Here is a 144,179-nt window from a genome sequence, read left to right as displayed (position 1 = left end):
CAATTTTCTTCTTTATCTTTCTTTAAGTTAAAAACATAAACCTAGTTATTGTAAGAATTCTTAATTATTCTATTCATGATGATATTTTTATTTAATGTTTATAGTCCACATAACATTTTCCATTTATTAAGATATTTTAATTTATAGCGCAAAAAAAGTTATTAACAAAGTATAGGAAGGTTTGAAGAACAGATTGCACTTTAGAATTTACAGTAGATAAACATTTTGTACAACAATACGCAACAAAGAAAATACAATGAGCTGAAGCCACTACAAACAAAGCCTCATGATCATATTCATTTTATACTCAGATTCAGCATTATTTACAATTATGATGTAAAAGATTACAAAGTTATCCTTGCTTTTATGAAGCATGTTAGTTAAGAGAAGTTTTGCTATTATTGTCAATAATCCTTTTTCTATGTTACTGCATTTTTTTTTTAAACAAGATTGGTGTGTCTTTTTACATTTACACATATAACCGGTGTGGTTAACCAAACTAATTAGATTTTATGTTGGTGCAAACAACTTTTTATTGATACATTAATTAATGTCAATGCCTACACTGTGCTCTGGACTATCAGGACTGATAAATCCTGAAAGATCCCAGTTGCATACTATTACCGAAGCACTCACAGATGAGTTACTTCTGTGAAAATCAATTTATTTTGTAACTATAAGAAAAATAGGTGTTTTTCAGTTTTTGGATTCTTCATAGCTTGGCAATAAATTAATGATAGCCCTCTTAAACTTATGAGGCTTTTTTCTCTTTTCAATCAGAAAACAGTCCGGACTTTCACCTCGAACACTCACATAAAACTGATTGGTCAAATACATTAAACAAGAGTAGCAGAAAATTCAGTAAATGGAAAACTTTGTATTCAGTAAGTGTTAAGTGCACATAGAGCATGTAGTGAATACACTTCAGTGTTATACATGTTTTAATTGACGTACACATTTTTTAACTATTCTTAGATCCAATTATCTATTAAGAAGTCTATAAAGGATGTAGGATGCAATAAAATATTTATAGGATGTAACTAATTAACATATAATCTCTTATAAATCGATTCACTTGTGTTTGTACATTGTTGAAAAAGAAGGTATAGAAAATTTTAAGCAGTATTTTGGATGTATCTTCTTTGAAGTTTTCTCTAACCAGTATTATAAAATAATTTAGCTGCTACAAGGAACTCAGTGGTTCCCCAGGTGACTGTTCGTTACAGAAGGATCTATGGTGGTTGCTAACTTACCACCTTATTTCATTGTTTTTATATATATTTTGGACTGTGATGTATGATTACAAACACCCCAATAGCACAGTAGTAAAACTGATATGCATTCCTTTCATGTGTTGTCATCTGTTGACACCCTCTGTAACATATATATGAAATGTGTTCTGTCAGATGGTGTTTGGTAGTCATTAAAATTATTTTTACAGTAATTTTTAACTTTTCCACAATGGCTTCTTTGTACCACAGAAAATTAATGCAGTCTTGCTTTACCAGAAACACTGTAATAAATTTAGATTTTTAGTTAATCGTATGCTTCTCTTGAAATTTTCTTGCAAATATCAGTAATGTGTTTATTAATGGTGTATAATGGCTTATCAGAGGCTGCAGTTTTACATGTTTTCACATCAAATGTTACTATGTCAGATTAATGAAAAGAGAAAGAAGCTTATCAATGATATTAGGCAAGTTGAGAAGTAAGCTTGTGTTAAAAACGCGGTAACCATTGAAATGTTGCTTTATATTGTCAAGTCTGTCATTTACTAGTCCAAGATGGTTGTGTGAGGAAGTTGTGAAAACGGTCAGTTTAGGACACCCTCTATTGACTCTATATTTTTATGAACATATGGAAGACTGCTTTATTTTATGTTACTGGTGTTTTCCACTTTAATTATTTTTTTGTCTATAATTTTTTTGCGTTTATAAAAATTAATTTTTCTTCTTTTTTATAATTGAATTGCCTTCCATTAATACTTGCAAAACCTGTAATAATCATTGTTTAATATAGCATCTAAGTCTATGTACTCAGTGAAAACCTTTCTTTTGCAGAAATAAAAGGTAATAAAAAACAATGAACTCTACTGTTATTGCTTACTCATGTCTATTTTTTGGAGATATAGAAATTCACTGAACATTCAGTTATACTGAATGACTCTGGTGTCATGTCATATTTGTTATAAGCATAGATTTTTTTTATAGCAAGTCATTTCCATACATAACCAACACAGGTAGACGCTTTTGAACGTGTTCTGATTCCATAACATGTCTTAAAAGATCTTTGACATTACAGTTAGGTTCAAGCTCTTGACTCGTCAGATGTTACATTTCAGTAATATTTTATTAACCACTCTTACATTGTCACATTATTATATTAAAATATTATTATTACTTTTTTTGTAGATTATGGATGCACAAACTGGTGATTCAGTTTTGGAATACAATCCGTGGGCAAGGATAACTCCTTGCCCATTAAAACAGAAAACATATTTTTAAGAATTTTCAATTTTTCTATTCGTAAAGATATTTTTATTTACTGTAATAGCCCACGTATGATTTAGCATTAATGTCTGACATGAGATATTTTGATTTATAGTGTAAAAAACATTTATTAGTGGAGTATAAGGGGTTAAATAAATAGCTTTGTTTAATAAATTGCATCTAACATTTTATGGTAGATAAAAATTTTGTACAACAACGTAACAAATAAAATACAGTGAGCAGATACCTCATGCCTTAAACATTCATTTTATACCGACATTTAACATTGTATATAAATGTTTTAAAAGAGTATCTATCCTTGCCTTTATGAAGCATGTTCAGTTACGAGAAACTTTGTTGTAGCTTTCAATAATCCTTATTCTATGTCACTGCAATTTTGTTTCCAAACAAGGTTGATGTGTTTCTTTATATTTGTATCAGCAACCTATTTCTTTTACCAAACAATTTAGATTGTGCAAACATTTTTTCTATTGATCTATTAATTTACTGCCAGTGCCTCTAATATTTCTCTTTTCTGGCACTATCATGTGTGATTATTTACTGAAAGGTTCCAGATGAATATTATTATAGATGTACTCACACGGACGATTTATTTCTATGAAAATCAATTTATTTTATCATTGTAAGAAAAATAGATATATTTTTAATAGAAGTTAATTATATGAAGATAATAAATTATTATTATTATTACTATATGTTTTGCTGCAGAGTATGGATGCACAAACTGATAGTTCATTTTTTGATGAAGATCCATTATCTTCCAATATTAAACAAGAAATCAAGCATGAAACAGAGCGAACAGAACATTTGATTGCTCCTGTTGCTATGACAGATGATAAACCGACAACATCTAGACAAGTAAGATATTTTCATTTACTTTTTGATGGTTTACCTAATATTTAGCATTCTTGTTTAACACTAGATATTTTGATTAAAAGCTTAAAAAAGTGATACCAAACTGTATGTGAAATGATAAAACAGTATGTGTAGGATTGTACAATTGACAAGTCAAACGTCACTCCTGAAAACTCATGGCTTTTCATAAAGAATAAACATTCCGTGCGAGGTTTTATATAAGGCTTGTTTCTTTCTTTATAGTGCCAAAATATACTGTTCCCCATCAGACAACAAACCTACTGAAATGCAGCTGATATATTCTTGCAAGTAAATTTATAATCTATTCACAGAAACCAGTTTTATGAAGAACATTGTTGTCCTCAGAGAAACTACTTCATTGTGTCTCTTATTGTACTGTAAATGTGGCACAGCCATAACAAATTCTGTAACATAACAAAGTGCTTACCTTCCAACATATATCATGTTGCATTATTGCTGTTAAAACATCCGTAAAACATGGAAATGAATAAACGTAAGAAATATGGTACTTCTGAATACCATTCCTATTGGTCTTTGATAACAGCCATGAGGCTACTCTTCCAGGATCTGTACTTCATGTATAGTTTTTAGTGTGGTATTTATGAGTTTTCCTTGGGATTTTCAATGTGGTTTTATGCCATTTCTCTAGGGTTTTTCAGTACTCATTGATTAGAATCTTTTTTTCATATGTATTAAATTATAATCTGTAATTATAATAAAATGATTATTCAATGTAATATGACTATTGCATGATATAAATCTGAAAATTGAATATATTGATACATCACTATTTTTTTGCAAAATAAACTTGCCTTTTTGAAGCCATGGATGCCATCAGCTTTCTTAAAACAAGGTTAATTTCGTAGAGTTTCTTTTCACAGAGAATTGAATTCATATTTTAATGGTACTATAAATTAAATTTGTGCTTAAATTGTTGGCAGCTCACAAACATCTACTAGAAACTGTTGAAATCATTCCCAGTATTGAATTCAATTTGCACAGTCTCTGGCCAATAACTTTTGAATCACTTTATATGGGACAAGACTGAGTTTATTACAAATTCCCTTGTTGCAGTTGTTTTCTGTTAAGCTAACGGATTTGTTTTCTTTGCACGGATTTGTTAAGACTACATCACATAATAGTCGATACGTCTTCATCAAGTACTTACCACTTCACAGATTGGAAAATTTCTACATTTATTGCCAGGCTTCTAGTTTTAGTTATTATTAACAGAACTAAACTACATTTACTGTGTTACATTTTGTCCTCTCTGTTTTTTAACTGCTTATACTAATGAAATTTTTATTTTTGCTATTTTGAACATACATATTGTGCTTGCTTAAATATGAACATAAGAAATTTAATATTAGAGTATAAGTTGTCAATCTGTAGTTGGCATTATAATAATAACAAATTTTTCTGATAGATTTTTAACTTAACTGTTACGTTTTTTTTCTAGGATCTTATTGAAGAAGTTATTGATAATGTGGAGAAAAGAATTACTGAAAGTAGTTTACAGACATCAAATTGTGTGGTTTGCAATAAATTAAAATATAAGTGCATATGTGATAATGTCATCGATGAAGAATATGATGATTTCAACAGTTTATCTTTTAAAGAAAAGTGCTTGCAAATTACAGAAAAACCAGTTAAAGAAAGGAATGTCATATCTTCTCATCTTCCTACTCACACACGTGTTTCTTGTCAGGAGTCTTTCACTCAGAGTTCTACTTTAGAGTCACACTTATCTATTCATGTTGTGAAAAAAAAATTAAAATGTAATTATTCTAAAAAAACGTTTATTCGACGCAGTAATTTAAAAACTCATATCGATACTAATACAGATGAGAAAAAATTCACTTGTAATTTTTGTAAAAAAACTTTTAATCATAGCAGTCATTTAAAAGATCATATCTCTATTCATACTGCTGAGAAGAAATTCACTTGTAAATTTTGTAAGAAATCATTTAGACTAAAGGGTAATTTAAATAACCATCTCGCTATTCATACTGGTGAAAAAAAATTCACTTGTAATTTTTGTAAGAAATCATTTAGTCAAAAGAGTAATTTAAAAAAACATCTCACTATTCATACTGCTGAGAAGAAATTCACTTGTAAATTTTGTAAGAAATCATTTAGTCAAAAGAATAATTTAAAAATTCATCTCACTATTCATACTAGTGAAAAAAAATTCACTTGTAATTTTTGTAAGAAATCATTTAGTCAAAAGAATAATTTTAAAACTCATCTCGCTATTCATGCTCGTGAGAAGAAATTCACTTGTAATTTTTGTAAGAAATCATTTAGTCTAAAGGGTAATTTAAAAACTCATCTCACTATTCATACTGGTGAAAAAAAATTCACTTGTAATTTTTGTAAGATATCATTTAGTCTAAAGGGTAATTTAAAAAAACATCTCACTATTCATACTGCTGAGAAGAAATTCACTTGTAAATTTTGTAAGAAATCATTTAGACTAAAGGGTAATTTAAATAACCATCTCGCTATTCATACTGGTGAAAAAAAATTCACTTGTAATTTTTGTAATAAATCATTTAATCAAAAGAGTAATTTAAAAATTCATCTCACTATTCATACTGGTGAGAAGAAATTCACTTGTAATTTTTGTAAGATATCATTTAGGCAAAAGAATAATTTAAAAACTCATCTCACTATTCATACTGGTGAGAAGAAATTCACTTGTAATTTTTGTAAGAAATCATTTAGTCAAAAGAGTAATTTAAACACTCATCTCACTATTCATACTGGTGAAAAAAAATTCACTTGTAATTTTTGTAAGAAATCATTTAATCAAAAGAGTAATTTAAAAAAACATCTCACTATTCATACTGCTGAGAAGAAATTCACTTGTAAATTTTGTAAGAAATCATTTAGTCAAAAGAATAATTTAAAAATTCATCTCACTATTCATACTAGTGAAAAAAAATTCACTTGTAATTTTTGTAAGAAATCATTTAGTCGAAAGAGTAATTTAAAAACTCATCTCACTATTCATACTGGTGAGAAGAAATTCACTTGTCATTTTTGTAAGAAATCATTTAGTCAAAAGAGTAATTTAAACACTCATCTCACTATTCATACTGCTGAGAAGAAATTCACTTGTAATTTTTGTAAGAAATCATTTAGACAAAAGAGAAATTTAAAAACTCATCTCGCTATTCATACTGGTTAGAAGAAATTCACTTGTAATTTTTGTAAGAAATCATTTAGACAAAAGAATAATTTAAACACTCATCTCACTATTCATACTGGTTAGAAGAAATTCACTTGTAATTTTTGTAAGAAATCATTTAGTCAAAAGAGTAATTTAAACACTCATCTCACTATTCATACTGGTTAGAAGAAATTCACTTGTAATTTTTGTAAGAAATCATTTAGACAAAAGAATAATTTAAATACTGGTTACAGAAGTTCACTTGCAATTTTTATAAAAAAACATTTAGTTTAAAGAGTAATTTAAAATCTCATCTCTTTATTCATACTGGTGGAAAGAAATTCACTTGTAACTTTTGTAATAAAATATTTATTCAAAATATTTTAATAAAATATTTATTAAAAGTCAAATAAGGTTACAGATTGGTATAAGTTGTCTGTGTTATAGGGTCAGTTTGTGGCTAGTTTTGTTTTACATTATTGTATACACAATTATTGTATAATTAGTTTATAAATAAGATCATTTGGAACCATTTATATTATATATGTACATTCTGTTAATAAAGCTTTGTAATAATTTGCATATTACATGATTCATATTTCCTTTATATCCGGTTGTCTAAAAAGTAGAATACATTTATTGTTATTGAAAAATAACATTTTGAGACTACCTAGACCATATTTTTTATAACCTTCTATCATTTTTCTGTCAACACCATAAGTCCTATACTATAGAACTACTAAGTTTTCCGTTCTCAAAATTGAGGTACATGTTTATTTGTCCTATTTTGAAACTAATTTATCACCATTCAGGGAGTTATTGCAGAGACTGAAACAAGTGATATGTTAACGGTGCTAGGTTCCGGCTATATGATGGATGCATCAAAACCTCCCAGTCAAGTTCTTGCAATTGTTGTTAAAGATATCGCGCATTCTGGCGGTTATCAGTGTGTTGTATGACATCCTTTCTGTTTACTAATTCTGGCCGTTTTGTTTTTAATTGCTAAGTGCAGTCACATTAAATGCCAACAGTACAGGTTTGAGTCTATCATACTGCTTGGCAGCAGCAGCAGCTTGTGATACACGATGCCCCTCCCGTTACACCTAATACAACATCTTCCTGGCCGTCAGTGTGGGCTTTGTCACAGACTATGGAGTTCCTCCTTGCTTCAGTCACAATATTTTTCACCATTGTGTTCTTAGGTTATCCACTTTTCATCACTGATGATCATCCGGCTTCAGAAATGGCTCAGTTTTGTTATGTTTCAGTAGAGTTTCACAGATAGAAATTCAATTGAGTAAAGTTTTCTCAGTCAGATCATGTGGCACCCAAATGTCAAGCTTCTTTTTGTAACCGGCTTTCTCTGAATGGACTAACAGTGTTTGGTGATGGGTGTTAGGCCACTGGCAATGTCATGAAGGCTTGCACGGTTAGACTTTGCCAGAATATCATTTACTTTCTCTGTGATTTTGTGGCTGGTCTTCCACTGCAAGGAGCATCTTGAACATCAAAATTTCCAAAACAAAAGCGACTGAACAATCTCTTGGCTTTTGTTTTTGAAGACATCTTGCCCATAAACAGCAGAAGTTTCTTCACGGTCCTGCGTAGCATTTGCATCTTTATCGAAATAAAATTGTAAGATGTTCATCGGTTTTGATGAACGTACACTGATTTTCATCGCGCAATACCTTACATACAAGTATAAGAATTGCAACATTTTTTGCACATCTAGTAGCTTCAACTGCCAGCTGTCAAATAATGTTCGGCCTGACCCACTGCGACTCTTATACCCTGAGATTTAGGACATTGAACTATATAGTGTGCAAAACATTCATTACATTTTAGACTTGCTATTATTAATGCATAGCAAATTAAAACTACAAGTTTAAGACATTGTTACAAAGGTAATTCATTAAGTTAAGAGTATAGTAGAAGTAATTAATCGAGAAAGAATATTAAAAACTGTATCCAAATATATCTATCTATAAATATAAAATAGCATGAGAATCATTTATAAAAAACTTCCAAAAATCACTAATGAAGATTAATTTGAAATGAAGAAAATTTGTATACACGTCTTTCTTACAGTGTAACTGAGCACTAAGAAAGAATTCTTTTAAATTTTGAGTTTAAAAGTTCAAATTGAGTTAAATGTAATTTATTATTTTTTGAATTTTTCTGATATCTACTTGATTTTTGGTATGTGTGTGTGTGTATGCGTGCATGTGCACTCTTATTGTATGTGTGATGCGAATGGCTTTACCAGCTTCTGGTTACTTGACTAAAAAACATAGCGTTTTAAAAAATCATTTTCCATTTCACAGAATACGATATAAAAAAATAAAATATTAAAAAACCTCTGTATTTTTATTAACAATTTTAAAACCCCTTTACTTTAAAATAAGGAGTGCGATACATGCATACATTGTGTTTTTTGACCCCAAAACGTACAGATTTACAGAAAAAATCCAATACCCTGTCTTTGACATGATCACTGTACTTCATCTTTTAATATAGCTGTTTTAGCCATATTCGCTGGAAAAGTAATATTTATTTATAAAATAACGTTAAGTTAACCATTGTTGAAAACTTTGTTAGTAGATTTCTTCACATAATTTAATTCAACTTTGATAGCTAAGATACTTGCTAATAGTGTTTGATCTTAATCCCCATAAAGAGATGGGGCAAAACTTTTCTTTTTGGCTCCTCCTGGATTCCCATCCTTGAATTTTATTACATCAATATTCTATTATATCAGTATATAAAGTAGTTTCGATCATAGAAGAACTGCAAGAAGGCAGATACATAAAGGAGGGTGGTAGAGGAAACGTTTTATTTTAAACAGTCAGAAGATGAGTATCGACAAGTTCAGACGTTCTCGCGTTGGAGGTGCACGCGCTACCACCCAACCACCAACTCGAATTGTTGAAATGTTTGACAAAACCAACGACGGGAATTTCGATTTCAAAAACGACCTTTGTGCAACGTCGGATCGCCTGTTGATGATGACGATGGTACAACATTTGGTTACCTTAAGGAAATGTACGTAAAGCAAAGCGAATTAAATAATAAATACTTACCATCAGTCTCACCGATGGACGCCAACGCACTCTCCTTTTCAAACAGGCGATTATGCGATATTGGTGAACCAATTGAAAAAACAGACGTCGTTATTGTCAACTATTTACCGAAAAACCTTTTCGATAAAAATGAGATAACTAACGCAAGAGGATGCGTTATCGCAAATGGTGGTGCACCAATTAATAGCACGGATCTCACTACAAAGTAATATGTAGACAATGTGGGGTCAAATCAACGAAAATTATTGTTTAAAATGACAGATGGGATTTTGTCGAGCAAAAACGGTATTGTGGATATCAAACAAAATGTTATGACGAACGCCAAGATGCCTGTACAGTCGACTGATCTCGCGACTAAAGGATATATTGATATTATTAAGAAAACGTTTGTAAAGTATGTCGATTTCAATAATAAATACTTAACCATCAGATGACAATGCACTCTCTATTTCAAATAAGCGACTATGTAAAGTCGGTGATCCTATTGAAACGACAGACGTCGTTACTCTCAACTATTTACGAACAAACCTTTTCGATGAAAAGAAGAAGATAGTTGACGCTAGAGGTTGCGTTATCACTAACGCTGGCATACCTAAGAATAGCTCCGATCTCGCTACAAAGTCCAACGTGGATTATATGGAATTACATCAACAAAAATTACTTAAGGGCAAGACACCTGTAAAACCGACCGATCTCGCGACTGACTGATATGTCGATGACATGCTATTTAAGTTTTACAGATTTCTATTAAACATTGACATCGATGCTAACAGACACTTTGATAAAAAAAATGCTTATGTATGTATTAACCACTGACAGACATTACCAATGCGATTCTGCAAACACAGATCTAAATAGTAAAGATACAAAGGAGGATGATGTGAATAAAAATATGGTACGACCACCGAACACGGATCCAATGTAAGATAGTGTAATGTTGTAAATAAGTTCATTGTCTGTCCAACATGGCAAGAGTGAGGAGATCAAAACGTCCTGTTCAAAAGGGTATGTTGAGAAGATCTAAACGAATAGCCAGTCTTAAACGAGGCGGTGAACTGTTACCAACTCTAACTGTAGGGGTGTTAGCATCTTATATTGGTGATAAAGCATAAAAAGGTGGTGGGTAAGGTTGTAAACAAAGGGATCGATTTATTGCCGATAGAGTTACATATTCCGGGATATCAGTACTGCGGACCGGGAACGAATTAAAAGAGGCGATCCCGGTGTAAAAAAATTTGGACGCTGCTTGTAAAGAACACGATATCGCATACGCTACGTACAGTGATAACGAAAACAGAGCGGCAGCAGATCGTAAATTAGCCGATAGCGCTTGGAAAAGAGGTAAAGCTAAGGATTCGAATATCGCAGAAAAGGCTACTGCATTGGCGGTTACAAACGCGATGAAGTTAAAAGCAAAATTTGGTGGTGTAAGAGTAAGAAGAAGACGATCAAAAAGGAATAATATAAAACGTCTTGAAATTGTGAAAAGAAAAGCGGGCACTGCAAGACAGGGATTATACCTTAAGCAGGCCCTTTGACCGGATCGGGGATGGGTGGTAAAAAAAAAACCGTCGTCGTCGTCTCCAATAAAGGGAATACTAATGCGTCCGCTATCGAATACAGAACTGATGTGGTACGCGAGAAAACTAAATATAGCCGATTTTCGAGGAGTCTTAATGTTGGACGCATTACCCAAACAGCCGAAGACTAACGAGTCTGCGATAGTTAATCTTGATCGCAGTACCGGTCATGGAACAGACTGGGTATGTTATAGAAATGTTATGGAATGAAGAACGCATGGAAATTGTCATAAAAAGTATTAACTGCCTGCTATCGCAATAGTATTCAAAAACACAATGTTAATTTTGGTGACATGAAAAAGGCAGTATTTGCCACTCTTTCTCGCTGTCAGTCCAGTGATGAATAATCAAATCATAGAAAATATCCTACAGGAGAAGATACTTGGTGTTTCTTTCGACGAGCGATAATGAAAAATGAAATCTCTAAATCGCATAAAGATAAGTTAAAAACTGCTCTAACAAAGAAAACTCTAAGAAGAATTCTACCTTTATATTAAGAGCTCAGATTCTATCCTAAAAAGATGTGCGACTAGTAAAATGTAAAATGCCAGTAAAGTGTTACATAATGTCATCTGAACCAAGTGTCCAAGAACTGTACTAACTTAAAAAATAAGGTTACAAACTGGTTTATATAAAGCTGCATGTGAGTATAGCTACAACAGCACAACCAATCTGAAAAGAAGAGATTACAATTACCTAAAGCACATAATAAGTATTTGAAATAAGATACCTACAGAAAAAACTAAAAGTTGCTCAGCTAGAACAGGAGGAAAATTTAGGAAACATTACCTAAAAACCTTCATAAAATTTGGAAGTATATATTTTGTATAGTTAGGATTTCTATATAAGGCATATTCATAAAACATATTTAGTAATTTATAATAATGTTTTATCATGTGGGAGATATAATGAGAAAGTGCAAAATATAAGTATTTAATAGTAAATAAATGATCTAAAAGTTATGATGCAGTTTTCTGAAGATTGGATTTTTCACTTTTTAAAAGGTAAAATATGATATATCCCAAAAACTATTAACCCAAGTTTGAAACTTTGAATACTTGTTTATAATATTATAATAAATTTTTTTGGTATAATAAGTTACTTTGTAGATTTGAGGGGCCACTGTTTGTCCAAATCAGTATTATTTAATGATTTTTTATTCTTTTTATAAATTATATAATTTGATGAAGGAGAAAGTTATAATGTTATGCATATCAAATTTTGTAGTACTTTTTAGGGATTTAAAATGAGTCCAAATTCATAAAACTTTGTTCAGTAGTTTTTCAAGTTATATCTGTTTTTGCATTTTTATGATTTCTTTCCAAAAAGAGTAAAAACAAGCAAAAAAAAAAAAATACTGAAAACAGAGTCCAAATTTAATCAATTCCTATGCTTTAAAATATATTGCACATGAAAATAACATTAACAATGAAAATGGAGAAGAAATAAAAAAATAATAAGACTTTCTGTGGGAAATCCACTTAATAGACTTGCCTATAAATATTGATTAATATGTGTTGGTCCATTAGGCCAGTTATTATTTTTAGTTTTCCAGTCTGCATGAGCAAGTTTACATTGTGTGTGGAAATGGAGGTGATTTGCTTTGATCTGATTTTGGACTTTGTATTTTTTTTGTTCATGTGTGTGTAGCGTTGGGAAATTCCAATCGCATGTTATCTTCTAAGTGACAGCCCACCGTATCCTGAATGCTGCCTTCTCTTAACTCTGGTGTTTCTTGGTTCAGCTGGTGGAGTATTCCTTAAAAGACCTTTCATGGCTGACTGTCTTGGAGGTCACCTGTCGTGGGAATAAGTCCAAGTTACAACTCTCTAGGTGTGATTTGATGATAAATGAAGTTTGTTTAAATTCAGTTCACTAGACAAATTTCTCCTATTCATTCTGGATGTATCATCACTAACAATATTTTTAACACTAGAAATAGTATAAAAATTGGAATGTATAAAAAAGTACTACGATTACTTATTACTAATAACGTACTAGGATGATTGGTCCAATTTGGGACCAAAAACCGCATATGCGGTTTTTAGCAGATCTTGACATTTTGATGCAAACCAAAAGGCTGGATAGAAATTTTCCAGATTTTTAACGTTCATGTGTTCAGTGTTGGCCTCTAAATCAGCTTATATCTTCAGAACTGCTGGACTGATTTTGACCAAACTTGGTCAGATTACTTCTACATATGGGGCATTGATGCCAATCAATTTTTAACTTAAATTTGTCTAATAATTTTTTAACTTAAATTAACTTAAATTTTTAGCTTAAATTTGGTGAAGCTGTAGAGCAAGGTCACCCTCAGTATTTCAAGATTTCACCTGATTAATGTCATATATTTCTTAGGCACATTTGTTAACAATTAAAAAATAACAATATTTGCAACAGTTTTTTTGCAAAATCACACTCCTACCCTAAAAATTGGTATAACCTACTGCTACATTGTGACATCACAGATAAGTAGTAGAATTATATAAATGAATAATATTTAAAGTGTAAAAAAGTAACTCGGTCTGGCCAGGTCTCAAACTTGACTCGGTCCTGGTGCATTAAGCCTTACAACCACCAATCTGCCAACTGTACAAGCAAAATTTTTTCAATGTAAGATGTGTAATTACATTAGTTAGTGTCTACTGTCGCCATAAGTACCATCACACCCATGCGAATTAGTTAGAATCATTGAATTAAATATTTTAAATTAAGTTGTGTATTTAAGTCATACATCAGAAACAACCCACAGTTGTACAACTGTGTTGTCAGCTTTTTTTTTTATCTCTATTTAGGTACTTTATAATAATAATAATAATAAAATTCTTTACTATAATTAACAAATTTGTTTATGTTAGCTGTGAAGTAAATTTATTTGTACATCACTCAGTAATGGGAGATCTAATTTTAATAAATTTTTTATTATGAATTAATAGTGAAATTAAAATTATTCACAGGGGGTTGAATCCTAACTCCTGCAGACAAAACATGTTATTTTGCCATTTACTCAGTACAAGTAACTACTCCTACTAGATATCAAGGAAGCGTATCTCAGAATGGACAAAGCAGGGTCTGATTTATGCCCGTAAAAATGAAAACAGGAAGTTGATCAACATAAACATGGTTATGATAAAGTAAAAAATAACAATTTCTTCACACAGAAAGTGCAGAATAAAACAGCAACATTATTGTGATACTTTGAGGATTAACCAGGAAACTTATATATAGTACAGGTCATGTTTCATGATGTGATCATGCCTTCCTGATTCCAAGAAGCTATGATTACATAATTTTTATCAATAATAAAAGTAGTATGTTACCAATTAACAAATTTTCATTTATAAGCTTTAATATATGCTGTAACAAAAATTTCTCTAGAAATTAAAAAGCAATCTTTTAAGTTTTGTCTACTTAAAATCTTCCATTAATATTTTTTAGTATGTAAGTATTCATGTCACGGGATATTAATTTTTACTGTAAATTGAATAAAGTTACCACTACTAATAGAAAAATATACACATATCTTAACTGCATCTGAAAAACGTACACAATCATTCTTTAGTTTTGACCGTTTTATCTATATTATGAATTGACATATTTTATACATGGAAATAATAACAAAAATTAACTGCTTAACTTGTAGTAATAATTTATTACACATTAACTGTTTAAAACATCAAGTTTTTTAAAAAATGAGTTGTCAGTTATCTTGGTCTAGTCAAAGTTTTGTAGAGGATAAATTTAAACCATAAAGGCTGATAGCAGATTAAAAAAAACATACTTTACACATTTATAATTACAAAAATTATAGCCTCATTAAAAAAAAAATCAATGCAACAAGCTGATCAAGAAGTCTTATTGAACCTTTTTTTAGATGACTCGATACTTTCTTGAACTTTTTTATATGTGCTTGTTTTTATAAATAATCTCAAAAGGGGGAAAAAAGTGAAAACAAATTTTAGTTATGGAGTGAAAGAAATTGTAAGGCTACCAGGACTTTTAATTGAAGAAAAAACCTTTCCTAATAAATTACTTATTCGTTTAAAAGTCCTCGCACAGATTTAATTAAAAGATTAAATAAAATTAATCTTTTGATGAGTTCTTTATAAATGTTAATCAAATATTTTTCCATTACGCCTACAAAACTGTTACTTTATTCTGTACAGATTTTATTCAATTATTAACAAATCTGATGTGGACACTACATGACTTCCTTGTATTCCTATTAAATTACAGATACACATTATAAAAAGTACATAAAATTTTTATTTCACCAATAACTTCTGATTTTTTTTTTTACTATTATTAAATTATTATTTATTCTACATTTTTTTTTACAATCACTGGTTAATTAATATGGATTATTAATAAATCAATATATTTAAATGAAAAAAAAATAATATGAGTTCGAATTGAAACCAACATGCCTTCCCCTTGTAAGATTAAAATATTTAATTATTAAGAAAAATTTGGCTATAACTCTGAAACCAATGAAAACAAGTAACACTTAAGATATATTGTTGAAAAGCTCTCAATGAGGGCTTATTAACCGCAGTTAAGAAAAAGTCCAAAATCCAAATTTTTGGACAACTAGATGTTACATCAGTACTAAATCCAAAATTTCAACAGCCTATAGCTAATCGCTTTTGAGTTATGTGAGATACATTTGTAAGACTACATAGACCGAAACTAGTCAAAATGGATATTTTCGTTGAAATCTGAAAACCAAAATCTTTTGTGATCACAATTTTTTTCATGTTCTAATACCTGTACAATAGTATATCTGTGAACAAAAAAAAAAAAAAAATATTCATTTTACCATAAGCACATTTATTTTTGGAAACATTAACTAATGAGGAGTATTAATTTATAGAACAAAAAAATGTTATTTTTGTTTTGATTATTGGACAATAAACAATTATTTGCTCGGTTACATTGTCACTCAATAAAATTTGAAAAGCCTTCTGTAAGATAAAATCTGGTAAAATTACATTTCAATTCAATTAAACCCTAAATCCACAATCCTTAAGTCAAAAATGAAATGGTTACAATTGTAGTATATTTCCTTTGTTTTCAATGAAGAAAAAGAGTTCAGGACTGCACTTGGATAAAACAAATGGAAAAATCTATCTGTAAAGATGCTAAACTAAAAGTAACCAAAAATCCTTTTTAAATGTTTAATTGAAGGTTGGGCTAAAAGGTGGAATGATTCACTGTAGAATTCTTTTTTTGTTTTTCTGGGAGAAAAACACTTTTGTGTTATCATTGCATGAACATGGTATATTTGTTATAAAAAATAAATGTTAAAATAAAAAGGACAATTAAAAACTAATGAAAAAATAAACACCCAGAAATGCAAAAATACATCTTCAAAGTAAAAAGCCTGTAATGTATGCTAAAAGCGAAATAAAAACACAAAGAATAAAAAGAAATAAGAACATTATATATCTTAAAATAATAAAATTACCATCTGTTTCATAGCAAATGGTTTGAATAGATGAAACACACTACAGTAATTTATATATTTAAATATAAACAAATAGCCTTAACACACTGTAAAACACAAGATAACAACATCTCATTATCTCCTAGAATAGTTTGCATGTTAGCCCCTAGTTTAAACTTGCGATGCAATGTCACAATTGTCGTTCATTAGAAATAAATATTTAAAAACTGTTCCTTCTTTTTGTACAACCTGTTTATAAATAAAGAATCAAATACTGATGAAAAAAATTGTAAAATGAACACTATGAGATAAATGTTTGTTAATTTTTTTCTATCTATTTAATAATCAACAATTATTATTATAATTGTTGATTAAATAAAGTAGGTAAAATATATTAATATTGTATTCCATATGAAAAATTATATACCATTTCAAATAGGCCAAATTGATGACATGAGAGTGGGATCTTTCTATTTAGTTTCAAGAAAACAGATCAAAAAAATAACGTACACATATATAACAAACAACATAAACATATAAGAAAGAAGTAAATGAAGGGGTAATTTAAAATAATATAAAGGATAACATAATATTTGTTATTAAAATGTGACAACATTATGTTGTGCCCTAACATAAACAATAATCACTTAATTTTAATAAAACTTAAAATTTTTCTGCGTGTGAATTATCTCACTTTTGTAAAAAAAAAAACCGGATAAAAACTGCTTTAATTAATATAGAATATGTAAAACAGTTTCTTATCTATAAAATAGTTGATATTTAATTTAGATTAGTGCGACCAACAGTATGTAATATCAATGAACAAAGATTGTATAAATGATTGTAAAACTGTGTAAAGATTGTATAAACTGTAAATTGAAGTTTGATGCCTTTGTTGTTGCTGTGAGTTAATACAAGGTTAGTGTTATGTGTTTTGTGGTTTACAGTGTTACCATAAAAAAGTATCATGTACTATCTCCCATTAGTGAAAATACAGTTTGTATTTTGTATTTTGTTTGTATCTTGACGATGACAGTTTTAGCAATAATTTGTCGAGTTCAGATCTGGATAATTTTAGTGACAGAAGATCATATGTTGATAATACCGACAATGTTCCTGACAACAACCCGGTAATTGCTCAGCCTGGAAGATACATAATATTTAGGTCTATCTCTTACTTTTAGTGACTCTGGGGATGAAGATGACAATAGTTCATTAATAAATGAAAGTCAAACCTGTACCAGTAAGCCTAGACCGACAGGACGACCATTTGGTCCTGACAGCCAAGTAATCATTCTAGTAGTGAAATCAAGGATGGATGGGTTGATGTGAATGAAGATGATGTAGCTATTCCACACAACTTTTCTTTTCAAGAAATACCAGATGTAAAGCACTGCCCCCCCCCCCTTGTGACTCACTGGTTACTGTATACTTTAAGTTATTTTTTACTACTTATATTTTGAAAATGTACGCAGAAAAAATGATATCGGCTATAAACTTGCATGCTAGGCCCAATTCCATTCCTTGAATTTGGTCACGTGTTATACAGCTTCTGAAATTCAAACTTTTATCACAGTACAGATAAATATGAGGTTAAATAAAAAAAAAACCAATGATTGCAAGCTTACTGGTGGACAAATCAAAATCACAAATGATGTCTTTGTTTGTAAGAATGTTCAAAAGAAACCGATTACAAAATATTTTAGCACATTTTCACCTGGTTGACACTTCAAATCTTCCAAAACCAAATGAACAAAATTATGATCCAGGTGTTTTAATGCAACCCAAAGCATTACATGTTTAGACACATATTTGAGCATTATTAAATGTGAACAATTTTTATCAATAGATGAGAGAATGGTACCCTCAAAAATCTGCAGTCCCCTAATGCAGTATATATCAAATGAACACTATAGATTTGGCATTAAATTGTGGATGGTGTGTGATGCTGTTTCACATTACTGTAAACTTTTTTGTTTACAGACGAACAAAAGGTACTAATAGAGATATAGTAAAAAAACAAGGTCTTGCTTACTCTGTGATCATGAAGCTTTTGAAATTAGGGGGATACCTGAATAAAGGGTACCCCATCTGTTCGTCGATAAATTTTTTACTTCTGTAAAACTGGCTAAACATTTATATTCAAAATACATGTTTTTAACTGGAACACAGGGAAAAAACAGAAAAGGCATTCATTCCATCTGATGGGAAAGACAATTATGCAGTAGGTCAGAAAAAATTGTATGCTAATATTAGGATACAGGGAGAAGCAACTGCATAAAAAACCAGTACTTTTACTTTCTACTCGTGCAATAGCTTCAAATGAGCAGAAGTCCAAAAAACAGGGAACAGAATATTCATTTTAAATAAACCTACAATAATAACAAAACATAATGACTACATGGGAGGGATAGATGTAAGCAATCAAATGCTGTACCAGTACCTAAATGATTGAAAAACCCTCAAGTTTTGGAAGAAAATTACATTCAATATATTTGGAAGAATGGTATTAAATGCCTACCATTTATATTAAGCGAATACCACAAACCCATTATTTAGACTAAGGTTACATAGCATTGGTAGATGAGCTGAGCAAAGATTGGATGGTTTCTTGGATCTTTGTCATCATCATCATCATCATTAGACCTGTTCTCTTTTTTATCCTCTTTCTCTCTGTTAGCCTTTTGTTTTCTTTTTCCGATAATATTTATTAGCGAGTTGCTATAATATGCAAAATGAGCGGTGTATTTTGAACACTTAGTAAAACTGATCGGGAACTTAGGAATGTTCAATCTGATTTGTTTAGACAATTCTAACCTAATTTAACAAAAATTTATCAATTTTTTGCCAAAAATCAATATTCCCATAGTAAAATTGTTTCTTGATTTTAAGTTAAGCGACTTCAAACTCATTTTTTTATTTTTGGATTCTTTAATATTTAGAAAAGTTTTTGAATAATATATGACCACAAAAAACATTTCTAGTTGAGTATGCATTGGTTTTCCTACAATTAAAAAAAACTGCTAAAAAATATTTATAATAAACAATATTTTATCATAAGCTTACAAATAGTCAAAATAAGGCACTGTATTGTTTTTTTTTTTTTTACCAAAAATAAGATAAGCTTGCAATTATTTTTTTAACCATCTGAAAAAAAGGGTCTGGTCCTCAAAGGGTTAAGAGGAAAATATTCTATAATTTCTGTAAAAAGAAGGAATACAACATTTTTTCCTTCAGATAACACAACATTTTTAAATTCCATATGCACTTAACATAGGCATCAGTTCCACTTTCTCATGCTAAGTATTATATTATCATTTGCATATGATAGTTTTTTATTCCACTGTAGGTTTCTTCCATCTATTTGTTGAATTACATTCACGCAAAATACATAGATAATTTACTTCAAAAACTGCATTGAGCTGCCGTTGTATTTCAATGTCTATTATCAAGAATTTAATTATTCTATACTATATTGTAAAATTATGACTAGCTCAGATCATATTTATGATAAAAAAAATAATATGTTTAATACTCTGAAGGCTAAGCCTAAACATATCATAGGCATAATTGCCATATACCAAATGGCATATTCGTTCATATAATCAATCTTCAGTTCATTTGGAATGATTCACAATTTAAAAAAATATCTAAATTGAGGACGTCACAGTAAAAGGGCATATAGTGTTAAATGCCGTTTTTAATGTGATTCAATATTCTGAATTTATGCATTTCATATAATATGGCTAGATTTACATTTTAATAACAGATGTCATGCCCCCTTTTTGTGAGCACTTTTTCATAACCTCTATGGAAAATGAAACCTGTTATAATCTATAAGATTGTAAGCTTTATGTTGTTGCAACTTCTCTGAGTTGTTTAGTAATGTTATCAGTCTGCTAGTAAAGTTTGTTAAACAATGGAAAGTAACACGAACAAGGGTAGGAAAAATCAGTGGATAAATCAAAGTGGAAAAAGAAAGTGAATAGAAATAAACGTGAATCTTATGTAACTATTGAAGGAGATAATCATGCAAGGAGACATTTAAACCAGTACAAAAGTGTTGTGCAAGTTTTTGTTACAAAACTACTTCTACTGATGATCAAAAATGTTCAAATGATTTTGGGATATAGGCATCAAAGCTGAATAAAATTTATTCTTTGCAAGTTGTCTGATTAAACATAACGTAAAATTTGTACGAACCTTTAAAGAAATGAGTTAACATATGTAAATATTTAGTGCCTGCAAGCGATGGGCAAAAAAGTAATGTATGTCGTAATTTTCTTTTAAGTATATTACAGATATCAGAAAAATATCTGCATACTGTTTAGAATCAACTGTTAATGGGAGAATCATTTGATGACAAAAGGGGGCAAACATTCAAATCAACCTCGCATTATTGAGTCCAGAGTCTGGGAGCTTGTTAAGGAATATTTGAAAAGCATACCGCATTCTGAGTTGCACTACACTTGGGCAAAGTCAGGACTGATGTATTTTGATAATTCAAATGTAAGAGTTAAGTCCCTGTAAATTTCATTTCAAGATTATTATAAAGCAAAGACAGGGTCTAATGTTAGTATTACATACAAGAAGTATAAGTTTTTTTATAGAGTGCTGGCACCTACAGTTTTCATAAGCCATGTGCTGATGTTTATGATTACTACTGTAAATCTGAGTTTATACTTCAGGCTGATAAAAATGATCCACGTAAAACTCAATACAATTTTCACCAAATACTGTTTTAATGCTTATCATGAACTTAAAGAAGAAAAAATTAATTTAAGCAAAACAAGAGGATCAGATTTATTATTACTGAATTCAACTTCAAATAAAATTTACCATTTCCAAAGCTTTACTGCACAGCTCAGTTCTACAAACAATTACTGTGGTTTAATGTTTGTAATGTGGACATTCACATTGAAAATTGAGAAAGTTTTACATACACTTTTTTTGAAACTGAAGGTAAGAAAAATCCTGATATCATTTTTTGTGTATCAATTGAATTAAGTCTAATTCATTTAAAAATACTGTATTTTTCTTTGACGTAGATGGGGATAAGAACAAAAATTTTTAATTTCTATGGTTTTGGTCTTGGTTTTCAAAGGTTTATAATGTATCAATATTAGACATATTTCCCGAATGAGGCCTTAGTTATTTTGTCAGTGTGACTGCAATTTTGGCCTTTATTCAATGAAGTTGAAGAAGCTTTCGTGCATTTAAACAGCAAAGGAGTACCTTGAAGTAACAGCTATGTGCCGTGTGAACTCTGAGCCCTTCAGAGTGTTCTAGGACAAATTTATTTTAAAAGAATGGTCGCAGAACCTGCTTCCTTACTATTTTAAGAAACCTGTTGCTAAAGGATGTAAATTTCAAATACAAAAGTATCGACAGATATTATTATAAGGCTGTATCGACAGCCTTCTGATACAATCAGTGCTTTAAATCACACTATTGTGGTTTTATTCCATTTACTTTTTGGAAGAAACATATGTTGTCTTCTGAGGTAAAAAATATAGAATCTGTACAAATGAAAGAAGTTACACTAAATTTGGCTAAGTTAAAGATATTATATTTATATGATTTTATTAGTGAAGAAACTAAGAACTAGTTTGAATTCTGTTTTAATTATATAGACTAGTGTGAATGTTAATAATCTAATTTTTAATAATGTTTTCTGTGTGACTAACAGTAAAATAATATTACATTTTATATTTCCAAGATTTTTCTGAATAAATTCTTGTTTCACCTTAAAAATGGCGTATGAGGGATATTGTTATTTTTGCTGATACTTTTTTCTGTTTTATTTAATAATTATATTGTTTATTTTGTACCTTACAACTGTATTAATATATAATTTACTTAATCAAGATTAAATTTGTCAAACGCTTTTAAAAACTTAAAATTCATTTTTCTTGTAAGGCCATTTTGATTTAAACACCTTTTTAGTGTGACGTCCTCAATTTGGTTGTAAGTCATTATTCATTCTTTTTTTTATGAAAATATTTTTAATATTTTTTTTGGAATGTAAAAAAATAACAGTTAGTAGTTCATTATATTTGTAATACCAACGATAAAAGGAAAAGAACAACCAATAAATTACATTTTATTTTTTTTTTTAATATAACTGCCAATCAAAATTTTAAAGTAAGCATGATTAGATCGTTTAGAACTAAATGATTACGTGTACATAGTGCATAAGTGTTGACAAGTGTACACACACAAAAATAGTTATTCAAAACATATTTTTGCACAACGGAAAGTGACAATTCATTATTTGCAAAAGTGCTTGAAGAATGAAAAAGTAATAGACATACTGACAGATATATGTCAAATAATGTAAATTAGTTGTCTGTAATAAGACTGTATTACTAATCTATTTTAAAACATATGTCCAGAGTAATTAAAATCGGAATAAATATATCCCTGAGTTTATATTAAAGAATCATAATTTGAGTAAACAACTCAAAATTATTTTCAACCATTCAAATCAATCATAATTAATGCTTTCTGGATGTTTTACATAACCTAGCAAGGATTTTAGACAATTATATTGTTCACTGAACAATTCTGAGATCAACATCTAACACATACACTATTGATAATAATAAAAAAAAAAACAGGAAGGATGTTCACATCTACATCTATACATAACATTGCAATAAAAAAATACATGAAAAAATAAAACCTTACAATAATTACTAATACTGAATTAAGCACACATATTTTTTCTCTTTTCACAACATTACCATTACAAACTAAATTAATTTTAATTTGTACAAATGTAAAAAATATTTTTTTTTTAATCCTTAAGAATCTAATTTTTATAAAAAATGTATACACACTTTTAAGATAAGTAAACAAAATAATCAAACTGTAAAGCTATATAATTATAATGTAATAGAATATTATAATTAATTAGGAGACTTATCATTTGCTAGAGAGTACAATTTTATAACATAAATAAAAATTTGAAAGTAAATTATATAAACAGCAATTAGTGCCCTTACCACATTATTAACCAATTATAAAAAAAAATATCAGTTCTCAATTTGATTTAATTTATCTTTTAAACTTTTATCCTCCTATAACTATAAAATTGCAGTTAATAAACATTCGAATAAAACTCTCTGAGTCTGTAAAAAAAAATTATACATATATCATCTGTTAAAACAAAAATAAATATAGTTCTGCATGAAAGTACTTATTGAATTTTGAACAGATATTAATATTTATAATTAGTAGATACACACATGTATCTGCTAATCACATATTAGAGAACAATTACTACTATATATATATATATATATATATTTTTTTTTTTTAAATACTATATAGGCCTGAATCTAAGCTCCACCTTGTAACAAAAGATTTAGTGTAATATTTTTATAAAAAAAAAAAAAAAAAAAAAAACTTGTAATGTTATAATGCCTTCTTTTGAATTTATATAATGGACTATAGAATTGCCAGCTCTCCAGATTTATAAAACACTACTATTATCCAATGCATTTCAATTGCATAATGAAAAAAAAATTATTAACAAAATTATCAAGAACCAGATACCACAAAAAAAAAATAGTTTCAAAATACCCATAAATTTAGAAATTAAAATTTAAACAAAAAATCTGTTTTGTTACTTTTCCATAGTCTAATTTTAACATTTCATGGAATGTATTGAAGATTATAGGTCTGGGGTATACAGTGTTACGTATAAGTGTGCATGCTCTTCTGTTCTTAGTAACTGAAACGCCAATTACTTTAGTTGCTACCAATCTAGCGGTGCATTACACATCAAGTAACATTTTTTTTTCAAACCAATTAACACATTCACTGTTGATGACACCAAGATAGCATCATAGATGTGGACTGAAGTTATAAACTGTTATAAATAGTTTAATAACTAAATTACAGATATTATGTAGTTGGTTTATTTATAATTTACATGAGTGATATTGGTTATGCATAAAAGATATGGCATTTTTTTATCCTCTCCTATTCTTTTTCAAAATCCAGTAAGGGTCTTGTGACTGTGTATTATTATGGAAAAACGATTGTTTGGTTTGGTTGTGTTGTTTGTTTTTACATTTTTGTGGTTTTATACTCATACAGCTTTGTTCAACATACATAGTATTTTTTAGAACTTCTTGTAGATTGTTTTACAGAAAATCAGCTTAGTAGAATTTTTTAATCCTATTTTTATTTTTAGGCCCTAATTTACAATTTACAACTTTTCGTTTTATCTTGAAGAAAATTTTTGTAAAGAATTGTACATCTTCATTTTTATGCTTATTTTATTTAAATTTTCATTTCATATTGAAATGAAAATTATAATTGGTTCAGCTTTCTTTAGATTTGAGAACTTTTATAATTAAAAACATTTAAATTTAATTTAATTAAAAAATGGAACATGGTATTATTAGCATCTAGAAATTCTTATAATTCTGTAAAATCAATATTGTAACACTTTAGTTTTTTGATTTTTATTTGTTTCATAATTGAACTGCAGTCTTTTACCACTTCTGAAACCAGCAGTTTGTGCAAAAGAAAACTAGACAAAATTGAATCTGATGAACTGGTACATATATTAAATTAATAACTACTTCTTTCAACTCTACTTTTAACAACTATTTCTTTCAAAATATGTTTTATAATTTAACCTTTTCACGACTGGGTGCTTATGCAACTGCAGTAAACTGTCTGCACAGACTATGGTCGCATAAACTCATTTTAGAACTTTATTGTTGTTATCAGTGTTGAAGCGACTAATAAAATTCTTTCACTTATATTGGTTTTAAAATGAACTATTTGCATTGCCCATAGGTTGCAGCTAAGAGCTGGAAATAGAATAAAATCACGTTATCAGCATCCTAAAACTGGGTTTTGTACAACAAGTTTTGCTGAACTCTGTTAGTAAAGTAAACCTGGTCGATTCATCGCATTCATGTACATAATTTATTCCTTCTTGCTGTGTGGACAAATAACGGAATTTATGTAATGAGTGAAATAATTTAAATTTAAATAATAAATAATTGAAATAATATCAATGAACAAGCTGATGATAAAATAACCTAGTCTGAGCATGAATTAGGGTTTACAGTACGTTAATCCTGAAAAGGTTAAATATACGTAATGTGTGATCATTTCTTAGAATTTAACTATTTTAAAATAACAAAGCATTTTAAAAATTTTTCCTAAAGGCTTTATTTTTTTTTTGACAAGCTGAAAAATAATTTGCAATACAGGAAATTATTTTATCATTCTACAATAAACAAACAAGCTACTTGTGACAAACTTTATTTGTTAATATAATTTTTGTCAATTTTTCTAATTTTCATGAACTGGAATTTATGTAATCACAATTACATGCTCTAATAAAAGCTATCTCCTCATAACTAATGGAAAATTAATTAACATTTATATTCTAATATTTTTGTAATTTTTATTGCAAATCAGAAACTGTTACTAAGAGTAAAAAATTCAACTTAAATATATAAACTTTTTTTTGGAAAATTATAACCTAAGAAGTCTGCCGAACATTGCTCTGACAGAATATTAAACCGTAGATTTTAATAACCATTGAATAATATCCAAGAACAAATGGAAAAATATATGCCAAGAAGCAATGTAATGAGCGGGTTACATAGTCGTTTATAAGCTGCTTCCTGACAATGCATACATGGTGTCAACATATATATTTTCAAGGCTATGAAACTCATTCTTAAAAAAAAACCCAGCTATATATGTTAAGTGTTATAAATACAATCTATTAAAACAAAAATCAGTGCGATCTAGCAGTGAATGTGTTAATAAGAAAAATGTGTTTTGTACTGTATTAGAAATTTATTCTTTTCAGCATTGTTATAGTGAGTTTCAAGTTATTTAAAGAAACTTTGAAGAAATTAAGACTAAAAATTATCTAGTACAATTCTGTTTCTCATTAATGCTACTATTTAAGAGAACAATTTTCTTAAGAGCCATACTAAAAATTAATGTTTAGGTACATCTAAGAACAAGGTTTTCACCATTGCTCAAATATTTAACAATTTTTTCTGATAATTGTTTCAATACTGTAACCATAAAAAAAAAACATGCTTTTAAGCCTCTTGAATAGCATATTATTTTGCACTGAACTACATAAAACAGTTTCAACTATTTGTTAGTAAAAAGTATAGCTGCTTGACATGAATATACAGAGTATAATATAGGAGTCTGTACTTGATTACTTACAAGCTGTTTCATTGTGTGTCAGTGAAATGACACATATTTTTTCTCATAGACTACGATTCTGAGCAGTTTTAATGGCAATTTTTCTTGACTTTATAACCCTTTGTCTATCCTGTTGCTAATTGAAATAATTAAATTATTTATGTACAGTGGTGATATCAAAACAATTTTTTTATCAGTGCAAAAATTTCTATCTTTACTAAGAGCTGAAATAATTTTTAAAAAAGTAGTTGCCATATTAAAACACAATTAGAAAACTTTTTCAAATTTTTTATGGAGATAATGGAATAACACTTGCTACACAACAGGCAAAAACGGATATTTTTTATGTGTAAAAAAAGTTATATATAACACAGTATAAAACTCATTTTATTTTTTAGATCGATTCAGATTGATCAAAAAATGTAACTTTGTAAAAACAAACTTTTTCTTTTATGTTTAAACTATACTAAAATATGAAAGATGTCTGATAACTGACAATTCCAACAATGTTATCTGAGTAATGGAACACAAACAAGTTCTAATCTGAATTTAGTAACCTGAATAGTCTACTTTTAAGATGTAAGTACACATTTTGATGCGGCATAAATGTCATTCATTACAAGATCAACCAGGGTTGCATAAATAGCAATAACCAATGATAGAATTTATATGAGTTAAATATTGTAAATGATCATGAAATTGCGCAGGCATCTGAAAGTTGCTTACGGCAGTGTTTGTTTGGGCTGAAAGCAACTGGGTCCAATGAAATGTGATCATGATTGTCCAGAAGTAAGAAAATTCAAAACAGTTCCCTCAACACAAAAAGTCACGCTCACTTACTATTTTTTTAAGATGCAAACACATGGACAACCACACAGAATGTCTACATAAGAGAGGAATGACTAATTTGGTAAAATACTGTAGAACCTTATGAGCACACAAGAAACGTTAATTGTAGACAGGCCGCATGGGTTAATTTTGTGATAATAAAAGGCCTAAAATTCATAGTTGTTTCACAGCTGTACACAACTTTGATTTGAAACCATCCAAATTCTAATGTCCCAAAGCCAGAGGAGGTATTGAAAGACCAATACTTTTTTCATCAGATAATTAAGTCTAGGCTGCTCTGTATGATAAGTAGAAAATTTCTTCGTGGACAGAGTGAAAACACGTAAAATAATGTTTATAATAGATAAATTTATTTTTGATATCAGTTTTTTTATTTTTTTCTTCTGTAAAAAAAATATTTCATAGGTTTGGCGATCTTAGTTATCAATGAACCCTTAAGAAAACTATGCGAGTCACAATTATCTGAGTTATGCAGCAAAGAAGGAATTATGTAAAGGATTTTGAACAAGTCAACATATACTATCGCTAAAAAGAATTGAACTACAAAGCAAAAACTTTAAATTTTTTAAGATTTTTGAGCTCAGAACATATTTATTAGCTTAAGAGTATTTTTTGCATTAGGCAAAAAAAAAATTATATATATATATGATGTACATAGAGGCTTATTTTTTTAAAACATGGTAAGGTCAATAACAGTTTATAAGTAAAACACGACATTATTTGCCACAGCAACATTTGTGTTTATTTATGAACATAAAAAGTTTTGAGTAACACTGCAAATAAGTTAGGCTTAATATAAACCATGCAGACTAGGCCGATGCGAACATATTTATAAAATGCTACAGAATTGTTCCTAAATATTTAGACAAATTCATCTGAATTTATCTTATAAAATTACAAGTATCTGTAATAAAATTAATACACTTTATGTAATGAATGTAAATATTTAAATTTTAAAACATTAATGTTAAACTGTAGCAGTAATAAATACCAGTTCTAATAATAAACAAAATTCTTTTCTTATTAATATACCTTTCCTCCTCTATGAATCATGAGACCTTGCCGTTGGTGAGGGGGCTTGAGTGCTCAGGGATACAGAGTAGCTGGACCGAAGGTGCAACCATATCGGAGAGGTATCTGTTGAGAGCCAGACTAAGGAATGATTCCAGAAAGAGGGCAGCAGCTCTTTCAGTAGTTGTTAGGGGCGTGAATCAGGACGACTTAAACGGCCGTATCAACATCACTCAGTCCTCTGAGTACTGCGCAGCTGAAAGCAATGGAAAACTACAGCTGCTTTTTTTCCAAGAAAATGTGGCTCTCTGCATTTTCACATAGCAATAATGGAGGCGCTTTCCTTGGTAAAATATTCCGGAGGTAAAATAGTCCCCCGTTCGGATCTCCGGGTGGGGACTACTAAGGAAGGGGTCACCAGAAAATTAAAAAATAACATTCTACGAGTCGGAGGCGTGGAATGTTAGAAGCTTGAAAAAGGTTGGTAGGCTAGAAAATTTAAAAAGGGAAATGGGTAGGACAAATGTGGATATAGTAGGAATTAGTGAGGTTCGGTGGGAAGAGGAAGGCGACTTTTGGTCAGGTGATTTTAGAGTAATTAACTCAGCGTCAAATAATGGGCAGGCAGAAGTAGGTTTCGTGATGAACAAGAAGATAGGGAGGAGAGTGGAGTATTTCAAAACGCATAGCGATAGAATCATTGTAATAAGGATAAAATCAAAACCTAAACCGACAACGATTGTTAACGTCTATATGCCTACAAGCGCCCATGATGATGATGATGAGGTAGAGTGTGTATACGAAGAGATTGATGAAGCAATTAAACACGTAAAGGAGATGAAAATTTAATAATAGTTGGAGATTGGAATGCAAGCATTGGAAAAGGCAAGGAAGGAAATATAGTGGGTGAATACGGGCTGGGCAAAAGGAATGAAAGAGGGGACCAACATAGAATTTTGCACGAAGTATAATTTAGTAATTGCCAACACCCAATTTAAAAATCATAATAGAAGAATATACACTTGGAAAAAGCCAGGCGATACTGGAAGGTATCAGATAGATTATATCATGGTTAAGCAAAGATTTAGAAATCAACTCGTTGACTGCAAAACTTACCCTGGAGCAGTCATTGATACCGACCATAATTTGGTGATAATGAAATGTAGATTGGGGTCATAATTGATAGTGGTAAGGTAACAATTAGTGCACCTTATGTGAAGTAGTATCATTTATAATCCATTTGCATTGCCTTTAATGTTATAGGTTTTTAGGAATTTTCAATCGGGTGGTTTTTTTCTGATCGCTTGGAGTTGGAAATTTCCTTGGAGAATATTTATTTCTGTTTAGCCTCTGGAACCACTATAAAGTATTATTTCAGAGAATTGATGGAGATAATATGATTGAATGTAAATGAAGTATATTCTTGCATAGTCTCAGGTCGACCAGTAATAATAATAATAATAATAATAATTTTTTTTTTTTTTTTGAGGAATGAGGTGGAAATGCATTTACGCACTGAGTGTCGGGCTCCCGCTGATGGTATTATCCAATCACTATCAGCAGACTACCGACTAAAACCACCCCCTTTCTACCAGGACTCGACCCGGAACCGTTTAACACATTACTTCTGGTCGAGTCCTATACTAGCCTGATTAGGTGCTACCTAATTTTCAGGACTATCCAGGTCAACCTTTTTGGCCCTGAGAATGTTGCCGACGAATCGGGCTACACTTTCCCAGCTACTCAGGTCACGGAGCATCATCGCAACCGCGTTGTGGGGACTCAGTGCTCCGGTATCCACCTCTAGTGTCCCTCGATCTGCCGCCCACCGAGCACATTTGAAAAAGGTGTGCTCAGCGTCGTCCCGTACACCGGGGCAATACAGGCAGTCGGGGGACGGCGCTTTCCCTATGACATGGAGGTAAGCGCGGAAATACCCGTTAAAACTTGGGTCGTGTAGTACTCCACTTCTCCATGCTGTCGCTCCGTCCACGGTCTGACCAGAGGGATAAGCTATGCGGTCCATCGTCCTCTGGTTTCGTGGTCCCAAGTCTCTTGCCGTGCGAGGAACGTGCGAGTGCGTTCCTCGTTGGCAACGGTCACCCGGTCTTCGCCTGCCCGTGGCCTCCTGTAGATCGCCTGGCGCTCCCTTGCTAAAGTAGCAACGGGTATGACGCCGGCGACCACAAGTAATGCAGGCTCGGAGACCGTCCGATACGCGGAAGCGACTCGCAAGGCTGCGTTGCGTTGCACCTGCGCGAGCCGCTTCCGGTTTCTCGCAACTCTTAATGCCTTGGCTCACACTTCCCACCCGTATAACAGGATGGAATGCACCGTGGACATCAGCAATCGCCGTCTGCTGGCCTTCGGTCCGCCGACATTCGCCATAAGCCGGCTGAGAGCAGTTACGGCTCTCGCAGCTTTGTCGGCGGCTGTACGAAGCTGTTCAGCAAAGCTGAGTTTCTAGTCGATCATCATATCGAGGTACTTTGTGGCCGGCTTAGTTTCGACAACCTCTACTCCGACCCGCAGAGAGAGAAGGCTGTCGATACGCTTCTTTGTGAGAACCACGATCTCCGTTTTGCTGAGGGCTAGAGACAATCCATGATCGTCCAACCAGGCACCCACTCTGTGCATGGCTCGACTGAGCCTCAGTTGGGCGCACTCCACGTCCCGGTCTGCGACAAGTAGCGCAACGTCGTCAGCGTACCCGACCAAGGCAGATTCTTTAGGCATCTCCAGCCTCAGCAAGCCATCGGAGACGGGGTTCCAAAGGTCGGGGCCGAGAATCGACCCCTGCGCCGCCCCTGACGTGATCGTAGTCCTACGCCAGCCTGCTGCGGTCTCGTAAATGAGACCGCGGTTCCTCAGGTATGCGTCTACCATTCTGAGAAGGTATTGAGGCACATGGAATGAATGCTCCAGGGCCCGAATCATTACGCTCCACCGTGCGGAGTTGAACGCGTTTTTTACGTCCAACGTAACGTTACGTCCAACACGTCGCAAAAAATGATTGTGGTCCTCTGCTCGCCGCACTGCCTCAACAACCTTCTGAATTGCGTCTAGGGTTGACCGACCCTGCCGGAAACCGTACTGGTTAGGTGACAGGCCACCTGCCTGATTCATCGCCGTAACCGGTCTTTTAACAGCTTCTCCAATACCTTCCCAGCTGTGTCAAGCATACACAATGGGCGGTAGGAGGAGGTAGGAGGACAGCGACTCTGGGTTTTGCTTTCCCTTGGGAATTAGCACAAGACGCGCGGTCTTCCACCTGGCGCTAAAAGACTCAGCCTTCAGACATGCATTATAGATATCTAGTAGGAGACGGTGGCTGCAGCGCCCCACTAGTTTGAGTACCTCGGCCGGTATACCGTCGGGACCAGAGGCTTTTTTGCTTTTCAGCGATCGTAGGACTCCTTCCAGTTCCTCCATCGAGAAGAGCGGGAAGTCGCCCATGTCGCTGAAGGCCCGCTCGGCACGGACCGAGTGGGCCGGGAACAACATCTTAACGACGTGTTCCGCTTTAGCCTCGTCTAGTGGAGCTGGTGACCGCGAAATCCCCAATCGCCGAGTTACTATCTTGTAACCTAGCCCCCAAGGGTCTGCATCCACGGTCTCCGTCAGTTCGCTCCAGCAGCGTGCCTTGCTCACATTGATGGCTCGACGGAGCCGAACCTTTGCCGTCTTATACTCGGCTGACCTGGCGTTCGCGTCTATGCGATTCCTCGCACGTTGCGCAACTCGTCTTAGTCGAAGACACTCTCGGCGGAACCCCGCAATCTCCGGTGTCCACCAGTACACGGGTCGCTTCTGGTGCTTCGGCTCCCCCGTCCTCCCCGTTGGTGAAGTTTTCAGGGGCTACCACCCCTGAGGAGATCTTTCTGTTGAATTTATTCTCGTCGATTTTGTTGACGTTATTATTTTTCACCAGCCGTGGGGGCCCCGGGCACTCTCGTGTACCATCTAGGGCTCTAAATGAGATATATTGGTGGTTGCTACCGCTATAATCCTCGAGAACTCTCCAGTCCTGAACGAGCGTGACCAGCTCTTCGGAGGCGAGGGAAATATCAGGAATGGTTTCCAAATATCCTGGGCAGCGAAACGTCGTCGTGTTCCCTGTACTGAGAATCACGAGTCCAGTACGTGCCACCATGTCCAGAATGTATTTCCCTCTGGAGTTGGTATGCGCCATATCCCAGTCTACCGCCCTGGAGTTGAATTTCTCAGCTACCACCAACTCACCAGCGGCAGCGAGGATAACATCCCTTTTTTTGGCAGAGTAATAATAATAATAATAACTCCTGAGTTAGGTAATCCCCACGTCCGGAACACAACATCTACGTTCCACGTCCAGGGCGGCAACAGCTGTACTTATGTACAATACGCATAGCTGGCTAACTGGGTTCCGAGTAAATTCCTCGGTTTTGCTTTTTTACTTTTGACCTGTTTCTAACTTCAGGTCACCAGACGGACTGGATTTTTCGGCCACCTGTAGGACATGGACAAATAAACGATTTGGAAATGGACTCACACCATATTTAGAGCTGGTGATGTGGCGGCCAGGGTCAATGTTATTGCAGGTGTAACGGAGACCCTTCCGTTGTCCACATGCCCCCTGCGATGGCAAGCATGTAGCAATGGTGCCCATGTATGTCGGTGCATGGGAGCTCTGAAAGCTTCGGTGAGTAGGAGCCTGGAGTCAGTGCAGAGACTGCGCATCCGCTCTCTGCCAGGACATATGCCGGTTCCACCGGAGTACCGGATCGGACCTCCAAGGTTAGTAGCCCTGGAGTGGGGGTGTACTCCGGCGGCTAGCCTTGCTACAGAAGGGATCCACTGTTCATGAATATTGAACAATCAAACGTGGCAGAGGGTGCACGTAAACACCCTCGTTTAGAAACCGCCGATCCGCCACAAGCGAAGAGGAAAAAAAGTAAGGAGAGTGATAACATGAGAAAAGATGCTGATAAAATCAGTAAAGATTTAAGAAGCGCTTTGTTTGGAAATAATGTTCCCAAACCAAGATTTTTGGTCATTACGAAAGAGAATGGTAACTTCCAAAAGGTAAGTCCGTTCTTAATAGCTAGAGAGATTACAAATTGTGCTGGTGGTCCTGTTAAGGAAATCCGTAAGACGTTTAATGGATTACATGTCGAATCTATCAACGACATGCAAAGCCAGAAAGTCCAGGCGTTGAAGAAGATCGGTGAATTTGCAGTTACTGTCCAACCGCATAGTACACTTAATTCATCCAGAGGAGTTGTTGTTTGCAGTGATCTTCTTAACTGTACTGAAGAAGAAATAGTGCAGGAAATGTCTAGTCAAGGAGTGACACATTGTCGCAGACTTACTATAAGACGAAATGGTGAGATTCTTCCTTCGGCCTCTCATGTTTTGACATTCAATAGGCCAAATCTTCCTGAAAAGGTACGAGCTGGCATCCATCGGCTTGATGTACGGGCATTTATTCCGCAGCCGATGAGATGTTTTAGGTGTCAACGTTTCGGACACACTGCAGTTAGATGTGAAGCGCAGGAAATTTGTATATGCGGAATGAAGATACATGAGGGCGATCCATGTAAAGACCCTCCAGTCTGCATTAATTGTAAAGGGCACCATAACTGTCGATCTAGGAACTGCCCAGTATACAAATCAGAAACAGCCATTCAGGAAGTTAAAACGCTTTAAAAAGTCAGCTACCCTGAAGCGAAGAAGATTGTAAACCTACGTACACCTAGACCATCGACTACATACGCAGAAGCAGCTGCTGCTCCCCCCACACCTAAAATCAACGTGGAGCAGTTGCTTAATACGATGGCACCAAGTCTCGCAACAATGATAGAAAGAATCATTGATTCCAAGATCGAGTCGACTCATCAGACACAACAAAGTAAACATGAGAAGGCTCATTCCCAGACTGACGTCGCTGACAGAAGACCCGTACCAGCGCAGTTTAAAAAACCGGCAAATTCTTCGATTATATCTCCATCAATAGACGTAATGAAGAAAAATCTTGATTTATCCGACAAAGATCAAAAGATCACCCCGATGACGAGTCATATAGCTAAGGATACTGTGACAAGAGTACAGGAAAAATCTGCGTCAACCAAAATGGAGGTGCAAGTAACTATCGAAAAAGCACCAGACACAGACGATAATAAAACTGTACGTACAGAGGCCCCAAAAGCTCAGAGAACAACTGTGGCGAGAGCATCTATATCAGCCAGCCCAAGCACAGCCTTAGATATTGAATCAAGTTCATCAGCCGCCGAAAGTGCATCGGTTGCAAGTTTAGATTCAATTGCAACGATGCTCACAGCACCATTGAAGCTTTCATCACCTGATGTAAGCCGGCGAACGTCATTGGCATCAGAAAGAGAAGACGATGCCATGTCCGAAGCCTCAGACACACTGTCGTCCGAAGTTGAGGCCGTTCGCAGAATGGAAAAACGGTGCAAAAAAGGATGGCCGAAAGGAAAGCCTAGAAAGTAATTTTATTGGATCAGAAGTTATAAGAACAGTAAAACTTTGATCATTTTTTGACACATGAAAATGTGAAATAATGAGCCCTTTTTTTTTTTTTTTTGAAGTGGGATGGGGCTAATGACCAAAGTAGTCGATGCCCCTAAAAACCTCAAAAAAAAAAAAAAAATATATATATATACATCAATGATAAAAAAACCTCACAAAGTAGCGCATGACTTATTCAAGAGTTAGAACCAAAATATTAATAAACATACATAAATGTATTTAAATGTAAAAAAATATAAGGTTTTATGTATAAAAAAATATGAGAAATAAGAATTTTCATAGTTAAATATAAAATTCCTTTATAACTTATGACATATCACATTAAGAAAGAATAGATTAAGTAATACAAAATTCACTAATATTACTTTTGAAAGTGGGTTATATTAGCAGAATGTATAAAATTATGAGTAATCATTATAAATGAAGGAAAAACTTACATCACAACAACGTTTATAAATTGTGGAAATACATTTCCAAAATCGATGTTCTGTTCGCCAAACGTCATAGAGCACTTGGTAATTTTTATGGTGCACAAAATCGTCCATCAGAGCAACTTATTCATCGAACTATAGATAAATTTCAAAAAACATTTACTCTACTCAATGAAAAACCAACAAGACAAAGATCTGTGCATACAGATGAAAATATTGGTACTGTCAGTATTAGAGTTGAAGAAGATCTAAAATGTGTCAATTCAACACCGTTCTCTACAACTTGGACTTTGTCCATCCACTACATGTAAGATTTTACATTGTTTGCTTTACATTTTTGCTTTGGTAAATGGTGCTTAAATCAATGGGAAACTGATCCACTTTTTTATCAAAAAATTCTGATTAGAGTCAGAGATCATTTCTGGTTAAATGGTTATGTCAACAAGCACAATTACCATATATGGAGTAAGACCTATCTTCAGGAAATTTACAAGTTCCCATTGGATCCTGAAAAATGCACTGTACAGTGTGGGTATACCGAAGGCATCATCGATCCTTATTTCTTTAAAGATGAGGTCAGATCGCATCTTATTGTCAAAGGAGATCATTACAGATTAATGATAATTGATTATTTGTTTCCCAATCTGCATGACATCGACCTGCAACAGTTTTGGTTTCAACAGGATGGTGCCACACCTCATACTGCTACTGAAACAATCGATTTATTGAAATAACAATTTACAGACAAAATTATTTCACGAAATGGTCCAGTGAATCTAACACCGGTGGATTATTTTCTTTGGGATGTGAAGTCTCTGGTTTATACTGATAAACCAGCAACAATTGACACTTTGAAAGTAAACATAATTCTTGTTATTAATGAAATAAGTCACCAGTTACTTGAAAAAATGGTTCAAAATTGGACTGATAGAATCTGGTTCATCAAAGCTAGTCATGGTGGACATATGCCAGAATTTATTTAAAAAAATTAAATATCTGAAAGTTATCTAAGATAAAAACACAATTGGCTTTAAAGTTATCTTGTTATGTGTTTTATTTCAATTCAAAGTTCTATCATTCTAAAAAAAACACCCTAAACAAATGATATTGTTAAGTCGGTACTCGGTACAGATATTATAAATGAATTAATTAAAACAACAGTTATTTTATAGAATTACATAATATGCTGTTAAAAAATAAAATTTTTAATGATTTTATTGAATTAGAAAAATTAAGAGATTCCCTTAATCAATTAAATACTTTTAAGTTTAGTTCAAGATATTGAGGATTCTTTGACATTTTTTAAATTAGGAATGCTGCTCCCCGACATTATATATCAACTAGAGAGTTATTTAATGAAATATAAAAAGTTTCCAAATATTATGTTAATCAACTGCCACTGGAACCGAAATTAGAAAATATAAGAGAATTTGAACATTTATTAAAAGTTAGTTACAATAATACCAAAAGTAAAATATTTGTTAAAACAAAAATTAGAATTAGGAAAATCAAAAATGACAGGCCAAGAAAGGTAAATCTAGTAATAAAATGTACTCCAAATATTTATATTCTAGTAATACAAACAATTGTAAATATGATTTTTCCTAAGTTAATGAAAATTTAATTAAATGAATACCAGAGATGTAATATTTTTGGGCAACTCTGCTGCAAAAGGAAAAAATAAAATTGTAAATTATTAGATACAATAACTAAAGCACATCAAGAAATATATCTTATCAATCCTAATGAAACTCTTGCAATGTATGATAATTTGATTAAAGTATGACTAAAACGTATAAAACACGTTTTCAAAAATTTTTTATAATTGTAATATTATTATTTTTTCTTTAAATTACAAATAATCTAAATATCAATGGTTTAGAAATTCATCAAATTGAACTTATTAGGCAGCTAGTAAAATAAAATACAAGTATTAGTTCAATTACGCTATGCACTCAGATCATTACTCAATCAAGTCTTTAAACAAGAATATTATCCTCATATGAACAAAACAAATGTTAATAACATAAACGACAATTTTATCCTACAATTCAATTTACTCAAAATTTTCTTGATTTACTTAAAAATCAAGAAACAGATTCACAAATTTAATAAATCTCTAATGAAAACATAACCTCCCATCTTTCTCTGTTCTGGTCTGCTTTTGGGAGTGCGGTCTATGCCTACACCCACCTACACTGCAGCTCCATTCTCCGCACATCCGTTCTCATCCTAACAGTAAATATCTCAGCTAATCAGAGATCGATGCCGAAACATCTATCTGAACAATGTAAGCACGCAGGCAGGTCCCTTGCCAACTGGGTTGCTATTATATCTATACACTTATAACAGCATCAGACCCCTTGGTCATCCTCCACAGGGCTAAGAATCTCAGGCAGCCAGCAACTACGTTCCATTTCCTTTCAGTTTTCCAATTAACTTGCAGATCAAAACCAGAATTGATGCTTGCATGGTCTCTAGGTACTTTGATATGTTCAGCTTCGTACCTGGCACAGACATATATAACATGCAGCACATCATCAATGGCCCTACACTCCAGACACAAGCCTGAATTAATCAAACCAAATCTGACCAACCTACCTTGAAAAGCACAATGTTCAGTAAGAAATTGTGTTATATAATATTAAAATTATACATATTTAAATGAAATATATGGTGAAGGAAACGATAGGTGAAAAAATATCAGACCCTCACCAAAAACTAAACCTAAGACCAGCTCAGCTGACTTGGAAGCCAGCATGCCCACTACATCGTTCGTTCAACATGTTTTTATATTTTATGAAATCACATTTTCCCCAAAAATGTAATGATTTTAAATTTAATTAATTGCTTTTCTTGTGCTTCATTTATTTTTCTCTGCTTTTGGGAAAATAAATCCAATCTGCATCGCATTGAACGGTTGGTCAAATAAATTAAATTATTAATATTAACATTATTAATGTAGCAAAGTTTATTCTGTTTTAGCCAAAAAGAAGCTAATAGTATGTTCATTAATTTTATATCCAAAGATATACAACTGAATGGATTTTAAAAAAATATTTTAGATCATTACAGATAACTTCTTTTTTGATGTTAAAGGATGATCTGTTACATTCATCTATTCTTCTATAATGATAAGAGTGATTTGATATTTTCCATAAATTACTTTATCTAAAAAATGTCTACCACAAAAATGGATCCAAATCAAAATTTTAAAGTTTTTTTTTTCTATAAAAAATAACTGTTTTAAAATTGTTATTTTTGATCTAGTACAAAGTTTTCAGTATTTTGACTAAATCATTAACTAAAGCTGCAATTATCAAGGGCAAAATCTTAACTACTTCATTTCAACACAAGTAAAAAATTTTACATTGTGAGTAAAAATAGTAATAAAAAAAAATTGAAATATATATATATATATATTAGTTTATCCAGTTTTCTGCCAGATCTGGGTGTGTGTGTGTGCGCGTGCACATGCGCGTGTATAGGCAAATAAAACTGCTGCTACCAGCTTGCTAGACTAGCAGCTGCAAGTGTTAAATGTAACTGTAAACATACTTCTGAAACAGAGTCAGGTCGATTGCTCTTGAGACATGCGATTGATTGAAACCCTACACACCAAAGAACACCTGTATCCACAGTCTAGATTGAAATCCATATAAAAGCAACTGCCTTTACCAGGATTTGAACGTTAGAACTCTTGACTTTGAAAATCAGCTGATTTAGTTAGCCAATAAACTAACCTGGTGGGTTAAACTGAAATATACAAAGTTAAAAATTAAAGTAACAATTAAATATCCATAAATTCTCTATCATAGCATCATTAGAAAATTATGGTTAAAAAAATAAACATTCACACTCATTATATCATTTTGAAAGTAGGAGGCATGAATTCATAATTTGGAGAGATATTTAAAATAAACTCCAATACAATATAAACACAATAGAGATAGAGGTGTATAATTATTATAAGATAATTATTTTATATTTATGTGTGTATATAATTATATTTAGTAATGAATATTTAAAAAAAAAAAAACGTATTTATTACTTTACAAATTAATTTACTTATAGATATAGATATTCTTTCTACAAGAGAATAAGTACAAGTCTTCAGTCAAATATGTCTTCCAGCAAACCAAGTTCAAGACTTGATTTGCTGAAAGAAAAAGAATTAACACTGGATGTTAATTCTAATGATGTGAGTACGACTTTGCATTAAATGTTCATTCTAACATAGCAAGTTCAAAACTGAAGATTAGATACGAAAAAAGGCGTCATCTATAATAAACAATTCTTAGAAAAACTGCTATTCCAGTATCACATACCAGTAATAATGCTTACATATGCTAAATATTATATTTCATCCACAAATAAAGAATCCGGGAACAGCTGATCAGCAGCCTCAGGTGAGGTTTGTTTAAATATTCTACAACACAATACATAAATAATAATTACCATAATTAAATACAATAAAAAAATTTTAATAGATATTTCACTAGTAATAATTTTTTTGATTTCTAACAGGTGACAAATTATTTAAATTAATTTTATGTAAATCTAATATTTTTAAATTTATAGAAAATTCTGTGGGTAAATGTCATACCCAATAAATTCATTTATAATGCCTGTACAGAGTACTGACTTACAATATCATCTTGTTTACATTTTATTTGTTCTAACAATTTTTCTCATCATATACATCTAAATTACCAATAAAGAATTTAACAATTGAACAGAGAATTGAAACAATTCCTCTTTTATTTCAACACTTAACAAAACTATTTCTAACTTCATTTATTAACATTTTTCTAAATGATTAAATAATTTATCCAAACTATAATAATGAATAAATGTATGGCAAGAGGCTTCTAATTTGGTTAAACCTAGTTAACAGGATTTAATTACAATTTTCCTGGAACAAGAAAAAATCAAAATACAAACTGCATGGGGTGTGGCTATTAAATAACAAGACATGCTGTTACAGAAGAGCTGCACATGCGCCAAATTTATACAACTGACAGCTGTGTAGCATGAAGCTTTCTCTTTTGATTGTGGACATATTAGTCTTGTGGCCTTCGTTTGGATAACATCTGTTTTTTTTGTTTTGCTGAAGAAATAAGTGTTTTATTAGAATAAAGAATTGTCATAAAATTTCATATAAAATTGGAAAAACCACTACTGAAATTTATCTTTTATTAAAAACAGTATATGCCAATGAAAATTGCTTAAAAATCAGAGCGACAATGATCACCATTACTACTTTGAGGTCCTTGCTCAACTCCGTGAAAAAATAAGAAAAAAACGGCCCGAATTGTGGAAGAACAAGTCATGGGTTCTTCATCAGGACAACACACTGGTTCACACTGTATTATCTGTCAAGACATTTCTAGCCAAGTATAATATCCCAGTGTTAGACCATCCACCTTATTCGCCTGACCTGGCATCACGTGACTTTTATCTGTTCCCCAATGTCATATCTGCATTAAAAGGAACAAGATTTCAGATCGCTGAAGCTGTGAAAGAAAAAGCGGCACACGTCATGAAAGAACTCGCAGAAGACTTCCAGCACTGTTTCGAACAATGGAAAATTCACATGGAGCATTGTAGGGATAGAGGAGGGGTGTATATTGGGTACATTTGTACCTTCTGGCGTGGTTTCAAAGCTCTGTTTTTTTCATTTATATTTAATTATATTCTTGATAACGCATCAGCATTTTGATTTTTCTTTACTTTTCTGTAAACTATTTCATAATCAGACTCTTATAAATTTAACTGCCACCTTAAAAGTCTGGAGTTTGGTTCCTTAAGAAAAAATTGCCGTTGTAAAGTTTTACGATCGGAGAATATCTTAAATCTTCTTCTGTAAAGATGGTTTGTTGCCCAAACTACTGCAAGTAATTCCTTTTTTTATTATGGTGGAGTTATCTATTTCAGTTCCACTGATGGTCCAACTTGAATACATGATGGGTAGATCTGTACCATTTTTATACTCACTCAATGCAGCTCCAATAGCAAAACTTTTGGCATCTGTTGAAAGGTTGAATTCTTTTGTAAAATCTGGATATCAGAGACCAGTTCATTTGATAAAATATTTTTACACATTTCAAAACATTTTATATAATTTGGGTCCTCAATATTTATTTTTGCGCTCTTTTTTAAAGATTTCGTAAGCAGTATCATTACATTAGCAAAACTTTTTATAAATCTTCTGTAGTATCCTAATAAAACAAAAAACCTTATATTTCTTTGGTGGTCCTTGGTTTGGATAATGTTTAATTACACTGACCTTATCTGGATTGGGTTAACTCCATCAGCGATCAAAGTGTCTTAAATAAGCTATCTATTTTAGTAGAAATTGTGCTTCATCTAACTGAATTTTGAAGTTAGCAGATTTAAGTCCATCAAAAAGTTAAGTCTAATATATGTTCTAAACTAGTTGAATAATATCAAGTTGAATAATATTATTCAACTAGTTGAATAATATTCATTATTCGTTGGAAGGTTGTGGGCTACTTTTTAATTTGAATGGCATCCTAAAAAATTTGTAGTGTTCTATTTCAATAGAGAACGCCATTTTCTCTATGTTACTCAGATCCATCACTACCTGACGAAATCCCAAGGTGAGATCCAGTGTACTAAAATATTGGGCTCTTGCTAGATTGTCTAAAATGTCGGGAATTAACTTACTCGGAATATATAACACACAATATAAAAATTACTGTTTTGAATAATATATAGTTATTCACTGCACTCCGTAGATAATATTATTTTATTTCTGTTGTGCTTGTTTCCTTGGTGAACAGTAGATACCAACCAAGTATTATGTTCCTTAATTCGCCTTGAAGACGTCCTACTGACTGTGCCAATTATTTCTAAATTAGTAATATTTTTGAAAAAAACAAACTTTAATTTATTATTTTACAAATTAATTCTTTTACATATAGATAATCTTTCCGTAACAGAATGGGAACAAAACTTAGGTCAGATCCAATAAACCAAGTTCAAGGCTTTAAGATAACATTAAACCTTAATATAACATCATACCAATGATGTTAGGCTTTACATTAAATGTTCATTCTAACGTAATTAATGCAAGACTAAAGAAGATTATACAAAACAAAGGCTTCAACGCAATAAACATTAATTAGAATAACTATTCCAGAAATAGATACCAGTAATAATGATTTCATATGCTAAATACTATACTCTAACCCATATATACTAGCATATCCTGTCGCGGCTGATTCTGATTATTTATTTCGCTCATGAAATGCTTAATCAGAATTTTAATATAAATACAAAGATTAATTTCTCAACAAGTAAGCTTTTTTTTATTTAATTACAAAAATTGTGTGATTATTCAAAAGTACAAAGTATTTTAAAAAGAGATGAATACTATTAGTACAAAATGTGCACACGTTGAAAAAAATATTCTAGGAAAAAGAAAATGTATACATAGACACATACAATGGATGGTAGGTGTACAGTTGTTAGCATATGCGTACATGCAAATGAATAAGCATATTATTGTATCAGTGCTGTTTGGGATTAGGGCAGATTCTGGGAAGATTTTATTACTTCTTTGTAAATTATATTACTAATCTTTCTGAATAGACTACTGGGTGAGCTGACCCTACAGTATGATACATAAAATTGCCCATGAAAGAAACAGTCTTCCCTTAGATCAATTCCTGCCTCTTTTCAGGGTTGTCCTTGAGACTTTAACTCAAAAGGACATGTGTAAGAACATGCAAATGAAGTGTTAAGTCACATGTTTACATGTACCAAACATTCATAAAAATATTTGTAACATAACAAGTGTATAAGTTAAGTTTATTAAGTTTTTTTTTTATATTCAACACACTTTTGTCTATTTCCAGTAAAGATGATCTGTTTACAAGGTGTGTTAGAGAATTCACACATAAAACAGGTGTTCACAATTTTTTTTCTTTTTTGGTGAAAAATGTTTTGCATTATCGTCTAAAACATAAATTAAATATCATAAATTATATTTAAAAAAAAACTTAACTACAGCTACTATACCAAGAATGTAATAAAAACTAATGTATATTTTATTTAAAAAGCAACAGCAAACATAAAAATATCAAATTTAAATAAACATAATAAAATTTAATGAAGTCTGAGAGGGACATATGAGGAATAAGAGGAGTGTAGGAATGTCTGAGAGAGTTATTTTTCATAGACTTTATTAAATCAGTCTTCTCAGAATTAAATTTTCTACAATCATATATTAGTTATTGCACATAAAAGCTAAAAAAAAATGTGTTTTGCCATCAAATTTTTTTTTTTACATAGGATATCATGAAACTATGAGAGATTAAGTTCTGGGACCCATTTTATTTAATTTTTCAGTTTATGAAACATAAGAAACCACCAAGCTTACCCCATATATAACGCCATAAAACCTTCATTTCACTGAAGGAAATTTTTCGCTAGCTGTAATTCAATACATATTGTGTTGATTATTTTTCATTTTTCAGGTTATAATTTTAAATAAAATACAATTTATGTAGAATTTTTTTATTGATATTTTCAGCAAAACTAAAAATAAAAAGAGAATACTTTACATGAAGTAAAAAAGTATTTTAAAGATTTAATTCGGGCTACTTATTTTATATTTTCAGGGCAATAATATTTTTATAATTCCATATTTTATTTTATTAAATATGTTTAGGGTTCATCTGATATCTAAATGCAAAAGTTTGTGAATCTGCAACAGCAATGCAAAGTTTGTTTGCAACAGCATCATGCAAGAACTAACTGACTGATTGCTTTCAAATTTCAGAATACATTCGAGTAATAACAGAATGGTTTTAAGCCGTAGGTACAGGCCCTAGCTTCCTCGGGGATGAAGTTGTGAATTAAAGATATTCATTAAAGAAACAAAAATTAGTTCTTACTTCATTAACTGTCTGTCATCATGGCAAAGAAATATAATGAAATAAAATGACTAATTCTTTTTTCTTTAATGAATATCTATAAAACATTTAATATTCTCACCACCATGAGAATAACAAATGTGTCAGGGGTTCAGGTGACAAACCCTGACTGGGCTATAACATAATTAATAATTTTCTTAAACTTAATTTTGGTTATTTTTTTTTACAAATGATAAACTCTATATATGTCATTTAATCTAACAGAAAATTAGTAGTACATGGCTTTTTAATTGTATAATATGAATTGTAACTTATCATACGAGTATATTTTCTTTCTTGTATTCTAAACAGTTTAATATGAAATAAAAATTATGATAAACCTTTTGTAAAAACTGATAACAAAATATGTACTTCGTATTAATGCCACCGCAGCTACAGCTAACCTAACCAGTTGTCTTTTCTAAGTCCCACTTGCTGATCACACAGTCTTAAATTACATTTCCAAAACTTATGTTTACCAAAATAAAGTTTCGTTTTTTTGGTAAAATATTTTGCTCCTGAAAAAATAAAATTGCATCTTGTTCTGTTTTTGGCAAATCCCAAATTCGCATCTTTGTAGCACTAAAAAATTGCATCAAAAATCAGCAAACAACAAGGCAATAAGGAATCCAAAAGATTGCTCTTTATTGGCGCATTAGCGCAACTTCTGCTGCGGTGGCGTTAATACGTAAGTACCACAAAATATTTAGCTTTGATGTTTTAATGCAGTGTATTTTCAGAAGGTTTTGTCAGCAAAGAAGAACCAGTACCCCCCCCCCCCCTGGGGACAAGCAAGTACAGAGAAAACACCGACTCAAGGATGAAGAGGACCCAACTCACCAGGCTATTCCAGGCACTAAAGGATCAGACACATACGAGTCACTTTAGGATGAGTGTGTGTGTGTGTGTGTGTGTGTGTGTGTGTGTGTGTGTGTGCGTGTGCGTGTGCGTGTGTGCGTGTGTGTGTGTGTGTGTGTGTGTGTGTGTGTGTGTGGTGCATGTATGAGTGAGTATGTGTGTGCGAGTAACAATTTCAGAGAGGCTGATAATGGCATAAATGCACATGATTTGTGCATATTTTGAAAATTCATAACTTTGTTCAGAATCAAATTTTGAAATGTTTACTGTAGTTTGTTCTTATATAATTGCATATTCGTATAAGCCCCTCACCAGAGAAAACAAGCTCAAACTTTCAAAAGATTAAAGTTTAAATTTTTTAAAAATAATAAAAAAGAAGGAAAGCTTAACAGTTCTTACTCAAGTTATGGTGAGTATGGTAGCTTATGTAATAATAATAATAATAATAATAATAATAATAATTTTAAAAAATCTATATATTTCACCCCTTCAAAATTTAAACTGTATAAAGGGTATTTATTATTATTATTTGATATCAAATTTTAGTAGTCATTTTTACTTATTAGACTTATTAAGGGTTTCTTAATAAGAAACTTCAATATAATTTCTGATATCCACATTACGTGGATATCAGAACTTATATTGAAGTTTCTATTAAATAGGTTAAAATAGACTAATATAGCCATTTTTATATTGTAAAAGCAAGAAAGAATAAAAGTAGCCAGTGAATTCATAAAACCAATACACTCAAATCATTGGACTGTCAACATATGGGCCTGTAAAGAATCCTCCCTTGTTCAGAATGGACATATAAGGTCTTTCCCTGTATACTAACCTTAAAACATTGCATATATTGTGATTTACAAAGTTTTATCCCTATATTGTTTTACCATTACATGGCAATGAATTCCATAAGTAAAATGAAAGAAAAAAACAAAAAATGAACTTATAAGATTCTTTGCCTGTAGTCTACATAATATTATGTTAAAAAAAAAATTATTTTTCAATGGTTAACAGTTTTATCAATAACTACCTGATAAGAGTTCGCTTCACTCACCCTTCCTGTTGTTTCTCATCCTCGTCGCCAATTGTTATGTGTCTACTTAAATAAACACACGTGTTTTCAAATGATAAACAATATTTATGTATTATAATATAATGAACAGTTACAAAGGAACTTTGAAATGCATATTGATAAAAACTGTCTAAATCATCACTCCCATTCTTGATACATTGTTTGCGTATATTGATATACACCAAATGTTTATAGCACCAGATCATCCTGCTACCAATGAGCTCACTGAATGCAATATACATAGTTTTAAGCAAATAATACAGGCAATGACTTTATCTAAACTACCCAATCAAGAGAAAATTTAAGAAATCTTAATATATTATATATCTACACCTGTCTCATCTGGTAAATCTCCATCAGAATAATAAATAAAATAAAGATTACATATTAAATTAGACCTGAAACTGACACCATCACATACACCTTCACCTTCCAACATCATTCCAGTGTGCATCAGCTAAGTGTGGGAAATCAAGTACAAGCAAGGTGGTACCCCTCTACTGGCAAATCAATGTAGAGACTCGGAACTGTAGTCCAGAAGCTGGAAAACGTCACTACACGGTTAACGTTGATGGTGACGGTATTTCCTGAAGCGACACATTGATCTCTACTTATATGTGTCTATCGATTCTAAACCAAAGAAAACAGTGACATTTGCTTTGTCACCAAATACATATGACGAACCAAGAAGAGATCCTCCAAAGGTGTTTCACTTTATACCTTCAAAGGCCATGCGGGAACCTCAAGAGCAACCGGTAGTGCAGCAAAAACTTATTTTGAGACGATCAGAAAGGGGAATATAAACTGCCAACAAGACTTCAACATTACAATGTATCCTTGTTATACTTTAACGATTTAAATCGGTAAACATGTATCTAAATTCAATACTCTTCAATGTATAATCAAATGTAAATGTATTTTTCAGTGTACCTTTTCAATAAGAATGGAAGACTGTTGTATCCCAACGATCAAACAATATTGATGTAAGCCGACGAGGTATCAAGAATGGACAGTTTTTATCAGTATGCATTTCAATGTTCCTTTTGTAGTTGTTCATTATACTATAATAAATAAATATTGTTTATAATAATGGTACCCCTCCACAGGCAAACCAGTATGGGACTCAGAACTGTAGTCCAGAACCTTGGAAAACTTCACTACATAGTTAAGGTTGATGGTGATGGATATTCCCTAAAAAGACACATTGATCAACTACTGAGAGGTGGAGGGTCAACTACTCAGTGCAACGTGGAAGGTAGCATTTGTGTTTATTTAAATACAGACATTCCCATCTAGCCACCGTCTAGATCCACATTGTATTCATTATCCCTGTGCTTGTGAAAATAATACTGCTTAATAACAATTTATAAAAATCATCAGCTCATTGTAATTTCTTCAGAGCATCAGTTTTGTCAACACAGGACTTGAAACTTTGAGTGATGTGAAGTATATGGGTTTCAGGATAGTCAGCCCCATCTTAAAAATGTAGTTTTAGCTGGTGCACCCTCCCTTCGGAGAGTAAAAAAGTATTTTGTATGGTTCTCAGCATTATCTACAAACACCATAAGGAGACCATATTTCATTTATCAATTTTCATTTTATTTTTTAAGTAACTGGAGTTTAATGTAACCAGCCATGTCATACGCACAATAAGAGTGGCAATGGGTGTGTTAGTCGAGTTGCCGGACCGTACACCATCATACCTTTGAAGCTACTTTTTTTTATAACTGAAAGAGATATTGAAAGAGACAAACATATCTTTTTTTTATACAAAATTTAATTTTTAAAATGTTGTTTAGCTGCCATAATTCACGCTACTTATTCAACTTATTCTATTCAGTCTTAATTTTGTGGCTGTGAGAATTTTTATGCCATACATTATACAACCCATCTCTTTGAGAACTGGTAATGTACAGCCCAATTTTATCCATGCCTTAAAATAAATAACAGATTTTGATTGATTAATATACCTTAATATAATATCTAAAACGTTATTAAACTGAAAATCATCATTATCAAGAATTTCCCTCCAGTTATATTCTTGTAAATATGATCTTAATCCAGGACCTCCTTAAAATCCTTTACTAATTATTTTGAGTTAAGTCCTTAAAAATAGCTATGGCAAAAGCCCTATGATCATTAAAATGTGTCAGAATGACAGCATTAGAAATATTGTGTGTTTATATAAAATTGATCAAAAATGTGATCAATACAGGATGGCCTATCGTACGTAACTCTTTTATCAGTATATAATATTGTTGTTTATCGGCGTAAAGTTGTACTCATTTTCGTAGTGATCGGAGCACATGAAATCCACGGGCATTCGTATTTAATTTCGTACGGATTGCATTTGGTGTTAGGCTTCATCGGTTCGTTCTTTAGTTTATTTGGATTGGATTGATTCGTTTGTTTTATCGCACACTCTGACTGATATTTTTAAAAAAAATATCGAGTATAAAGTCTCGAGCACTGGTGTTGTTTTCGTGTTGGGGTTAGAAGTGCTGTTTGTGCCGTGTTGAATTTGTTGTAAACAAGGTAATTATGATTTATTTTTGTGTAGTGCCGTGTTGAATTTGTTGTAAACAAGGTAATTATTAACGATATATTTTTTCGTAAGTAAAAATAATAAATATTGGTGTATATTTTATTGCTAAGTTATATCGTTTTCTGTTCAAGTATGGATATTCACGATCCCAAAACATTAAGAACACCAAGTAATAATCTCTGAACCAAGGTCTTTTTTAACCATTTGATATCTGATTATTCAGTATGCTTTTCACAAAGGGAAAATTTGACAGTTGATGAAGGGGTACGTGGATTTAGAGGCAGGATAAGATTTCGTGTTTATGGCATAAAACTACTTATTGTTTGTGGTTGTAGCGGAAGTAAATTTCAATTTGAAATTTACTCGGGTAAAAATAACAAAAATTCTATAATTTCTCTTTTCCAAAGACTTCTTTCTGATTATCTTGACAAGGGACATACATTCACAGACCGGTTTTATAGTTCACCAGCTGTTTGATTTTTAATGGTAGTGACATACTAAAGCTGGATGTCCTATCTGAAAAAACTGCCAAAATTAAAGTTAGTAAAAAAAAAAACTAAAAGTATGTTTACATGATAAGAAATCATCTTCTGTATGTCAAATGGGAAGACACAGTATTATCCTTATCTTCAGTACACAGAATAACTGAAAGTGAAGTAAGTCTGTGCTCTTTTGGGGACATATGTTAATTTTTGATTTCAAAAACAAAAAACCTGATATAATTATTAATTATAATAAAAATAAAACTGGTGTATAGAAATGACCAGATTATTTCATGTTAACCATTCAAATGTAAGCAAATGATATAGTGGAGAAAATTATTTTTCCATTTATTTATGATGTCTATTGCCAATGCCTTTATTTTATAGTTGGAATCACAACCATTACCCTTGAGTCATAAATGTCATTTAGAAAAAATGTATTATATTCATTGGAATGGCTTTAAGATAAAAGGCAGGAGTTCTTGCACAGGAATCCACATCAACAGCAGTAAAAACAAAGACTTACAGGTCATCACTTCACTTAGAATATACCCCAAGCTGAAAAGAAAGTGCACCCTGCAAAGGTGTGTAAAGTCTGGTCTGAATAAACAAGGGCAGCCTTAGGGAAAGCTAGAAGAAAGGAAACTACTTAGTGGTGTTCTGAGTGTGCAGTAGCTTTGTGTACACTTGACTGTTTCAAAATTTACTACAATAAAGCTAATTATGTTTAGTGAAGTAGTATCACAATTCTTTATTTTGTTCATGTTTATATATTTTTAGATCATAATTTTTTTAAGTAGCTAAAATAAGTATTTCAATAATATATTAAAATACACTGCATTTATTTTCTTTCTAAACATGTTCACATCATTCACCTATCGCAAGTACCAAATTCAAACAGAATATTTTTAAAACACTTAAAAGCCCCAGGATACAGGGACCTTTCATTTTCTGTTTAGCCTCTGGAACCACCATAAGATATTACTTAAGAGGATGATATGTATGAATGTGAATGAAGTGTAGTCTTTTACAGTCTCAGGTCAACTGTTCCTGAGATGTATGGTTAATTGAAACCCAACCACCAAAGAACACTGGGATACTCGATGTAGTATTCAAATCTGTAATAAAAGTAATTGCATTTACTAGGATTTGAACCTTAGAATTCTCGACTTTGAAATCAGCTGATTTGCAATGACGAGTTAACCACTAGGCCAGTCCAGTGGACTAGGATACAGGGACCAGCCCAACCCCCATAGGGGAAGACACCCCCTTGTGACGATTCCAATCGCCACACCAACCCCTCCTCGTGATGGTAAAATGGGCTGTAACAGAGGTCGTCTTTTGACCCTTTAACTGATTATATCTCACAGTAATAAGTCAGGCCTCATTGGGATGTCAACAATGTAAATGCACTGGCAGACAGATAAATGGCAGACAATGTAAATGCACTGGCAGATATGTGCAGTTACTGTGATGCTTACAAAGCTAAAGAAAAGATTCTACAGGTTCACATAGCTGAAACTTTGAAAATTGAAACCAAAAACCAGTTAATTGAAACTACTCAGAGGAGATTGGCCTTTAAATATTAAAATTTTTAAAATTAGATTTTTAACCGGTTTTACAGTAAATCTATATACTTGAAATACAACACCAACTACATTTAAAAAAACCAAAGGTATTTCATAAAAGAAAAATGCATTTAAAAAAATTCTGTGAGGAAAAGTGAAAACAGAAATAAAGAAGCTATTTGTATAATTTCAGCAAAAACTTTAATTGTTCTAATATATTTACGAATGATGTATATTACAGACATCAGTTTTTGCTTTTTATTTTTAATATTCGTGTCTTACCTGATAGCTCAAGCTATTTTTACATGAACCCTGAAATGTCAGGAAAGAAAAGAAGTGATGAAATATGCTCATTCATTCATCATTTCGTTAATAATGTACTTGAACCATCCATCGGAGAATTAGAAATATTTTTGACTCAAGTGGAGGACAAAATGAAAACGTCTGTAATCAGAATGTGTCACACCATCTTATTCATATTGTAAAAAGATTCAAAGTGGTGAAGATCATATTTCCTAAAAGAGGATACTCCTATTTAGCGTGTGACAAAGACATTGGTTCAGTGAATCGGAAAACAAGAACTGAAGTACCAGAAGAGTGGTATGAAGTTTGAAGTTTTTCATACAGCTTGTCACTAACCATCGCTATATGAAGTAATTGGATTACATCAGAATATAATTACTTTAACAAACAGTACGAGTCTTAGAAACTCATATCGTTCAAGGCCTATTAAGGAGTTAAAAGTACCTGAAAACCATTCAGTATTGATATCATTCAGAAATACATACAGTGGACCGTGGTTTACAGCTCCAGTACTCCCATCACCCCACAGATGTGAACTAATAGCAAAAAGAGGTAGGCAAAGAAATGAATTTTCAGCTGAAGAAATTCAAAAACCAAAAGAAGAAAACGAAAAAATCCTGGTAGAAATTGTTATTTCCAGAAATTTACCTAGAGAAATATATGAAGGAGAACAACTGCAACCTGGCTGCTTTATGTTACCTGAACTATGCTATGAAGATAAGCAAGCATAATGCACAAAAAGAACCTTAAAAGTCTTGGACTTATCATGTTGTTCCTTAGTAAAGTTTGAGGTTAGGCCATAATTTTTTTTTTTCGATTATCATACTGAAATAGTGTATATTTCTGCACTAAGAGATAAAAAAAAAAAAAAAAAAACAACAGTTAAAACTTTATTATTATTAAATCAAAAATGAATATTATCGGTTGATTTTTATTAGAAAATCTAACCACAAAAATGCTCTCCTGAAAAATTAGCAAAATTAGATTATCTGAAAAATCTAAATTAAAGAAATTCAGTAAAAAGACTAAAATTTAATTACAATATTAAAGAATTAAATTGTACAGATCTAAAAAAAAAAATTATTTTCATAAAGTATCTCAACAAAAATATGAAAAATAATAATAACTTTGAAATTTTTAGAAAGTAAAGATTATGTTTGTTATAATGTTGGATAGTAATAAAAAATGCACTATTTTGTCTTTCAATGTAATATCAAATGTTTTACCTGGATTTTATTTCATTAAGGTGTTCAGAAACGACTGGAACAGGGACTTATTATTTTTTACTTTTAAAACTGATAAAACATCTTCACCAACCAGTCACTGAAAAAATTAAAAAGTAATTTATTCATTACTATAAAAGTTATTAATTATGGAAATGTATATGCATTTAAAAAAGAGATGGCTGATTTGACTACAAAGAAAGAAACAAAGGTTGCCTTTCTTAAAAAAAACCATTAATTTTTTCTCTTTTCCCATTTATTTTTCCTTTCTCAGTTTCACAGTGTTATCGATTTGAAAACAGTGATTGAATATGAAAACAGTTTTTAGACTGGAGTCTAAAACATTTTCAGTAAAAAGTAGCAGAAATGATGTTGTCTCGTTTGTCTCCTTTTTTGCTTTAGATTAATTGTACATATATGTTGCTGAATCTTCACTTTTTGTGTAATAAAAACACTGATTAAATACCCACAATTGTCGGCTATAAAATATTTCTACAACCGGTAGAACATGCAAACAAATTCTGTTTATGGAAAGTTTTAATATGAAACCTTCGATGTTAGATGATGGCACGGGGGTTGCACCTTCACAAATCGGTTAGTTTTATAGTTGTGGGTTGTAAGTTACACTAATGTGGTTGGAAGAGGACATATTAAGGTGATAGTAGATTGTGTAAATACACTGATCAAAATGTCTGCCAAGACATTTGCATCGGTAGCATCCTGACAGAAGCCAAACTGATGACTGTGTGTTGTTATCAAGTTTAGAGGGTTTAAAAGATGACCTCCAGTAAATCAACCTATGGCTAGGAATGGAGGGGGTGGTGTGATGACCGGGATCGTTGGGTGTCATCTCCTTCGAGGGTCATGATGTTGAAAGTACATAATATTGCCAATGCAGAATTTCAACAATGATACTGTTAATTACGTAAGATGTCTTCTACGTAAAATAAAGTATACTGCACACTATGGTTTATTAATAGTTTTTCATTAAGAGCTTGACAACATCAATTACCAATCTGCTTTTTTATTGATAAATCTATTTTAATTGATTTTATATAAAATAAATTATGATTATATGCATACTCTAGGCCAAAAATGTTTGTCGAATAACAAAACTGCCCTGGTTCCATTATACTAATACTAATTCATTGGTTCAAACAGATTAATATAGTCAATGAATCTTTAACACCTTTACCATCATTCTTGTTTTTATATTAACTGATGTAGCTGTATAATTTTTAGAAGCAGCGAGAGAATTGATAATCAGGTAGTTAATCAAAATTAGGAAAGCTATTAAACAAATTCCAATCTAAAAATGTGCAAATGATAAACGTTTAGTTCATTAAATTCCCAAATTAGTGCTTACCAAACCTAACTTTGTAATTAATATTAACATACATGCAAATCACATTATTTACTTGCGTACTACTTTTCTTAATAACAAAAGCAACTCTTGAGTGAACTGACAGAATTATAATCAGGTGATATATGAAAAGATGATTCTTCTTCTGTTATTTATAGATGTTACTAATATTTTACTAATGCCATCAAACAACTGGTGTAAGCTTTCTTTCAATATTTCTGATGTGCCTCAATTATTACCAAACCATTTTGTCTTGTAATAAATGTTACAACTGGAAATTATATTAAGAAATCTTTCGATAGCATTTTTTACAATAGGATGGCTTTCAAATGTAGCATTAAGAAACTGTTTACATTCATCAAACTTCAACTGAACATATTTAGTAATTAATTCTAATACATCTACTCCAAATAGTTTAAGTTGATTGATGTAGTCACTCAACGTTTGGTTTTTAAACCGATCAAAATATTGTGCTAATAGTTTTATTAATGATTCCAGTTTGTTTATTGTTGATAGTTTGTTTATTTATCCTACTTATACTGTTGACTAATCTATTTGAGTATTAACATTAAAATTGGAGTACAAATGATTTATATATAAATCCAACCTGATGTTTCTACTATATTATTTTTGTAATTCAACTTATCCTTTTTATTGCTATTATTTCAGAAGTACTATTATAATTCTGTCAAATAAATTCTGTATAATTAATTTCATGAGTTTTTTATCATCATAAATAACAGAATAATTTTTTTGTTTTTTAATTAAATATGATCTAATCAAATTAGGTGAAGTAAAGTTAGGTAGGTGAAGAAAGTATTATTTCAATATGTTTTATTTGTTTTAATTTATCATTTCTTATTGTTTAAATTAGTCTAAAACTATTAGGGAATGACTTAAGACTCAAACTGTAACAAAGCATGACTAAATTTCAATTAGCACTTACAATAGCATTTTAAAGTGTATTAGTTAAAAAGAAAATTGTTCTAGTGATTTCTTGACACAATGTCAAAAAGTCACTCATGTAAAATGAAGTTTGATAATTTTATAAGACTATGTAAACTTTTTTAACTTTATAAGAGACTTTTTTAAAAAAGAAGGAATAAAAGCCAAAACAATAAATGGAAGCGGCTTATCATTTTAAAGAAACAGTTACAATAAAACATCCTTATCCAAAAAATCAAAAATTAAGACATTAAAAAGCAATAGCTTTGCCTGAATACTTAAGCAGTTAAGAAGGCCTAAAAAATTTCTTAGGAAAATCTAGTAAAAGAAAAAAATTACTTTATGAAAAATCCAAAATAAGCTAGTTCAAAGAAATTGAAAAAGTTCTAAAATTATTAAATATTTCCAATGAAATAATTTTTGACAAATAAAACTAGTAGATAAATCTAAACTTTCAAAGAAACAGAAAAGGAAATAATGGAAGAACCTAAGAAGGAGAGAGAAATTAAAGGAAAGAACGAAAGAATTTTATAAAAGAAAGAGGTCAGGACAGGATGCGAGATCCTTAGGAGGTCCAATCACAAGCAAAAAAAATAAGAAAAGAAAAAGATTTTCATGAAGAAAATTATTTAGTAAAAGAAGGAAGTTACACTGGTAGAAATGTTTAAATATACATTCTGATCTTAAAATGGATAGCAACTATATCAATGTGCAGTTTCAATTATGATGTGTTTTCTGGGTGGAGGGACAGAATAGTTGCTTTTATTACATATAAATATGTAGGCTGCTTTTAATTACATACAGACGCACTCAGAAACATTTATTGTGTGTTTATAATGTGCACACATGGGCACACACACACACACACAAACACAATAAATATATTACATATGTTCATAAATTATAATAAAACTTTAAATAAATTTTCATAAACCACATCTCTACCCACAATGGGGATAATTGAAAAAAGTTTAATGTAAAGAAAAAGGGTTATGACACACCATTTTAAAGAGCATCGAAAAACAAAAGTTTTGACATAAAAAATGATCATACAACTCTCACCAAAATGGAGGCTATTTAATACCTTTCACAGCTAGTTTCAATAGTAGCTTATAAACATAATAAGCGGTGGTTTCATACCACAGAAATAGATTATACTGTAGGCCACTTTTGAAAAACATTAAATGGCTGCCATTTTGATTAGAATTGCTCTAGCCTTATGATTTTATGGCCATTTTTTTATTATTTTTTTAATGCTCTTTAAAATGAGGCATTATAACCCTACCCTTCCCATTAAAGTTTTTTGATTAAATCATATGCCCCTTGAGTGCTTCAAAGTGTGGTGGTCTTATTCTGAATTGTTTTGAGGAAAAGCAATAACTAAATCTTATTTTTCTCTGTTTAAGGAGTAAAAATTTAATTAAGAGTTGTCATACTTGTGAACACTAAATAAATGTGTAATATAGTTGTATACAATCATTTGTCATTTTATATAAGAATGCAAAATTCAGTATTCTAGGTTGCATAGTTTTTCAAGTTAAATGTGTAAATTTTATTCATAAGATATTTTACTTGTTTTTAATATCTAAATGTTATAAAACAAAAAAAGGAAAGAAAAAGAATTAAATAGTTACAATAACAAGTGTAATTTTCTTAAATTAAGTGATTTCGGTCTTTAAATGGAAGGAGGGATTAAAATACTCAATAAGAAAAGTTTTATCCAATATCCAATTAAAAGAAATTTCATAATAACACAGAATTGTAAAAAAACCCAAGAAAAGAATGAGCAGAAGAAAGACAGATGAGTAAAGGAAATGGAAATATATAATATTCTTATTTGAGTGAGGATTGTAAGAGAAGTGGATATTTGTAGAATATATTCTGTCATGTGAAAAATTTTAAATGAACTGCATTTAGAAGAATATGAAGAGGATACATGAAAAAATCGCTGACATATATATATAGATGTAATAATGAAAATTTTCAGTTTAAAAAAAAAAATTACGTGTAATGAAAAAAACACATGAAACATTATTATACATAATAATATATCCAAAAGGGGGAATTTATACTCAGGCTATGAATAGAAAACATATTTTCACCTTAGAAAGTCTTTTTAAGCTCTACTGCTATAAAATATTAACTTAATACTATAAAAAATATTACAATCAAATATTCAGCAATTCAAATCTACAAATGAATCAGCAATCCCTCTTCTAGTGGTTGGTACTTACTTGAAAGCAAATTATTTTTATTGTGTATTTTTATAAAGTAATTATATAAATTTTATTTTATTTAAATTAAAATAACAAGAATTAAAATATATTAGTTGAAGCTAAAAATAATAATACATACATGCAAATCACATTATTTACTTGCGTACTACTTGTCTTAATATAAAATATTATTATTGAAAGAACTTACCTAGTTCACATGTAGAATTCTTTTCTAAAGGGTTGTTTAGATTCATATAAAATACTTCTGAAAACGCTAATTATAAATAATCAAGTAACAATATTACTACTGATTCGACAACGTTAATGATTAATAATACTTAGATTAAGTTACCAGAAAAAAATATTACTATGTAAGTTTTGTTTATTTTCATTACATCGCTTTATATAATGGAATAAGCTAATAATATTATAAAAAGTATAATTTTTCATCAATATAATACACATTTTGATACACGTAGTTGTTTTGACGAATTCGGCGCGAACCAGGTGGATGGACGAGTTAATCGAATACATACAGCAACTACGCTATCTGTTCCATTCACTGTACACAATCACTATCACATTCAGCTATTTTTTTATTTTATACTGTTAGGTTTTTTTTTACTAATATTTCCTTATTAATCTGAATTAATTAGTTTTAATTTTCAAGGTAATAGTTTTTATATTATAACTATTTTTAATATAATGTATTTTTTAAATGTAATTAATAATTTTATCACACAAAAACAAAAAAATAATAGGATTTAAAACTAACAGTTCGATTTGGTTCGCTTTTAATCTTCAATTAGAATTGGATTATCTTAAATAAATTTTAATGGTTTTCTGAGGAAAAGAAATTATGACTATTAAAAAAATAATCAGGTATACTTAACTTTGTTGCTTTACAAGTTTACAAGCTGTTAACTGCCACCTTGACTGGAATTAAGTAGCGTTTAATGATTTTGTAGTCTAGGAACTCTTTATAACCTTATTTGAAAATATATAATTTCACATAATAAGTAAATATCCTCGATGAATCGGGAACTAAAAAAAAAAAAAAAATTAATTGGTTCTGAAACTTCTTCAAAATTTGTTGAAAAACAAAATGTTAAATTTCTCAGTAAACAAAACCTATCCATATTTAATTTATTCTGTAGTAAAAAGATTACTTAAATAATGACAATCTACCATCGTTTACGCTGTACTAAATATTTTACGATTCCATTTCAGTGTTTCCGATATGTATGTCCGCTATAGACTAAAAAAGCTACTGGACCGATTTAAGCGCGGGGAAAAAGGAAGAAAGAGAAGAATAGGAAAAGGGAAACAGGGAAAAATCGGAAAAGGAAAAAATCAAAAAAAGGGGACAACGGGAAAAGAAAATTGAAAGGAGTAAAAGAAAAGTAGAAAGAGGAAGGGGAGGGAAATAAGGGAAAGATAAACGGGGTAAATGGAAAAACAACGTGATAAAATGAAAATGGGGAAGGGAAGGGGAAAAGGATAAAATGGAAAGGTTAAATTTTGTGAAGTTCCATAATGGTCATTTTATTAATGCTTTAATCTAACTTTCAATTGTGTTCAATTTAATCTATATTTACTCAAATCTAGCATAGTGAAGCATGCGAGTCTGCTAGTTCAAATTATTAAATTATTTAAGATAAAATACATAAAGAATATTTGTTTTAATAATACGTGATGAAAATAAAAGTTGTTGCCGTGTTGTTTAGCCAGCGTGTCGTTGCTGACACAGTTATTTTGTAAACATTCCTCACTCCAACGGACTACGACGTTCAAGGTTAACAGAGTCTATCACTTTTATAGATCCCTTACGCAATAGCAGGATTGACTGTTATCTTATAAAACAAATTAAATAAAGACAAAAATATAAAATAAAACATGCAACTTTACACTGTACTTTCACTTTTAACCGTCTGATGGTTTTTATTTATTTTTGAATTTGTTGTCGCCTTAAGAATTATTTTTATGTGCAAACTAAGAATGAAATATTAAAAAAACCATCTAATTCAAAGCGGAACCCAGTATCTTCAGTTTTTTTAATCTGATTAACCTTTTTATTTTTTTTTGTTTAACCTCCGGGGCTACCGTCAGGTATTGCTTTAGAGGATGAAACGAATTATGTGTAGCGTGTGTTAAAACGGCATGCCTGACCGGGATTCGAACCCGGGACCTCCAGATGAAAGGCGGAGACGCTACCACTCGCGCCACGGAGGCCGACAATGAGGCTAGTTAACCTTTTTTTTTTGTAGCGTGTGTGAAAAATGCCATGCCTGACCGGGATTCGAACCCGGGACCTCCGGGTGAAAGGCCGAGACGCTACCACTCGCGCCTCGGAGGCCGGCAGACTGGTTAACCTGTAGATTTATAAGATTACGTCTAAATTGAAAAACGAGCCCCAGACTTCCAGCGTGGTTCTTTTTACAATTTTTTTATTATCAAATTATTTACAGATGATTCTTACGTAAGTAAAATTTAACTGTGTGAGGAATAAATCGAGTCCGTTTCTAGTATTTATATGAATATAAGCGATCTGAAACAGAAGCATTACGCAAGTAATTCTGTGCGTCAATTTCTTAGTTGACGCAGTCAACCGTTATGAACAATGTTTTTTTTTCTAAAATGATACTCGCGTAACCATATTATCCTACGAAGCTGCGACCTTTCTCCAAGCTGAGTAAAACTCTTCAGACTATGATTAACGTTTTTTAATTGACAATACCCAAATAAGCATTTAACATATGAGCTAGCGTCCAAGCCAAGAATCGAACCCAAAACTCTCAGTATATGATTCGGTTGTTCTATTACGGAGGTGACAAAATAGATTAAAAAAACCCCAACAAAATCCGAGATCCGACAAAATTTAATTCCATGTCACTTAATGACTTTCAATATAATTTTTGGATTAAATTGTTTCATTCATTGAGAGCCAAGTATTATTTAAAAACAACGAAATATATTTTAAAAGATCTAAATAAAGTTAAATTAGGCTTTACATGTATAATAAAGTGCATTAATAAATAGATCTGTGAGTGTATGTACGCGCGTACAACATACATTTATTTGAATATTGTAGACGGGCTTAACCGTAAAATATGGAGGTCGACTAGATATAACTGAAATTTAGATATAATACTAATTATTACCTCCTTACATACCATTCCTGGTTTCTATAATCTATGTCATAAAAAATGTGGGTGGGGTGGCTCTGTTATTTACCTTTTTCTACTGATGACTATTAAAGTCATAAAGGACTGCGTTGTTACAAAATTTTCCAGATCCTAACCGGGTAACGAATTCGAAACTTTTAGTCTGGCAGGTAAGAAGCTACCTCTGTAACAGCGTGGAGTTCATGTTACATCTAAAAAAATTAATATATATTTTTTTTAATTCCTGATTTGATATTTAAACAAGTAGAGTAATAATTACACAATTGTATATGCGCGCGCATATATACAATTGCGGGTCTGTATTTACATGTACTATATTTTGACCTTGATTACGTATATAAACTGATTATTAGATGTAATTTAAACTGATTTAATTTAAGCTGATTTGGAAGTCGAGAGTTACAGCGTTCAAGTCCTAGTAAAGCCAGCTATTTTTACACGGATTTGAATACTAGATCGTGGATACCGGTGTTCTTTGGTGGTTGGTTTCAATTAACTACACATTTCAGGAATGGTCGAACTGAGACTGTACAAGACTACACTTCATTTACACTCATACATATCATCCTCTGAAGAATTATCTAAACAGTAGATACCGGAGGCTAAACAGGAAAAAGAAAGTAAAGATGTAATTTAAAAAAAATTGAAAATTTCGTTTTAAGTTCTTTGTGTATGGTTGGCTGTAATAATAATAATAATAATACATCCATTTATAGTTTAAGTGAAAATTTATTCTCTTTAATATTTTATATAATTATAATTTGTGCAGAATTAATAATAAATTTAAAAAATCTGACGTGGACACCGCATGACTTCCTTGTACGCCTATTAAATTGCATATACACATTTTTTGCTGCACTTCATATAAAGTTATTTCATTTGAAAGTGAGTACGATCCTCTAATTTATTAATGAAGTGTTACAATTGCTGAAATATTCGTTTTTATTCACATCAAATATTCATACAATTATTAATTCAACAATCTTACATGAAATAGTAGGACAGAGTAAAATTCCTTTTATTATTCGTATTACTACATCAGTGTTATTCGTATCTTCGTGAGTTGCTGATTAACAAAAGTTTTAGATTTCTGTTGTGTCGTATAAACAAAAGTTAATAATAATTAAACTATTCCGTTTAGTGAACTCCTGTATACCGGTTACAAATGTTAATTTCGACCTAGCCGTGTAAAATATTCACATTTTATTATTGAATTATTTGCTGAATAATAAAAAATGAAAAAGAAATAATCATACAGGAAAAAGAAAGATAACATGAAGAAATATATCTCAAAAAAAGAGGAAGAAAATGAATATGAAGGGGAAGAAAATGTTTAGAATACGGGAAGAATAACAAAAATTAGGAGAAGATGAAAGATATAAAGAGGAAGAAAATGTTAAAACTAAAGAAACAATAAAAAAAAAAAAAAAGATTGAGAGATGGTAAATATGAAGAGGAAGAAAAGACAAGGAAAGAATAAAAATATTAAGAGGGATGATGAATATAGAGAGAAAATTTGAAAAATAGAGAACGTGTACGCTAATTAAGAGCGGAAAAATTATATAAAACGAAAGCAAGATTAAATGATTGGCAACAAAAAACAATTAAACGAAATGATGATCAACTCCGACTTAAGGAGAATATTGTCCGATAATATAAGAGTAATGAACTAAAAAATTAGAATTATTTGCAATTTATTAAAGATCGGACACGTATGCCTCAGTGTATATGTTGTTCTTGTGTGGGACTATTTTTCAGTCACTCTGTAGTTAACTTTAATGTGGATAAAATTAAACAGAAAATTCAAGAATAATTAAACAGAAATTAAACTAGAAAATCCAAAAAATAATACGATTTTAAATTATAATTTTCAATTAATATTAAATAATCAGATGTTTCATCAACATCTATTACATATACAAATACAAGTAATGTGTATATATACGTATACGTATACATGTATATATATCGTATGTAATTCTTATTAAATTATATTTATACTTTTTTAAAGTAACATTTTATTTCACTAATTATTTTTGTCACTTTTTATTTATTATCACTGAATTATTATGTATTGTAATTTTTTTTTTACAATCACGGGTTAATTATATATTAAATCAATATATTTAAATTAAAAAAAAAAAAGGTAAAATAAACAAATGGAGATGAAGTCTGATTGAAACCGATGTGCCTTCCCTTTAAGATCAAAATATTTTATTAATTAAAATTTTATTTTTAATTTCGATTGCAATCAAAAAGGGAGGTGCACAACTAGATGTTACAACAGTGCTAAATCCAAAATTTCAACATCCTATGGCTAATCGTTTTTGAGTTATGTGATATACAATCGCACATACATACGCCACGACGAAACTAGTCAAAATGGATTCAGGGATGGTTAAAATGGATATGTACGTTGAAATCTGAAAACCGAAACGTATCGCAATTACAATACTTCTTTTACTTCGTAAAATAAAGTAAAAATAATTTAATATTAGACAACGTATAATGGATGGTCTAATGTAAAAAAAAAAAAAAACTGATGGTGATTGAAACAGTTTGCGAACCAAATTTTAAATGGAATAATTTTTCATGATAATTTTGTTGTATAAAAGTAGCGGTGGAAGAAGTCTGTCGCTGACGATCGTTGCCGTAGTGAGGCGAAGCATCATGAGAGAAAAAATTAATGAAATCCGGCAACACTGTTGCACTTGTCGGCGGGAAGTCATGGTAGTGCTTCGATGTAACAGTTGTTTAACCTAAACTAATCCCACTTGTATGTCGTCGAATTTGCATATTTCTATTGAGATATTTGTTATTACTGTTTAAGGGTGAGTTTTATTTTATATTTTTAATATTATTAATTTTTATATTATTACAATTTTTTATACTATAATTTGCATTTGTTTTATCCTTTGTTTGTATTATTCAAATAAAATACGAGTAAATTAAATAATCTTTTTAACAGAAATTCTTTAGTAAAAAGATTAGAATTACTGAAAAGAAACGTACTTCAGTATAACGTAAATGTAATTCAAGCTACCTTAAATAAAATTTCAGACTCCCAAGATTTTATTAAGTGCAATATTACATCCGAAAACCGTATTTATTCCGTTCTTTTACACACAATAAATAAACTGCATGTCATTGTACTTACTGAATTAATGTCTACTCAAATATTCTAATTTTAAAATATTTATTAGATTAAAAATGTTAGAACCCAGTTTACACTCATTTGTACAATGAGATATATACAACAAATAATTCATTATGAGTTTTTATATTGTATCATTTTCCATATTTAATTTATCTGTTTTTAAGAATTAAAAAGAAAATCATAAAATTGTTGGAAATGTATATCCATCATTTTTTTAGAGGAAAATGATTTTTAACAAAAATTTAATGACCTTCCTTAGATCGATCGGTTGGTAAATTAATCGACTGATATACCGATAATTCTGGGTTGGAATCCCAGCATCATTCGGCATTCCTTATCAGTCACAAAATATCTCATAACTACTCATAAGTAATAATGTAAACAGAAATTACTCGTAAATTATACGAAGATTAATTTTTCCTTTAAAATATTCGGAACGAGCGTTAAAATATTTAAAATTTTATTCGTAACATTTAAAAAATATTTACCTATAATTTTTTTAATTGAATTTTCCTTTTAAAGTGTATTATAAGGCACAAAAAAATCGCTTCAGTAGGTGACTGGATCAAACAACCTGCTAACATGTCGAAGGTTCTGGTTTGATTCCAGACACGGGTTCAATAATTCTTCTTATCAGCCATGATTCATCTAGTTAATTATGTGTTTAAGAAGGAATTATACATCGCAAATATATATGAAAAAACTGTTTTTCATTTTGAGGCATTCTGACCGCACTATTAGGTTTTATAGAAAATCTAAAATTATGAAGGATTCTGTGTGATCGGCCTGTTAGATCTTGAGATTATCCAGTATAAACTAATTGTGTAAATTATAATGGTGTAATTATAATGGTGTAAATTAAATTTAAATCTATGTAGACTGAAATTTTTTTTATTATACATTGTTCGTTATGATTTTTTAAATGAATCTAACAGAAAAAAATCACATTAGTAGTTGGGTTCTATAACGATCGACTGATGTACTGAAGGTCCTGTACTGAAGTTCGATTCTGAACTTGGGTTAGGCATTTTTATATGATTACCATTTCATCTCATTCATTACTTACAATAATAAACGACGCGAAATAAAGAAATTACAAAAAACGATGTTTCTTTAGCTGATCAAAGGAGCACTGAAATTAAAAAAAATTTAAGTAGCAAAATTTATCGATGTACTCTTATTTTCTAAATAAAATTCTATATGTTTAATTTTTTATTACTAAAAACGATTTTTCCCCTTAAAAACAAATTTAAGCGAAAAGGACGATTACAGTGGTAGTTCAATTGCTAGAAAACCGACTAAAATACTGAAGGTTCTCGGTTTGATTCCAAGCATAGGTTTGCCTTTCCTCAACAAATCAAGATCTATATAAATAATTACGCGTAAGTAAATACTTTCACAGGAGTTATAAATTTAAAAAGTACGTAATTTCAACAGAGGATTGGAGACCTTGTTTTCAGTTCGATTCCCAGCTTGTGTTCTTTTTTTGCGGCTATTTATCACATTGGATCTCATTAACTACGCAGAAATAAAATTTAACTTAATGTTTTTTTTTAATAATAAATGGGTATAAAAAAGACTAGATCGCTGAAGGGAGATTTGCAGAATACTGAAATTCCGATATTAGAAATAAATTATTTTTATTTAAAAAAAAATAAATTAAAGAATAATTTTCGATTAAAAAAGAAGGTATGTTTTTCGCAAAAAGAAAATTAGAGACCGGATCCTGGGTTCGAATTCAGCTTGTGTTCATTAACTACTCAAAGTCATCGTGTTATTATAATAAAGTCTGTAGAAAGCGTAGGATCACTAAAAAAGGGTATACTATAATAAATAAATTTTAAGGTACTGCATTTCTGAATCAGATAATGAACTATTTTCTAGAAATAAGTGAATTAATATTATAATGTTCAGGTCATTGCTTTAAAATTAAACGAATCGGGAAGGTATGAATAATCGATTATAAAATATATATTTATTTCCAAAATAATTACTTCCATCCAAACATTTAAACGAAATTTTGGTTAATAAAAATAGCTTTCTTTTTAGATAATTACAATTACTTAGGAATAGAAAACAACTCTAGTATTCGGACAAATGAGAATTAGGAGTGCGGTTAATTGGGGCACCTAATTAAATATTATAATTAATTGAATCTCGTGCATTAAAAGTGATTAAATACGATGTCTGGAGTTTGCCATTTAAAAAAAATTATTTTTGTCCAGATAAATGTTTTTGTGTAGTTGCAGAGCTTGGGTTATTAATCCAAGGATATCAGATTCGAATCCTAATCGTATTCATTAAAAATGATTTATATTAATGTACATGTATAATTTACAATTTTTAGCTATATCTACGTATACCGCTCTCTACCCGTCTCGATCGAAAAATAAAGCTAATCAGCAAACCGGTTAATTAAAATACTTATCGATTCCTCTACTGTTCCGTTCACAAATGTTTTTTCTGTATTTATCCCCGTAGGCTGCTCCTTAATAAAAATACAAATTATAGGAAAGTAATTTGGAAGTCTTAAAGGTTTTATAGGCATTTTACTAAAAATGAATTAAACTTTCAAAATTAATGATGCCTCTGTCAATAGCATTTTATGGAGACTGATGCATATCATTTTATTAGCATCTTCAAAAATTATATTTTATACATTTTTTATTATTTTCATTTGAAATAAAAAATAAATTGTACTTAATCGTATTATTTTTTATCTCTATATCTATCCAAGGTATGATTAGGCATAAATGTGCCGCAGGGTTGAACATAGAGCAACCCCGTGCGAAGTTAGGACGGTAACTAATTGTCTTAGACTGCATCTTAAACAAAAAATAATGTTACTGCCTTTTTTACCTCATACGAGCGCGGGAACGCATGCGCAGGTAAGGAGTATTTCAGACCTGTTTACTTCCTTGTACAAAGTAAAGGAAGTATTGTAATCACGAAAAATTTCAGTTTTCAGATTTCAACGGAAATATCCATTTTGACCGTCCCTGAATCCATTTTGACTAGTTTCGTCGTGACGTCTGAACGTACATATATATCTCGCATAACTCAAAAACGATTAGCCGTAGGATGTTGAGATTTTGGATTTAGGACTGTTGTAACATCTAGATGTGCACTTACCCTTTTGATTGCAAACAACTGAACCGAAAGTGTCCAAAAAAGCCCAAAATCCAAAGAAATTTGGATTTTGGACATTTTCTTAACTGTAATAATAAGCCCTCATTGAGAGCTTTTCAATGACATATCATAAGTGGTACTTATTTTTATTGGTTCCAGAGTTATAGTTAAATAAAGGTTTAATTAGTGCCATATTTGGATCTTACAAGGGGAAGGCACATCGATTCGAATCAGACTTCATCTCCCTTTTTTTAATTTCTTTTTATTTAAATATATTGATTTATTAATAATTATTAACCACTATGATTGTGATTATTAACACAGTGATTATAAATAAAAAAAAATTACAATAAATAATTCAATAATAACAAAAAATATATATATATGAAAAAAAATCAAAAAATTCTTTATTAAAGAATTAGAGGATCGTATCTCACTTTCAAACGAAATAAGTTTAAATAAAATGCAGCAAAAAATGTGTATATGTAATTTAATAGACGTGAAAGGAAGTCACGTTGTGTCCACATCAGATTTCTTTTTTAAATATGACACTGAGGTAGTTTAATATTTTCGTACGTAAAAATTAACTGAATTCGGATCCAGAACCTTTTGGATATAAGTCAATTTCGTGATACATTTAATCTGATTAAGTAAAATGAAATGTACATTGTTTTGTCAACCAGAACGGTAGTAATAAAAAATAACCAGAAAATTGAGTCCTGCTGCCATTTCAATATGTATTATGCGTTGATTGTTAGTTAAGCATGTCAATTGACCTGACAATTTCTAATGCAGTAAATTTTCTCTAAAAAAAGTATTCTTCCCGTACATTTTTTGGGTCGGTGAAATCAAAGAATGGATCTGTGATGTACAAAAAGTATTTTGTTAAGTTTTTGGAGGGCGCGCGCACACACAATATTTTTAATGTAACTCTTACTCGTATTTATTGTTAAAACAGTGAGGGTGGCGTTGCATCTGAAGTTCGTCTGAATTCCGTTCTTTTTATACATTAAATAATTCTAGGTTCGATTTCCGGTTACGCTTGGCATTTATTATCAAAATTCATAACATGAAAAAATAAAAATAAAAAAAAACAATGTAAAAAAATGCGTGATAGTAACTGACGTTTGTCGGCCTCCGTAGCGCGAGTGATCGTGTCTCGGCCTTTTATCCGGAGGTCCCGGGTTCGAATCCCGGTTAGGTATGTCATTTTCACACGCTACAAAATTGCCATTTGATCTCATCCTGTGAAGCAATACATAACGGATGCCCTGAGTAAATGAAAAAAAAATCTATACTTTGTATGTTGTCAATACGAGTAAAATAAATTAATAAAAAAAAAAAAAAATACTAGTTATAAATATTCGTTTAATTTAGTGAGAGATAACTTTTTAAATCATACTGCAATCTTCGACATAACCGCTCGCCGACGCGCTGTCTACAATTCCCGCCTTGACATGACACGTTTAACCTTGAACTGAGTTCAAGGTTATACTACAATGCCGTCCCGTACACCACTGCGTAAAACACATTTTAACTATAATAATTATTTACGAGTTATAACGCTGAATAAAATAAACCGTTCGATTCATTTCTTTCTCATACACCGGCTTTTTATTTATTTATTTATTTTCTTAATTTTTATTTATTTTTTTTATAAATTTTTATTTATTTATTTTTAAAATTTTTATTTATTTATTTTTAAAAAAATTTATTTATTTATTTATTTATTTATTTTATATTTTAAATACACGTATAAGCAGCGTGGATGTAAGATGTGTCGAAGCCGATAATATCGAACCTTGGTTCTTCAATATGTTTTTTTTTTTTTTTTAAGTAGGTTTAAATAAATTTAACTGTTTGGAGACCAAATTGATTCCAAACGACGTGTTTTATAAATATTACAAATGCGATTGTTTTTTTTTAAATTTGATTATGATATGAAAGCCGAACCCAGGATCTTCCACTTAAGATTTTTTTAATAGTGATACTCGGATATTCATTACGAATAGAACTACAGCCTTCTGTAGATATACAGCCTTCGCTGCGGTGAAAGAAGTGAAGGTGTCATTTGTACGACTGAACATCATTTCCGTTTCCGTAGGTTAGTACATTGTTACGCGACAACATATATTAGCTAAGTAAAGAATCTAACGGAAAACGGCTTCTTCCTAATTCTCCTTAGCGAATTCACTAGCCGTAACTCGATAACAAACTGTTTTTTTTCGGATATATGTTTGTACGAACCTTTCTTCTTAATTTCAAGCTCTCGTATCGGTTCCCAAACTATTTCTGTTTCCTCCTAAATCATCTTGTGTATAAATATATATATTTAATTGCATAAATTAAAATATAAAAAAAAAAATTACACGATGCGACGATGAATTTGAACGTTTAAAAAATTGAGATGGGATTACTCTCCTCTCACAGTGAAAAATATAATTTTTGTTATTTTATGAAATAATTTCATAGAATCGTACATAAAAAATATATCAGAGATTAAAATTTAGTTTGATTTGTCTATATTTATTCCTTATAATATTTAAAAGAACTATGATTAGGTAGTTATAAATATGCTGGAGGTTGGAAATTGAAAGCACCCTTGAGAAGTTAGGTCCGATAACGAAATTATTACTACAGTGCATCTTCGGTAAGGAATTTCATGATGTTTCTACCCCTCAAAATTTTCGCGCGCCCATATGCACCCAAGAGAGAAGGAGAGAGGGAGAGAGAGAGAATTCTCACGCTGTTTGAGGTAGACTGAGGTTTAAAAGAGGGGATGATGCTTTGCGATGTTACATTTATTTTTCAAGAGCGACTCCTATTTTTATAATTGTGTTCTCTAAATAAGTTTTCATACTAAATTCTTACAGTATTTTGTATTTAATTTTATTCTCTTGTGAAATATTAAATTTCGTTATTTTAATTTCATCCACTTCATATTTCTCGCTCGTTAAAATGCACGTGTAGGATATTACGAGGTCGTATTGTAAATAAAATTGGAAAAATTTGATCTGTTTATTTAATATTATAATGTTTGTTTATATATTACTTTACAAAACGGATAAACGTTATCGTAATATTTTTATTATACCTATTAAAATTAAAGGAAATTAATTATTATTTTAATAAAATGTAATTCCTATAAAATAATGGACTAATCTTTATTTAATTTAATTATGTCAGATGTATATATAAGAAAAAAGGACTACATAATTATTAACTCTCATACCAATAATGACCGTTATGTTAAGGGTTATATTTGAATTGTCCGACAATAGACGCGAAGGAAGACAGCTGGCCGTTCTGTTCACCACCCCCCTCTCATGACTCACACCATCTTCGCATTAGTCATCGACTGACAAATCTTTTAACTTGACACGTCATGCAGCTACCACAAAAAATAAAAAATAATTACCTCTAAAATTTTTCTTTACAAAATACTCCTCCATCAGCGTATGATCCATACAATTTTATAAATTATCATATTTGTCATCGGCTATTGAAGTATTTTTTGTATTTATTAAAATATTTATTACTATAAAAAAAAATATTTTATTACATTTATTTATCAGTAAACAATTTGTTTTAATCACAATCTTATTATTTTTTTTAAGTTAGCGCAAATGATGTATTTTCAATAAATTAAATAAAATTCTACCTTCAAAACACAAGAGAGTGTGAAGCTTTCTATTATTTAATCAAATGTAATGTTTCATCTTGATAGAACTATACGTGTACATGTCTTCATCAGTAATGCAAGAATTCACACGTACACGTACATGCACGCGCAAAGGGAGAAAGCTGTTACCAGATAATTACAATTTTTACTTTTTAATTTTTATTAAAATAACGTTTATTTCTTAGCAAATGTTATATATTCATAAATATATGCATGGAAACATCAGAATATTTAATTTACTAAACAATTTACACGAATCACATTTACCGGTACAAAACAAAGTTCTGGTAGCCCATTTTAGTATATTTTTTTACCTTTTCAAGTAATCACAAAACATAGTATTATATTTTAGACAAGATATACATAAAGGTAATAAATGATAACGATGATACAAGATTAGCATTTTATTAAAACAGACTCGCTTGTAAATGAAATCGGTTTAGTCATCTCATGAAAATTTGCTACGTAATTAGACGGTTCAAACATTTTACATAATGTACAACAGAAAATGTTACTATTAAAGGGAATAATATTTATGTAATTAGCAATGTTATTTCTTACTGAGAAGTGGATCGCACAAACTTTAACCATATTTAAAGCTAAAGTTAGGATTTGCATGGCGGGTCGGTAACTTTATGTAAGAATTCAATTTTCACGATGAGGTTTACAAAGTTTTATTCTGTTTTGCTTGATCTGTCTGAAAATTGTCCGGAGTGCTAGGTGGAAGAGACCACCCAACATGTATTGTTTTTCCGCGCGATTCTCCATAGAGCGTAGAGAGATGCTCGGCAACCTGAGACGTGAGTACATGTTCCGCCCTAGGTGGAGGTTAGTCGGTAGTGCGCAGGAATACATACGCCCTTGCATGATGAATGTAACAAGGTGTAGCATTGCGCACAGTATTCGGCGCGCATGCGTATATTCTACCGGGTTATTTGAACATATAAGTAAGGGATTTTGGGACAAAAGTTTTTAGTTGTACACAAATTTTACAAAATTTTAAATACATGATAATGATTAAACGAGCTAACAATCGAATATTTATGAGTGATTATTCACTTTCAATATGAATTAGTATTATTTGGTACTGATAAAGTTGTAATATTTATTAAAAATAATAAAAAATTTTTTTTTAATAATCCTTAATAAAAATAAATATTTTATACAAGTCTATTGATTCTTAAGAGTATTGAAATTGATTGTTAATTAAGATAAAATTCAAAATAGTGAATGAAAACCTAAACAAACAAACAGGGGACATCTTATGAAGTGCAACTGACACTTACTCTTCTTGTAGCGTGTGTGGCTCTATGGTAACGACTCCTTTTGCTATTCATGGGGTTCGGTATCGAATCACCGATAATTTTTTTTTATGCTCATAAAATATTTTTTTTACTAATATTATTTTCCATTTATTATGTGAAACTATTTAATGCTGTTAAAATGGAAAATCAACTAAATGGGAGATAACTTATTTCAAAATGTTATAACTAAAGATCCGATATTATATATTTTGGTCGATCTTCGGAATTTGATGATTTTTTAGTTTAATTAAAATTATTATCGCAAAACAATTTTTGAAAGAAATTGCTTTTAATAATCTAATTTACACGGGAAAATGAGATATTACTTATTTTTTTACGGATACCAAAATGAATATTACTTTATAATACTGAAATAAAAATTAAATAAAAAGTTGTTTAGTGAAAAATAATTTTATATTCGATAAACATATTTTTCTAATGAGTCAAATGAAATGCAAGGGATTTTCTAGGTAAACCATTTTAAACGCGTGCAATAAAAAGAACAATTGCAAAAGGGTCGGTTTTGGTTTTTATGTTAATAAAAACTATTTTATTTTCTATTTCATATAAAATGTTTCCATTATATTTTCATTTTGAATTAAATTTTTTTTTTGTCTTCAGTCATTTGACTGGTTTGATGCAGCTCTCCAATATTCCCTATCTAATGCTAGTCGTTTCATTTCAGTATACCCTCTACATCCTACATCCCTAACAATTTGTTTTACATATTCCAAACGTGGCCTGCCTACACAATTTTTTCCTTCTCCTGTCCTTCCAATATTAAAGCGACTATTCCAGGATGCCTTAGTATGTGGCCTATAAGTCTGTCTCTTCTTTTAACTATATTTTTCCAAATGCTTCTTTCTTCATCTATTTGCCGCAACACATCTTCATTTGTCACTTTATCCACCCATCTGATTTTATAACATTCTCCTATAGCACCGCATTTCAAAAATCTTTCCTGACATTTAAATTAATTTTTGATGTAAACAAATTATATTTCTTACTGAAGGCTCGTTTAGCTTGTGCTATTCGGCATTTTATATCGCTCCTGCTTCGTCCATCTTTAGTAATTCTACTTCCCAAATAACAAAATTCTTCTACCTCCATAATCTTTTCTCCTCCTATTTTCACATTCAGCGGTCCATCTTTGTTATTTTTACTACATTTCATTACTTTTGTTATGTTCTTGTTTATTTGCATGCGGTAGTTCTTGCGTAGGACTTCATCTATGCCGTTCATTGTTTCTTCTAAGTCCTTTTTACTCTCGGCTAGAACTACTATATCATCAGCAAATCGTAGCATCTTTATCTTTTCACCTTGTACTGTTACTCCGAATCTAAATTGTTCTTTAACATCATTAACTGCTAGTTCCATGTAAAAATTAAAAAGTAACGGAGATAGGGAACGTCCTTGTCGGACTCTCTTTCTTATTACGGCTTCTTTCTTATGTTCTTCAATTGTTACTGTTGCTGTTTGGTTCCTGTACATGTTAGCAATTGTTCTTCTATCTCTGTATTAGGGTAGGTCTATAAACGCCAAGTATGTCGGTTTGTTTTTCTTTAATCTTCCTTTTACTATTGATCTGAGGCCTAAAATTGCTTCCCTTGTCCCTATACTTTTCCTGAAACCAAATTGGTCTTCTCCTGACACTTCTTCCACTCTCCTCTCAATTCTTCTGTATAGAATTCTAGTTGAGATTTTTGATGCACGACTAGTTAAACTAATTGTTCTGTATTCTTCACATTTATCTGCCTCTGCTTTCTTTGGTATCATGACTATAACACTTTTTGACTATGACTCATGACTATAACACTGAATTAAAATAATTAAAGTTAATTATCTTGTGAACCGCTCTGTATCTAATAGTACATTAATAATTAATTCAAGGTAAATTGTTTATTAAGAAAAATTATTATATTGTTAAGAAATAAACGAAATTAATCATTCAGATCATAATTCTCGACTCCACATACAGTCAATTAAATTTTTTTACAAAATAAACAAAAAAACCTACACTCCATATTTATTTGGAAGTGCGTGTACACGCACACGTGAGTTTGGCACTTCCTATTTATAAATATTAGAGTAAAAATCCACATTTCGACGCCAATTTTCATAAATTTTATTCTTTTATGTTTCAAAAGTTTGTTTATTTTTGATAATTCTGCCTTTAATTACATTGATGTATTGCTTCTGTTTCTGCGCCAACCGCATAAACGAATTTAAACATCATGGCGGGAAAAGGATTTTGGGACGAGCCACTGCGCAACGCTAGGTGTGCGACACTTTGTTACTTTCATCATGCGCCCTTGTTTGTAACTGGGGGAACCTGTTAGCGAGCCCGACACTGCTTAGGCGCCCGTAAATGGGGTTCCTACACGACTAATCATTAATTAGTCGTGCTTAGTGCGTATCGTAAGTTGGTTAATTTGTATCTATAATTATAAGCGGTAAACGTTTTTGTTATTATTTATATCACCCGATATTACCATTTCCATTTATTTATTATACAAATATACTCATAATTTAACCAAATTTAACCTACGCTCGCTTTGCTCGCTAACCTTGATTAATTAACAGAGTAATATTTTTTTGTGTATTTAAACAAAAATTAGAGTATAGGTTATTGGTTTTTAATATCTGAATAGATTTTAAATACATTCAAATGTTAAAATAGGTCTAGATTCAATTAATTATCGATTTGAAATTTTTTTCAAACTGCGGTACCACCGAAAGTGCGCAAGTGCCAATTTACTTTTGTAATTTTTTAAGTTACAATGAAATACTTACTTTTAGTAACACTTTACAATGTTACTGATCATATTAGACCGTTTTATTTTTTCTCTTACAGATGCAAGAGGACTGCCACGATTTCCTACATGTAATCGCAGCACGATTTTTGGTGAAGATTATGTTCGGAAATTTCACGATTTATTCTATTTTTCTAAATTCTATTCTTCCCTTAAAAAGGCGAAGGCTTAAGAATTAACAGTACCAAGGTAAGCAGTTTACAGTTAAAATCTCATTCAGACAGCTAAAAAGTTAATGATGCGTCAACAAAGATTTTTAAATGCGGTTACGAATTACTAAATTGTTGTAAATAACTTTTTAAAAACGTGAAGAAATCTTAGAAAACAAAGGCGGAGATAGACAAATTTGAAACACCAGTAAAAGAAGTATTATTCATTTTTTAGATACTTTTTCGTTTATTCCCCTCCCCCCCAAAAAAAAAACGTTTCCAAGTTTTTCCCCTGATAATAACTCAAAATAACACGAAATATTAACAACCAGGTTGGAGAAATAATACAATATAACCATTTATATGTATTTATTTTATAAATATAATCTAACCAAAGTTCTTTTACTGGTTTTTTTTTATATGAATGCAAATTAGCTTGACAGACGGGACTCTGCCCATTTGACACCCGGTAGTATCGGACCCCTAATCTAACCAAAGTTAACCTAGGCAAACTTCACTTGTTAACCTTGACTAATTAACAGCAATGTTTTCAGTATTTAAATAATAAATTCTGTAAATATTGCAATTATTTATGATAATCAAATCATTACTGTTAATTAGTCAAGGTTAGCGTGCAAAGCGAGCGTTCGTTAAGTTTGTAGTATGTTAAGTTGAAATATAGGTCCTTTTTCGGTAAGTGGGTACCACATTTTTCCTTTTTTTACTTCCTTGTACGAAGTAGAGGTAGTATTGTGATAGCGAAAAATTTCGGTTTTCAGATTTTAACGGAAATATCTATTTTGATCATCCCTGAATCCATTTTGACTAGTTACCGCGTGACGTCTGTTCATATGTATTTATTTCGCATAACTCAAAAACGGTTAGCCGTAGGATGTTGAAATTTTGGATTTAGGACTGTTGTAATATCTAGTTGCGCAATTTCACTTTTGATTGCAATCGACTGAACCAGTAATAAGCCCTCATTGAGAGCCTTTCAACGATATATCATAAGTGGTACTAACTTTTATTGGTTCCACAGTTATAGTCAAATAAATTTTTTATTAATGACATATTTGGATCTTACAAGGGGAAAGCACATCGGGATGAATCCCACTTCATATATATATATATATATATATATGTATGTATATATATATATGTATGTATATATATTTTAACTTTTTTTTAATTTAAATATTTTGATTTATAATAATTATTAACCTCTGATTGTAAAAAAAAATTACGATAAATAATAATTCAATAATAGTAATAAAAAAAATATATCAGCAGTTATGAATGAAATAAAAACTTATGTACTTTTCATTAAAAAAAAAAAAAAAAAATGTGCATATGTGATTTAGTAAGCGTACAAGGAAGTCATGTGGTGCCCAGATCAGATTTTTTGTAAGATGTTTGTTATCTCGCATAACTCAAAACGATTAGCCGTAGTATGTTGAAATTTTAAATTTAGGACTGTTGTAACATCTATTTGTGCACCTCCCATTTTTATTGCAATCGACCGGACCAAAAGTGGCCAAAAAATTCAAAGTTTTTGGATTTTGGGCTTTACTTAACTGCATTAATAAGCCTTCATTGAGAGATTTTCAACTAATATACAGGGTTTCCCATATAAAACGCAACCCAACCTTATATTGGTAGGTATTGACATAATAAAAAGGCATGTGTAAATGTAAATGTAATTTTTATTATTACCATCCATTACCTTACATTTAGGGTAAATGTTGGAAGTGGCCGCCATCTTCTTGAGTACAAGCTTCAATTCTTTTTACAGCGTTTCTTGCAACTTTTTTCAAAGTTTGTGGCCGGATATTTAATACAGCTTGTTCAATATAGACTTTCAATCGTTCAAGTGTTAGTGGTTTGTTGCTGTAGGCTTTTTCTTTGAGGTAACCCCGTAGAAAAAAATCCGCCGCAGTCAAATCTGGAGATCTTGGTGGCCACAAGCCTCGACCGATAACACGATTACCAAAGAATTCCTCGACGAAATCAGAAGTTGAACCTGCGTAGTGCGATGTCGCACCGTCATGTTGTAGCCGGCAGTGTCTGTCTTCCTTTTCCAAGAGTGCGATGAACTGAAATAAAATATCCTGATATCGTTCTGCATTAATGGTGTACTCGAAAAAAAATAGGACCGATTATTTTCTTCCGCGATATCGCGCACACACGCCCGACTTCTGCGTGTGTAATTGTTTTTCGTCATAAACGTGGGGATTTTCAGCGCTCCAAATTATACTGTTTTGGCTGTTTACGTAGCCATCCGAATGAAACCGTGTTTCATCTATGAAAAATAACGAATCCATAACATTAATTCCCTCACGCAGAAATCGACGGAACCGTTGACAATATTGTAGCCGTTTTTCTTTGTCGGGCTCAAGAAGTCGATGAACCGTTTGAATGCGATAAGGTCGTAATTGTTTGGTCGCCCGATGAACGGTTGATTTAGACAAATTAATTTCAGCAGACAAACGTCTGATCGATTTATTTGGCGAGTCGAGTAATCGGTCTTTGATTTCAGCGACTGTATCTGTATTCAACACTGACGCAGATCTTTTGTGTTCCTTGTTATTAACAGAACCGGTTTCTCTCAATTTTCCAACTAACCTTAATACTGATATTTTGTTAGGAGCCGGTTTATCCGGGTACTTATGGCGAAACAAATCTTGCATTGCAATCGCTGATTTCGTACTGAAGTACGACTCAACAATGAAAACACGTTCATCTAGCGAAAACACCATCTTGTGTCTAGCAATACACTGAACGTTATGATTGCATTGTTATTACTGTCGGTAGTTTTCTATTGCGTCGCCGCGATGTTCAGATGTTGGACGAGTACATTTCAGTAACGAGTAAGGGAGTAAGCTTGACTTTTGAAATTTCATAGATGAGTGATTGATGGGTTGCGTTTTATATGGGACACCCTGTAGTATGGGTAATGTAACGCCCCTTTTTCAATGTTGTTGAAAATCAGGCCGAACCTAAATATACATAAAAAATATTTTCATAAACAGGTTTTAAAGATATCAGAAAAAACTGTTTAGAAATAATGTTGGATATATTCCTGCTTTTAAATCCCATCGATTTTAAGCTATGAAGTTTTAAATCACGTAAAGACTTTCATCGTACTTAAAGCTTAATTTTCTACGATCGCTTACATAATTGTTGAGTTTGACTGCATCAATTGCTTAATACTGCTACTTGCCATCAACCTGTTTTGATACCGTTACGTGGTTTTGGAGCTATGTTCACAAAAAAGAAAATTATGAAATTATCTCAAAACGATTAAAATTTCAAAACTGTTTTTTTTGTTGACACTAACCCCTTTTCTTCATATCAGATCACATTTTGGATTATTATGAAATTAAAATATTATAGCGATACTAGCATATGACAGTGCTTGGAAAAATTTGATTTTGGCTTCAAACATTTTTTTTTATTTTTATAAAACATTTTATAAAAAGACTGGTTTGATGTAGCTCTCCAAAATTCCCTATCTAGTGCTAGTCGTTTGATTTCGTTATACCCTCTACATCCTATATCCCTAACAATTTGTTTTACATATTCTAAACGTAGCCTGCCTACACAATGTTTTCCTTCTACCTGTCCCTCCAATATTAAAGCGACTATTCCAGGATGCCTTAATATGTGGCCTATATGTCTGTCTCTTCTTTTAGCTATATTTTTCCAAATGCTTCTTTCTTCATCAATTTGCCGCAACACCTCTTCATTTGTCACTTTATCCACCCATCTGATTTTTAACATTCTCTTATAGGATCGCATTTCTAAAGCTTCTAATCTTTTCTTCTCAGATACTTCAATCGTCCAAGTTTCACTTCCATATAAAGCTACGCTTCAAACATATACTTTCAAAAATGTTTTCCTGATGTTTAAATTAATTTTTGATGTAAACAAATTATATTTCTGACTGAAGGCTCGTTTCGCCTGTGCTATACTGCATTTTATATCACTCCTGCTTCGTCCGTTTTTAGTAATTCTACTTTCCAAATAACAAAATTCTTCTACCTCCATAATCTTTTCTGTTCCTATTTTCACATACAGTGGTCTATATTCGTTATTTCTACTACATCTTGTTACTTTCGTTTTGTTCTTGTTTATTTTCATGCGGTAGTTCTTGCGTAGGACTTCATCCATGCCGTTCATTGTTCCTTCTAAATCATTTTTACTCTCAGCTAGAATTACTATATCACAAAATCGTATCATCTTTATCTTTTTACCTTGTACTGTTACTCCGAATCTAAATTGTTCTTTAACATCATTAACTGCTAGTTCCATGTAAAAATTAAAAAGTAACGGAGATAGGGAACATCCTTGTCGGACTCCCTTTCTTATTACGGCTTCTTTCTTATGTTCTTCAATTATTACTGTTGTTATTTGGTTCCTGTACATGTTAGCAATTGTTCTTCTATCTCTGTATTTGAACCCTAATTTTTTAAAAATACTGATCCTTTTATTCCAGTCTACGTTATCGAAAGCCTTTTCTAGGTCTATAAATGTCAAGTATGTTGGTTTGTTTTTCTTTAAACAAACCGTTTTTGCTTCAATCATATATTTTGAATATGAATCGTACAATATTATTTCGCACTACGTAGTGCTTACAGAAATCTAATTCTGCCTTTCTATATAACAAATTACCCTTCAAATTACAACGTGAAAACCTTGAAAATATTTAAAAACGTACCCAAAAACCAATTTTGGTTCCTCTAACTCCGGTTTATGATAACCGATTCGCCTGAAAATCATTAGGGATCTATTTCCAACAGGTTTACATCACCCCCATCAAGTATCATAAAAATTGGTTTAAATTTTCGTATGGTAGAGCGGATGAAAAAATCTTATAACTGTATATAAACGTTGCAGAATTGTTTTCAGGAGACTCCAAATCGTACAGAAAAGTTTGTTTCCTTTCACCCACCGACATTCTCTTAGAAAATCTGAGCAGTAGCAGTACTGCAATAACAGTAGCAATAGCGATTTCTATAAATTCTTGGTAAATCCGCTATTTTCAAGTTCTCCGTAGTAGGGTTTGTAAAAGTAGATGCGGGATGCGTTTTTCCATTATTATACGATCGTCAGTGATAAAGCAAAAATTAATAAATGTACTAATAAGTATAAAAACACATATCCGAAAACATTATCTAAATTGTAATTAAAAAAAAAAATTGATTGATTTTTTAATATGTGCAGATTAATATATGCACGTATCAAATGTAACAATATATTCAAGGATACGTATACAGGCTACAATTTGTTTCCAGAAGAATAGTTTTTTTTATAAAAATATGGTAGCATAATTTTTTTATGTGAATTACATTTATTTTCTATTGTAAATTATCGAATAGATTATACATTTTTACAACTACAGTCGCTTCTGTGTTTCCTTTAAAGCAAAGTCTTTTGATCTGTTGCTCTCTCTCTCTCTCTCTCTCTCTGTGTGTGTGTGTATGTTTGTATGTGAGAGGGATAAAAACAAAAAAAGAAAGGCAGCTGCAGTATAGTTGTTAATTTTACTTTTATAATTACAGAAAAAAAACATGTCTTATCCTATGGTCAAGAGTATAAAATAAAATCTGTGTTGTTTTGATGGTAATATTTAAAACAAAAAATGCCGTTTAGTTAATGTTCAAGGACAAAAATGAGTACGTGCTATAACAAATAAGATACACACACCACAGCTTACAATAAAAAACATAATGTTGGAGGGGAGGGGGGAAAATGACAAACGAATAAGTGGGAGATAGACAGACAGACGTGACTCAATAGACACTCGTTTAATCTTTTTAACTGTTTTACTGTATTGTTCAGCTTTGTAAGGAAGAAATAAATCAATCCTCGTTTTATATTATTTTAAAAGTTGGCGTACACGAGTGCACGTATTATTACTCACATGCACACGTATTATTAAATAAATTAAAAACTGTCCCATTACAATAAAAAAAAGATTATCAGTAAATCAAATAAATATTTACGCACGGTTTTAACTTTATCTTTCAACAGCGATCAACAGCTGACTGCTAAAACCATACTAAGCGAATTTGAATTTTTCGAATTTCTTCAAATGTTTTAATAAAGTGTATTTTATGAATAATATATTCTAAGGTATTCAATTAAAATAAAAAAATAAAAAATAAAATATTATGTCTGGAAAATAATTTATAACCAAATTCATTTTATATTTACCAATTTTAATTGATATTAATTGATCAAATAATACCGTTTTCCGTCTTAGAGAACATAAATTATTCTCTTTATTAAATTTTCTTTCTTACTTTTTCTAATTGAAAATATAAATATCGGTGTATAAAACGAAAGTTCAGTTCTGTAAATTACTATTCAAAAAACAAATTTGTTAATTTTTAACTAGATTAGCAATTCTGATGACGTAATGTTTTTATTAAATAATATTTTAATGTAGGTAAAAAGTAAATAAAATCATATTGAAATTAGATTCTAATTTTTATTTTAAAGTATATATTTCAAATTCAAATTTATATTTTAAACAAGGGGTTTAGTCACGAGGGAGTTGTTAGAGCGAGTAAACAATTGTAATACTAATAACTAATAACCACTCATTGTAATACTAATAACCACTCAGAAACACCGAAAAGTAATTAAATTATTTTTGAATTATTTTAAACTCGCACCAAATCCCTCAAACGAGTCGCTCGAGTCTCGAGCAAGTAAACTCCTCTAATATCACCGACCAATCAGAAACACAGAAAAGTAATAAACTTGTTTGTAAATCTTATAACGTCGTGCCAGTTAAGAGACATCTCTCAGTCTCGTCAAAATAGCTTACCTTTATGCGTGTCGTTTGTTTGATAACTGAACAATTGTCTAGAAAGGAAAAACCACACAGTCTAGGACATTATTTTAAAGTGAGGAACATTTATTTTATTGTATGCAACATAGTTTTTTTTTTAATATATCGGTTTAAAATTAAATATTTATTTTTTCATTTATTGTTTGATGAAAACTAAATTAAAATTTCAACATGGTTTTTAATAGCACGTTGCTAGAATTTATATGATCAACTTTTTTTAAATGTAATCTCGTTTTTAATGACGTTTTTAAATTTAAAATCTATTCTAGTTAAATAATAAACTTCCAGTTTACAAAATTTGTTCTAATCAAAAAAAGAAGGGTGATTTGATTTTTTTATTTTTTATTTGATGTGATACATCAATATGGAGAAATTTTTGTATAAAAATAATTTATCAATTTTATGTATGAACTAAAATGAATTTTATAAAGGATAGGAGTATAAAATGTCTTTCATGTTTTCTATAATTTTATAGGAATTGCCTAATTTTTATATTACATCTAAGATACATTATTTGTATAAATAGTAAATATAATTTATGTGTATTGAATAGGTCTGTTTTTCTTTTGGCTACCATTAATGGCCTACTGAAAATAAGTACAAATATCTTTATATAATGACTATCTCACAGGAACTATCTTAATTTTACTGTTTTATGGATTGAATATTATAATTATTATTCCTGAAATAGGAAATATTTTTTTAAAAACTGTATTAAAAGAGAAAAATGTATTTTAATTCCTTTTTAATTAGGAAAACAACAGTAATGTGCAGTTCTATATCATATTTAAAATACACTCATTCTTTTTTAGTTAGTATACTTTATTTACATTTTATTTTACACAGTAAAAAAGGTAAATAAGTTTAGAAATGCTAGTAACTGATCATGAACACCAGATCCAGTGGAATGTTGCCTAATGTAGCCCTTGAGAATGTGGGTGTCTTGTTCATTAGGTTAATGAATTATTTGGAATTATTGCTACATAAAATTAATCATAGTTGAAGTTTTAATTTTGTATAATTTGTTATTTTATCTTTCTTTTCAGATTATAAAAATTGTCTTTCCCCGCTAGAAAAATCAGAATCTTTTTTTAAACAAAATTGTTGAACCAAATATTACTAGACATTCACACATTTTCAGATCTACAACATTCAATTTCTTTCTTCTATGATTCTCTAGAAAATTCTAGAAATAAATGCCAATTATCTTTTGTACTAATATTTGTCATTATTGCAGATATATTCATTTATTTCTCAAGATTTTATAATGATAAGCAATTATCTTGGGTATCATGGGTTATATGACCAACACTATAAATATCTGTCCATGTTCGGTTATGAAATAACCAAATAAATATACATATATATTTATTATTATAAGACCCACCAAACTTAGCCTACACTTGTTATGCTCGCTAACATTGACTAGCAAGTGAAGCGAGTGTAGGTTAAGTTAGGTTAGATTATATTTCTACTTAACGCATGAGACCTATTATCTTTTATTTTAATTAAAGATAATTTCAAATTTATTTTTGTTTCTTATGTTACTTTCTTATGTTTCTTTTTGTTTCTTATGTTACCGGATCTGATCTCCAAGGTTAGTAGCCCTGGAGTGGGTGTGTACCCCAGCGGCTAGCCTTGCTACAGAAAGGATAATTTCAAATGAATACACTTGAACACCAATCGTGGCAGAGGGTGCACGTAAATACCCTCGTTTAGAAACCTTCGATTCGCCTCAAGCAAAGAGGAAAAAGAGTAAGGAGTCAGATAAAATCAAGAAAGATGCTGACAGAATCAGTAGAGAATTGAGAAACTTGTTGTTTGGAAACAATGTTCCCAAACTAAGATTTTTAATTAAAGGAGAATGGAAACTTCCAAAAGGTCAGTCCATTCTTAATCGCTAGAGAGATTGCTAATTGTGCTGATGGTCCCGTTAAAGAAATCCGGAAGACTTTTAATGGATTGCACGTTGAAACTATTAACGACAGTCAACGCCAGAAAGTCCAGGCATTGAAGAAGATCGGTGAATTTGCTGTATCTATGTAACCGCATAGCACCCTTAACACATGCAGAGGAGTTGTTGTTTGCCGCGATCTTCTAAACTGTACAGAAGAAGAAATAGTACAGGAAACGTCGAGTCAAGGAGTGATTCAGTGTCACTAATGACCAAAGTAGTCGATGCCCCTAAAAACCTTAAAAAAAAAAAAATAATAATGTAATTAATAACTCTTAAATCGATTACACCTTGAGGAGTTAAATGTAATCGTATTGTATTTCTGTTTATCGCTGCCACTCTCTATGAATGCTGAATCAGTTTCCATGAAATATTTATTAAATTATTCTTACTGTGTTTATGTCACCAATGGGGATCATGATTTGAAACAAAACAAAGTAGCAGTCATTTGGTTGCAAGTTTTCCCTGTTACACGCATCAAAAACTTTATTTTGACATTTGTAGCTTACTTCTATCTTTACTACTTATTTGAACCTATGTTCCTAATTTTTATGTCAAGATCAGTGACTAGTATGATTTACAGGCAGTTAGAAATCTAAAGGCACGTATCTGTGCTTCAACAACTCTTATAAAGAATGTTTGAAATGGCTCATCTTTTGTATTCTTGCCCCTTAAACCTTCTACTTTCTGTAATGTCTGTATCCAAATATATGCATTCCTTTTACATTGCACCAATTTGTATACACTATTAGCTTGAATATATTTGTACTAATTTCTATATTCCAGATGTCCAGTACCCCTTGATTTTCACAGTGTCCATATTATGAAGCCAGTAGCAAGTAATGTTCAAGATGGTATTTCTTCCTTATCTTTTTGCTTCAATCTTTTTCTTATATCATCCATAGCTGTTAAAATAGCAACAAAGTTTACTATTTATAAGGTGTGGAATATTACTCTCCTGGACTAAAGTTTGTGAAATCCAAAACTATTCAGTTTGAAATAAATATTTTCCTGTCTTTATTTTTATATCCATTTAATTATAATTTTTTTCCTAATTTTCTTTTTTTGGTCTTTTAAGAATAACATTTACTTGGGCTACAATTATAAACAGCTCCATCACAAAAGTTAAATTATATTTTTCACAAAACTACAGATGAAATAAAAATTTTTAAATGTTGTAAATTTTGAAAATTTCATCATTTAAGTAACTGAAAATTTTGTCTGATATTAGAAGTCAGAAATTTAAATCTGCAAGTACAATGTCAGTATACAAAAGGAAAAAGGTTAGCTAAAGAACTGTTATACAGGTGTTATTTAAAGGGGCTACTACAGGACAAATTCCTTGCCCAAAGTGGATGTTATAGAACTTATTTACTTTCATTCATTTTAATGTAGCATTTTAAAACCGTTATTGTAATATATCTAAAAATACTTTGTGCAAATAAAAGCCATTAAATTATTTGTCTGTTGTTAAAACTGCTGCTTAATCTAAAAGTGCCCAATTGTTTATTTTTTAATAAATTCCGTTAGAAATACGATTTATTTGTACTGATTCATCTTTGTAAACACAACTGTTATATTTACATTTGTATGCATAGAAGTGCACAGTGAATTTGATAAACGTTGCATTGGCACTATTTCTTTTTCAGCTTTTCAAATGAAAGGAACGTTACAACATAAAAGAGCATAGCGTTCATTATTCTATTGCTGAATAATTATATGTAAAGTTATATTATAATAATAAAAGACATACATTATTTTCTTTTATTTTAATTAATTCAATGAATCAATGAAGAAAGTATTGTAATGTTCCTTAGACAGATCAGATATACATGTGAGTTAATATGATGAAGAGTAATTAATTGAATGTAGCCCACCAGGCTGGTCTAGTAACCCACCTGGTCTAGTGGTGAACGCGTCTTCCCAAATCAGCTGATTTGGAAGCCGAGAGTTCCAGCATTCAAGTCCTAGTAAAGCCAGTTATTTTTACACGGATTTGAATACTAGATCGTGGATACCGGTGTTCTTTGGTGGTTGGGTTTCAATTAACCGCACATCTCAGGAATGGTCGAACTGAGAATGTACAAGACTACACTTCATTTACACTCATACATATCATCCTCATTCATCCTCTGAAGTATTATCTAAACGGTAGTTACCGGAGGCTAAACGGGAAAAAAGAGAGAGGCTGGTCTAGTGGTTAACTTGTCACAAATCAGCTGATTTCAAAGTTAAGAGTGTTAAATTTAAATCCTAGTAAACTCGGTTACTTTTGTATGGATTTGAATACTAGATTGTGGATACAAGTGTTCTTTGGTGGTTGGGTTTTAATTAACCACATCTCAGGAAGGGTCGACCTAAGACTGCAAACTACACTTCATTTACATTCATATATATCATCCTGATATAAATGAATCAGGATGATATATCCTGACTCAGGATATATATAGGTGGTTCCACTGTAATAAGGTGGAACCACCTTGCAATGGTTCCAGAGGCTAAACAGAAGAGAAAGAGAGAGTTAATTGAATCTGTGATATAAGTTGTAATCATCTACCTGTAAGGTAAAAATCTAGTATGTAAAAAACACAAATGATTCTTTGATTTGAAAAATGACTTGAATTTTTCACCAAGTTAAATGATTATGTCAAGGATGTTGGAAGTTTGTCAATTATGACAAATGAACAAAATATAGCAGAATAAAGTGAATTCTTAAACATAAAAGGGATTAATTTAGTGGTTGTTTTAACCTGTTCTTCAACAGGATGCTAAGTTTGAAAGCTAAACTGATTATTATTTTCACAACTCATCATGATTTTCATACTTGTCTGATATATGGCCCTTGCACCATGCATGATTCTTATTGCTTTATATTTTCAACAAAAAATTTTAGTTCTTTGTAGATCCAACTTCTTTTAATTTTTATCATTCTTGATCTTTTAGGCCTCTCTTCTTTTCACCTTCTGCTGATCCTTCTAGCAATGTTTTAGTCAATCCTTCTCCCCACGATATCTCTTGGACAATTAGGTTTCCTATTCTGAATTAAGCCTGTCCATAATCTATTCAAGATTCTAAATTTGTTCACTCTCCTCATTTCATTACTTTTTTATTTTCTGATTGATGCTCCTACTTCATCCTGTTACATTTGTACTTGATCTTTTACAGGAAGATTATGTGGTTTTCTATAAGATCAGTACAATTCTACTGTATACGTCTTCCACCATTTAAGTATATCCGTTTCCTTTTCCTTTTTTTTACACGTAGTTCATATTATCCATTTCTTTCTAAATGTTCTCTATGTGATAATTCATCTGCAAGACATTTCTCATTTGCTTTTTGAATTTTATTGATTCATTATTCAATTTCCTGTAGAACATCTCAACTTCTTCAACCTTGCTGTTTTTTTTTTTTAATTGCCTTTTTTCTTACATTTTTAGCTCTAGAAGCTAGTTGGGACACTGGCTGCTAAATGTTTTGAGGCTCAGTAGCTGTTTGTGGCACAGACATTCAGTCTTAAGCTTTAAGGCGACCAAATGTGGTGGTGGTGGTGGTGGGGGAAATGCCAAGCAAACCAAATTCTCTCTTATCCAATTGATGCAATTTGTTCCACCCTCCATTTAGTTAATTTCTCAGCTCTTTTAACTAACTCCCTTTAATATTACTTTTATTACTACTTCCATAATTACAGTACATTTGTCAAGTTACTGTGCACTGGAATTATGGGAGTGTAATAAACAAACTTTCTTAATTATTACTTTGCATGTTTATTTCATTATTTTAAAGTAATGGATATTACAATAACTGAAATAGTTTATAAAAGGTGTTGAAAATGACCTCTTCAAACATTAATACAACGTTGCACATGTTTCAGTTTGTTTTCCTACACATTAACTAACTGATGTACTGGAATGTCTCGTATGCTGTTATTGTAGTTTTTAGTTTGTCAATTGTGTGTGTTCTGTTGCGATACACTGTTATTTTTACTGCCTCCATAGAAAGTAATATGGGGTAGTCTGACTAGGCAATTGTGCAGGCCAAAAACCCCTCAAAATGGTTTGTTTACCAATGATATTTCATAAAAAATCATTGACCTCTTAGCTGTGGCACTATCTTGTTGGGATAGCCATGATTAATTTCCACTTCTGTTAACTGATTAATGAAAGTTATTAAAACAGTTCAATAATGACCACTATCAACTGTATCTTCAAAAACAATTGAACTCGCAATGCGCATTCTGTTCACATCACACCAGTCTGCAATTTTTGCGTCATATAAAGATTGTTCATGCAATTCATAAGAGGTTAGTAGTCAACCACAGTTGTATATTTTGTAATTTAATATATCCTCCCAGTTGAAACCTCTCTTTCTGTAAAAAACCTAACCTTCAGTATACCTATGCAATTTTGGTCAATAAAATGTTTAAACTATTTACAATAATTTAGTCTTTTGGCATGATCTGTTGGTTTCAGTTCTTGAATACACATTACTTTGTAGGAAAAGAGTTTCACATCTTTTCTTACACCTTTATGTGTGTTAGCATGTCTGATATCTTGCTGCTTCGCTAACTTACGCATTAGCTTTGATGGACTTTCTGCCATAGCATCTGAAATATCTGTTTGTTAATTTAGGTGGTCTTACACTTTGATCAGCATCTTCAGCAGAGCCTGTTGTTCGAAATTTTTCGATAAGAGTTTGAAATCCATTGCATTTAGGAACAGCAAGTATCTGAAAACTTTTCAGAAAAATTGCGCTTCACTAATTCAGTATACTTGTCACCTTCTTGAAAGGCATATTCAGTGTCTTTCGTGAAAAGCGTATTCCTATATTAAAAGAATCATTTCTTTTCTCACAACTGTTGATTCTGATAAACGAAACAACACAAAATGAAAAAAGGAATATTCAATAAATCACATCTAATGTCTTAGTTTATCACTGAGCAATACCCAATGAACCACGGGCAACCAACCTAACATAAAAAGACCAGAATGCACCACATGATTCTAAAATATAGAGTGACTTTTTGAATGCACTGTTATGATCACTATCAATAAAAGCACCTGGCAGTCTACATATCTGATTCATTGCATTTCTCAATTTCTCTTCTGAAAATAAATAGTCAGTTTTTTATCTGTTTTCATCTCCAGCAGATTTCTAAAAAACTACCAAAGAAGTTGGAGATTTTGAAATCTCCAGCCTTCTTTTGTAGGTTTTTTACTAGCCTTATATTATTACCATTATTATTAGTATATTTTGTAGTATTTATTATCCTTCCTCCACTTTCATTACATGTTCTCAGTTGTTTCCTTTCGCTTGTTCATCCCTCCAAAGTACGTTTGGGTGCCTTACAGCACCAGTTTCCATATTATTATTCTATAACAATATTTATATTACTCTTCCATAATTTTCTCTTTCTCTTAATACAGTACTTCAATTGTACCATCTTCATATTGATTAGTTGGTATATAAACTTTTATTGAAAGCAGGTTCCTGGGTTTATTCTCATTCTGACTGCACTTTTCCTATCATTAGTAAAAACTATCCTAGTAAACTAAATTTCTTTTTTTTAGAATTATTCCTACATCACTTCTACTTTTTTACTTCCTGAATTGTAACATCATCTTCTAATAACTTCATCCTTTCTCATTTCACTTTATTTACTCCAGTTCCATTACTTCTATGTTTACGTTCATCGCTCTTTTAAAATTTTCTAACTTCTTTGTTTGCAAAAATGTTTCTACATTTAATGTACCTGTACGTATTTCCTTTCCATTTTTTTCTGACTTCCAATTGCTGATTACGTAAACCAGGTTGATAAAACATAATATTTATAGTTATTAATTTTAATTCATTAAAATTCATTATCGCATTTAAAAGTTACACAAAAAAACATCAGGAAAAACATATCCTTATTTATAATTTGTTAAAAATTCCTTTTTGCGCTCTATAGTATATGTGATTTCTAATATTCTGGCTCTCACAAAGTGTTATTTTCTTGAAAACACTGCATAAACCACTCTAAATTCACATGTTTCACATGTATTAGTGAGTATAAAAATCTTCAATAATTTAAAAAGGGAATATAATCTTTAACTTTCAGGCAAGTAATACAAAAAGTACATCGTAATATTAAATGCTATCATTGAATATTTATACTTCCTTCCTCTTCATCCACCAGTTGACCTTCATTAAATAGTTAATTCCTTTTTCCACGACCACTTTCAGTTCTCTTCAGTATCCTCTTTAAAACCTCCCTTATTATATACCCTAGCATCCGTTATGACTTATCAGCACTGTCCTTGCCACTTAACTGCAGTTTTAATTTATCGATCAGGCAAACACTGTTCTATTCACTGATAAACAATCACTGACAAAAAACATACTAAACGATCCGTTATCAATACTTTCTTTTGGAGCTATAATTTCTTAATCTCTTCCTACATGTTCTACAAGAAAGACCTTCTTGCCATGTATCTGGATAAAAGTCATTATGGGTTATTTAATTGTTATTTGAATAATTCAAACCACCATCTGAATTGCATATGAGAGATATACTAAATCTGTTACTTTAGCAGCTCCCAAACCATGCACATGGATATCAAGAGCCTCTTAAATTTTTTGACAGGAATTGTGCACAATAGATGTATAAGTAGCATCATTCATGTTATAGTAAACCTTTTAAATATTAAGTTGCTTACGTGTACTTTTATTTTCGAATTCATTAATGCGATCTTCTTTGAATTGAATTCATTAATGCACTACGCTATTCTGTTATTATCCTGTTCCAGCATATTTACTAATACAACTGGTTTTGTTATTTTTTGTTTCCCATAACAGTTCTGAAGGACTGCGGGAGTTGTTTCTTTTCCCAGAATTTATTTATAATTCATACCGCATAGATAAATCGGTACCTATGTTGTGAGTAAATTGCAATTTACTCGCAACATATATTTTATTACAATTCTTAATAGTCACAAATAAAATCAATAATTTTATTGTAATACCACATAAATGGAGGAATGAAAAAGTACTAAACTTTACCGACCAAATTCTAATTAATACGCTACTATATCTACATCAATGTTTATCGAGTGACAATGGATTAAAGAAAATTTGAAAATGTATCGACTGGTTTTTTGAAACAATAGGACACTGTGGTTCAATGTAACTACAAAACGTGATTTAAAGATCACCACAATTACGGCCTGTGAATAGCATTGGAAACTGTCGAACATATGAAAGGTTTGAAGGGAAAAAAGTTGAATTAGCATAAGAAGTACTTATTATTTCATTATTATTTAAGGACTTATACAGTCGACACAAGTCAACGCAACAAGCAGCACCTGAATTAAACATTCCTCGTTCAATTACTCATAATGTGTTAAGGAACCTTTTAAAATTTGTTCTTGTCAAATAGTGTCACCAATCGCACAACAAGATAGGATTAATTGTAAGAATTCTGTTTGATTGTTTGATGATGACAATTATCTTAATTGAAATAACTCGATCTTATGAGGCTACTTTTCATTTACTTTTAAAGGTAAATAAAACATCAGATTCTGGGGTTCAGAAAACCCCCATTACAATGCTGAGCACATCAGGACAGTTTGAAAATTAATGTGTGACAAGTGACATTGGTGAGATTACTTCATTTTTTCTTTTATGAACATTTACCTCGATATATCGGAAAGTTTTTCTTTTCCTCATCTACAACATTTACAACTTATATTCCAGCAATTTGGACCCTGCTACTGCCACGAGTATAACCGTTCAGTAATTAATAAGTGGTTAAACGGTCGGGTCAATTTGAAATATTATTTATTTGAATATAGCTTCAAATTTAATAATCTTAAAAATTAATAATGGTTTTTTCCAAAGTAAATAATTTTTATAAAATAAAATAAAAAATTAAAACAGCTGCAGGCTTTAGCTAAAATATTACAGCAGCTTTTTAACTTTATTCGACAAATAAATTTTTGGACTGAACAAATATACATCAGGATAGACAAATGTTAAAGTTATGGGGAAAATAAAAAGGTTTGGTGTTTTTTTTTTTTAATTTTGACCATTTTCATATATAGGTGACTATATAAATAAAATAGTTTAATAAACGGTAAACTTTTTACACACAATATATTTAAATACTTTTACACAAAATATACACTGTAAATCATTACAAGCAAAACTTTTTTTGTAATGCTATTAACCATAAAGAACCACTAATTAGATATTTCAGAACTTACATATGCGTGAATATTTTGATGTTGCAAACAGTACCTAAGACCAATACATTCAGGGTTTGAAGATGTAGATTCTTTAAACTGATAACCACTGACGGTGAAGTTTAATATTTTGTATTGTAAAATATTTTTGTTTAAAAATACCTACAACTGAATAGTTTTATATATTAGAAATAAATAATTAAAGGATATTTACATAAACATAAATTAAGTTATTAAATAAGGCACCTAAAAAAAATAACGGTCATGGGAATTAATAAAATAAATAAATACATTCTTTAAACAATCGGTGCATTTGATGTAATAATTTATGACTGCATACAACAAAGTTGTGTTTATAAAATACACACACACACTATATATATATATATATATATATATATGTAAGTAATGTGTGTTTAATTAAGGACCCTACAGTCCTAGTTTGAGATACTACAACTACAAAGTATGTTAAAGAGTCACGGGTAGATCCATAGTCAAAGATGTACTGATCAAATCCCAAAAACCAGGATACATCAACACAAGCTGATCCTCATAGTGTCCTTGGTTTGGATCTAACAGGCATCTGGCTGAACACTAGATTGAGAAGTTCTCACGTTGACCACAATACAAGCTCATTCAAAAATCTTATGCATTATTTATTTAATGTTTTGACCACCTCAAATATATGCTTTTTTTCTAGATACTAAGGAATCGGCTGAGGACTGGTTTCGGCTTCATGAAGAATTTTAGAACTACATAAACTGAATATAAACTACTTAACCAAACGCTAAATGTAGCAGTATGTTTATTAAATACAATTGCGAGATAAAGTTATCAAAGAAAATAGAGAGAGAAAATGAAATCAAACTAGAATTAGTACTATTAAACATTAGTAAGTACTTTGATATTTGAAATTAAAACAGAATAAAATTTGTTTTTAATAAATAAGGGTTTAAAATATTACTTTAATACTACCATAAAATTAGATTTATGTAGTAACTTGTTATATTATTTTCTATCTCATTTAATACACGAATCTTTTCAAGACATCCTCATTCACTGTTTACAAAACATCTGATACTATTACTTTATTTATAAAAAATAAACCTCCGGGAACAGGATGGCAAGTGCAGTTGAATAATAACATAAGCAGTAGCCAGGATTTTCTCCAGGGGGAAAATATGAAAATGTTTTTTGTTAAAAAATGGTTTTATTTGAACATCTTAAAACGCCAAAAGTAATAATTGGAATGCTATTCGAAACTATCTAAATCATAACTCAGCACTACCCTATGAGAGTTCTGTGTTAATCCTGACAAAATTTCTTTCTCAAATTTATTTTTAGCTTCCAGAACACTCTTTTTATGCACACTTATCATGCAAAGACCGACAAGCCGATTTTCTGTCATTGCTGACTGTAACCAAGTTTTTGTCCTGCATAAGGTGCTGAAGGATCATTCGATAGTAAACGTTGTGCAAGTGAGATAAGTAGGGTCCATTGTACGGATGGATAGAACAATCGGGTTTCTTTAACTACTGCAACTAATACTACCTCCTTCAGTTCGGCATTTGGCACATTTTTTCCTTTCTATTGGTTGTACTAAAGTACACCTTCACCGAGGAAATCATTAGTAACAAAATAAGATCGGTCAGAATACTGACTTTTCTGTGTCAAGTCAAGTAAATTAACGAATTTCATTCCAAAACTGTCTTCCTTACTAAACTACGTATCGTAGATTAAAAAAAATATATTTCATATGTTGTTCCCGAGTGATGACCCACTGTCTAATAAAATCACGGTAAACAAATTGAACAGTCGCCGAGCATTACTGATATATTCAACAAAGTGTTATTTTCTATTCAAACAGTTAACATCACATTAATATAGTTATATAAAATGCGTGATTATACTGAAATGATGTGGAGTTTGTTTTTAATAAAATATCACTTTTCTTTTCCTGTTTAGCCTCCGGTAACTACCGTTTAGATAATTCTTCAGAGGATGATATGCGTGAGTGTAAATTAAATGTAGTCTTGTACATTCTCAGTTCGACAATTCCTGAGATGTGTGGTTAATTGAAACCCGACCACCAAAGAACACCGGTATCCACGATCTAGTATTAAAAATAACTGGCTTTACTAGGAATGCTGGAACTCTCGGCTTCCAAATCAGCTGATTTGGGAAGATGCGTTAACCACTAGACCAACCCGGTGGGTAAAAAAAAAAAAAAATGATATCACTGTCAGACACGTTTTTAACCTGTTTGATTGCTGAAATAGCAATATATTGGTGGTAACGATTGTTAAAGTGTAAGGTATTCTGCTCGCTCCAGTTAAGAGCAGGCTTGGCTTTGACAGATAGTATATCTACATTTTTTAATATTTTTCATTTCCTGGCTATATACTTGAACTGTTTAGCTATAATAGCATACGAGTCATAACATTATTACAACTAATAATAACAGCATTTGGTGTTGCATTATACAGTGCATGTGAATGTTTGATAATCTGGTTAAATGTTACTTCTCGGAGTTTTGACAGATCACGACATTTCAAAAACAAAAAAAAATATCTATAATTTTAGCATTCAAAATTCTCAGAAAGATTTACATACACATGTATAAATGTTTTTTTTTATTTTATTTGTTTTACTTTTTTTTTGTTGATATCTTTAAATCGGAGGGAGGGATTTGGATGAAATTTGTGAGAATGGTTTTGTATATGGAGCATTGATGCCAATTCATTTTAGCACAATAACTCAGGGTCGTGGAGAAAATAAAAAGTTGTTTAGTGAAAAATAATTTTATATTCAATAAACATATTTTTCTAGTGAGTCAAATGAAATGCAAGGGATTTTCTAGGTAAACCATTTTAAACCGCGTGCAATAAAGAGAACAATTGCAAAAGGGTCGGTTTTGGTTTTTATGTTAATAAAAACTATTTTATTTTCTATTTCATATAAAATGTTTCCATTATATTTTCATTTTGAATTAAATTTTTTTTTTTTGTTCAGTCATTTGACTGGTTTGATGCAGCTCTCCAAGATTCCTTATCTAGTGCTAGTCGTTTCATTTCAGTATACCCTCTACATCCTACATCCCTAACAATTTGTTTTACATACTCCAAACGTGGCCTGCCTACACAATTTTTCCCTTCTACCTGTCCTTCCAATATTAAAGCGACTATTCCAGGATGCCTTAGTATGTGGCCTATAAGTCTGTCTCTTCTTTTAACTATATTTTTCCAAATGCTTCTTTCTTCATCTATTTGCTGCAACACATCTTCATTTGTCACTTTATCCACCCATCTGATATTATAACATTCTCCACTAGCACCGCATTTCAAAAATCTTTTCCTGACATTTAAATTAATTTTTGATGTAAACAAATTATATTTCTTACTGAAGGCTCGTTTAGCTTGTGCTATTCGGCATTTTATATCGCTCCTGCTTCGTCCATCTTTAGTAATTCTACTTCCCAAATAACAAAATTCTTCTACCTCCATAATCTTTTCTCCTCCTATTTTCACATTCAGCGGTCCATCTTTGTTATTTCTACTACATTTCATTACTTTTGTTTTGTTCTTGTTTATTTTCATGCGATAGTTTTTGCGTAGGACTTCATCTATGCCGTTCATTGTTTCTTCTAAATCCTTTTTACTCTCGGCTAGAATTACTATATCATCAGCAAATCGTAGCATCTTTATCTTTTCACCGTGTACTGTTACTCCGAATCTAAATTGTTCTTTAACATCATTAACTGCTAGTTCCATGTAAAGATTAAAAAGTAACGGCGATAGGGAACATCCTTGTCGGACTCCCTTTCTTATTAGGGCTTCTTTCTTATGTTCTTCAATTGTTATTGTTGCTGTTTGGTTCCTGTACATGTTAGCAATTGTTCTTCTATCTCTGTATTTGAACCCTAATTTTTTTAAAATGCTGAACATTTTATTCCAGTCTACGTTATCGAAAGCTTTTTCTAGATCTATTTGTAGTTAAATTTACACGCTGAAAGAATGGTTTTACTGCAAAATATATAGCAAAACACGGCTTTGAGATGCATCCAAAATTACAGCAAAGAACCAACTAAGAAATTGACGATTGAATCTGGACGTGTTTTTTCACGGGTTTATTCGAATATATTAAAGAACGGTTGCTTTCAATAATGAATGTGTGTTCACGTTAAATTTACATGTTGAAACAGTTGATTTAGTGACAAACATTCGTCGTAAAACATATGCTTAAGATGCTCCATGAGGATTTACCTATTGTATTTTATTATATATACCGCTGATGACGTCAAGGGGAATCCCGTTTCTTATAACATGACGTCAGCTGTCAATCGTTCTTTATATTGTTGATCTTTGACTCTAGAATAAAATATCGTATCGATTTATAGACTCGTATCGATTTCTATCTTATAGCCTTAATGATGGAATGGAACGGAATGAAATCGCACTTGTCCTAAATGTGACATAAGCTCATCAATGTTTATCCAGTAAACCGAATTATTTTCATGAATAAACTATTGAAAAAGTTCTTTTTGTCAGTTTCGAAAACCCTAAATATTAGTATTTTTTTTTGAAGTAGATTCCAACCTTGCGGTCTTGATCCTAACAATTCAGCTTGATTTTTTGATAAGTTTAAGTCCCTAACCGAGTCGTTTAATTTACCTTGTGATTATAAGATGCGGTATCGGAAGGTAATTCAAAATCAAAATCATTGTTGTCTTCTTCAGTACTGCCTGATTCTTCATCGCCGCTTTCAAAATATACATTCACAGGTGGCTCAGGAAATTGAATAATTTCACAGCGAGGCACATGCCTAATTGCAGATTGCAATGAACGATATTTTACAGTACGTTTAGATTTTAGAAAGTAATGTTACGTAAAAAGTAGTGTTTTTTTACTTGATTTTTTTTGTTTAAATGATTTTTTTAAATAATGAATTTTATAAATTAAAAATTTCTCAAATAAAAGAATCGGTCAAAGATGATGCATTTAACTCGATGTTAAATAATGTAGAATGTGCAGCTTGGGCTTCATTTAAAGACGTTTGCAAAACTCTTCTCGGCAAATGAAAATTCGACAATAACCACAATATTGTTAATCAACTTGTCGCTTCGTACAGAGCTGTGGGATGTAATATGTCTTTGAAAATACATTTCCTCCAGTCGCATCTGGATTTTTCCCCGGTCAACCTCGGAGACGTAATTGACGAACACAGTGAACGTTTCCACCGAGACAATTTGGTGATGAAAAGCTGCTATAAATGGAAACGGAATGCTAACATGCTAGCCGATTACTGCTGGACGTTAAACATCACAAAAAAATCCGAATGGAATCTCTGCTTTGGAATTTAAGATGCGCTACGCAGAAAAAGGCGACGAGTTTCTTAATTCGATTGTTACCGGCATTGAAACGTGGATTTCGTATTACGTGCCAAGGAGAAAACGACAGTCAAGCGAATGGCGTCATCCTTAATCACCAACCAGACCGACAAAGGTCTGGTTCCAAATCAGATGATTTGGAGGTCGAGAGTTCCAGCGTTCAAGTCCTAGAAAAGCCAGCTATTTTTACACGGATTTGAATACTAGATCGTGGATACCGGTGTTCTTTGACGGTCGGGTTTCAATTAACCACACATTTCAGGAACGGTCGAAGACTGTACAAGAGTACATTTCATTAACACTCATTACATATCATCCTCGTTCATCCTCTGAAGAATTATCTTAACGGTAGTTACCGGAGGCTAAACAGGAAAAGAGAGAGAGACCGACAAAGGTCAAGCCACAGACATTTGTATTAAAATGATGGCCACAGTCTTTTGCGATCGGTTTGGCATAAAAGTGATCGATTTCATGCCGCGTGGAACGACAATAAATGCAGAAGCCAACTGCGAAACTCTACATAAGTTATGGCACGCCGTTCAAAATCGGCGACGTGGGCGGCTGACCGACGGCGTCTTCCTGCTGCACGATAATGCATGTCCACATCTTGCGGGTCTGACACGTAATTTACTGAGAACATCTGGACGGGAAATTTACGATCCCACCATAGAGTCCGGACTTACTTCCTTCTGATTACCATTCGTTTGGGAAATTGTAAGAATGTTTGAGCGGTAAGCGATTCGCGCGGGTGACGATGAACTTAAAAATGCAGTTAATCAGTGGCTAAATGGACCGGCGGGGGAAGAATACGACGACGGTATAATGAAGCTGGTGTATCGCTACGATAAATGTCTTAATGCATGCGGCGATCGTATAGAAAAGTAGTATAAGGTATTTAGTTTAAGAGAAATAATAGATATTTATAATGTTTTCAGAATAAATTTTTTTGCGATGAAACGGCCTTTAGAGAAAACCTCTCTTATTGTATTTCTACGTACGGGTACCCCAACCGTATCTGTATATAAAATATGAAAAATATCTACGACAACCGTTTTTAATAAAAGGAAAAACATTGAACTAAATCCGATCCAATTTCTGAACTCGTTCAAAAATAATCCAATTTTTGCGAAGAAATAAGTCTAATACAACTTTTTTATTTATTTATTAATCAGTTACATAAAAATGCACACACACACACACACACACACACACACACACACACACACACACACAGAGAGAGAGAGAGAGAGAGAGAGTGCTATGCACAGACACATATAAACTGAACAAAAAATTTAAGAGAAAGAATTTGGAAGTATTTGAGACATAACTCGATAGGCAAATGTTAAAAATCTTATGGACAAACAGAATCAATAATGAATGAGAATAGAACCCTCTGGAAGATTATTACAAAAATAAGAGATATACTAACTGGAAATACACTGTGACGTAGACGACCGCTGTGACGAATTAGACGTTTATAGCCGCTTACAATCGCAAATGAGAGCTTCAATAGCGGCCGGACAGGACAGAAACGAAGCAACTGACGATCTCTGCACGGCTTGGCGTGACGGGCGGCGGGATTTGTGGACGCCTTCCGTTCATCCGTATTCCGATAGTATGGAATGGAATGGAATGCAATGTTGGCAGGAGTTTATTACTCCCTACTCCATCGCAGAACCTGGACAGAGTCCCTTGCTGCTGGATCATTCTAATCGGGCTTGTTTTTTAAAAGGGTTATTTTTAATCTCGGAGCTAATTTTTCAAGTTTTGTCTATTATTATTTTAGTGAATTTAAGACGGATTTAATTGCATTCCAATCCGTTGTTAAACCAGCGTTATCGAACCCATTTCATGGGCCGACCGCGGAAGGCTAGGCTTATAAAGCCTGTCCTCCCGACGTAATTCCCCTTCAGACAGTCCACTGAAGTCCTTTCGGTGCTAACTCTTTAATAGGCTAGCAGGAATACGCCACAACGGGACACTAGCTATAAGGAGGGAGCAATGCGCGTCCCCTTTTCCGGAGGTTCTAACATATGCTTACCCGGCATGGGGGGCAGTGTTGAGCTCCTCGCTTCAAAAGAAGATCGAGGCCGTCCAAAACATCGCTTTGCGGACGATCTTTGGAGCTCCGTGGTTCGTCAGGAACGCCACTCTCCGATCTGATGCGAGATTTCAATCCGTGTCCGAGGTGGGGGTGGCGCAGGCGCGCAGACTGTTCGGGAGAGCGGCTGTGTCCGAACACAGTCATCTTCGGGACATCTGCCGAGAGGACCCAACTCCGACAGTTGTAAGGAAGCGGCCTCACGCCGTACTGGACGAACCACCGTGATGGTGCGGTGCGGTAGCCGAAAATCGACAAACCAGGCTTAGGGGCCTCCATATCGCATGAGCCATAAACGGAATAGTGCGTCAGACGCGTTTCCGGGGTCGCGAGTGAAAAGTTTTCGCGAGTTATATAGTTTGAAGACGTCAAACACGGTAAGTCGCGCATAAAACAAAAACGCGGTCTAAATTTAAAAAAAAAAAAACTTACAGTAAGACAAAATATCCTAGCAATTGCGACTCCTCCGGAAAAGGGGACGCATTGCTCCCTCCTTATAGCTAGTGCCCCGTTGTGGCGTATTCCTGCTAGCCTATTAAAGAGTTAGCACCGAAAGGACTTCAGTGGACTGTCTGAAGGGGAATTACGTCGGGAGGACAGGCTTTATAAGCCTAGCCTTCCGCGGTCGGCCCATGAAATGGGTTCGATAACGCTGGTTTAACAACGGATTGGAATGCAATTAAATCCGTCTTAAATTCACTAAAATAATAATAGACAAAACTTGAAAAATTAGATCCGAGATTAAAAAATAACCCTTTTAAAAACAAGCCCGATTAGAATGATCCAGCAGCAAGGGACTCTGTCCAGGTTCTGCGATAAAGTAGGGAGTAATAGACTCCTGCCAACTTTGCATTCCATTTTCCGGAGGAGTCGCAATTGCTGGGTTATTTTGTCTTACTGTAAGTTTCCGATAGTAGAGCGCCTGGGTGATCATACACGGGCTGTACATACGGTACGGCTTAGATCCGGCCCCTGCTTGATAAGAGGGGAGGTTTGTTAGCGGGTGAGAGCCCTGCACTGCCGTTAGCCGGCCTGACGGCGGCTGGCAGAGCTTTTTCCTCCCCCTACGGAAATATTACGAATAAATAAACATAAATAAGACAAAACAATAAAAATCACCGATTAAAATAAAAAATAATTATAGATGAAATTACAAAACCGAGAAGATTACACAAAAATAGATAACTCAGCGTACGTATTTATAGCGTATTAATAAAACAAAAACCGTGTAACCGTAAGAAAAGATTCGAATTCAGTTTACATCTGCTAAAATAAAGGGTCCACCGATAGATCGACACCCGAACGATAATAATAATTAAAAGTTTTTTAAAAACCCGGAATTAACTGTTTTCCGTTGAACGCGTTCATTAATATTTATTTAATAATTTTTATTAATGCCTTCTGAATTGTGAATCGTTTTATAAATATTATTTTTTTTATTCCGTATTTTCATGTCGTATTTATATTTTAAATAATAAATACGGGCGTTAATGACACCTATTATTTATTTTGTAATTTAAATTTTGATTTTTATAATTCAAGTTATAATGACGCGATCGGTTTGTACCGATTAAAATAAAAGATTTATTAACTTATTTTTACGTGTACTTTTATCGTACAGTGTCGACGATTATAGAGATTTAAATAGCAGTTTAAAAAAATATATATAACCTCACCGGTAAAAATTATGTTGTTTAATAAATTAGGATCTGCACAAATATTGTTCATCGTAATTTTGTACGATTCAAATCTACGATGACAGTCATCTTCATTAAGTTCTTGCACCGGATGAATTTTAAAGCTTTTAAAATGCTCACTTTTTGATGTTCAAATCGCTGAACTTATGTTCTCGTGCTTCTATTCGAGTCGACGAATGAGGATTCTCAATAAATTCTTACGTAATTTCTAACGATTTGTTGCAGATTTAGGCCTCCCTGGTTTTCTTCGAATCTTTTGATGATTTTCAACACCGGACTTTTTGAAATAGGGTTACGACTATTAAATATTGGATTGAACGATTCGTAAACTTCATTATACGGCCTATCACCAAACCCCGTCATCGTTAAAAGTACGACCTCTTTTATTCGCTAAGTGACATGTCGATAGCCAAAGAAAAGACCGGTTCGGTAAAAAAACAATTATAAAAAAGAAGTAAATAACAAAATCGACTTACAAATGCGATAAATTAAGACAAAATCGATTAGTTTTGTTATGAGAATTTATTACGATCTGTCGGCTAACAGTTTATTAATGAAACACTCGACGTGGAATATTACACGACACTGAAGTAAGCTTAATTTTTGGTAAGAGACCATCCACGATCGGCTGATCGGCACGATTAGGTGAGATTTTTTTTTTTATGTACTCGTTAAATCGGAACGAAGACAATTTAAAAAAAAAAACTTTAATTTTTTAAATTAAAATTTAACTTTTAAAATAAATTTTTATTTAAATCGGTTAATTTAATTTTATTATTTGAACTCGTTAAATTTAGTAATTTTTAAAGCCCAAACTTTACCCCGCCGGCATTTCGGGTACAGTTATCGAACCGACTTTTTATTTTTACCGTTTTTCTTTTCTTAAAGAGACCTTTAAAATGATTATCGCACAAAGGGTGTTACCGTTTAAAATAAGTGACCCTTCGGTCAAGGGGTTGAAATTTTGTTTCGCATCAAAAAAGTATAGTTGACGCATACCTTATTCTGAAAGTTACATTATTCTATCCGAAACGGTTTTAAAATTATCGATGCGTTTCCAGAATTTTGACCGGCTCTGTATAAATACTTACGGAATAAAAATGGTTAATTTATAATTTTTTTAAAACGATTGAAGATACATTTTTTTTATTATATTGTAAAGAAATTAGATAAGCGAAGAACAGTGTTTACTACAGCTGCGATGTATAAACGAATAAGTGCGTGTTAAAATTAGTATATATATAAAGATTCGTACGTTATATTATATTTTTCAGCATTATATATTTAAAACTCGTGGTTAAAAGTTTAAAAACAGATTCGCTTATAAAATATTTTGTATGAAATATCAGTCGTTTCGTTTCAATACTTCAAATTAATTATTAAAAAGGAGAAACAAAATTATAAATGCGTATATAAAAGCAGGTGCAAGAAAAAAATATTTTTTCGTCTCATATACTTATTTATATATCTCGTATAATGTATTGTAAAATTGACGGATTCTATTAATCGTGATTATAAAAAATTAATCGTTTCTTTTATGCGGAAATGTAATACTAACATTTCCCATACACTCGTACGATATATGTTATTATAGGCTAATTTAATACATCGATACTGCAAACGTAATATTTTTACCGTCGTCTATTAAATTATGAAATATTTTTGTAGAACATATGTACAAAGAAAAGGTCGCGTAAACATCGGTTCAGAACACTTAGTTTTAATTTCATAGCTCTGCTGTAAGGTGAAAGTTACGGGGTATAACGATAAGTGAAAAAATGGGGTGCGGGTTTTATTTTCCGTTTCTTGATGTTTCATGAACCGGGAACCCCAAAACGCAAAACAAAAAAAAGCGGAGGGTAATATTTGTGCGTATTTTATGTAACTATGTCGGGATATTTGATGCTTATTAACTTATGAAAGGACGGACGGATTTTAATGAAATTTTGTAGTCGTGTATACGGGGCGATCTGTTCATAAAATTTTGGGGTCGATTTTCTCAATTTTGTAAAGGTAATCCCACTTTATCGTTAAGCTCAGTTCATGTGCGCGCGCGCGCTATAAAAAAACTGCGAGTTTTTCAAAAATACCGGAACGGGTTTTTATCGTCCGGAATGAAATCCCTAATAAAACGATATGTTAGTTCCTTTAAATAATGGACCATCACAAATCCACGGATGGATGGAACAAAAGGCGTTCTAATATGGGCTCACAATTATGACGTTGACACCGGTTTCAGTGAAATTAGCGGTAAGTAAAAACCAGTGTTTATCTGCTTGTAATTTATTTATTCGATTTAAATTACCCGTACGGAATATTTTATGTATTTACTGTCTTTACCAAACGATTTAAGAAAATGTAAATTATATAATCTGCCTGTAATCGACTTTAAATTTTTTGATCGCGATCAGATATTATATTTATTTAATCGTTACGACATTCTCAACGATAGGAAATTTTCTAATTTTTCAAGTTTTCTCTAATTAAAATCAAAATTCGATAGATTTAACTGGTATTATTCGATAGAAAACTAATCGAAACTAATCAGTTACCGCTGGTCGGTTCATTTCCTGAGAATTTTACTGAAATTTTTAACCGTCGGTAAATCTTTACGTATATTATGAAATCGATTTACATCCCTTTCTGTGTATTTTCAGAGTATACTGACAGAAAACAAAGAAAAATTAACCTTCGACAAGTTTTGATGTAATATCTTCCGTAAATCTTTTTAATGTTTCCTTACTCTCTGAACTCGCGACCGGGATGTTTTACACGTATCTGCTCTTCTTCTTCTTGGCATTTTTTGAATAGAATTTATATAAAAATCATCATTCCCTGATCTTTTCCAAATCTATCTGCTTCTTTTTTCGTAAAAAAAGTTCAATAAAAACAAGAAAAATAAAAAGTAGTTCCAGCGAAAAATAATTCTACATAGAAACGACGACTGAAATATTTTTATATGTTATTATTTCTCGAAGAATATAGTAAAATTACGTATATTAAAGGGGAAAGTATGATCGTGTCAAAAATTGGGTAACGGGTTGTTTACAAATATTTACGTTTTACGATCCGACTAGTTCATCTAGACCAAACAAAAATATACGAGGTGCGACAATAAAGTAATGAGACTGATTTTTCTTTGCAAGATGTGGCAACCCTGCAGCTTGCGTAGGCACACCATTTTTGACCTCGGTCTATAAGCTACTTCTAGTCCAAGCGGCATATTGATGCGACTGCTCGGTCGTGAGTTGTGCTGTAATAAGTGAACACGTGTTTGTGTCTCTCGTCACAGAAATGAAACCGCAAAATATTGCGCGACGGTTACCGCCATTTTGACTCTTGGAAATAGAAAAATGTCGCACGGAGCGATATCTGGTGAATAAGGTAGCTGTGGTAGTACTGAAATTTGTTTTGAGGTTAAAAATTGCTATACGACACCAATATGGGATGGGGCATTATCGTGATGAAGAATCCAATTATCAGCGATGTTGGCACGGACACGAAGAACTCGTTTACGAAGTCTTTCTAAAATTTCTTTGTAGAAATATCGGTTAACTGTTTCTCCAGAAGGCACCCGCTCTTTATGAACAATTCCCTTGGAATCAAAGAAGCACACAAGCGTGCGTTTCACTTTTGACTTTGCCATGCGAACTTTTTTTTCTGGGTGATCCCTTTGAGCACCGTTGCGAACTTTGGCGTTTTGTCTCTGGATCGTATTGAAAAAACCAACCTTCTTCGCCAGTGATAACACGGCTCAACAAATTTGGATCGATTTCAATTTGCTCTAACAGATCGGCTGCCACATTTTTCCGTGTTTCTCGCTGTGTTGTGCGAGATTTTTGGGGACCATTTTTGCACAAATCTTTCTCGTACCAAGGTCTTCAGTTAATATTACACGAATCGTTTCTCGATCGATGTCGAGTTCTTCTGCGATCATTTTCACGGATAATCTTCGATCAGATCGTACGATTTCACGCACCCTGGTCAAGTTGACGTCTGTCCGTGAGGTTGATGGTCGTCCACTGCGGTCTTCATCTTCAACATTCGTTCTGCCTTCGCTAAAAATTTTATGCCGCCGAAAAACTTGAGCTCTTCACATAATCTCCTCTCCAAAAGCCTTCTGAAGCTTACCGTAAGTTGTCGTCGCGTTTTCATCCGATTTAACGCAAAAATAAATGGCGTACCGTCGCGCAATATTTTGCGGTTTCATTTCTGTGACGAGAGACACAAACACGTGTTCACTTATTACAGCACAACTCACGACCGAGCAGTCGCATCAATATGCCGCTTGGACTAGAAGTAGCTTATAGACCGAGGTCAAAAATGGTGTGCCTACGCAAGCTGCAGGGTTGCCACATCTTGCAAAAAAAAATCAGTCTCATTACTTTATTGTCTCACCTCGTACATACACATATATAATTGCGCGTTTATGTAAGTTCTGTTTTTGTTCTTATATTTCAGGATTCACCGAAAGACTTTATTAATATTTGGCCAAAATATTTCTATATACGAGGCATTTATCTTTTTTTTTCAAAATTTATTGTGGTGGGATATCATGAAAAACCCCATTTACATTTCTTTTAAAGGTATTTTACAGAAAATTTGATTAAAGCGACTTTGTTAACTTCAATGCGTATATGAATAACGTCAACAATATTTTTTCACAAAAACGAACCCCCATCTCTTAAAAATGAAATGTATATTTTTTATTATTTCGTTCTATTTCGGTTCAAATAGTTTTCTTGAAAGTTTATTCTTCATATAAGCAGCAATCTGTCGAGAATTTTTTTTTAAATTATTGATCCTGGACTTAAAATGCTGAAAATTTTCTTTTTCTTATTTCAACTTTTATCGAAGGGAATGTTAGAGTTATAAAAATCTCTACTCAAGAAAATTTGTTAAACTTAACGATATGTGAACATTATTAGAAAAAATCTGATGTGGACACCACATGACTTCCTTATACGCCCATTAAATTCCATGTATTTTTTATTTATATTATTTTTATTTGTATCGAATTATTTATTGTATTTTTTTTAATAATCGTTAATAAATCAATATATTTAAATTAAAAAAAAAAGTTCAAACGAAAGGAAATGAAGTCGGATTCGAACCGATTTGCCTTCCTCTTGTAAGAACCAAATATTGCATTATTCAACGAATTTTTATTATTAACATTTTATTCGGGTTATAACTCTGGAACCGATGAAAATAAGTACCGCTTATGATATATTGTTGAAAAGCTCCAAAAGAAAAAGTCCAAAATCCAAATATTTTGGATTCTGGGCTTTTTAGGACACTTTTTCCAGCCGATAGCAATCGAAAGGGGAAGTGCACAACTATATGTTACAACAGTCCTAAATCCAAAATGTCAACATCCAAGGGCTAATCGTTTTTATTTATGCGGGATATACGTACGTACGTACAGACGTCACGCTGAAACTAGTAAAAATGGATTCAGGGATGGACAAAATGGATATTTCCGTTGAAATTTGAAAACCGAAATTTTTCGCGATTACAATAATACGAAGTAAATATATTTCTTAAAATTTACTACTCTCTGGTCGAATACAGCTCGAATAATTGCACTAAAAGGGAAGTACGCTGATCGTGTCGAAAATCCAATAACGAGGTTTTTTTTTGCAAATGTTTACGTTTTAGGACCAAATTTGTTCGTGTAGACAACATTCAATATATATATATGTGTGTGTATTTGTCGCACTGCTTTTGGCCTTGCACCTTGGAATTAACTAAACCGATTTTTCTTAAATTATTTCCTCAAATATTTAATATTTAATATTTATTGTTAGAGTTATAAAAATCTCTACTCAAGAAAATTTGTTAAACTTAACGATATGTGAACATTATTAGAAAAAATCTGATGTGGACACCACATGACTTCCTTATACGCCCATTAAATTCCATGTATTTTTTATTTATATTATTTTTATTTGTATCGAATTATTTATTGTATTTTTTTTAATAATCGTTAATAAATCAATATATTTAAATTAAAAAAAAAAGTTCAAACGAAAGGAAATGAAGTCGGATTCGAACCGATTTGCCTTCCTCTTGTAAGAACCAAATATTGCATTATTCAACGAATTTTTATTATTAACATTTTATTCGGGTTATAACTCTGGAACCGATGAAAATAAGTACCGCTTATGATATATTGTTGAAAAGCTCCAAAAGAAAAAGTCCAAAATCCAAATATTTTGGATTCTGGGCTTTTTAGGACACTTTTTCCAGCCGATAGCAATCGAAAGGGGAAGTGCACAACTATATGTTACAACAGTCCTAAATCCAAAATGTCAACATCCAAGGGCTAATCGTTTTTATTTATGCGGGATATACGTACGTACGTACAGACGTCACGCTGAAACTAGTAAAAATGGATTCAGGGATGGACAAAATGGATATTTCCGTTGAAATTTGAAAACCGAAATTTTTCGCGATTACAATAATACGAAGTAAATATATTTCTTAAAATTTACTACTCTCTGGTCGAATACAGCTCGAATAATTGCACTAAAAGGGAAGTACGCTGATCGTGTCGAAAATCCAATAACGAGGTTTTTTTTTGCAAATGTTTACGTTTTAGGACCAAATTTGTTCGTGTAGACAACATTCAATATATATATATGTGTGTGTATTTGTCGCACTGCTTTTGGCCTTGCACCTTGGAATTAACTAAACCGATTTTTCTTAAATTATTTCCTCAAATATTTCTAAACAAAGGTCAATCGAGCGAAATCGACTCGTGTGACAATCGCGATGAAAAGAGGTGACTAGATCGAGGTTACTTCCCGCAAGCCGAAAGCGTACTTAGTTATGTATTCATGTAGAGATCCTCTTCTGACACGGAGAAGGTTCATATTGAGGAAAAAAGGAAACCACTAGATATCAGATTTAAGGAGCTGTATCGGTTATCAGGCAGGAAACCGCAATTATCCCTATCAAGCAAGCTGCTTCTGCACAAAGTAATTCTAAAACCGATTTCAACGTACGGAAAAATCCAACTCTGGATACAGCAATATAGAGATTATTCAGAGTTTTCAGAATAAATTTGTGAGATCTATTGCACAGTCGCCACGGTTCGTATGGAACAACAAAATTTACGAGTATTTAAGGTTACCGGGCGTTCGTGAGGAAGTCGATTTTCTTCCCCGTACGGAAAACAGGGAAGATTTCTTAGATAACGGGGAAGATGTAAGACGGTTAAAGGGGGTTCATGTATCGGATCTGGAACCTAACCGTGATACTCAGGACGAGGCCTCTCTTCTTAAGTTGTGCGTCATCAGATAATTTACGATCGCTTATATTTCTAATGTTATTAGTTCCTACGATACTACAGGCTCCTGGAATAGACGGAATACCTGTAGAATTACTGCGCAGTGCAGGGGAGGAGGCGATTGATAGATTATACAAACTGGTGTGTAATATTTATGAAAAAGGGGAATTTCCGTCAGACTTCAAAAAAACTGTTATAGTTATGATACCAAAGAAAGCAGGGGCAGATAAACGTGAAGAATACAGAACAATTAGTTTAACTAGTCATGCATCAAAAATCTTAACTAGAATTCTATACAGAAGAATTGAGAGGAGAGTGGAGGAAGAGTTAGGAGAAGACCGATTTGGTTTCAGGAAAAGTATAGGGACAAGGGAAGCAATTTTAGGCCTCAGATTAATAGTAGAAGGAAGATTAAAGAAAAACAAACCGACATACTTGGCGTTTATAGACCTAGAAAAGGCATTCGATAACGTAGACTGGAATAAAATGTTCAGCATTTTAAAAAAATTAGGGTTCAAATACAGAGATAGAAGAACAATTGCTAACATGTACAGGAACCAAACAGCAACAGTAGCAATTGAAGAACATAAGAAAGAAGCCGTAATAAGAAAGGGAGTCCGACAAGGATGTTCCCTATCTCCGTTACTTTTTAATCTTTACATGGAACTAGCAGTTAATGATGTTAAAGAACAATTTAGATTCGGAGTAACAGTACAAGGTGAAAAGATAAAGATGCTACGATTTGCTGATGATATAGTAATTCTAGCCGAGAATAAAAAGGATTTAGAAGAAACAATGAACGGCATAGATGAAGTCCTACGCAAGAACTATCGCGTGAAAATAAACAAGAAGAAAACAAAAGTAATGAAATGTAGTAGAAATAACAAAGATGGACCGCTGAATGTGAAAATAGGAGGAGAAAAGATTATGGAGGTAGAAGAATTTTGTTATTTGGGAAGTAGAATTACTAAAGATGGACGAAGCAGGAGCGATATAAAATGCCGAATAGCACAAGCTAAACGAGCCTTCAGTAAGAAATATAATTTGTTTACATCAAAAATTAATTTAAATGTCCGGAAAAGATTTTTGAAAGTGTATGTTTGGAGTGTCGCTTTATATGGAAGTGAAACTTGGACGATCGGAGTATCTGAGAAGAAAAGGTTAGAAGCTTTTGAAATGTGGTCCTATAGGAGAATGTTAAAAATCAGATTGGTGGATAAAGTGGCAAATGAAGAGGTATTGCGGCAAATAGATGAAGAAAGAAGCGTTTGGAAAAATATAGTTAAAAGAAGAGACAGACTTATAGGCCACATACTAAGGCATCCTGGAATAGTCGCTTTAATTTTGGAAGGACAGGTAGAAGGGAAAAATTGTGTAGGCAGGCCACGTTTGGAATATGTAAAACAAATTGTTAGGGATGTAGGATGTAGAGGGTATACTGAAATGAAACGACTGGCACTAGATAGGGAATCTTGGAGAGCTGCATCAAACCAGTCAAATGACTGAAGACAAAAAAAAACGATACTACTTTTACTCGTTCGTTACTGGCAGGACTTTTTCATGTCCTGCCGGTAACGAACAGGACTTTCCTTGTGATATTTCAAGGGGAAACTCCCTTATATCTTGATTATTGTCACGAAATTTACTTACGGTTTCTAATCAACGAAACCGATTGTAATTTTAATTTGAGATATATAAATAAAATCAATATACGGGGGCGTGGATCGTATTTATCATTTCAAAATTTGTTAAGGAAGCGGGGGGGATATCGCAAAGAAACCTGTTTTGATTTTCTTCAGGTACGTTTTAGAGAAAACGTTATTAAATACTAAAGCGAATCGGTTACTTATAACAAATAAATAAATAATTCCAAAAAATTAAAAAAAAATCAATCTCCACCGATTTAAAAATCGAAATATATGTTATTTTTGTTGAATCTCCTGTAGGTTTGAATATTTTTCAAAATCTTTTATACTTCGTGTAAAGTTTATTTTCCGTATAGAGCTATCAAAAAATGCGTGTTGATTTTTTAAAAATTATACACCCCGATGTAAAACGCAGAAAAGTCTTTTCAAAAATGTTGTTTTTCTTATTTTAACCTTTATCGAAAGGGGCGTTAGATTTAGAGAAAGCATTACTAAAGCAAAAAAAGTTAAGGTTAACTTTTTTTATCGGAATATTTTTTGTAAAATTTCTCTTATACGTTAAAAACTTCTTGTTTTATAATCGTATGACTTTTCTTATATCGTACTTAAAAATTAATCTTTATAAATTTTTATTTATTTATCGGTCGAAAATTAAAAATAGTATAAACTTGAAGAACATATAAACGTTTAAAAGTTAGCAGCATTAAGCGTACAAAGCGTTAAAGTCTTTCATTTTAAAGCTGTAATTTTTTATGTTGTAATAGACGAAAAAAATTTCTTGTAAGAGTAAATTTATAATTTTACATTAAACTGTAACCTGTAACGTCTTTTAAAAAATATTTAAAAAAACGTTTTCTTACGTGGCAGTACAGTTTTGTTATTCACCCGTCCTGTTTGATTCATAATAAACGCCCAGCAAAAACTAATAAAGATAAATCGATGAAAATTCGTATACACGTTCTTCTTAAAGTATAAGTGCACACTAAGAAAGAATTTTTTGAAATTCTAACTGTAAAGACTTAAAATGGAGTAACAGTTAAATTTACTTTTTTCTTTTTTTAATTTCTCTAGAATTTTTAGATTTTTGAAATTCGAACTTAAAAGAAGTTAAGGAAGGGAAAAAGTATCGAGCGATGATCTGAAATTTTTCCAAACTTTTAACGATTTTAAGAAAGAAAAAAAGAAGAGTTATGAGGGCACAGAGATTTTCTGCGCGCCGATTACAGACGGAAGATTAAGATGGTTATACGTTTGAAGAAAGGATGAAGTTACAACGGTTAAAAAGATACGGTGAAAATGGCGTATCGGCGCAATATCCCTGAGAACATTTCATATGAGCCGAAAAGGTCAGGTGAAGGACTCGAGGAAAGAGAGTGCCGAAGAACAGATGAAGATAAAGACAGCTTTTTGATGGCCGTAGAAGTAGAAAACAAGAAAGTCTATTTCTTAAACCTGGGAAATGAATTTTAAGAAAATGTTTTCTAAAAATATTCCTATATAGGTCGAGCGTAAAATATTTAGTTTTTTAAGTAAAGCTTTTTTCGTATTTAATACCTCGAAAACGTTTATGCATTTTAAGTCTGGAGACTGTAATTTTCAAAACATTGTAGAAATTTCTCGACGGCTCTGTTTAGAATGTATAAAAAGAAAGATTTTCCAAAAATATTTAAACCGAAAGAGGTATTTTCAATTTTACGAGTCGGGGGTCGTCCGTTTTAGAAAAACGTTTTATATTATTTTTATGTGTATTGGAGATAACAGATTTGCTTTAATAAAGTTTTCTCTAAAATGCCTCCGAAGAAAATCGAAATTGGATTTTTCGCGATATCACTCTACTCTCTGAACGATTCGAAAACAAAATTAATACAACATATATAGAAATATTTAAGCCAAATTTGAAAAAAATCTGTTCCGTCAATCCTGAGATATAAGGCCAAAAGCCGTGCGATACAAATACGTACGCGCTTACAAATATATTCTTGATGAACCGATTGAACGCTTAAACGTAAACATTAAAAAAGAAAAACACGATACCTGATTTTTGATACGGATGACCGTATTTTCTCCTTCAATATAATTATTCTAGATATATTCGACGGAAAAGTAAACGATAAAGTTTTTATATCAAATTTTGTTAAAATTTTCAAAAATGTATATAAACCTATCAAATTTTACCGTAACTGTCGTTTTAAAGATTTTATTTAATTCTTCGAACAGAAATTAAAGCGAAATTTTTCACAAGCCTAAACTCAAAAATGAGTTGTTTTCAAATACTCGATAAGCATAGTAATTAATCGGGTCGAATTTAATACAACGGGGTTTTAACAGATCTTCACGTCTCATGATAACCGCCGCTAAAAAAAATTATACGATTTTAGCATCAAAAAATTCCACAAAGATGTACAAAGATATGTACGCGTCTCCAAATTAGAATATTCACTGAAATTTGTTTCTTAATTTTTTTTTAATTTGTTATATTTGTTGCTATAGGGATAAAATAAATAACGCGTTAAAATTTCCAGTAAAGTGTAATTACATTACGATCGTATAAGAATTTATTAAACAAATTTATTTTGTTTGGTAACCGGTTTCAAGCGATTTCCAATTCAAGAATTAATTTGTTTGGAATAAATCTCAAAAATAATATGCGAAGTATTCTCCGGTAGTTCTATGAAAAAAAAATTAATAAATTTATTTTTTGATCGGTAGTAATAATAATATATTGTATAGAATCATAAAGTAATAAAATTAAAAGAAACTGCTTCAGAATTTGCCTGGGTAGTTCAATGGAAATGACATAAAACCTTGATAAGTAAAGTATAGTATCGCCTGAAATTTTACACCTCGGGGTTTTTACATATCTTTACGTCCCGTGACCTCTCCCATTAAAAACAACCAATTTACAATTTTAGCATAAAAAAATTCCAGAAAGTATATATATATATATATATATATATATATATATATATGTGTGTGTGTGTGTGTGTGTGTGTGTGTCTATCCGATAGAATCCGAAAAAGTATTGCCAGCCCAGTACTTTAGAAACACTCTGTATACACATACGTAATCGTCTCTATTAAAAATACATATAAAAATTAAAATTATTTGAAAGTAGATTTTTTGTTTAATCGTATTAAAGAGCTCTTTAAATTTTAAATAACCGCGTTTAAATGTTTTCTTATCGATATTAGACAGGTGAGGACATTTAATTTTTAAATACCTGCTATTTCTACGTCATAATCCATTTAAAAATTAAATCTCTCTCAAAGTTGATTTGATATTTAAATACCTCGCAACTATGTTTCCTTCTTTATTTAAATATCTTCTTTTCTTTTTTAATTTTCTTTTTTACTTTATTTCATTTAAAAATTAAATATCTCTGGAAATTGATTTAATATTTAAATACCGCCTAACTATGTTTTCTCTTTATTTAAATATGCTCTTTCCTTTTTTTTTTATTTCTTTTTTTTTTTTTTTTAGTTGAATTCATTTAAAAAGATATTTTAATTTTTACAATTGTTTTTATATATATGTAAAAATATAAACCTCATGTATATATATATATAATTTAGTACTTTAATAGGATCCGAATTTTCAGAAGGAAATCGCAAATATCTCGAAAACGGTTGGTCCTAGCGCTCTGAAAAATTTTCTCAACCTCCCTTTTCGCAACTCCATCTCCTAGCGGTTCCCGTCAGACGATAATATTTTCAAGCGCCCCCGGGGCGCCGTTCGGAAATTGGGTAGGGGGGAGCGATGGGGTGCCACCGTAATATCTCTGCAACCGCTGGTCCGATTTTTACGATTCAAACGGCGTAAGTATCAGCAGGTCGAGCGCTAACCGTTTAACTCATCGGGTACACTCTTGGTCGACCGGATCTCGGTTATCCGGAAATTAATTTTTATTAATTATAGAATTTGCATGAAAACATATGTTTTGATGCAAAAAAATATGTTATATATACTTTATTTTTCGTGTTTTAGCCTCCGGTAATTACTGTTCAGATAATACTTCAGAGGATGAATGAGGATTATATGTATATTTTTATTTATTTATTATAATAAATAAATCAGCTGGTAATACTTAATTAAGAAATTTGATGTGGACACTACATGACTTCCTTGTACGCCTATTAAATTACATATACACATTTTTTTTAAATGAAAAGTACATCAAATTTTATTTTATTAATAATTTTTTTTTTTTGGAGTCTGATTCAAACCTAGGTGCCTTCCCCTTGTAAGATCCAAATATTTTATTTGGCTATAACTCTGGAACCGATCAAAAATTGATATTTTTGACTCTTTCTTAATCGCAGCCCTCTTCGAGAACTTTTCAACGCTATATCATAAGCGGTACTTATTTTCATCGGTTCCAGAGTTATACCTCAATAAAATTTTAATTAATGAAATATTTGGATCTTACAAGAGGAAGGGATATCTGTTCGAATCAGACTTCATCTCCTTTTTTTTCAATTTAAATATATTGATTTATTAATAATTATTAACCTCTGATTGTAAATACTAAATAATAAGTCAAGTTAATAATGAAACAAAATTTTATGTACTTTTAAAAATGTAAATATGTAATTTAATAGGAGATCCCACTGGAAAATTCCCTATTCCCTTAGCGGGAGTTTGAAATTCCGCAGGGCGTCAACTTGGTTAATATTTTCCTTTTAAATATTATTTATAATAATTAATTCAAAGCTTGGTACCGCTGGGGAGCAGCTGTTGGTTTAAATTAAATAAATAAATAATTTTAAAGTGAAAAAAAAATAAAGTCTACTAAGATTCGAACTGCGTTACGACGGGACGGAGCCGATAGACCCCTTAGACTGATCGGCTACAACAACTACATATCATATTGCGTGAAAAATGTTGTATATAAGTTGCGCGGGAAAAAAATTAAATATATTAGTATATTTCAACCATCTTAACACTGTGTGCGTGAATTAAATGTTTTTCTTTATTATTATTATAGTCCCACCGTTAGTATGTGAATCCGTGTGATTATTTTTTTTTTGGATATTTTTAAAGGAAAAGATATTTCCTGAACATCCTCGTTCAGGGATGGAACTGATTATCGAGGCTTGCAACGAGATATGTCGAGTTATTAAAGACATAAGAGTTTGAGTTGAAGAAGTTGCTAGACGGGACGGTGGTCTTATTGAACATACGATAAGCAGAACATAGGTAATTTTTCGGTTAATTTATAATATGTAGTAATAAAGGTTGCGAGGTGTGAAATAAAACCGCCGGTGATTCAAAATAATTCTCCCTCTATCGCTCGTAATAATAAAAAAATAATCGTTTAAATTCACTGTAAGTGATGATTTTAAATTCCTTATTTATACGCGTTAAAAAATCATTAACCTTGAAAACATTGTCGGTGAAGATTGCTGTTTACCGTTAAAAAATTACTTTATATGAAATATTTTGATCCTGCAATTCTGCTGGGGCGAATTTCGCTCGTGTTAGTATCTCGAGAACGGTAGCCTCTAGACGCGTGGGTTTAGGACCGATCGATCCGGGCGATGGCAAAGTTCCTTTCGGGTTAAGAATTTTAAAATGGCGTTAAAAATGCACCAGGGCGCGCCGTTTTTGAGGCACGCCCTTTTTTTTATTTAACAAAAGATATATCCGAGCGATCCCGTTTCTTATGTATAATATGAATAAAATAACATCGGCTGTCGATAGTTAGCTATTACAACTATAAAAAAATAAAAGTCATCCGCTTTCTCTGAAAGTAATGATGACTGATCGATGTATATCGTCGTTATAAATTTATAGCGTTAACCGAATAGCTATTAGATTATGAAAACCAACAATAATTTTTAAGATCGAATCGTAAATAGTGATCGTTGCGTATATTAAATAACGATCAACGATGTACACACATATCGCTGAAAGTAATGATGGCCTGCATCGTCATCATAAATTTAAAATTAATCGTGGTGTTTGCGGTTAAAACATGTTTTATTATGAATTTTTCAGCGGATCGACTGTTTCGACATGTGAAGAACATACATTCGTCATTGAAAGTAGCCGCTCTTTAATGTATTCGAATAAAGAATATTGATTTACATACGCGACCGGTCCCAGTGTTGAACAGAGTGAAGGTGTCGCTTGTAAAGGTGAAAGATTTCCTGTGTTTTAGTGGGCTTGGCCTACTCTGGGTAATCGCTTCAGCCTTCGCTTTCCTTATTACGTCCGGCGTGAAATGCTTTTTTCTTGAGATTGGCAATGCCGTTTTGTGGGACTTGTATCTTGTATCTTGACCCATTCGATCCTTTGCTTACGGCAAATGAGCAAATGATGTCTATAATTATTTTATTGACTTTTTTCAAACTACAATTTCTTCCTAAGCAAGTAGAGATTAAAAAAAATTATCGTATCGGCTCCGGTTCCTCTATTTAAACGTCAATCGGGTTTAATGTAATTCTTAATTACAAAAAATTGTTCGGCTCTTCTTATGCGATGTTAGGACAAACGGATAAAAATCGGCAAGTTTTACTTTAGTAAAAATCTAAAGCTATCGTGAAAAGTCCTTTCTCCTCAATGTATAGACATGAATTCTGGTAATAAAAAAAAAATGGTGTCTAAATATGTTTTTTTAATTTGGATCGCTATATCTTACAAACATATCTGCACTAGACTTTCGTCTAGTCGCTTTCCACTCTCGGGTACTTGTAGAAATGATTTTTGAAATCCACCACCCGTCCGTTACTGAGCCCCTTGTTAGTTCATTATACCGATTAACAAACTAACCTTTATCTTAATAAAGAGAAGGTATTCAAGCAGTGTCCGGACAATAAAAATCTCCAACTTGAACCGACAACTAAAGTCTTTTAGTGGCCTACAGGGTAAGATTATGCATTTTCATTCAGAAGAATAACAGTCATCGAGAGCAGCCTGCACCGTTTGATTTGTTTAACATCCTTCAATTCATAATAAGAATGTCCCATCGATTCTGTTAGTAGATTCTTTTGTTCCCAAAATGTTGCGACAATCGTTTTTCAGTTCAATAATATCATCTGAATCTGTACGGCTCACTTCTCTTTGATTTTATGGCGTCATGTCGCTCATAATATTAGTATGAACATGAAATTTATCATCTACCGATTTTAGTTTCACTGTACGCTTGCTCGTAAAAAATGAATTACAAAACACAGAATTACAAGTTGGAAACGACGATACCATCGTGTATTTCATCAACTGCTCCTTTACCGGCGAGAATGAAGAAGCGTTTGAACAAGTGATTACATTATAAATTCCTGATCTGTGACTTCTGTGTTATACAAGCCGTGCAAGATATATAAGTGATACCGTATAAAGTTGATTTCTTTACGTTTATTATGACACGATATAACCGTTCGATGCGATGAACAGAGTAAAAATACTAATTTCAGGGCTGAATATCAGCTATAGTTTAGTCGGCTTCGTGCTGGTCTGCAATAATTTTTGAGGGAAAGGCATCAGAAAAAAATTAAAGTAATATAAAATTAAGTAATATCATAAAGCTTTACTTAGATAACTTTTAAACCCTTATCCAAAAAAGAGTAAAAACTTTTCGATATTTTACTTAATAAGAGAGTTATAGCGATATTTTGTTTTTTCGAAAGGCCCTCCCCCATTTCCAGTCCCATGATCCGATTTTGGCCGTTAACGAAGTAGACAGATTTTCTGAAGAGTTATTTTTAAGGAACAATTTGACAAATTACGGCAGTTATCGTGTTTACAAGAAATTGAAATATATATATATAAACTTTTGAGCTGACGGTGGTTTTGGGGTCTGAGGCTGTGAAACGCCAAGATATGTCGAAATTTTCCTGAAATCCAATCGTTGTATTCATTACAATACTTAGCTATCTTTTGAAATCTATTTAAAACATTAGATTGCAGAAAAATATGCTGAAATAAACCGTTTTGTAATTCGAGGGGTTGATAATTCATTCGCTTCGAAAAATAGATATTTTTCGTTTTAAACATCGTTTTAAACGATGTGTTTCGCGACACATCGTTTAATTTCGCTCTGCTATTCAGGAACGGTGTGAGGATGAGTTTTGTAAGCGTCATCCTTAAGGTATCCCCCCACAAGAAAAAGTCAGGAAAGGATAAATCAGGAGACCGAGGGGGCCACAATCCCTTCGAAATCGATTGTCCACGAAAACACCGATACAGGAAAGTCGGCTATATGAGCCGTAGCATTATCCTGTTGAAACCACGTGTAATCTATCCGGTCTGCAGGTATAGTGTTTACAAATTGTTGCACCGTCTGTATGTAGCGCTCATAGTTCACAGTGCCGGAAAGAATGTATGAAGTTTCGACTGCTGATATTGCACGCGAAACTCCCATTTTTTGTCCGCGGAGAGGAGACTAGTGCATCGATGTGGATTTCCGTACGCGAGATGCGTGAATTCTGTGCGTTCATGGTAGTTCCGTATTGCTGGAACCGTGCCTCGTCGGTTCGAAACCGATCGTCGAATTCATCCCCGTCCGAGTTATGACGTGAACCGCTGACAGAAAGCTACACCTTTTCCAGTGTCTTCAGGTAAAGTCTTCTGAAGTCAGTGTTCGTGAACGACAGCAATTCTGTGTGAACGCATCTTTAAACGCTTGCTCGATACCGTGCGGGCGTTACCAAAAAAGATCAGAACGGTTAGATAGACGTCGCACAGATTTCTTGGGACTAACAGAATATAAAGCTTGCACGTCGATCGACTTTTCTGATGGTACCGTTTTCGGTCGAGCGCTTTTGGCTGCGTCTATCGCATTCCCTGTCTCTTGATTCTGCCGCTTGATGGAGAACTACTTTTCTGTGAAGGCGTTCTGGGTCTGGGCGTAACTGGCACGTCTAATGTATCGGGAGGCGACGAATATATTCTGCTGCATTTTGTAACCCGTTTTACCTCGATTAAACTTGCAACTAAAGAAGAAAACATTCTTCCGTGAGATTGTGTCGCTCTTTGAACCGTCTGTATTTTAAATAAATCGGCGCTAAGATTTTTTAAATCGTTTGGTAATTTATTAAAAAAGGCAAAGTAAACGTAAGGCCCTTTCTTGTAAATCAAAGTTTTGTGTCGAGCGTTAAAAAACAGTTTTATTTTCTGTTTTGACAGAGGTGGATATCGTTATTTTTCTTTAAGAATAACCGATCGTTCTCTTCAGCAAAGATTGCAGATTCATAAACTTAAATGCAGAGTTAAGTTACCGTATTTAATTGCACGACAAATAATTTGCAGAACGTAACGAGGGCAAACCTGCTTTAAATTATAACAGATACACACATGAACTTCGTAGACGTTGAAGAGTCACGCAGTATGAGGCTGCAGTGATGGTCGTGCCACGTTCCATGAATTCCACCAAGAGAATTCCATTCCGGTCCCAGAACACAATAGCCGTACGCTTTGTGTTGGACAAGGTTCGCTTGAACTTCTTCGGTTTACTGGGAGAATGAGAATGCATCCGCTGTTTGGATTGTTCTTTTGTTTCTTCCCTTTCGAAATGGACCCGTGTCTCGTCCTCTGTGACAATTTTGTTCAAAAAATCTTCTTCATTGTGGTAGCGCTGGAGAAACTTTAGGGAGGCGTCCGTTCTCATTGTTTTGTGACGGTCGGACAGCATCTTGGGAACCCATCTCGCACACAGTTTGTGGTACTGAAGTCTCTTACTCACAACGGTGTAGAGAGCTGACCTTGAAATTTCAGGAAACGAATCGCTCAATACAAAAATTGTGAACCGACGATTTTCTCGAATCGCTTCATCAACTCGCTGAATGAGATCATCGCTTGTCACTCGCTTCCTTCCCTGACCGCCTGCATCATGAACATCTGTACGTCTTGCCTTAAAATTCCTCCACCATTGTCGCACTTTGCTGTCACTCGTTGAAGTTTCACCGTTTACTTATAAGTTTACTTATTCGTCGATGAATTTCAGCCGCATTACACTCCTCAGCCTGAAGAAATCGAATTACCGCACGCACTTCACACTTGGCGGCAGATACTATTGTTGTAAACATCTTTACGTGCTAGCTGCGTGTTCAGAACTAAACGAAGTGACGCGGCGTGATTGAAGGCCGTACTAGAAACGCTGCGTAACATATATGCCCAAAGGTTCATCCGATTTTTGCGCGGGTTTTTATTTCGCGACGGATCGGACCTTGAAAAAAAAATAACCCTCGTATTTATGTCACCGTGGTAACTGAAGTAGGTTATGGAGGTTTCATCATCAAAAGTCTGTGTACTTTAGTTACCGCAGTTACTACTAGATGTCTTTTGTAATTTAGTTTCTTTTTCGAGTTTCTATAAAGCTGGAATACTATAATTATTATTTATCAGTAGTATTTTCACAACCCTGACGGTAATAAACAATGCTGGGGTCCAGGAAATGGAGTCCTCTGGCTAGACAGGAATGGTAAGCAAAATGAGCTCTGTGGTCCTGGGTTCAGCCTCGTGACCCCTGGAGACCTTGAGACTCACCTGTGTGAAACCAAATTGTTTAATTAATTTAAAACTTCTATCATCTCACTCTAATTGAACCAAGAAGAGGAAATTTTTCCACGAAATGAAAAACAACCGTCTGAATCGTGCATCTGAATAAGGTTTAAATAAAAAAGAATTTTTACATAAGCAAGAAGAACTTTATCAGAAAAAAATTTATCGGTATTAGATAGCGATCTAAGAGTTAATTAGAATAAAACTTGTTGAATATATTTATCAGAGTATACCGCTTTACGGAAACATAATAAGACAATATGAAAATCTAAAGGAAAAAATGGAAGTGTTTCAAATGGGGTATTAAAGAGGATAGATAATAAGTGGTCTTAAGACAAGTAAGAGAAGCTTGGTTGAATCTTGGAAACAGGTGAGCTGGATTACTGTATAACAGGTTTACTGTATTATTTTTCATCTTGATTATTTTTATGATTTGCTACTGTATTTTTTTTTAAATTATCAACATTGTTTCTCATTATTTTGTAACATAACCTTATTGACTTGAGTGTAACATTCCGTTGGTGTAATTTTGTTTATCTGTTGTTAAGTGTTCAGTTGTGGATATTATTTGTTATCGTTGTTTATAGTGTAAATAGTTGTATTTTTAGCCCGATATGCGTAGATTGAAACGGTTTAAAAAAACGAAAAGGTGGATGTAATTACAAGACTCCAACAACCCAAAATATTTCTCCTGTTGTGTCTTTAGCAAAGACTAAAATTTTGACGTCAAGGGAGTAAGTCTGGGATGCTGAAAGAAGGCATATTTTTAAAAAGAAATTAAGTTTTTTTTCAAGGATTTATCTGATAGTATGTAGCTGGAAAAATGTTTTATCTTAAAAAACCCAAAATGTCAGTGAAAGTTTGAATAATACGATTTGATTAATTTTTACGATACACAAATTAATTTTTGTTAGTATTAAAACTCTTCATTTTGGAATATACCATGCTATTTGCAAGTTTATTGACTGAAATATAGTAAAATTTTTGGCTTTAGAAGAAATGAAGTTAGATCCAGGCAGATACACAGTTGATGCAATGAAAAAACTAGATGAGGAACGAGTGAAATGTAATGAATGAGACATCCAACCAGACAAAAAAGTGTAGATAGAAGAGGAATCTGAGCAGAAGAAAATGAGAGATTAGTTGTGAACAGCAGGTATGTTTTCTGTTTATAAAATTTTTTAGATGCAGTTTTTACAATTTAGGTACACTTTTCTCAGCTACTATAAAAGAAACTTCAATTTTTTTGTGAATGTACAACTCACTTTGCTCTTTCAACTGAATGTATAGTGTTTAAAAATTTTAAATATTTTTTGAGGGTAAAAATGAAACATAAAAAAGACTTACTTTTTTTTTTTAATTATTAAAATTCTATTTTTACACCAAATGAAAAGTTGTACGTTCAGAATTTGTAAAACATAACGTTTAAAATGAAAAAAAAAGAAAAGGTTATAATACCTTATTTGGTTCAAGAGGTTAGAATACCAATGTTAACATTGTGTTGGATAGGGATCCATGGTGTCCTTAAAGAAAGAATAAAATAATAAATATTTTATTTATATGAGTCTATACAAAACTTTTTTGTATTAAAAAACTTGAAATTTAAAAAAAAGCCATAAAAGTGTCATAACTTTCCCAGAGAAGTTACTTTACTCATGATGACCATATCTCCCTGCTCCATTGATCCTTTATAACCAGAATTAAATGGCCAATATTCAGAAATCATCATAGAACATTTTTTAGCAGTCAGTTTATCCAGTCAGGAGATATCAACCAAAACAATTACCGGTAAAAAAATTGTCTTATTGTCCCTCACCCTTGAATGAAATCGGGTAAATACATAACAAAGTGACATAAAGTAAAAGAATCATCCAATTATTTCAATAATATGAATTTGAGTCCATAAATGACAAGAAAGAAAAAAGGTTTCTTCTATATCTTTATCAGAGTTCCAATCAGACCAACACCATCTGAAAATATCTAAGATATATTTTCCTTATTTTTCTGTTTAGCCTCTTGAACCACTGTATGGTATTAATTAAGAGGATGATATGTATGAATGAAATGAATTGTTGTCTTGTACAAATGAAGTGTATTCTGAGGTGAATACATTCCTGAGATGCCAACTACCAAATTAATTGAAAACCCAACTACCAAAGAGCACCAGTATCCATGATTTAGTATACAAATCTGTATAATAGTAAAACAAGAGACAACCTTTAAAGTGTTTGTAGAAATAAAATAAAATTCTTGATTTTTGACTGCAGTAGAGAAGAATGATGCTTTCTCTTTTGATTGCAGTCCTGTCACTACAGGTTAAACTGCTGGAATTTTTAATTTTTTAGTTGCAGCATTTCGGCAATTTTATGACCGGTCAATGTAAAATCATTTATTATTTACATTTATCATTAGAGTGTTTACTTCATAATGCGGTTTCTCCATCAATGGTTTCTTACTGACCTCTTTTCTTTAACCTTTTGGAATTATAGTTTCGCTGATGTTTTTAAAATTAATCTTGTAGGCAAATATCGCTTGTCAATTTAAGAATTGTATATTTTATACAGTAGTTATGCAAGCCTAATGGTTAAAGCACCTGTTGTTTGTTGAAGGGCTTTCTAAAATATATCACTGTTACTTTCCTTTGATATTTGATGTATGTATAAATATTTTTTTTCATATTTATAAATATTTTTTATAAAATAATAAAATATTTTTATATTTTGTATTATATTTCAGACAGTTAGAAGGAGATTTTGAAATTGAATATATCTGTAGCGTATGTTTATTTATTTATTTATTTGTAAATCACAATGCCTATGTGTTTGTTTCTAATTATTGATTGGATTCTAATAAAATTTATGAACCGCCAGGCAAATCTGAATAATACTTTTACCATTGTATTTACTGAACATTGAGAAAGATCCCAGGCGTAGATTTATCCAGAAAGGAGGACATGATATCTCGATGAACCAGGAGGGACCCTGATAGGAGCGCAGCTCTAAGTTGCATACAAAGGGAGGACTAGCCTACAGCCATATCACTTAGGGTCGACCGAGGCAATGTCTGCAAGGCACCACATAGCCCCTAAGCGGTTAAAAATGATACAAAAAAAAAGTTCCAGTATTGAGGTCTTAAATCAATTTTGAACTTGTTTTATTTTACAGCTTTATAACTTTTTACATAGTAACAGCATCTCTTAGTTGACATGAATGATTATAAAATAAAATAAAAAGTTTCAAAATTTGCTTAGATTTATTGTGAAAGGGTCTGTCTCTATAATGAATTCAGGTCTTTTATAAAGACCTTTTATTTTAATTAACGATTAAATTTTTCCTGTTGTTATTTACTTCCAGAAATAATAGAAAAAAGTAATATATAGAAAATATATTAATTATAAATATAATGGTTCTTTGAACCATTTTTTTCGACCGGCGAAGCATTTTGCTCATTGATTTTTTACATAAGCAATGCACAGTCAATGCTGTTTACTACTGCAAGCTGTTGAACGAGATGAGGGCTGCAAAAGGCTGATTCGAGAGGCCATCCTCCTCCACGACAATGCCAGGCCCCATACTGCAGCTCTAAAAGAAATTCACTGAACTCAACTTGATCACTCTCCCTACAGCCCAGACCTGTCACCCATCACTCTACAATGCTGTGATAAAAAATCTACCTTCTTGCTGGGAAAAATGCATTTCTAAAGCAGGAAACAAAGTAGCAAAATAAATTACATTTGCCTTTTATTTTTCTGTAAATAAGTTTTAAAAAAAAACTATATCCTGTTTATATTTGATTTACTCTCATAATTTTCATTACTATTATTTTTTTCATTATTTAATTTTTCATTGTTATTGCCTAATTTATAAATTTTTGATTAACTCGTATATATGTATAAAATTAATAATACAATCTAAAATTTAGAAAACAAACCCTAATAAACTAACACATAACACATAACTAATACAAAACTAACAACAAATGGAATGATTATCATTCCAGTTGGCATTGAGTTATATTGTTCAAGATTTGTCATTATTAGGGTTTATGTTTTCTAAATTTCAGTTTTTATTTATTTAATTTTCTTTTTTTTGTTTTTGTTTGATGTAATTTTGGAATTTTCTACTGACTGATGATGCGGGATCTGACAAAAGTTGACTTTTGTTATTAGTTTTTTTTAGATTTCTGCTACTGTGTTTGGTGGTTATTTTTTTATTATTTGTGATATATATGTATATATATATTTTCCACATTGAAGCGCTATTCATATATCCTGAAAATTAAATATCTTATTCTATCCTTGTGTTTATGTTTCTGAATATGCAATCTTTGCTAAAAAGAAGTCACTTATTCTTAAAAAATAACAATATCCATTTAAATTGAACCAGACAACAGTACTGTTTTCATATAACTCAATACAATACTTCATAATAAGGCCCTTTCTTGTAAGAAAATTATTTTTTTTTACAGAAACAACATTCCTCTATTCATGGATATTTAAATATACAAAAAAAAAATTATTTACATTCTGATAAAAATGTACATAAATATGTGCTCAAAATAATTTTCATCATCGCCCTCTGAATAGTGAATTATTTGTTTGTGATTTTTAAAAGCAATTCTTTTAATAACCATACTCCTCTGCATCCAGTACAAATTAATTTATATTTAATAGATCAACCATAAGTATAGAACAATTAAAATAGGATGACTTACCTTATTTCATTACATAACAGAAGTGCTTTTGTGAATTTGATTCACATCATCAGCTGCATACATTATTTATATATATATATATATATATATATATTTTACAAAACCATCAAACACTTACAATCCATGACAACATACTGCCCATTCATTTATAATTTTATGTTAAAAATATTTTTAAACTAATTAAATTTAACTTATACTTTAAAACCTTTAATTTAAATTAAATATTTAAAATTATAATCTCAACAAGAGATAAAAACATAAAATATAAAAAAATGTAATGAGTAATGTACTGAGTAATGAGTAATGATGTAATGATGTAATGAGTAATGAGAATGCAGAGACTTTGATGCCAGGCCACTAGCCGTTCTCTGAATTGATACTTGAAAATTTACAGAAAAATTTTTGTAAGTATATACTGTCTATTTATTTTTAAAAATGTTTTTTTTTTTTACTCTACAAGTTACAATTTCCCTAATAAAATTAATATAAATATTAATTAATATAAATAGTAACAGTACTTCTGATGTATACAATTTGAGTAGTATTCATAAAATTTTATGTAATGATTCTGATCATATTTATATTTGTAAGACCAGCAGATTCTTTAAAACCAGATTCATGGAATGTTTTAAAGTTGTAAAAAAGGCAAACTTGATTAAAAATAAACACACAATATCAGATAAACTTAAAAATATTACAAATTAAAAAATGTTATTTTAATTTTACAGGTTACTATCGATAAAGCAACCATCAGTGGAAGTACCAAGCATTGTATTACTTGCAAGAGCTGTGTAAATAATTCTGTAAATGATGGAATTATAAATAAAAAATCCAGTGAATGTAAGTGTGCATATTGTGAAGTAACGACAGAAGAAAATTTGGTCGAGAATATAAGTAGTGAAAACACGTTACCTATCCAGAAAGGAAAGAATTTGGTTTGTGAATATTGCAATGAAAGAATCAGATGCAAATGTTATTTAAAGAAAAACATTAACTTTCACGGTAAAAACATAAAAAATAATAGAGACTTTTGTCAAAAGGCTCTTCTTATTCATGATAATGATTTAAAAACCCACCTTATTGAGCATAATGAAAAGAAAAATTATGTTTGTACCTTTTGTCAGAAGACTTTTAGTCAAGGTTCTCATTTAAAATTACATTTAAATATTCATACCAACAAAACAAATTATATTTGTAACTTTTGTAAAAAGTCATTTAATTGTAAAAACAATTTAAAGACACATCTTAATATTCATAAAAATGAGAGAAATTGTGTTTGCAACTTTTGTCAAATGTCATTTAATTGTAAAAGATATTTAAAGAAACATGTTAATAATCATACAAAAGAGAAAAATTATATTTGTAACTTTTGTCAGAAGACTTTTAATGATAAATCTAATCTAAAATCACATTTAAATATTCATACAAAAGAGAAAAATTATGTTGGTAACTTTTGTCAGAAGGTTTTTAATCAAAGTGCTTCTTTAAAAATACATTTAAATATTCATACTAAGAAGAAAAGTTATATTTGTAAATTTTGTCAAAAGACATATTATTCTAAAAACAGTTAAAAGACATATCAATACTCATACAAAAGAGAAGAATTATGTTTGTAACTATTGTCAGAAGACTTTAATCGATATTATTTTTTTAAATTACATTTAAATATTCATACCAAGGAAAGAGAATTTATTTGCAACTTTTGTCATAAATCTTTTAAGCAGGGTTCTACTTTAAAAGTACATTTAAATATTCATACCAAGGGAAAAAAAATTAATTTGTAACTTTTGTAAAAATCATTTAATTATAAAAAGAGTTCAAAGATACATATTAATATTCATGCAAAAGAGAAAAATTATGTTTACAACTTTTGTCAGAAGACTTTTAATCAAAGTTCTTCTTTAAAAATAATTTAAATATTCATACTAAGAAGAAAAGTTATATTTGTAACTTTTATCAAAAGACATATTATTCTAAAAACAGTTTAAAGACACTTGAAAATAAACAAAAATTAACATTTTGAAATAGACGTCTGAAATCATACATTCCCAAATATATGCTCTGTTTACAATAGAATAGGAGCTGCAAATCTAAACAATAGAATGCAGAGACTTTGATGCCAGGCCACTAGCCGTTCTCTGAATTGATACTTGAAAATTTACAGAAAAATTTTTGTAAGTATATACTGTCTATTTATTTTAAAAAATGTTTTTTTTTTTTACTCTACAAGTTACAATTTCCCTAATAAAATTAAGAATTAAAAAAAAAATTGTTACACTTCTTAAAGAAATTTTTTGTTGTATGTTAAGAGATGTATATTAAAGAAATTTTTTTTTGACTGATGAATAATTCATTTAATTCTCTTATGATAGTTTATTTTTAATATTTATAATTTTTTTCGTAGGAAATATATAATCCTGTTTTTTCTCAATTACTTATATTTGAATTTTTGCTGGATTATCCTTTTTGTAAGCTAAAGTTATTGTGTCTACCACATTGAGTTTCAGTGTTTTCCTCCATTCTTTTATGACTATCTAGAAAACAATTAAAAGTGATCAGAGTCAACGTAATCCGAGAATGATGTATACATCCAAGAATACCTAGAAATAAAATCATTCATCAAAAGTAAAATTGTAAAAACACATTAAGAAATTACTATTTCAACAACTGTTCAAAATGTCCTCCTTCATTGTTAACAGTACTTTGCTCATTTTAAAATTCCTTTGATGGCTCTTTCACCGAATCTGGATTATTTCGTAGAATTTCAAATGCATTGAAAATTCTTGCCATCAGTTCTTTTTGTAGTTATCTTTTCAGCATATACCATCAATTTCATATGTCCACACATATAATAGGCCATTAGAGTCAGATCAGATAATCTAGGACCAATTAATTGGCCCTTCTCGCCTGATCGAGTTGTTCCTAAATGTTACGTTAATTTCTAACTACTTCACAAAAATGTATAGCAAACCCATAGTGTTGAAAAATAATTTCTTGCCTCGTTATTAGTGGAATGTCTTCTAAAAACTAGGGCAGGTTATTTTCTAAAAAAAATACTAGTTTCCTCTAAGGCGACCATCAAAAATAAATGGTGCAATCATATGCTTATCAATAATGCCACACTAAACATTAACAGAAAACCTGTGTTGAAAACTGCTTTCTACTAGCACGTGGATTTTCAAAATTCCATTGATGTTTATTTTTGAAAGTTATTAACTCCATCTCTTATAAATGTTACCTCATCAGCGAATAAAATCGAACATGACAGTTTTCTTGAAGCCAATGACAATACTTTAGATGCAATGCAAAGTCGCCAAACAGTAAATTTTGAACCTTCTGATAGTGGTACAGGTAAGAGATTTTCTGTAAGTATTCACCATATTGTACTATGTGGCAAACCAATGCAATTTGAAATTTGTCTAGTATTAAGTCCCGGGCTACATTGAACTTGCTATATCACGTTCTCCTTGTAAGCGACACGACATTGTTCTTGTCTTTCAATAGAATAAGAATGTGTAGGTAAAGAACCAGTTCTGCGTAAACAGTGGAAAGCTGAAATGAAGGTTTTGATTTAGAACCCTTATATTAGGAAATCTTTTTTGATATTGCATTTTTGCAGCCAAGGAGTTACCATTGCAATAACCATAAATAAAAATTGTTAGCATATTCCTCATTTGAAAACTGAAATGAAATTTTGAGAACGCGGAACACAAAACACTCACCCCTTCACACACACTGCACAATTGAATACAACTTTTAAAAATGTACAAAACTTACTCGCATTCTGTAGACAAATTGTGATTGTTTATCAGCTGTTAAAACTCTACCAGCTTATGAAATAAAAATAAAAAATTTATTGTACCATTAAACTTTTTTTTGAACAATTGTGGATAAAGTTATTAAAATGGTGTTTTATCTTACTTTTTTCTGTTGATCTTATTTTTGTTAAATAATTTTATTTTTAGATATTCTCAGATGTTAAAAGTATTATTCTTTCGGTTTGAAAATTAATGTATTTTTTCAGCCACATTTAAGATATTTTGATGTTAATAAAATTAATTTTTTGTAGCTTTGTTTTGTTTGTTAATAGTTTATTTACATCATTTTGTTCAGAATTAAATTCTCTACCAGTTTTGAATAACATTTTTTACTTATTTATTACCCATGTAACAAAGTTATTGCACATAAAATGTACAATAACTATATAAAATTTAACAAAATGGGGTTTTCACCATAATGTTTTGCGTTCTAGCCCAGTTTTCTCATAAACCACTACAGATAGAGTTCTGAAACCTGTTTTATTCAATTTGTCAGATCAAAAAACATAAGAAACAATCAAGCTTACCCCTTAATTTGCATTCCTTGAATTTCATTATGGTTTTATTTTACTCTATGCCCAGGAATCATGGTGAAATCTTTTGCCAGCCATAACTCGCTGACGAAGCATTTCCAGACCCACGTTTATATAAAAAATTTTCATTATTTTCACTGGTAGAACTCATCCAGAAATTCTCTCTGTCTATCTCTCTCTATGTCTGTGTATGTGTGCACACACATTTCCGAATAACTATGCTGATCTGTTAGATTAACAGTGTACCTGATGCATGCAAAAATTAGCCTTCAACCTACCAGACAATTGTTTTCATAGATTATAATAGCACTCCATTTCACCTGCCAAAACAGCACCCCATTTGTTACCAGTTGATGATGATAATTGGTCTAGCTCCCATGATGTGCTTATATACGTCACCATTTTGCCTCACAGTTAGACCTCATGGGAAGCTCATTATTATTAAACAGAGATTTTTTTAAATTTATTTAATATTATTTTAATGGAAATGTAATTCTGTTTTGTAATATTATTCATTTTAATTGTACAGTTCAATGTTAGGTCACAAAGTGAGAGACACGCAGTTCACAATTCATTAAAGTTTGTGCTTCAACCTACTAATTTTACATATGTATATATATATATATATATAAGATATTTTTCGAGCTGAAATATATCTAAAAACCTTTGCAGTTATGCCAAGAAACATAGGTAAAAATTGAATTGCAATTGATGATTTTGATAATTTTTTTGTTTATTCTGAACAAACAAAAAACCTCCCTCTTCTTTATGTAATAGTATAGTAAATGATTGATTAATGGAAAATTATTAATGTTTAGCAGATCCACAATTTACACTAAGTGAGCAAACTGTTTGCCCCCCTCTCTTTTGTCAACTGAAATGTTGGCTGGCTTATGCAGTATGGGCGAGCAGGATTTGTTGTACTAACTAACCAGATGACAACAATATTAATAATAATATGACATATTATATAAAATGCAAAATACAATGACTAGTATGCTAGACACAGCAGTTGGTGAGGAGAAAACTTTCAGCTCACGTATTGTAATAAAATACCAATTAGATATTTGGATTTTATAATCTGTGTGATATATTACATCAAAATAATAAACAAAAAAAAAAGAGGGGTTAAATTTTATATTTCTTTTGCAAAATTGTTGATGTGTTGTAATACATATTTGCTGTTGTCATAAATTTTTCTCCATACAAGTAGATAACATTAGTAGTACACAGAAATACATTTGGTTGCTACTTTGTTGATTTTACAATATGATAATCACATATTATCAGTTTGCTTGAAAACTATCAGTGTCCAATAATTTCACTTATAATTGAAATATTAATGATTTAATAGAGTATTTATTCATTCTAAGGGTAAGTGTTTATCATGTCTATAATCATATTTTCTACGTCTTCAATTTTGGTATTGAAGATACCAAAATATCTTTGGTATTGATATTTGATATTCTTGAGTGCAGTTATCCTTTCAATTTTATTGTTTATATTTTTATTCTTCATTTACTGTAATCGATTCTAGAATCTTCCTTTCTTTATTTTTAAATTTTCTCCACAGCCAACTAATTTCTTTTTTGTAAACATTATATCGCATATATTGCTTCCTCTGAGCATTATTCATTGAAGAAAATTCCCAGTTTTATGTTCCCTGGGCATAATTACCTTGGACCGGAGCAACCTAGTAGCTAATGGGAAACCTGTGGATAGAGATGATGAAATTACAATGAAGCATGATCTCTTGTATGAGAACGCGGGATATAAGAAGGATGTGCGGAAGGCTGACAGAGAGGCGATTAGACAATTTGCGTGGATGAGCTCAGGAGTGGCAACTGGCGTAGTGCTGTTGGAGCTACTGGGCTCTCGACCAAATATGCGGTGGAGTCTGTAGTTTGCGTGCAGTATCTGAGGATGAGTGGTGGATATAAGGTCAACTATGAGGACCTCGACTGAGAAGACAGGCCGAGAGCTCAGAGTGCGGTGTTAGAAGAGGTGAGAAAGGCTGAAGGTGGAAAAAGAAAGGCTAAGGTAGACAAGCTGTCTACACACGACATTATTACTAGTGGGTGTATGAACAGTTATTATAGTGAGGTTTTATTCTTTTAGGATGAGTGTTGAGATTCTTGGGGATTGTAACTTGAATTTTTGTATGGAGTTTATTATCTTGAGGCTGACTAAAAAGGCTGTCCCAAACTGTGGGACATTTTTCACCACTCACTTCCCAGGTATACCTTTGTTCATGTGTTTAGTGTTGGAGCATTCCAATGCTTCCAATCACATGTTATCTTCTAAGTAGCACCCACTGCATCCAAATACTGCCTTCTCTGATCTCTTGACTGCATCCAAATGCTACCCCTTCTCTGAACTCTGGTGGTGCTTGGTTCAGCTGGTGGAGTATGCCTTAAAAGACTTTTCATGGTTGACTGTCAAGGTGTCACCTGTGGTAAGACTAGGTCCTGAGTTGCAATTCTAGATGTGATCTACTGAGGTGTGATTTGATGATAAATGAAGCTGTGATGAATATGTTTAGTTTACATTTTAATAATTATAATTATAAAAGAAAGTACCTTTAGGTAATTAAATATATATTTGTTTACAAAAAGAATTTAATAAACATTTTTTTAAAAATGTGTTAATAATACTTTTCTCAGTTAAAATAAAAAAATTGTTCTGTCTCTGTTAATTCATATGCAGGTCTAATGAAGAAAAATACTCGTAATTGTAATTGAAAGGCTGTAGTGAATAATAGACTTGTTTAATATGAGCACGTGATAAAACTAATGTATAATAAAAAATGCCATAACTTCTAAAGCCCAATTACAATGTAATAAAGAAAAATCTATTTTTTGTAACATCATGAAGTTAATTCTTCATTACAGTTTCACAACTGACATAAAAAAATAGCTTTTAGTTGTATCTGCTTTTAATACAAATATTTTATACTGATTGATCAAGTTTTGTCACATCATAATACTCTGATTGCCAAAAGGCAAAAACAAACACTTTTAACATTTTTTGAGACTACTCTATTATTAAACGTGAGTAAAATAATTATTTTCTTATTGACACATTTTCTAAGGTAGTTGATGTAGATTTGTAACAGAAAACTTGGCGATGGTGGTTATTATATGTAGAATACAATAGTAAAGAATTCTCAATAACTGATGGTGATTTTCAACATACGATTTGGATAATTAGATGGTATAAAATGTTTATTTACATTCAGAAAAGCTAGAAAGAAACTTAAATTATTTTTATATTTTTTTAGTACCTAAAAATAAGTGTTTCTTAGTTACTACGTATCACAAACTACCAAAATAACGTTATTATTTGTACAGAAAAATTGAAATAATGACGTTACATATTATTTGAAGTAAAATAGTTAAAAACAAATATATTACTGAAGTTTCTACAATAAAAAATAGAATAAATCAAGTCACATATATTGTAATAAAATAAATATTAGATCACGAAAAAAGTTTCTTTGTTTTTTAATGCGAAAGTAAAAGGATTTTTTTATTTCAAATGAAGCTTAATAAACGAAATACATGTCGTTCTGATCGACCACCTTTGCTAATTTTTTTAGGTAAAACATAAACCCATCGCTATACAACTTATGTATTTTCTGGATGAAAAACTGTAATAAGTGATTTTCACAGGCCTCTTTTGGAGTCAACGCTTATACCGTTAAGAGAGGTTCTGTAGAGACTGAAACAAGTGGTAGTATGATGTAAGATCAGGAATGTACAGCGGATTCATCAAAACTTTCTTTCAATTTTCAACAGCTCATTAAAGATGTCTAGATTTGGTCTTGGCATGATGGAAGACGATACGTTTTCTACCGACTGCTTTATCTCAAACACTTAGCGTAATCTTTCCAATTGTTAGCGATAGAAGGTTAGAATCAATCGTTTGATTGGGCAATAGCAAGTCATAGCTGTAATTCCTTTCCAACCCCACAGTGCACACAGTATTACTTTTCTTTGCATCAATCCTCTCTTTTCCACCATTTGCAGATTTTTACCTCTCTTCGACCTGATTTTTTCTCACATTATTGTCATACATGATCCATTTTTCATCGCCCAAACTGAGTCATTAAATAAATGATTCGATTTTATCCTATTTTAGCAACAATTTTCAGATTTAAATTTGATCCATTAAATTTTTCATTGTTAAATGGTCTGGCGCTTAAATAGTAGTAATAATAGTTATGCAAACTATTTTGTAGCCGATGTTGAATTTGTTACTGATATCACAACTACAAATTTTCTTTCTCAGTTTTTTCTATGATTTCATTCTTTTTCAGTCATTAGTAGTTGACAAGAGTGCATTATCAACATCAAAATTTCCAGATTGAAAACACTTCAACTGGTTTGTGCCTCACTTATAACACTTCATACAGATATACTTCATACATATTTCTAAGTCATCTGAGTCACGTTCTTCTCATTTTTGTAGTAAAATTTCAAAATCTATCGTCTTTATTTTCAAAATGAATAACTTTTACATAAGTAAACTAATATAAACATAACCTTTCTAAAGATAGTCTGATCTATAACCTTTCATATGCTTGTAAGTGTTGACAAATTTGATTAATATTACCAGAGTTATGTAATCATAACCCATCCATTGGGAAACTATAATTAAACCTTTTCCTTAAATATGTATTATAAAATAAATATCTAAATTAGAAATTACTAAATAGTATGACATTAAAATATATATATATATATATATTGTAATGCTCTATTCATTGTGAATACTAGGATACTAAAGATATTTCAAGTATTTAATTCAAGCAGTGACTTGCTTGAAAATTATGACTTCTTCTTAAATGCCGATCTCTACGGCAGAATAGTAACATTTTCCTTTTATTCAGAAGATTCTGAGATTGAATCCAGTCAGGTTGGCACATTTCATACACTACAAAATTCATCTTATCATTAAGAAGTAAAGATATGAACCTGTTATATCTGGAAAGAAAAAAATTAAGACAAAATATTTATCTGTGTGACATTGTTTGAAAATTTTAAAAGCCTTGCAATTACATTACAACTGTTTCATTGTATTTTATCTGACGATTCCTTCGCTCGCTCTCAAATTGTGATCAGATAAATAACCAGAATTATTAAGAAGCCGTAATTGAAAAGCAGTGTTTTTGAATAAGGTGGAAATCATTCAGTGAGTGGTAATGTCTGGATGTAGTTTCACTGGTCTTATTTTTAAGGGATAGACATAATCATTAAGATATATTTCTTCCTTGACTTCTTTACCACGGTAGATTTAGAAGGTATATACAATAAGGCTACAACATTTTATCTATTCTATACTTTTCTAAGAAAATCAGGATTGCTGTTCACTGCAATCTTATACAAAATCAATGCGAATTCTTTTTGCTCAGCAAAGAACAGCTTGGGTGTAAATTTCAGTAGGCCCAAATCATCTGTTAAACTTTTGCCTAACTTCATTTATTGAAATTCTGAATGTTTTCAAATAGAATGAACTTTTCACCAGGTTGGTCTAGTGGTGAACTCATCATCGCAAATCAGCTGATTTTGAAGTAGAGAGTTCTAAGTTTCAAATCTTAGTAAAAGCAGTAGTTAGTTTTATATCGATTCGAATACTAGATCGTGGATACCTATGTTCTTTTGCGGGTCGGGTTTCAATTAACCGCACATCTCAGGAACGGTTGAACTGAGACTGTACAAGATTACACTTCATTTATACTCATACATATCACCCTCATTCATCCTCTAAAGTAATACCTGAACGGTAATTCCCAGAGGCTAAACAGGAAAAAGAAAGAAATGTTTTGTTAAAACAAATTTTTAGACGATGATATAAATTATAGTTTTTTGAAACTAAACTGTCTTTTCATAATATCAGTTTCTTATAATAATATTTACTAAATTTTATTAAATGATTTTTTACATTACTTTTTTAGAATTCTATAATATAAATCGAGTGAAATAAATTTTTATCCTCATTTCATTTTGGCTTTATTTTCAAGCAATCTTATTTTATCGGCTTAGAAAAAAATGACATTTACTTTCCACCGTTTTGCTTCTTTTTTTTTAAATCTGTATTTTAGCCGACATCATTCATGAAATTGAAAGAAATCATTTCACAAGTCATATTCTACTTTTTTGGATATAACAAACACTATTCGAACATTTCTCCTATTGTAGTCAGGTAAATAATATTAAATATATATATACATTTTTTTTATTCACGAATGTATTTGTAAATGTAAAACTACATAGATTTTATTTTTTAATATTTTTAAAATAAAGTATTCTATTAATACTATGTTAGAACTACAATATTGATGAATTTGTTGACAGAATATAATATTAAAGACTGCATCGTACGATTAGTAGTAAGATGTAATACTCAGATTTATTTCATTTTAATCTATTAAGAATGTTGTAATAGGAGTATACTGCATTTATTGTCTGAAATTAAAAAAAAACTATTTACTTCAAATAAATATCATAAATCATAATTCAGTTTATTAGCCGTTACTATTAAAAAATAAATATAAAATTTTTTTTTTTTTGTCTTCAGTCATTTGACTGGTTTGATGCAGCTCTCCAAGATTCCCTATATAGTGCTAGTCGTTTCATTTCAGTATACCCTCTACATCCTACATCCCTAACAATTTGTTTTACATATTCCAAACGTGGCCTGCCTACATAATTTTTCCCTTCTACCTGTCCTTCCAATATTAAAGCGACTATTCCAGGATGCCTTAGTATGTGGCCTATAAGTCTGTCTCTTCTTTTAACTATATTTTTCCAAACGCTACATTCTTCATCTATTTTGCCGCAACACCTCTTCATTTGTCACTTTATCCACCTGTCTGATTTTCAACATTCTCCTATAGCACCGTATTTCAAAAGCTTCTAATCTTTTCTTCTCAGATACTCCGATCGTCCAAGTTTCACTTCCATATAAAGCGACACTCCAAACATACACTTTCAAAAATCTTTTCCTGACATTTAAATTAATTTTTGATGTAAACAAATTATATTTCTTACTGAAGGCTCGTTTAGCTTGTGCTATTCGGCATTTTATATCGCTCCTGCTTCGTCCATCTTTAGTAATTCTACCTCCCAAATAACAAAATTCTTCTACCTCCATAATCTTTTCTCCTCCTATTTTCACATTCAGCGATTCATCTTTGTTATTTCTACTACATTTAATTACTTTTGTTTTGTTCTTGTTTATTTTCATGCGATAGTTATTGCGTAGGACTTCATCTATGCGGTTCATTGTTTCTTCTAAATCCTTTTTACTCTCGGCCAGAATTACTATATCATCAGCAAATGGTAGCATCTTTATCTTTTCACCTTGTACTGTTACTCCGAATCTAAATTGTTCTTTAACATCATTAACTGCTAGTTCCATGTAAAGATTAAAAAGTAACGGAGATAGGGAACATCCTTGTCGGACTCCCTTTCTTATTACGGCTTCTTTCTTATGTTCTTCAATTGTTACTGTTGCTGTTTGGTTCCTGTACATGTTACCAATTGTTCTTCTATCTCTGTATTTGAACCCTAATTTTTTTAAAATGCTGAACATTTTATTCCAGTCTACGTTATCGAATGCCTTTTCTAGGTCTATAGACGCCAAGTATGTCGGTTTGTTTTTCTTTAATCTTCCTTCTACTATTAATCTGAGGCCTAAAATTGCTTCCCTTGTCCCTAAACTTTTCCTGAAACCAAATTGGTCTTCTCCTAACACTTCTTCCACTCTCCTCTCAATTCTTCTGTATGGAATTCTAGTTAAGATTTGTGACTAGTTAAACTAATTGTTCTGTATTCTTCACATTTATCTGCCCCTGCTTTCTTTGGTATCATGACTATAACACTTTTTTTGAAGTCTGACGGAAATTCCCCTTTTTCATAAATATTACACACCAGTTTGTATAATCTATCAATCGCTTCCTCACCTGCACTGCGCAGTAATTCTACAGGTATTCCGTCTATTCCAGGAGCCTTTCTGCCATTTAAATCTTTTAATGCTCTCTTAAATTCAGATATCAGTATTGTTTCTCCCATATCATCCTCCTCAACTTCCTCTTCTTCCTCTATAACACCATTTTCTAATTCATTAACTCTTCAATATATTCCACCCATCTATCGACTTTACCTTTCGTATATCGGTGTATTATATATCGGTGTACCATCTTTGTTTAACACATTATTAGATTTTAATTTATGTACCCCAAAATTTTCCTTAACTTTCCTGTATGCTCCGTCTATTTTACCAATGTTCATTTCTCTTTCCACTTCTGAACACTTTTCTTTAATCCACTCTTCTTTTGCCAGTTTGCACTTCCTGTTTATAGCATTTCTTAATTGCCGATAGTTCCTTTTACTTTCTTCATCACTAGCATTCTTATATTTTCTACGTTCCTCCATCAGCTGCAATATATCGTCTGAAACCCAAGGTTTTCTACCGGTTCTCTTTATTCCGCCTATGTTTACTTCTGCTGATTTAAGAATTTCCTTTTTAACATTCTCCCATTCTTCTTCTACATTTTCTACCTTATCTTTTTTACTCAGACCTCTTGCGATGCCCTCCTCAAAAATCTTCTTTACCTCCTCTTCCTCAAGCTTCTCTAAATTCCACCGATTCATCTGACACCTTTTCTTCAGGTTTTTAAACCCCAATCTACATTTCATTATCACCAAATTACAGTCGCTATCAATGTCTGCTATAGGGTAAGTTTTGCAGTCAACGAGTTGATTTCTAAATCTTTGCTTAACCGTGATATAATCTATCTGATACCTTGCAGTATCGCCTGGCTTTTTCCAAGTGTATATTCTTCTATTATGATTTTTAAATCGGGTGTTGGCAATTACTAAATTATACTTCGTGCAAAACTCTATAAGTCGGTCCCCTCTTTCATTCCTTTTGCCCAGCCCGTATTCACCCGCTATATTTCCTTCCATGCCTTTTCCATTGCTTGCATTCCAATCTCCAACTATTATTAAATTTTCATCTCCTTTTACGTGTTTAATTGCTTCATCAATCTCTTCGTATACACACTCTACCTCATCATCATCACGGGCGCTTGTAGGCATATAGACGTTAACAATCGTTGTCGGTTTAGGTTTTGATTTTATCCTTAAAATGTATTAATGTCTAATAATTTTTTACTATACAAAGAATGTATTCACTAGTTTTCAAATCTTTTATAATTATATTATGTATATAATTTAACAGATTTTCATTTTAATCAGGTCAGCGGCTATTTTTATAATCTCAAGAATTATCATTACTATCTAAGGGTGGTCTACCGCATAACTAATTTATTGTTGTAAATTAAGCAAATAATTCTGGATATTAAAAAAAGACGTCAAAGCATCTCACTATAATTAAACTGTTCATTATTACCATAAAAGCATCCTCTTTATTTTTCCCTTCGCCACTGGGCTGGGACATACAGTTACATAAAAGTCAGCCTAGCAGAGTATCCATTAACTCTAATGAGCTTTCCCACCTACCAGCTGTAAGTCTGGCACGGCAGGTCGGCTCACCGGTTAAATCTCTTCATTTATCTTTATCGGCCACTCTATCAGTGCACCAAGAATAGTGCCCCCACCGGTTCAGGTTTTTTATTCACTAATTCCTGTGGAGTCCCCAACCATTAATTGGACCCGGCACATCTCAGCATGCCAGACCTTGCGGCTGGGGCTGTCCACCTAAACCCGACTAAGATCCTTGTCTCCATCCCTCAGCATCCTTAGCTCTTAACAATACCGTTGCAAATTCATCGATCGTTCACCAATTTTCCGCTGACCCCACCACGTGCGAAATAAGGGCTTCAGGTCTTAGTCCAGATATTCCTGCTTGAATGCAAAGATCATTCCATTCTGTATACTGGGACAGCATGTGTTCGGCTGTATCCTTGCTGATGCAAAACATACAGCAAGGAGAGTTGCGCCTGTTCAGTTTCATGTCCTCCTTATTAATGATAAATTATGTAACTCTTTTCTTCTTACTTATGTAAGACATATAAATATGTTTATATAGTTGAGTTCAACACCTGTTTTCTGATATATATTTTGTCTTTACAGTGCTATTGTTAATTAATTCAATTCACTTAAAGATGTACTGTAAGTTAAATCGGTTCAATAAAAGATGTATTTAAAGTTAATTTAGTTCTGTTAAAGATGTAATTTAAATGTGAATCTAAAGTACTTTAATATAATACTTCTTAAAATATAAATAATGTATATGTACATCATAATTAACTTCAGTAACGTAAAATAAGTTACTAATAATACAATATTAAAATAAATGAAATCTATCTAAATCTGTTATAAAATATAATCGATCGCGCTAATAAGGCATTATTTATTGAAAGACATTAATGATCCAGTGGCATAAGATCTGAATACTGGAAGGTGCATTTTAGGCACAGTTATTCGAACAGCACCTACCGTAACTATGCAGGTAAAATTCAAAAACGCCATGGCCTGTGAGAATTCGTGTAATCTGGAAGTTTACTTTGCACGTTGTCTGTTAATCCACGGTTCCAGATCTACCATCAGACTCCTTGTCCAAGCTGAACCACCACCCGTTCTCCATCTAGCTTCCAGCTGTCTATTATAGTCCGTTTAGCATCCGACTTGTCCATTCCTTCATACACTAGAGTCGTTTCCCTGATCGATTGATAAGTCAACAAGAGAACAGCAGCCAATATACAAGCAGTCTCATACGAGACTGTTCTTGGTTGCAGAACAGTTTGTCGATGCACGCTCTGCGACCCGGTTAAGTTCCCCTTAACACCTGCCGCCCTACTCCAAACCAGGGCAGCATATAACATGGCGGATATAACCTTCGTTGTGATCATCTTTCTCTTTGATGCAAGCGGAGCAGCGCGAGTGGCCCTCAATAAATTTAGAGCCTGCACGGTCCTCTCCGCCCGATCACATATCACCGCAACATGCTGGCTAAACCTACATACCTGATATCAATAATGACTTTCAGATATTCGATTGTGGTTTTAACCTGCAGGGGTTGATTTCCCGCTCTCAAGTTTATCCGACATGCGAGTCCTGTGAGTGCGATAAATTCTCACTTACCAGGCGACAGCTAGAGCTGTCGCCTGGTATAGGCCATGATCGTTCATCCACCCGTTGATAGCAGTAAGTGCCATGTTGCCCTGCACCTCAAGGTCAGCTTCAGTCTTGAGTCTTGCCGTATCAGCTGCATATAATACTGTTTCCTTACCGACCCCGTCGTAAACTATCAGCCAAACCAAGGGGCCCAGCACAGACCCCTTTGGTACGCCCCCAAACAGTCTAAAAGCTCAGGGAATCGCTATGTGTATCCACCACCGATCACCGTTCCTTGATGTACTCGGGTCGATGTAAGTAATCTCGCCGTCTACTGGTCTTCGATCTTTTGATTTCTTAATTAAGCGCACACCTACTGTCAACGTAACTTTGTGCCGCTACTTCATAGGCTACTCCGCTGGCCCGTCTGAATCTCTGCGGCGCCTGAGTCGCTGAAGATCTCGTCTCATCCGCGCGATCTTAGATGACCACCGATACACCGAATGATATCTACGGTCGCTATTCGGAATCTGATCGATTTCTTGTCTAATTAAGTCCTGAAGGACCCGAGGTTAGATGTATTTCATCCCTAATCTTCGTTGGTACTTTCTCGACCGCTATTGCCTCTTGCAGTCGATTGAGTCTGAAGGGCTTACCTCGGTCGGTCAACCTAAACGTAGAATCCATTATTTCAAGGGATATTTAAACGGGGTAAATGATCTTCTAGCACCCGCCTCCATCACCGTGTGTGCTGTCCAGTAAGGTCAAATCAAGAACTAACGAATGGCCTCTAGCTTCAAAGGTCGGAGTGTCGTAATTCAAACAGTACATTCCCGTTGTCTGCATAAAGATCCGTTAAAGCCACTACCGGCTAGGAACGGAGCGGGTAGTGTAGCGACCGGACACGCTACGAGGTGGGATCTTCTCCCCTCGGGGGGGAATCGAGATGTCTGCCGATATCTCTCCCCGCCTATTAGTATATAGACTACCTGCCACAACCGCTTTGCAATTCAGGTCGCTCATTATGATAACCTTCTTGACTGCTCGAGAAAAAACTTCTTGTAATTTTTCAATATGATCGTCATATTGTTGTAGATCTATGTTGGGACTGCGGTACACTCCGACGACCACTGTACTAGCCAACTCTATGGCTATTGGTCATGTCCCCGATGAAACAGTTGCCTGCCTAATCTACCGCTAAAATTTTGGATAGCTACATCCCCGTTACGTCAGTTCACCATCCATACCCCCCACTCCCCTTGTCCTGCACCAGATTGAGCCTATGATTAAACGCCGGCCAGCGTAACGGAACCGGTCGTACCAATTCTTTGTCAGTGATGTCCTCGGCCAGTATATTTTCGGTATTAACCTCTCTAGGAGGGTCGGTCTGTGCGGCCTTAGTAATTAACGTAATAGGCGGAGATAATTCGCCCAAGTCTTGTAGGCCCTTAAAAATCACTGTTAATTCCTTCTCGTGTTGCCGGATATACTTAGGCAACCCGACTCCAAGATTCTGTTCAAGGCCGATCAATGCCCGGCCCGACCGATCTGCTAGTGCTTTCAGTTTACATGTAGCCGGATCTTCTTCTTCGAAAGAAACCGATCTAAATCGTTTTTTTTTCTTTGAACTCATTTGCGGCCCCAGATGTCTCTGATTCCAGCAGCGAACCTCATCTTATCATCGTAGTCGTAATTGACGCACTTTATATATACTGAAATTAAACACGAAAGTATTCAATAAACCACAGATATACCAAAAAATATAATATCAGTAAATTAGACGATAGCTTAATGAGTCAAGCTAGAGTAACCTTTCTTATCAAGCCGGATAAGAAATAAAAATTAAAATTAATTTAATAAAGTCTGATATCAACCGTCAGTATAATAGACCGCTATAGGTACACAATAAATCGCTAACAGAATATAACAACTAATTGAAACAACAGCGTTATCAGAATAGATAACAAAATTCAGTTTAATAAACAACTATCTTTTCCCGGACTATCACCTGGTACCGACTTGAATCTTTCAGATGCGATCAATTAAAGACCTTAATGCCTATAGTAATAAGGTCGATACCTTAAAACTTTATTAAAAAATCAGTCCGGCGTCCAAAACTCGAAAAAATGTGATAACGCTACCAGAATAAATCGACCGTCAAATTCCAATCCTACATACCGTAAAATACCGAAAAAACGCAGAAATAAAAAAAAAACTCAGAATAAAAGAGAGCGCAGAATAACACTACTACTTGCTTCCGATACCCCAAGTAGATTCATAAAAGCATCCTGTTTCACATATTTTTAACGCGTACCTAGAATCACGACGTAAATACTATTTCTTCTCAAAAATAATTGTGTTCTTACAACAACCTTAAGAATTAAATTACAGGTGTGTTTTTTGCAAATTTAATAATTTACATAGTGTAAGATGTCATAGGTTACCGTAATTCTAGTATTATTTAATTTAGTAATAAAATTTTGCAAATGTCATATTACGGTATTAAATACGGTTTTATAATTTATCTCTGTTAAACATTGTAGAGAGATGTTCATTTTTAGAATTAATTTTTATTACAAAAAGAAGAAAAATTCAAATCATTACAAGCTAAAGTAATATAATACGTGAAAATTACGGAGGAATAACGATTTTTTTAATGACTTTAATTATATACTTTGTAATCAAATTTTGTTCTGAACCGGCAGAGAACTACGGGAATATTCTTATCAAACATAATGATAAATATGAAAATAATAAATCGTAATTTAGTCTACTACTAGGAGTCGTTGTATTAATCTGCAATTTTATTTTTAATTTATTTATATAATACACAAACGTATATTCCGTAATGTTGTAATAAATAGTCTGAAAGGAACAAAAGATTATTAATTACCGCAGCGAAATTTCTTAAATTTAATGTAAATATTCCATACGTTCTGATTTCAATCGGTGTGTTATTTCTTGTTATCATAATTAATAACATCTTTCTAAACCACTTCGGTTTGTGTATCCAGTCGCATCCGTATAACGAGCGCCTTAAATTTTCCAGCTGAAATAAAAAAAATAATTCTAATAATTATAAATTCCTTAACGCAAAATAAGCTAACGATTTATAAATTAAACTGTAAATAAAATTGAAGTTTGATTTTTTTAAATATATTTTTGTTTATAGAAAACTTTGCTTTTGCTTTGCACTGCCGTCCCTGGGTCCCCGCTCCGGAAGCTGGGACTCCGTCTTTATGCCAGTCCGTCTAACGGGAACACCCCGAGTGGGGCATCACCGCCGGGACTCGGTCGGGAGTGCGAGAGTCCCCCGTGCCTCATCGCTATCGCCGACTCCTGCAAGCACGTGCGAACGGCAGATCCGCAGAGGGCTGTCCCTCATCCCCGAGTTCTTTGGCGGTTGGGTTTCAATTAACCACACATCTCAGGACCGGTCGAACTGAGACTGTACAACAATACACTTCATTTACACTCACACGTATCATCTTCATTCATCCTCTGAAGTATTATCTGAAAGGTAATTACCGGAGGCTAAACAGGAAAAAAGTCTTACAGGGATAATCGTCACCTTCTTCCCGTATCGTACGATTCATTATTAATGACGAATTTCATCTTTGAATATTTATTTATTTGTAACCGGATTATCTAAAATAATTATTTTATACCTTACTGAACGGTTTTCTTATCGGCATTATTCTTGAAATAACAAAACATTTTTTGTGTAGGTCTTATTTAAGAATTCAA

At 31.9% G+C, this 144,179-nt stretch overlaps 1 protein-coding gene and 1 long non-coding RNA gene across 2 annotated transcripts in view; both read left to right on the top strand.

Moving 5' to 3' along the window:
* The window catches only part of LOC142332946 (uncharacterized), a 17,546-nt gene extending 10,403 nt beyond the window's left edge, over positions 1-7,143 (top strand). Inside the window, exons 6-7 of the mRNA XM_075379666.1 lie at positions 3,219-3,368; positions 4,846-7,143. Of these exons, the coding sequence (XP_075235781.1) occupies positions 3,219-3,368; positions 4,846-6,579 (1,884 nt within the window). The 3' untranslated portion in view covers positions 6,580-7,143. The remainder of the gene's footprint in view (positions 1-3,218; positions 3,369-4,845) is intronic.
* A 55,950-nt stretch (positions 7,144-63,093) lies between these two features.
* Positions 63,094-126,380, top strand: LOC142333246 (uncharacterized). The gene is made up of 5 exons (XR_012758567.1): positions 63,094-63,228; positions 74,524-74,671; positions 92,364-92,555; positions 121,279-121,440; positions 125,726-126,380. It is a non-coding gene; the product is annotated as an uncharacterized LOC142333246 (long non-coding RNA).
* Positions 126,381-144,179: the final 17,799 nt, after the last annotated feature.

Source organism: Lycorma delicatula, chromosome 12, assembly GCF_047948215.1.
Source record: "Lycorma delicatula isolate Av1 chromosome 12, ASM4794821v1, whole genome shotgun sequence".
NCBI classification, from domain to species: Eukaryota; Metazoa; Arthropoda; class Insecta; order Hemiptera; family Fulgoridae; genus Lycorma; species Lycorma delicatula.
The sequence above is the reverse complement of the archived record's forward strand: the minus strand, read 5'-3'. Positions and strand labels throughout refer to the sequence as shown.